General features: G+C 41.9%; 1 protein-coding gene across 1 annotated transcript; it reads left to right on the top strand.

Annotated features, from left to right (window-relative positions):
• The first annotated feature begins 51,905 nt into the window (after positions 1–51,905).
• Positions 51,906–131,447, top strand: LOC139313728 (E3 ubiquitin-protein ligase MARCHF8-like). The gene is made up of 7 exons (XM_070939168.1): positions 51,906–52,050; positions 68,149–68,326; positions 70,298–70,332; positions 72,088–72,357; positions 73,816–73,996; positions 88,325–88,472; positions 131,069–131,447. Exons 2-7 carry the CDS (start codon positions 68,234–68,236, stop codon positions 131,356–131,358), a joined length of 1,017 nt encoding a protein of 338 aa, XP_070795269.1. The 5' UTR covers positions 51,906–52,050; positions 68,149–68,233; the 3' UTR covers positions 131,359–131,447.
• The last annotated feature ends 12,732 nt before the right edge of the window (positions 131,448–144,179 follow it).

The following is a 144,179-nucleotide window of genomic DNA, read 5'->3' as shown; positions in this document are numbered from 1 at the left end:
ATAAATAATTATATAATTTCTTAATCATTTTCTCATCTGTTCCTGTCAATATTTCATCCAGTTCTGATTTCCCCAAGTTAAAGCCATATTGTCTATGACCTGCTTCATATCTTGATTGTATTTGCAGTCTTGTATACCAATCTATCTCAATCCCTTGACTCTCTAATTCTTGTTTTTGTTTCAGTTCTCCCCGATCTGTCAAAATGTCTTTATATCTAACAATATTCCCCATGTTCACAATATTTGGGTATGTCACCACTTCTATTGTAGAAAGCCACATTGGAATATTCAAATAATGTTTTTCTTTCACTCTCTCCCACACTGATAGCAAACCATTTCTTACATGTCGTCTTTGGAAATATCCATGTATCCTTTGTTTCCCGTACCATAAAAAGGCATGCCAACCCAGTTGTAAATCATGACCCTCTAATGTCAATAGTCTTGTATTCCTTAATAAAATCCATTCTTTAATCCATGTTAACGCTGCCGCTTGATAATACAATTCCCAATTTGGAAGGCCAAACCCACCTCTAATTCTTGCATCTTGTAGCATTTTTATGTTAATCCTTGCTCTCTTTCCTTGCCACACATATTTCCATGTTATGGGGTACGCAGACGGTTTGGGAGGCCTGCAAAGTGCTGCTGGGGGCTGGGGAGGGCAAAAACCTTTTCTTGTTTTCCTCTTCGAAATCTTGGTACGTCTTATACTCCACTGCATCTTATGTGTATATATAAATATATATGTGAAGTGGTTCGGGAATAACGAGAGGCACAACCAAGCAAGTGACAACAGCTCTTTAATATACAGTGAGACTTCAGCAAAAACTCAGAGGCTGCAGCCCTCCTTATATACAATCCAGGAGGGACTGTCAGCCAATCAGAAACGATAGCAGGTTTGAAACTCCCGCTCAAAAGTATCAATACATAACACCCCTCCCTTCCCAGAAAGCACTGACATTCAAAAATTTACATATGTACACACAAAATCTCGCAGGTGCCTAGGACGAGTTCTCGCTCTAGTTGACCTGCACAGTTCAGTGTCTGGTGGGGCGTCGAGTTGGTCGGAGGGACTTTCTGTCTCTCCCGGCTCCGCAAATGGAACCTCCTGGATTTTGTCCGGGGCGTGGTTATTATTTTTTTTTTTTAATTTGATTTATATGCCGCCCTTCTCCGGAGACTCAGGGCGGCTTACAATGCTTTAAGCAATAGCCTTCATTCTTTTGTATATTTTATACAAAGTCAGCTTATTGCCCCCACAAACTGGGTCCTCATTTCACCTACCTTAGAAAGGATGGAAGGCTGAGTCAACCTTGAGCCTTGGAGAGATTCGAACCAGCAGAAATTGCAGGCAGCTGTGTTAATAACAGGGTGCACTAAACCCTTGTACTATCAAGGCTCAACCGGTTATCCCCGGTTGGGAGTGGCGACTCGCTGGGGGAGCGCTGGAACCAGGGCTTGTCAGCTAAGTATTCTTGCGAACCCGGGCTTGAGTTAGCTGTTTTGGGAAAGTTGTTATAGTTAGGCTCGGAGATGTCTAAATTGATGTTTGCTTCACCGACTACCCTTTTTCTCAGTTGGTCTATGTGGCGCTTCCAGAGTCTGTCTACCCCTACGTCTACCATATAAGATTTCGGGCCTGTTATGCCCACTATGGTTCCTGCAACCCATAGGAGTCCGCTGGCATAATTGCGAGCGAACACCGGGGACCCAACCTGAAACTGTCTTAGTCCAGAGGTTTCTCCCTTGAAATTTTCGTGCAAGTAGTTAGGGTGGAGCCTGTCTAGCACGCACCGAAGCTTCCTGCCCATGAGGAGTTCTGCTGGGCTTCTCCCTGTGGCTGTGCATGGTGTGGCATGCTGGACAGCTAAGAATTGGTCTATCCTGGCCTGCCAGTCCCCGTTATCTAGTCTGGATAGTGCCTCTTTGGCCGTTCTTACAAAACGTTCGACCAATCCGTTAGAAGCCGGGTGGAACGGGGCCGATAGGGCATGGCGGATGCCCAGTCTGGCCAAGTAGCCCTCGAACAGGGTTGCTGTGAATTGAGGGCCGTTGTCAGATACTAAAGTATCCGGTAGGCCATGTGTGGCAAATAGTTTGCGGAGGGCTTTAATGACTGCCTCAGCTGTGGTAGAGGGCATTAGAACTATTTCGAGCCATTTTGAAAAGGCATCAACTACGATTAAAAATGTTTGCCCATGGAAGGGGCCAGCGAAATCAATATGGATCCTCCCCCATGGCCCTTTTGGTTTCTCCCACTCTCGGATGGGCGCTACTGGGGGATCGGGGCGAGACTCCTGGCAGGGTCTGCACTTCCCCACCCACTCGGAGATAACTTGGTCCATGTTGGGCCACCAAACATAACTGCGGGCTAAACTTTTCATTCTGACAATGCCCGGATGCCCTTCGTGCAGCAATTCTAAGACCCTTGTTCATAGTTTCGTTGGTACTACCACCCTGTCACCCCACAACAAACAACCCCCTTGCATAAATAGTTCGTTACGTTTGTTAAATAACCTTGGTATTCCCCCCTGTCCACCTTGACCGGCCACCCCTTCAGCACCCAACTCATTACAGTGCGAATGATCGGGTCTCTAGCCGAGGCTTTCGCCACCTCACAAGAGGAAATAGGCCCCAGAGTCAAAGTGTCCAGCAAAAGAAGGCTTCTGGCATTGGGTTGGCAAGGAGGTCTGGTAGGGGCAGCGGCTGAGGGCATCCGCGTGACCCAAGGCCCATCCGGGTTGATGGACAAGCCGATACGAATAGGCCGACAGAAAAATGGCCCATCTGGTCAAACGAGGGGAAAGGGCAGCGGGGGTTGGCCTATCGCCCGCCAAAAGTCCTAGCAAGGGCCGGTGGTCAGTCACAAGTTCGAATTGTCGGCCATAGAGGTACTCGTGAAACTTTTTAACCCCCGCAATTGCAGCCAGAACCTCTCTGTCCAACTGACTATAGTTCCGCTCTGCGCTTGACAGGGTGCAAGAGTAAAACGCAATGGGCGCCTCTAGGCCGTTCGGCAGTCTATGGCCTAGGACGGCACCAACTCCTACGGGGGAGGCGTCACAAACCAATACAAGCGGTAGCGCTGTGTTGTATTGGATTAGGAAACTGTCTTCCGTTAGAAGTCTCTTTACTGCCTCAAAAGCGGCTGCTTGTGGTTTCCCCCAGACCCATGGTACGTTCTTCCCCAATAATTTGTGTAGGGGATCTGCGACGGTAGCCTTGTCTTTCAGGAACATTGAGTAAAAATTTAGCAGTCCAAGGAAGGCTTGGAGCTCTGCTTTGGTCTTGGGGGTAGGTGCGCTCTTAATAGCTCTCACCTTGCTTTCGGTAGGGTGGATGCCTGTGCCGTCCACCCTGTACCCCAAAAATTCAACGGAGGGGACAGCGATCATACATTTATTTTTCTTTAATTTTAGTCCCGCTTCCCTAAATCTAGAAAGGACGTTCCTTACTCTGTCCCCTAGCTGACGTTCGTCCGGAGCGCTGACTAGAACGTCATCAAAATAGGGCACCACTCCGGGGAGCCCTTGCAGAAGGCGCTCCATGGTGCTTTGAAACAGGCCGGGTGCGACGCTCACCCCAAACTGGAGCCTGGTGCATTTGAATGCACCCCTATGAGTAACAATTGTTTGCGCCTCTGCCGTGGCATCGTCAACTGGTAATTGTTGATAGGCCTGAGCCAGGTCTAATTTGGCAAAAAATTTTCCGGGCCCCAGGGAGTGTAGTAGATGATGCACGATCGGCACCGGATAGGCGCTCGGCTGCAAAGCCTTGTTGATCGTGCACTTGTAGTCGGCGCAGATCCTAATTGAGCCGTCAGACTTTACTGGGGTCACTATAGGGGTTTCCCACTTTGCATGGTCAACGGGAACTAACACCCCTTGTTTAATTAATTTGTCCAGTTCCGCATCGATCTTTGGTTTCAATGCGAAAGGCACCCGTCTGGCCTTGAGTCTTATTTGGGCTACGTTGGGGTCTAAATTAAGGGAGATAGGGGTCCCCACATACTTGCCCAACGTGTCCCCGAAAACGTCCTGGAACTCAGTCAAGAGACTGTCTTTTAACGATGACTTGAGCATCTGGTGGACGCCGGTGAAACCCATGCCGAGGGCTCGGAACCACCCCATGCCGAGAAGGCTGGGGAGTTGCTTCGTGACGATGGTCAGTGGCAGGTCTCTTTCGTAGTCTCCGTAGGTGACTCGGAACGTGCCCACCCCTTCGAGGGGGACTCGGTTCCCCTGGTAGTCTAGGATGCGCAGTCTCTGTTTGGAGAGCTGGTCCTTCCGGAACGACGGCAGGAGGGTCTTTAGGGTCGCCCATGACATTATGGAGAGAGCTGATCCGGTGTCGATCTCCATCGAGCATGGCTTGCCGTTGATTTCGACCACCGTGCTGACTTTGTCCTCGATCGCCGCGCTGGCCTGGTCTATGTGAACGCTGCGGCCATCTCGAGGTTCAAATTCGCACCGTTTTTTCCTGCCGCCTTCTCTCGTTGGCTGTTTCTGGCGCGTTGATTCTGGTTGGCTGCGGCGCTCACGTGGTTGGTGTTTTCTGGGCAGAATGGCTCTACAGACTCGCGCCAAGTGCCCTTTTTTCTCGCAGCGCCTGCAAATAGCCTCTCTGTATTTGCAGGACAGTCTATCATGGTGCCCTCCACAGCTGGGGCAGCTTCGCCGAGGGCTGCCTGTGTCTTTTCTCTGGTGCTCCATTCGGAAGACGTCCTCATCCGACTCGGACTCCGAGCTGGATCCGGCGTCTTCTCTGTGCACCGGGGCAGACTTGGGGCTGTCTTTGCTGGTCAGCGGACGCTGCAGCGTTTCTGCGGCTTTTGTGGAGGCTTCATGAGCCCTGGCCTCGTCTAGGGCTCCAGCAAGCGTCAAATCAGGCTTGGCGAGCAGGCGCCGTTGCAGCCTAATGTCCCGAACACCACAGATCAGTTGCTCAAGCAACGCATCGTCCAAGTCTCTATAGTCGCAATGGGTTGCGGCTTTTCTCAGGCTGGCCATGTATGCGCTGACCGGTTCTCCCTCTCGCTGAACGCGCTGTCTGAGTTGGTATCGTTGCACGAACTTGGAGGGCACGGGAGCATAGTGAGCCCGGAGCGTGGCCATCAGGGTGTCCCAGGAGACGGTCTGGACCGGCGTTGGCTCACACAGTGACTCTGCCATCTCGAACACGTCCGGTCCGCAATGGCTTAGGAAGAGGGCCCTCTTCCGATTAGCGGAGAGCCCTTGCATGTCGCTGGCTTCGAGCGAGCATTCAAACCTCGTTAGGTACGAGACCCATTTCTCGCGGGTCGGATCAAAAGGCTTGGGCGGAACGTAGGCAGACATGTTCGGTATGCCTCCTGTAGTTCGCCTCGTCACCTAGCTGAAGCTCGTGGTCTCACTGGTTCGCTTCTTGTGACCTCTATCCCATCCTCGTTGCCAATGAAGTGGTTCGGGAATAACGAGAGGCACAACCAAGCAAGTGACAACAGCTCTTTAATATACAGTGAGACTTCAGCAAAAACTCAGAGGCTGCAGCCCTCCTTATATACAATCCAGGAGGGACTGTCAGCCAATCAGAAACGATAGCAGGTTTGAAACTCCCGCTCAAAAGTATCAATACATAACAATATGTACATATAAAAGCAAAAGTCTGGAAAAGTATCAGGGCCAGACAGAGTAACTCCTTCCTGCTGAAAGTCTGTGATGATCAACTGGCCCCCATCTTTACCTGCATCTTTAATAAATCACTGGAGAAGTTTATGTCCCCTCTTGCTTCAAATATTCTATCATCCCAGTGCCCAAGAAACTAATCAAGGAGCTAAATGACCACAGACCAGTTGCGCTCACACCCATAGTTATGAAAACCTTTGAAAGGTTAGTGCTGACCCACCTGAAAGCCATAATGGATCTGCTGCTAGAGACCTTGCAATTTGCCTACTGTGCAAATAGATCGGCAGATGATGCTGTCACTGGCACTGCACTACATCATATATTCAATATTTTGAATCCTCAAAGAGCTATGCAAGGGTCCTTTTTGTAGACTTCAGTTCTGTATTCAACACCATCATTCCAGAAACCCTCCTTTTTTTAATTTTGATATATGCTACATTTATATTTTTTTAAAAAAATATTTTTATTGAACATTTTTTAATAGTTTTTAACAATTTTCCTCTTTGCAACATTTCCGCATTGGTATACATCTGTTATATATCCATTTTCTCCTTTACATCTACACGTGGTTCCATTCTCCTTTATACATACTAATATATTAATATAAACATACATTTTATAAACATACATTTTGTGTCATCTATATTTGTACAGATTTAATATTATTTTCTAACTCCTAAGTCTTCTTTCTTTAATATCTTTTGCATCTATCCTCTAACCATTTGTACCATGCATTCCATACCAAATATACTCCCTTTCTCCTTTCTCTTTTATTTCTTTTGTCAATCGTCCATCTCAGTGCACTCCAGCACTTTCCTTATCACACTTTCCTCTGATGGTATAGTATTATTTTTCCAGTTTTGTACATACACTATCCTGGCTGCAGTTATGACATGTAATATTAAGTATTATGTTTTCTTATCATAATTTCCTGTAAGTATGCCTAATAGGAACAGTTCCGGTTTCAATTCTATTTGCTGTTTATCTCCTCAAGCCACTTTCTTATTCTAATCCAATATTTTTTTGCTATTGCACATGGCCATCACATGATAGTACGTTCTATTATCCTCTTTTCTAAATTGACTCAACTAGCTGTGCCTAACCACACTTGCAGATGGATTATATGCTTTCTAACAGATAGGAAGCAGTGGGTGAAGCTAGGTAAAATTACATTGAATACTCATTCAATTAGCACAGGAGCCTCCCAGAGCTGTGTGCTCTCCCCATTATGCTTTTCTCTATACACCAATGACTGCATCTCGAAGGATCCCTCTGTTAAAGTACTGAGGTTTGCAGATGATACAATAGTCCCTGGTCTCATTTGAGACAATGATGAGTCTGCATATAAATGGGAGATAGATCAACTGGCCCTGTGGTGCAACTGGAACAATCTGGAGCTGAACACTCTTAAAACTGTAGAGATGAGAGCAGATTTTAGGACAAGGTTTTCTATTCTATCACCTTTTGCAATATTAGGCAACACAGTATCAACAATAGAAACCTTCAAGTTTCTAGGTTCTATTTTCTCCAAAGACTTGAAATGGACTCCTAATATTAGAACCATCATTAAAAAGGTACAACAAAGAATGTTCTTGCTGTATCAACCCAAAAAGCTCAGATTACCCAAGGATCTGCTGATACAGTTTTATAGAGGAATTATTGAATCTGTCATTTGTACCTCAATAACTATCTGGTGTGGCAAGAAACGAAACAGGACAGGTATAGACTTCAACCGAAAGTTAGAACTGCAGAAAAAACAATTACAATCAGCCTGCTGTCATGGTTTTGACCAATGCCCTAATTAATTATGAGCCTCGAGCAAAGCTTCAAAAGAAATCCAGTTATTTATTAGGAGCTTCATGTTGGCACATTCCAAGTGAAGCCAACTCTGACCCCACTTAATTTATGTCCCGGCCAGGGGCGGGTTTCAAAACCATTGGTACTGGTTCACTCGTAGGTGTGTACATGTTCACGTACGCACACAATGCTTCTGCACATGCTCAGAAGTATCCGGGTGGGTGGGCAGAGCCTTCCGCTGCTGCCGCTACTGGTTTGCCTCATCCGGGATGAACCGGTAGCAACCCACCACTGGTCCCGGCTCTGACCCTGTTTCCCCCCTCCCCCCAAGATGTGTCATCAGTCACATTCTCTAACAAAGCAATTTCGCGGGTTGTAGAGATCATTCCCCTCCAGCCACTGTGGGTAACCACGGAGATGGCCTTGACAGAGAGGAGGCTGGAATGTGCTTTTGTTTTGACTAAAGTGCTCCCTCGCTGCAGCTGCAAAGTTTGTTTTCCCATCCCCCATGCCATTGCCTATGGCAAGGTGAGAGCAGGCCAGGGATGCTTTGCGAATTGACATTTGACTCCCCTCACTTCCTGAAGGCGACCTGTGCAAAGCAAAGACAGTTTGAGTACAGGTATAGATTTTAGAGTTGCGATTCCACCCCTCCCCCCCCAGGCTTGTTTGGGTTGTCTGCATGGAATTTAGCTATGAGGCAGTCAGCCTGGATGTTCCTACTCTTTATCCAAGATGCTTCAAATAAGGGGTAGCCTTTCCACTTTATTAGGTATTGGAGCTGTCTCCTGTGCCATCTCAAGTCGAGGATTCGTAGCACCTCATAATGGGTTTGGCCCCCTATGACCATGGGGTCCAGGGGCTCATGGTGTAGTGGCCGCAGGGTCAATACGACCATGGGTTTTAAGAGGCTGTTATGGGATACCGGGTGTATCTTCTCTAGCAGTTGGGGCAATTTTAATTGCACTATGGGGAATGGCTCCATGAACTTGGGTCCCAGCTTCTTACTGGGGAGTTTCAACCTCAAACATTTTGTGCAATGGTGACCTTTCCCCCTAGCTGGAATGGCAGTTGCAGGGCTCAGTATTTGTCTGCTTGTTTCTTATAGGTCTGTGCTGCTTTAGCTAGAAGTTTCTTGACATTTTCCCATGCTGCTTTCAGCATTGACAGTCAGTCTGTCAAGATGGCTGAGGAGGGAGGATCCCTTGAATATTCTGGCATTGGGACGAAGTCCATGCTGCTCACGACTTTGAATGGAGTTAGTCCCATGCTACTGTGAACAGCATTATTGTACGTGACCTCAGCGAAAGGCAGGAGGTCCACCCAATTGGACTGCTAATAGTTCATGTAACACCTTAGGTACTGTTCTACCATGGCGTTCAGTCTCTCTGTCCCCCCTCCATTGGTGCTCAGATGAAAGGCCGAGCTAAGACCCTGGGATGAGCTAATGGAGTGCAGGAACTCTCTCCAGAATGTAGCCGTGAACTGGACTCCTCTGTCTGAGATAATTCTTCGTGGCACTCCATACAGGCAGTAGATGTGCTTCAGGAACAGTTTGGCTAGCTGGGGGCTGAGGGCAGTCCGCTGCAGGGTATGAAGTGTGCCTGCTTGGATAATAAGTCTATCACAGTCCAGATCACTGTGTTCCCCCCACTTTTTGGCAATTCCACTATAAAGTCCATTGTGATTTCCTCCCATGGCCTCATTGGCTCTGTCACTGGTTGCAGCAGTCCGGGGGTTTTTCCTGGTTACTTTTTCATTGTGGCACAGATGGTGCAACTTTTCACATAACTGTCCACGTCTTTCTTTATGCCGGGCCACCAGAATTGCTTCCTTGCTAAGTGTAAAGTCTTAGGAAACCGAAGTGGCCTGCCAATTTGACATTGTGGCTCCTCTGGAGGATTAAGGTGCATAGGGACTCTGGGATGTAGAGTTTCATTCCCTTCCATGCTAGGTCATCCCTATTTCTCAAGATGTGTTGGTTGTCACAGAACCAGGGGTCTGCCAGCAGTTGTCAGCACTCCAACTTATGCTCTCTTCCAGTGCTGTCATGAAGACCAGAAGCACTGAATGATTGCTGAGATGAACTTTTACCTAGTTTTCTGCATGCAAGAGATAGGGTTTTCTGGGGGATGAGGGTGGGGGTCACATTCCTGTGAGAAGTACGTGCCAGGACGGAGAGATGGATTGGCTAATGGCCAATGAGAAATCGGGTTGGAGAGCGGAAGAGGAGGGGGTTGGAAGGAGGGGCCAGTTGAGCTGCAATTAGCCTCAGAAATGTCGGCTATTTCTGTTCTTAATAAAGAATGATTCATTAGAGACTGCGCTTGAAAATGAAACTTATTTTAAGACAGAACCGAAACCTGACAGACAGCTCAACTCTCCTCCAAATCCAGGCTGGCTGAGTTTAAATCATCCCGTCCCCTCCCACACAACTGGTCGGACGGACTATGGCTGAAGCCAAGCTATCGGAGGAAAGCCTGCTTCAAGAAACGGGAGGAGCAGAAGCGGTCATGATTCCAGCCAACTTGGAAAATACAAAGGTTCAACTTTCTCCACCTTCCCCCCCCGCAGAACTTCAAGCAAAGAAACGTGAAGCAGATAAGTACCCGGGGACTGTGCCAAAAGCCTTAAAGGCGGAATCCCCTTTTGCAAAGTTAAAAGATAAAGAAAAACCCCTAAGTGAATTGGGAAGGGCGAGCTGGGGATGGGAATGGCAGCGAAGCCCAGACAAGGCAGCACCTCCCCACCCCAGGATGAGAGACGAGGCAGAGGACTATCAACACCAGGGCTGGCCCTCCAGAGCTCAGCACAGAGAGGAGAGGGCAGAGAGGGAGGAGCCACCCCAGTTCAGAGGGAAGTTCGATGGTGACCCAGACAACCTCGCCCAATTCCTCGATTCAGCTGAGATATACATAGAGCGGTTTGGACACCTCTACCCTTTCCCCAGAGCCCTAGTGAATGCTATCAGGGAAGGGCTGGAGGGAGAAGCAAAGAGGTGGTCAGCATCACTCTACAAATACAGGGCCCCCCAGCTACAAAATGCGGATGGGTTCTTGCAACTATTGAGAGCCCGTTATGAGGAGGAGGAGGAGGACCCCTATGTGGAAGACGAACTCAGAAACCTAATGCAGAGGGGGAAGCCTATCAGAGAGCATAAGTTGGAGTGCTGACATCCGGCCCCTCTCCCTTCACTTCTGCGACATTCATTAAAAAATGAAACGCTGACAGACCCCTGGTATCGAGACAATCAACATCTCTTGACAAAAAGAGATGAACTAGCATGGAGGGGGACAAAGCTCTATGTGCCACAGAGTTTACGCATCCTGATTCTCAAGAGGAGCCACGATGTTAAACCAGCAGGACACTTCGGGTTCCTAAAGACTCTGCACCTAGTACGGAGGCAGTTCTGGTGGCCACATATGAGAAAGGACGTAGACAGTTATGTAAAAAGCTGCACCATTTGTGCCACGATGAAGACAAGGCCAGGGTGCCCGCCTGGATTGTTGCAACCAGTAGCTGAGCCAACAAGACCATGGGAGGAGATTGCAATGGACTTTATAGTAGACCTACCGAGGAGTAGTGGAAATACAGTGATCTGGACTGTAATAGACTTATTCTCCAAACAGGCACACTTCATTCCTTGTAGTGGACTGCCTTCAGCCCGTCAGTTGTCCAAACTGTTCCTGAAACACATTTACCGCCTACATGGAGTCCCCAGGAGAATCATTTCCGACAGAGGGGTCCAGTTCACAGCAAAGTTCTGGAGGGAGTTTCTACGATCCATAGGTTCATCCCAAGGGCTCAGCTCAGCATTTCACCCGAGTACCAATGGGGGGGCAGAAAGACTGAACGCTATGATAGAACAGTATTTAAGATGCTACGTCGACTACCAGCAGTCCAATTGGGCAGACCTCCTATCTTTTGCGGAGGTTGCATATAATAATGCTGTCCACAGCAGCACGGGGCTAACCCCGTTCAAAATAGTGAGTGGCATGGATTTTGTTCCCATGCCAGAATACCCGAGGGAGCCCCCTTCCTCAGTCAGTTTGACCGACTGGATGGCAATGTTGAGACAAACTTGGGAAAATGTTAAGAGGGCGCTGGCAAAGGCGGCTCAATCTTATAAGGACCAAGCAGACAAGCACCGAACTCCCCAAAGACCATTTCAGCTGGGAGAGAAAGTTTACCTCTCCACCAAGTACTTGAGACTTAGACTCCCGAGCAGGAAATTGGGCCCAAAATTTATAGGACCATTTCCTATAATAAAAATAATCAACCCCGTTACGGTGCAATTGCAGTTGCCACGGCTTTTGGGGAAAATTCACCCCGTTTTTCACAGTAGCCTTCTAAAACCTGTAGTGGGGTCTACTTTAAGGCCAACACCACGTGAACCCCCTGGGCCCCTGGTTGTTGGGGGCCAAACGCATTATGAAGTGCAGCGGATTCTCGATTCAAGATGGCACAGGGGGCGCCTTCAGTACTTAATTAAATGGAAGGGTTACCCATTGTCAGAGGCTTCCTGGGTGAAGAGCGCAAACATCCAAGCTGATCGCCTTATAGCAAAATTCCATGCAGACCACCCGGGAAAGCCGGGAGGGGGGGGTGCACAGCCAGGGAGGGGCTGATGGGACTAATCTTCTTGTGTTTTCCCTATGGGATAGGTGATGTCGCAGAAGTGAAGGGAGAGGGGCCGGATGTCAGCACTCCAACTTATGCTCTCTTCCAGTGCTGTCATGAAGACCAGAAGCACTGAATGATTGCTGAGATGAACTTTTACCTAGTTTTCTGCATGCAAGAGATAGGGTTTTCTGGGGGATGAGGGTGGGGGTCACATTCCTGTGAGAAGTACGTGCCAGGACGGAGAGATGGATTGGCTAATGGCCAATGAGAAATCGGGTTGGAGAGCGGAAGAGGAGGGGGTTGGAAGGAGGGGCCAGTTGAGCTGCAATTAGCCTCAGAAATGTCGGCTATTTCTGTTCTTAATAAAGAATGATTCATTAGAGACTGCGCTTGAAAATGAAACTTATTTTAAGACAGAACCGAAACCTGACAGCAGTTCAGTTTTGAGTTTCATGGTTAGATCATTTGCTGGTCGATCTTGCCAGTCGCAGCATTGTCGTCTGGTGGTCACTTGGACAGCTGTTTAGATAGGGGGGATGATGGCGTCTACTACCTCCTCCCATTCTCATTTGTACTGGGACATGTGGGAGAGGGTGTCAGCTAGGAAGTTCCTCCCTCTGTAATGTGTTTTAGCATGAAGTAGAACCGGTTGAAGTATTGAGCCCAGCAAACTTGTTTGGGCAATAGTTTTTACGGGAGCTTCAGGGCCTCCAAGTTTTTGTGGTCAATCCAGACTTCAAACAGTTTCTTCCCCCCTTCCAGCAGGTGGCACCAGGTCAACAGTGCCCATCTTGCCACAAAAGCCTCTTTTTCCCATATGGCCTATTGCCTCTCTGTGTCTGTGAGTTTGCAGGAGGTGTAGGCACAGGGCTGTAGTTTTCCTTGGCTATTTCTTTGGAGTAGCACTGCTCCCACTGCCACGTCGCTGGCGTCTGCTTGGATAACAAAGAGTGGTTTGGGGTTAGGATGCTTCAGCACTGGTTCCTTTGCAAAAAGTTCTTTTAGTGTTTTGAATGCCTTTTGGCAGGTTAGGTCCCACTGTAGGGGTTGTCCTGGGTGGGGCTTCATCCCTGGGACCCGTGTCTTTAGGAGGTCTGTCATGGGTTTGGCAATCTTTGCAAAGGAGGGGATGAATTGCCTGTAGAAATTTGCGAATCCTAGGAAGCTTTGTAACTGTCTGCGAGTGCGAGGGGGTTGCCAGCCCAGGATGGCTTGTACTTTGGCTGGATCCATCTTTATGCCCTCATTTGATGGTAGCCCAGGTAGTCTAGCCATGCTCAGTGAAATTCACATTTTGACAGCTTGACATACAGGTTTGCTGCCAGAAGTTTTTCCAGTAACTGGCGAACTAGGGGTATGTGGTCGTTCATGGTCTCAGTGTAGATGAGGATATTGTTCAAGTAGACAAGGACCTCCTTATAGAGGTGCTCGTGCAGCACCTCGTTTATTAACTGCATGAACACCACCAGGGGCCCCTGCAGTCTGAAAGGCAACACTTTGAATTGGAAGCTCCCCTACGGTGCAGTTGAACGCTGTTTTCCATTCATCTCCCTCCCTTATGCAGACTTGGTAGTATGCTTCTCTGAGGTCTAATTTGGTAAAGACTTCCCTTGGCTAGGTAAAATAGCATGTCCTTCATGAGAGGGAGGGGGTATAGGTTGTATACATGCACACAGTTTATATCTCTAAAGTCAACGCATAATCTCATAGTTCCATCTTTTTTTTCTTTCAACAGGACTGGGGCTGCAATCTGTGGTTTGGCTGGCTCGATGAACCCCCTTGCTAGGTTTATGTCTATGTATTTGCGCATTTCTTCCATTTCCCAAGTTGTTGTGGCATACAGTTTGGGTTTGGGTAGTTTTGCCCCAGGAATGATTTCGATAGCACAGTCCATCTCACGGTGGGAAGCGGGGGGGGGGGGATAGGATGTCACACTCAGCTTCACTGAATACTTCCATGAGGCTGATAATCTTTTGGGATCTGTTCGGCCCCTGGGATCTTGTCGGAGGTGGCTGTCAGTTGTTCTCGTGGGCCCTTTGGGAGGGTTCCCTGCGTGAGCAGTGCTTCTATTTGCTGGTGTGGAGGGAGTTGGGGTCCCCTTGCTATCCTCAGTCTGCAGCTGCCCCCTTGCCACCAGATGGTTGGGCCCCACTTGTCTAGCCAGGAGAGCCCCAGTATAACCGCATCCATCATTTTGGGGGCTATTATGAATCAAATTACTTCCCAGTGATTCACTAGCTCTAGCTTCACTGGTTCGGTCAAGTGGGTGGCGTAGGTAATAGGGACCCATCGATCTGTTCGAACCTGATCAGGTGGGCCAGTCTTTTCACTCTAATCCCGAGTTTCAGGATTGTGGTTAGGTTGATCAAGCATCTAGTGCAACCTGAGTCTATTAGGGCTTGAAAAGTCCCTCGGGTCCCTGTTTTTGGGGCTGTGATGCAGGTATAATACAGAGGGTACTTGGCTCAATAGAAGTAATTGTGAGAAGGATCTTTTGAGTCCTAGCGGACAATCATTTAAATATGAGTCAGCAGTGTGCTGCAGCTGCCAAAAAAGCCAATGCAATCCTAGGCTACATTATCAGAAGGATAGAATCAAGATCACATGAAGTGTTAATACCACTCTATAATGCCTTGGTAAGACCACACTTTGAATACTACATCCGGTTTTAGTCTCCACAATGTAAAAAAGATGTTGAGACTCTAGAAAGAGTAAAGAAAGGAGAAACAAAGATAATTAGGGGACTGGAGGCTAAAACATATAAAGAATGATTGCCTAATTGGATATGTCTAGTTTAATGAAAAGGACTTGAGTGACATGATAGCAATGTTCCAATATCTCAGGGGCTGCCATAAAGAAGAGGGAGTCAGCCTATTCTCCAAAGCACCTGAGGGCAGGACAAGAAGCAATGGGTGGAAACTAATCAAGGAGAGAAGCAACCTAAAAATAAGGAGAAATTTCTTGACAGTGAGAACAATTTATCTGTGGAATGAATTGCCTAGAGAAGTGGTGGATGCATGAACACTGAAAGTTTTTAAGAAGAGATTGGGCAACCATTTGTCAGAAATGGGTTTCCTGCCTGAGCAAGGGGTTGGATTAGAAGACCTCCAAGGTCCCTTCCAACTCTGTTATTCAGTTACTAATTGGGGCACTTCCTTACAGGAGAATGCTAGAAATCACTGTGAAACCAGCCGTCGCTTCTGTGGAATCCTAAAATAGTGATAACTAGAAGCATCCTGTTGTTTCATTTTGGAATGGGGAGATGTACTTATAATTTTATAAATACTTATTTATTCTGATACAGATACTGATGAAGATGACAAGTGACAATCTAATTTATGTTAGCTGCAAATTCAGACTGCAAGGTCAAGATGTTTGCAAGCTGATTAATCAAGCATACACTGTATATATAATACATGTACCTTATAGATGCTGTTGAGGTTACAAATAGAGAAATGTTTGTACTATTTTGCAGATGGATAAATGATTTTTTGCTCTTGTTGTATCACTTGTGAGCTGTGTTAAAGTGAATTAATTGCAGTTATTTGTTTGATAGACAACCAGTGCAGTGGTTGTTGTTTAGGCAGGAAAACAGTTTGGGCATTGTATCAAAAATACTTGATTGTGTTTGCTATTTCAAGTTTTAAACAACTTTTTAAAATTATCCCTTTGTCTGCCTAGTACCAGCTACTTCTCAATCTATTATTGTGTCATTAGACAACAAAAATGTAGTCTAAGTTTCAGAACATCATCAGAATAAGAAGTTGAAAGGGACCTTGGAGGCATTTTTAGTCAAATCCCTTGGTCAAACAGGAGACCCTATACCCATGATGGTGAACCTATGGCACGCATGCCGGAAGTGGCATGCAGAGCCATCTCTCCGGGCGCGAGCCGTCGCCCTTTGCTCTTCTGGGTTCCGACACGGCAGCCAGCTGGTCTTCACATGTGCAGGAGTGCCAGAAATCGATAGAGCAGCCATCTGGTGTGCATATGGGAAGATGATCTTCCAGTTTCTAGCACGCTGATGCGCACTGGCCACCTGGTCTTCTGGTTTCTCTGTTTATTTTGACTTGTATTCCTGTTCTTTTACAGTACTGCTTTTGATAGGCTGCTAATTTTCATTCTGTTTCTGGAAGAAAATGAAGACATTGTCAAGGAAGGTACATCTGTTTGACAGATCAAGAATCCAGGATGTGCACTTTATCAGACGTAAATGTTTTTTATGTTTCTAAAGTATACACTTACTGGTATTTACTGCAAAGGGAAATAAATAAGACAATAGTGACCAGAAACTATTTTCAAAAGAAATAAAAATTAAAAAAAGTCTATAAAGAGTGTTTCTTTTGTAAAATCTGTTCAGCCAATATCTTATTTCCTTCTCTATGTAAAGGGAGATTATCTGCATTAAAACATTTCTTTTTTTAATTTTTTTTATTGAATTAAAAAACATACACACACAATAGAACAAAAAAGAACACAAACAAGTACAAAATAAAACAAATACAAAATAAAACAATACACAACATATACGACATTTAAACATAATATCTTATTTCTTAAGAAAATACATCGGTAAATTGTATTTCTCTATGTATATTCCCAAATCTCACCTTATATAATGATATTTTTTGAAGTTTTGTTATAACTCTATTGTATTTCCTTGGTACACGATTTGATTCAAATCTGTTAGGATTGTCTTTTTATTTGGTTTTCCTTTTCTCTAGCCATTGTTACCACTTTTGCCAAACCAGATAGTATTCAGATTCTTCCTTTTCTTGGATTTCTTTTTTTTATTATTATTAAAAAGTTTTGTAGAAAATACAAACATTTTCACCCCCCCACCCTTCCCCCCTCAACCCCTCCCTCCCCTTTCCCACCCCCCCTTCCCACCCACCCCCCTCCCTAGACTTCCCAGAACAAGCACAGAGTATAGCATTCACAAATCAAAAGCTAAAATATGCTAACAAATTATTACATTTCATATTCTCCCTAGATCCTTAACTCCTTATAATTCAAAAAACAAACATAAACTACTTAAAATTACTTCATTCATATGCTATATGAATCTTCTTATTCAGATACTTCTTCTGTATGTAATCGATCCATCTTCTCCATTCCGATATGTATCTTTCATTTGAATGGTCTTTAAGATATGATGAAATTTTCGCCATTTCTGCCAAATGCACAACTTTTAATGTCCATTCCTCAATGGTGGGTGGATCTTCCTTCTTCCAGTACTGTGCCACCAGTAACCTGGCAGCCGTTATTAAGTTCAAAACTAACTTAGTCTCTATTACAGTACAATCCATGACTATTCCCAACAAAAAGAACTGTGGTGTAAATTTAATTTTTTTCTTTAAAATGTTTTGAATAATCCACCATATTTTTATCCAAAAAGCCTTAATTTTTTTACATGTCCACCATATATGAAAGTAGCATCTTTACACTCACATCGCCAACACTTAGGTTGTAAATTTGGATACATACAGGCTAATTTTTTTTATAAAAATCTATAAAACATTTTATAAAAATTCTCCCTTAGATTTTGAGCTTGTTTAAATCTTACATTTCTGACCCATATCTTTTCCCATGTTTCCATCATTATTGGTTCACCTACGTTTTGTGCCCATTTTATCATACAGTCCTTGACTAACTCTGTTTCTGAATCTATTTCCACTAGTGCATTATACAACCTTTTTATACGCATTTGACCTTTATCTCTTGTTTGCTTTATCAAATTCTCATCCTGCTGCAAAATACCAATTTTTTGATCTTCTCTCCATCTGGCCTGCAGCTGTCCATACTGAAACCAAGTCCTAATAATTCCTTCTTCTCTTAATTGCTCCATTGATTTTAATTGTAATCTGACTCCTTCCTTATAAAAAAGTTCCTTATATGTAATCTTATCTTGCTTTTGCTCTAAGTTTATATTCTCTATCGCGTGTCTGGGTACTTATTGGTAATTGGTAACTTATCACTTAATTTATTGGTAATTGGTAACTTATCACTTAATTTATATTTATACTTTTTCCAGACCCGCAATAGAGAATTTCTTAATATATGACTTTTAAAAGCCTTATCTACTTTCTTGTCATAGACTAAATAAGCATGCCAGCCGTAGACCAAACCATATCCTTCAATATTCAATATCTTTCCCTCCGTTAAATTTATCTAGTCTGTGATTGCTGAGAGGGCAGCGGCTTCATAGTACAGTCTTAAGTTGGGCATTTTAAGACCACCTCTTTCTCGGATATCTTGCATTATCTTTTGTTTAACTCGAGGTTTCTTCCCTGCCCACACAAACTTATTTATGCCCTTCTGCCATTCCTTCAAATTTTCATCTTTTTTTAGTATAGGTATCATTTGAAAAAGAAATAAAAATTTTGGTAAAATATTCATTTTTACAGCGGCTATCCTTCCCAGCAAAGACAATTGTAGTTTTTTCCAATTTTTCATCTCTTTTTGTATTTTGTGCCATAATGGTTCATAATTGTGCTGATATAATTTCATATTTGCAGTCATAATATAAACCCCTAAGTATTTAACCTTCTTAACTACTTCAAATCCTGTTAACCTTTCTATCTCTTCTTTCTGGCTTCTAACCATATTTTTAGCTATTATTTTTGTTTTAGCTGTATTTATTTTAAAACCAGATACTTGTCCATATAAGCAGGTTATATCCATCAGGGCTGTAATCGATTGTACTGCTTGGGTTAAGGTAACAACCAGGTCATCCGCAAATGCTCGTAACTTATACTCATGCTGCCTAATTTTAATTCCCTTTATTGTATCCATCTCACGTATTTTACTTAGTAAAACTTCCAGCATCAACACAAACAATAACGGAGACAAGGGACAACCTTGCCTTGTTCCTTTTTCTATATTAAAAGGATCTGTTAAGCCACCATTAACTATTATTTGCGCTGTTTGTTTTTGATATATTGCCTTAATAGATTGTACAAATTGTTCTCCAAGTTGCATCCTTTCTATTAATTTTAATAAAAATTGCCAATTCAATCTGTCAAAGGCTTTTTCAGCATCCAAAAACACTAGCACTGCAGGGACCTGGTTGTTCCTTCCCAGATACTCTAATAAATTAACAATTTGCCTTACATTACTCTTCATTTGTTTGCCATTTATAAAACCAGTTTGATTATGGTTAATCATTTGCTGCATAACTGTCATTAATCTATTTGCTAAAATGTTAGCAAAAATCTTATAGTCTGTGTTCAATAATGAAATCGGCCTATAATTTTTAGGATCTGTATCGTCATACCCTTCTTTTGGGATCAACGAGATAAATGCTGTCTTCCAAGTTGGAGGCACCTTTCCTCCCTGTTGTATATTGTTAAATAATTCTTTCAATGGTTCCACCATTTCCTCCTGTAAAGTTTTATAATAGATAGCTGTCAGACCGTCCGTCCCAGGAGCTTTACCCACTTTCAACTGCTTAATTGCTAACACAATTTCCTTGGAAGTTATCATTTGGTTTAAACTATCCCTCTACTCATTTGAGATTGTATAAATATTCTCTTTCTGCAAATATCTATCTATATCTATATCTTTAATTTTATCACCAGTATACAGCCTCGAATAAAACTCTAAGAAAGATATTTTAATCAATTGTTGCTCATAAACCTCTTTACCCTTGTATTTTATTTTCTCTATAGTCCTTGATTTCTGCTTTTTCCTTAACAAATATGCTAACCACCTGCCAGGTTTATTAGCATTACAAAAAGTATTATGTTTAGCATATTTTAAATTAGTTGCCACTTGATCTGCTATTAACATATTAAATTGACCTTTCAGTAAATTAATTGCCTCTTTAATTTTCTTATCTGTTGGATTAACTATCAAAGCTCTTTCTTGTTTTTTAATCTCTTCTTCTAATTCCTTTCTTTTTCCCCATTTCTTTCTATATTTATTATTCAAATATATCAAAATACCTCGCATATATGCTTTACTTGCATCCCACACCATTTCCATAGATGTACCCTTTTGCATATTCATAACAAAAAATTCTTTCATAATTTTTTTACACTCTTTTATATTTTCTTCATATCTAAACAAATTATCATTTAACCTCCAGGACCTCCTAGACCCTTTTCCACACTCCAATTCCAACCAAACTGGACTATGGTCTGTCAATATTCTTGAGAAAATCTTCGTGTTCTTCGCCCTAGATAAGAGATCATTAGTAATTAGTATAAAATCAATCCTTGAAAAGGATTGATGTCTGTCTGAGAAAAAAGTAAAATCTTTTTCTTCCGGATTTCTTTCACGCCAAATATCCCTCAGTTCCCAATCATCCATCATCTCCCAAAACACTTTGGGCAATTTTGCTCTTGTTAAAACATTTTGTTTAGGTCCCTTCTTACCTTTTTTAATATCCAAGACCCCATTCCAATCCCCCCAACAGGATACAAGTTTTATATGCCCACTGTGTCAACTTCGAGTATAGCTAATTGTAGAAATTTTCTTGTTGTTGATTCCAATTACAAGTATTTTTTCTCCTTTAATTAAAAGTTCTATCGCTAAGAATCTTCCTTGGTCATCTGCTTCAATTAATTTAGCAACAAAGTCTCTTTTCAGATATATAACTATACCATTTTCTGGTGCTGCTGCCATGTAGTGTGTACCAATTTATTTATTTATTTATTTATTTTAAATTTATATACCGCCCTTCTCCCTGAGGACTCAGGGTGGTGTACAGCCAGAATTAAAAAACATAAAATACAAATATTAAAAAACAATTAAAATATATATAAATTTGGCCCAAAATTAAAAATACAAACCAATTAAAACATTTAAAATTTCTTCTTAAGCCAGCCCAGCTTGCTGGAAAAAGTGGGTTTTAAGGGCACGGCGGAAGGCACTAAGGTCTTGGATTCTCCTTATCTCTGGGGGCAACTGATTCCAGAGGGTAGGTGCCCCCACAGAGAAGGCCCTCCCCCTGGGGGTCACCAGCCTACATTGATTGGCTGACGGCACCTTGAGGAGGCCCTCTCTGTGGGAGCGCACGGGACGATGGGAGGTCGTCGGTAGCAGCAGGCGGTCTCGAAGATAGCTAGGCCCGATGCCATGGAGCGCTTTAAAGGTGCTAACCAGCACCTTGAAGCGCACCCGCAAGACCACTGGGAGCCAGTGCAGCTCACGCAGGAGCGGTGTTACATGGGAGCGCCATGTTGCTCCCGTCACTACCCGCGCTGCTGCATTCTGGACCAGTTGGAGCCTCCGGATGCTCTTCAAGGGGAGCCCCATGTAGAGAGCGTTGCAGTAGTCAAGGCGAGAGGTGACGAGGGCATGAGTGACTGTGCACAGGGAATCCCAATCAAGAAAGGGCTGCAACTGGCGAATCAGGCGAACCTGACAAAAGGTCCCCCTGGTTACAGCTCTCAGATGTTCCTCCAAGGACAGCTGCATATCCAGGAGGACTCCGAGATTGCGAGCCCTTTCTGTGGGGGCCAAAGACTCGCCCCCAATAGTCAGTGATGGAGTCAACTGACTATATCGGGATGCCGGGAGCCACAGCCACTCAGTCTTGGAAGGGTTGAGCTTGAGCCTGTTCCTCCCCATCCAGATCCGCACATCCTCCAGGCACTGGGACATCACTTCAAGGGCATCATTGGGATGGCCTGGGGTGGAGATGTACAGCTAGGTGTCATCAGCGTACTGGTGGTATCTCACCCCGAAGCCACAGATGATCTCGCCCAGTGGCTTTACATAAATGTTGAACAGAAGGGGCAAGAGGACCGATCCCTGCGGCACTCCACAGATGAGAGGCCTCGAGGTCGACCTCTGCCCCCCTGCCAACACAAACTGCGACCGGTCGGAGAGAAAGGAGGAGAACCACCGCAACACGGTGCCTCCCACCCCCAATTCTTCCAGCCAGTGCAGCATGATACCATGGTCGATGGTATCAAAAGCCGCTGAGAGATCTAACAGGACCAGAACAGAGGAGCAACCCCTGTCCCGAGCCCTCCAGAGATCATCAACCAATGCGACCAATGCCGTTTCCATGCTGTGCCCAGACCTGAAACCTGACTGGAACGGATCTAGATAAGATGTTTCCTCCAGGAATTGTGGGAACTGTCGCACGACCACACTCTCCACAACCTTCGCCATGAAGCGAAGGTTGGAGACAGGATGGTAGTTGGCCAATATTGCCAGATCCAGGGACGGCTTCTTGAGGAGAGGCCTCACCACCGCCTCCTTCAAGGCAGCGGGGAAGTGGCCCTCACTCAGCGACGCGTTGATAACATCCTGGAGCCAGCCTCGTGTAACCTCCCGGGAAGCCAGTACCAACCAGGAGGGACACGGGTCCAGTAAACATGTGGCCACACTAAGTCTCCCCAAAATCCTGTCCACATCATCGGGAGTCACAGCGTCAAACTCCTCCCAGATAACATTCTCAAGACTATTCCTCGTCACTCTGCCCTGATCTACCCAGTCAGAGTCCAAATCTCCCCGGATCTGAGCGATTTTGTCATACAGGTATTGTCCAAAATCCCCCGCCCTGCCTTCCAAGGGATCCTTCCGCACTCCCGGATGGAGCAGGGAGCGGGTCACCCTAAACAGGGTGGCCAGACGATTTCCTGATGACGCAACAGAGGCGGAAAAGTAATTAAACTTTGCTGTCTTTATCGCCACTAGGTAGGTCTTAATATGCAACCTTACCAGTGTTCGATCAGATTCAGCGAGACTGGCCCTCCAACCGTGCTCCAGGCATCTTTTCCGGTGCTTCATTTCCCTCAGCTCCTCGGTGAACCAAGGAGCCGCACGGGATCGGCACCGGGTCAGAGGCTGCAAAGGCACGACTTGGTCCAAGGCCCCACCACCCGCCCTATCCCAGGCGGCTACCAGGTCCTCGGCCGAGTCATGTGCTAGAACCTCAGGAAATGGCCCAAGCTCCATCTGGAACCTCTCAGGATCCATCAGGTGCCCGGGGCGGATCCATCTAATTGGATCCGCCTCCCTGCGGCGGGGGGCAGCGGTTCGAAGATCTAGGCGAAGGAGTGAGTGGTCTGTCCATGACAAGGGTTCCATGTCTATATCCCCAATAACAAGACCACTCAACCACTGGCCAGAGACAAAAATCAGGTCCAGAGTGTGACCTCCTCTGTGAGTAGGGCCATGAACTAACTGGGTCAGGTCCATGGCCGTCATGGAAGCCATGAACTCCCGAGCCACCTCAGACGTTTCACCAACGGATGGCAAGTTGAAATCACCCATGACTAAAAGCCTGGGTGTATCTACTGCCACCGTGCCTATCACGTCGAGTAGCTCAGGTAGGGCTGTTGCCACGCGGCAGGGAGCCAGGTACATAAGCAACAAGCCCATCTGAACCCCATGACCCCACCTCACAAGGAGTGACTCACATCCGGCTCTCTGAGGCACAGTGGTCTCCCTCGGACCCAGATCTTCGTTAATAATAAGTGCCACCCCCCCCGCCCCTCCCCTGGGCCCTCGGCTGATGGAATGCTCTGAAGCCTGGTGAGCACATTTTTTTTTATTGAAAAAGTTTTCAAATACAAATTTTCCCCCCTTTTTTTCTTCCCCCCCTCCTCCCTAACCCCCCCTCGCCACCCATCCCCCCCTGTGACTTCTTCACACCAAAAACCTAATTCATAACAGATTACATAATATTTTACCATCTCCTTACTCCCTCCTCTATATACTGACCCTTACTTACTAAAAATATTATTGATATTGTTACTTTCCCCTTTTACCATACATTTAAAAAAAAAAGCAGTCTACTATAACATTGTATGATAACTTCTAATTTAGCATAATATTATTATAACTCCCAATTTAGCAATAATCTGCCCTTTTTCTCCTCCCCAAAACTTATATCTATATATTATTACAACATTTCAAAGCAACCTTCCACTTTAAGACTATATAATAAATCCTACTTTAACATTTATTCTTTGTGTATATTAATATAACATTTCAAAGCAGCCTTCCCCATAAATCCTAATTTAACATTTGTTCAACTCTATCCATTTCCTCCACTGCCCTAAATATATCACTTAAACATCCCTTTTCTTAAACTAATCAATCAGTAAACTAACATATTTCCACCCACTTTCCTACAAAATTACCATGCACATTTTGGTGAGCACATTTTGACCAGAGGGACGCCGCCCTCCGGGCCCAACCAGGTCTCCGTAATACCCGCCAGGTCCGCTCCTCCCTCTTGAATAAGATCGTGAATGAGGGGGGCCTTATTTACCATGGACCTGGCGTTGCACAGCATCAGCCGAAGGGCCAGATCCTGAGTATCTAAGCCACCTAGTGTCCGAGCGGAGCCTTGGGGACCAGGGCAAGCAATTGCTCTCAGATAGCAAGTGCGAGCCCCTGACACAGGATATGGTCCCCTGCTCCCGCCATATCTTCCCCTCCCATTCACCGTGCTGATGGAAAATTCCTCCTCCGGATAGTCCTCCAGCCCCTCCCCAATCCCTTGACCTGCACCCTCCAAACCGTCCCCCTGTGCCGGGCTCAGCTCTGACCCTAGTGGGTTCATCCCCCCAAACCCCTTGGTCTTCCTCCCGGTTCCCCTTAAAAAATCATTATTCCCACCCCTTAAAAATTTCATTAAAAATTTACGTAGAAAACCCCTCAACCCCCTCTTCACTGCATGCCATCTCTCGGGGTTCCAAGACCCGTCATCAAGATAGGCCCTCGATAACATGGAGGGCCAGGCCTGTGAGAAGGGGGAGTCTCGCAGTGCGAAGAGATCAGCGGATGAATACATCTTAAGGTTCCAAAAGTCTGTCTGGGGAAGATGGAAAGAGGCCAAGGATTCTTAATGATGGTTTAAAAAAAGTCCAGGGGAGAGAGTCCACCATTTCGGCCGGGGGTCAAACTGGACTCCACTGTCCTCCCACGACAGTGGAGAGGAGTCTCAGGCAGCTGTCCCAGAGGGCAATGACCCAGTCACCCTCTCACGGTGGCCAGTGTCAGCAGGTCTTATACAGTGGCAGCTGCAACAAGATGACTCCCTCGGTGCCCCCGCCCAGGCTCACATCTCTCCTCACAGCAAGTGGATGTTAACGTCAATAGGACCGATGGAATTGCCGGAAACCGGAGGTCAGCTGTGGGCATAAAGGAGCTATTAAGTCCGGGTGCAAGAAAAATCTGGTCGGGGAGATAGTAATCCAGGCCGCGCCCACAAACCAGGCCGCGGCGGAAAAAAGAAAGAGGGAAGGAAGGGGGGGTGGAGACAAACCAAGAGGAGGCGGGACAGTCCACACCATCTTCCAGCTCTTCCCAGCTCCCCCAGTCTCCACCAGATCTTCTTCCCCCCCCTTAACTCCCAGATCTTCAATAAAGCCTCCAACCAGAGAGCTCCAAATCGATGGTTTGCACTCTCTCCCTCACAGCTGACAATAGACCTAGTTTGTAGAGGTCTAGATTCGAAGAGATTCAGGCGGGGCCATAATCCCACGGCATCGCCATAATCCCACGGTGCTCTTCGGGTCCAAACGGCCACATGAGTGACCCAGGACAGCCGAAAAGATCACAACAGGCTGTCCTCAGTATTCTCTTGCTGGGCCGGGGCTCATAGATAGAAAATTCAGCCCTCGAAGAATCCAAAACGGCCCTACATTGCCCCAGGCTTCAGGAGTCTCAGTCACAAACCGCCATCTTCGGGCATAAGGCATTTATCAGGTATTTTTGGTCTTGTACTCTTATATGAGTCTCTTGTAAACAAATCACATCATTTTTAAATTGTTTAAGATAAAGAAATATTTTTCTTCTTTTCTGTGGAGAATTCAAACCATTAACATTCCAAGTCAAAAATGTAGTTCCCATCTCTGGGCCCTTGAAGCAACTGGAGCAGATTCTGGTGGTCTTGTCTCAATTGATCTTTAGGTCTTGCTCCTCCCACTGCTTCTGTTTTGGTAGATTCTTGAATTGTTTCTTGAGTTGCCATCTGGAATTGTTGCTGTCTTGATACTTCTTTGAGCCTAGCTGTCCCCGATCTGGTCTGTCTTTGATCCTTGGGTTGCGCTAAATCAATTAACTCCAACTCTTGAACAGCCATCTGAATTTGTAATGGTTCTTCTCCTTGGCCTGTCAAAACTCCCCCTTGGACTACTGTCAGGAGCTCTTCTTTTTCACCTTCCATCACATCCTTCTTTCTTTTGCCTTCTGGTGATTTGGGTGATTTGGCTGTGCCAGCCTTTAATACATTAATATAAAAATCTCTTGCTTTCCATATTGTGTTAAGCCGATACCTCTCTCCTGAGTAAGTCACCATTAATTCAGCTGGCACCTCCCATCTGTACTGTATCTGGCATTTTTTCAGTTCATCCACCAGAAAAGCATACTCCCTTCTGGCTCTCAAGATCTTAGGGGGGATTTCTTTCATTGTCATCACTTCCTGGCCTTCAACCCGAAATTTGTTTGTAAAAGTGGCCTGTAGAATTTCATTATGTACTCTCCTTGTAGTAAAATATATCACAATGTCTCTTGGTAAATGTTTCTGTCTAGCAGCCCAAGAATTAACGCAATACAGCTTGTCAATCTGCCAGCCCAGATCATTTTTTGACTCCCCCACCAACGGTGCCAATACCTCAGACATCATTTCTCTCAAGTTCTCTTGTTTGTTCTCCTTCACCCCTCTGAATCTTAAAACAAATTCCATATCTCTGTATTGTATCATAGCTACATCATCTTCAGCCCTCTGAATTCTGTTCTGAGCTTCTCCTAATTTATTATCCAAGATTACCGTAGATTGTTTAACTTCTTCAACTTTGTCATCCACCATTTCAATATTGCCTGCCAAACTTTTAAATGTCTTTATGATATCATCCCTAATTTGCTGATTCCGAGTTCCAATCTCATCTGACACAGCCTGTATTTTTTCATTGGTTTCATTAATTTTTTCATTAATCAAAATAGCAAGTTTCTCTTGTGTAACTTGGAGGGCTTGTTGTAACATCTCCAACGTTAAAGTCTGTGGATCTGCTGGAGGGGCAGAGGCTTGCAATCTAGGAATATGAGCTGGGGAGCTGCCAGCACTTCCCGTTCCTTTAATAGGAACAGTCTTTACAGGTTTTGAGGCCATCTCCAATTTAAAATTCTTTATATTTTAATCAGAAGCCAAAAAAAGAAAAATTCCTCAAGAAAAATTCCAAACTTAATTAGCATTTTAAAATCCTCCTTCTATCAATACAGAGTTCTTTCCAGGCAAAGGGCTGCCAGCAAAACGAAACTTTCTTTGAGTTTCACTTTCCCCCACCCCTTCAGGCTTCAATCGCCATTTTGTTGCAAAGTGCTAATTATTAGTTCCGAAGGAGGCTACAAATGTCAGAGTTAGGTAAAGATACTTGCAGCCTGATTTCTCCTTGCTTGTTCTGCCTGCTGCTGGTTCAAAATGTTAAAGTCCCCTCATTTCCATTGGCAGAATTGGTCGCGGCTTCTAGGTCTGCTAATTAGCGGATTCGTCCCTGGTCCGGAGCGGCTTGACAGGCTTTTAGGGAGCGCACACCCTTTGCGCCCCAGGATCCTTCCTAGGGCGTTTGGGGGGGCTCAACCTCCACCTGTCAGCTCTTCTCTCTCCCCTTTGCCCGGGGAGAGGGTTCCAAGCCTCCAGACAGCTGTTTTTCGGCTGTTCTGGGGCTTTAACGGAACCGGGGATCGGGCGCTCGTAAAAGAGCATCTTCGAGGCTCGCCGAGCCAACTGGAAGTCCCCTTTTCTTGGATTTCTTTAGTGAGTTTGTCCATCTCAGCACATTCCATTACTTTCCATATTATTTTATCTTGTGTTGGGATTTCTTCCGATTTCCAATTTTGTGCAAAGATGATTCTTGCTACGGTCAGAATATGTGTAGTTAAATATTGTTTCTTTTTCGTAGCTATTTGTGAATATACCCAGTAAATATGTTTCCGGTTTTAATGGTATTTTTTGTGCTGTTATTTCTTCCAGTTGGATTTTAATTTTGTTCCAAAATTGTTTTGCTTTTGGGCATAACCACCACATGTGATAGTATGTCCCTTTTTGTATTTTGCATTTCCAGCAAAGAGGGGAAGTGTTGGGAAACATTTTTGAGATCCATGCTGGGGGGGGGAGATGCCATCTGTAAAACATCTTATAAGCATTTTCTTTATATGATACTGATAATGTCAATTTACTATTAACTTTCCATAATTTCCATAATTACGGGACCGCCTTCTGCCACCAATTGCCTCCCACTGGACAGTTCGCTCCCACAGAGGGGGCCTCCTCAGCATGCCGCCAGCCAGACAATGTCGGCTGGCGACCCCCAGGGGGAGAGCCTTCTCTGTGATGGCGCCTACCCTCTGGAACAATCTACCCCCAGAGATACGAGTGATCCCAGACCTCCGGACTTTTCGTCGGGCCCTTAAAAACTTTTTCTTTCAGTTAGCCAGGCTGGCCTGATTTTATATTGGTTTTTAAAATTTGATACTGATTTTAAATAGAAATGTTTTTAAATTATGGGCCAAACTTTATTTAATTATTTTAAAACTATTTTAACTTTTGTGTACAAATGTTTTATTTTTGGCTGTTCACCGCCCTGAGTCCGAAAGGAGAAGGGCGGTATAGAAATTTAAATAATAAATAAATAAATAAATAAATAAATAAATTTTTCCCATTTGCTTAGTTCAATGCTATATCCAAATTTCTTCGCCCATGTAATCATATTCTCCTTTACTATTTCCTCTTCTAATTTATATGCAAGTAAAAAATTGTAAATTTTGGTTATTAATTTCTCATTTGGGCCCAGTAGTATTTTATGTTGTTGAATTCCATAATTCTCCATGTCTGTTTTGTATCTGGATTTTAATTTAGGTATGGCCACCAGTCGATTTCCACACCTTGTTCTTTTAATTCTTCTGTTTTTAATTTTCCTTCATCATTTAGGAGTTCTTGATATGTTTTCATTTTATTTATATCCGTTGTATTTGGGTAAATTTGTGCTTCCATTGTTGAAATCCACCATGGGATTCTATTGTAGTGGTTTTTCCTAATTTCAGTCCAAATCTTTAGCAATGTGTCTCTCACAATACGTCTTCGGAATTGTTCCATGTTTTTTAGGTTTCTCTTCCCATAAATATGCATGCCATCCTTTTGCCAGATCAAACCTTCTAATGTTAATTTGCATTTGTTTTTGAGTTCGATCCACTCTTTAATCCATGTTAATGATGATGCTTTGTGATAAATTTGCCAATCTGGAAGCCCCATTCCTCCTCTTTCTCGTTTGTCCTGTAGGTGTTTTAGTTTGATTCTTGCCTTTTTCCCCTGTCAGATGTATTTTAGTATCATCTTATCAAAATCTTTTTTTTGAAAAGTTTTATAAGAGATACAATTTTCTCCCCCCACCCTTTCCCCCTCCCCACATAATAGAAAATGTACATTTTCTTATACATAGTAAATCCTACATATACATGTTTTCCTTAAAGAAAGCATTAAAATAAGGCATTTTTCTTATTTTCCTCCCCAAAAACTAAGGTGCGTTTTATACTCCGAAAAATACAGTAGTTTGGAAGAATAAGGCATTTTAATTACATTCGGAGTTGCTCTTCTTCTCTTTCTTCCCTCATTCCACAACAAACTTTCTTCTTCTCCTCCTTTCTTTCCCTTCCCTCCCTCCTCTTCTCTCCTACTTTCTCCTTCCTCTTCTCCTACCTCATCCTACTTCCTTTTCCTTTCCCCCACTTCTCTCTTCTTTTCCCCCTTCTCACCTTCTCTTCTACTCCTATCCCCTTCCCTTCCTCCTCTCCTTTCTTCCATTCCTCTCCCTCCCTTCCCTCTTCCTATCCTCTCCTCCTCTCTCCTTACTTCTTTGAAGTAAGTTTTTCCTGGATGTATTGGTATTACCTGGAATAAATACAGCATCCTTGGCAGAATATTCATTTTAATGGAGGCTATTTTACCTAGAAATGATAGCTGTAATTTAGTCCAGAATTTTAAATCTTTTTCTATTTGTTTGGCCAATTTATTATAATTATCTTCTTTGAGTGTTGATATTCTACTGGTAAGCCAAATCCCTAGGTATTTCACTTTCTTTACTATTTGTATTCCTAGTATATTTTCCAATTCTTCCCTTTGGTTTTTGGTGAGGTTCTTCGTTAGCATTTTTGTTTTTTGTTTATTGATTTATTGATTTTCAGGCCCGCTACTTCCCCATATTGTTCTATTTTTGTCAATAATTTGGATCCTGATTGTAATGGTTGTTCTAGGATGAGTACTATATCATCCACAAATGCTTGCAGTTTGTATTCCTGGTTCTTTATCCTTAATCCCGTTATTTGTTTATCTTCCCTAATTTCTTTCAATAATATTTCCAATGTTAGTATAAACAGTATGGAGGATAGTGGGCATCCTTGCCTCACTCCTTTCTTTATATCAAATTGTTCCATTGTCTCTCCATTAATCAATATTTTTGCTGTTTGGTTATTGTATATCCTTTTTTAATTTTTTTTTTAATTTGATTTATATGCCGCCCTTCTCCAGAGACTCAGGGCGGCTTACAATGTGCTAAGCAATAGCCTTCATTCTTTTGTATGTTTATACAAAGTCAGCTTATTGCCCCCACAACTGGGTCCTCAATTTACCTACCTTAGAAAGGATGGAAGGCTGAGTCAACCTTGAGCCTTGGCGAGATTCGAACCTGCAGTAATTGCAGGCAGCTGTTCTTAATTACAGCTTAATAACAGGGTGCTTTAGACCACTGTACTACCAAGGCTCTTACTTTTGATCATATTTAAGAATCTTCCTCCAAATTTCATCATTCCCAATTGCGTTATTAAAAATGTCCAATTAAGATTATCAAACGCTTTTTGTGCGTCCAGGAAAATTAATGCTACTTGCTTATCTAATCGTTGTTCATAGTATTCCAGGGTATCGATAATTGTCCTTGTATTATTTTTGATTTGTCGTCTGGGAATAAAGCTGTTTTGGTCTGGATGTATATAGTGATTAATTAAATTTTTCAATCTCTGTGTTATAATAGATGTAAATAGTTTGTAGTCTACATTAAGAAGGGATATTGGTCTATAATTCTTAATTTCAGCAGGATCCGAATCTTGTTTTGGTATTAACATAATTATTGTTTCATTCCATGATTGTGGAATTTCAGCTTCTAGGAGTGTGTCGTTAAATACCTGTATTAGAATGTCATCTAGTGATTGCTGGAATGTCTTATAAAATTTGGATGGTATGCCGTCTGGTCCCGGTGTTTTGTTGTTTTTTTGTTTCTTCCTTGCTTCTATTAATTCTAACATGGAAATCAGTCTATTCAATGATTCAGTGTGGTTTTAATTCCTGAATATTTATTTTGCTTAAATATTCTAGTGTCTTCCTCTCGAAATTCTTCTTTTGCATATAGGTTTTGGAAGAAGTCCCTTGCGATTCGTTTTTTATCCTATTATAGTATATTTGTCCGTCTTCGTCTTTTAATTGTTGTATCATTTTCTTCTCTTTTTCTTTTTTCAGTTTGTAGGCCAGCTACCGGCCAGTTTTATTTGCATGTTCAAATTTATTTTGTTTAGCCATTTTAATTTTTCTTGCTATCTCCGTTGTAATTAGATTTATTTTATGTCTTATAAGGTTAATTCTCTCTTTAATTTCTTTATTATGGCTCTTCCTGTAAGTCTAATTCAGATTGTTGCAGGTGCGTCAATAAATTCTCTTTTGTTTGTTGTTTGTCTTTAATTTTTTTTTTTTGCTATGTAGGCGATTGTTAGACCTCTTATATAAGCTTTGGTTGTATCCCATAGATTTTGAAGACTAGTATGTTCTTTTACATTAATTTGGAAAAATATTTTTAATTCTCTTTGGATCATTTCCACGTATTGTTTGTCCTTTATGATGTCTCTGTCCATTATCCATCTTCTCTGTGCTTGATGACCCTTCCATGTTATTACAATCGGACTATGATCTGCCCATGTATTTGTTGCAATTTCTTTTTTTTTTTATTGTAAAAGTTTTACAATTACATTTTCACCCCCCTAACCCACCCCAAACTCCCCAACCCCCCTCCCTAACCCCCCCTAACCCTCCCCTCCCCCCCGGACTTCCATACAATATACCCCATCATTATCCCCTTTATATTAAAACCCTTAAAAACCTTAAACCCCCCCAACCCCCATATCATTTTTCATCTTCACATAGTTCAAATATTTCTATCTTAATATAATATAATACTATCAATGAAAAGCTATTTGATACTTCCTAGTTTGATATTTGTTCTGCACATAATCTATCCACTTTTTCCATTCACATTCATAAGTCTCTTGTGAGCGATCTTTTAAGTATGCTGAAATCTTCGCCATCTCAGCGAAACTGGCCATCTTCAAAGTCCATTCTTCTACAGTGGGCAAAGCTTCATTTTTCCAATATTTGCCTATCAACAATCTCGCTGCTGTAATCATATACAAAATCAACTTTGTTTCATCCACTGTAAAACCCTTAGCTATACCCAATAGAAACAATTGTGGAGAAAATTGAATTTTTTTCTTTAAAACATTCTGCATGACCCACCAGATTTTTATCCAAAAAGCCTTAACTTTCTTACAGGTCCACCAAATATGATAATATGTAGCATCTGTACAATCACACCTCCAACATTTTGGCCAAACATTAGGGTACATACACGACAATTTCTTAGGATCTAAATGCCATCTATAAAGCATTTTGTAAAAGTTTTCCCTCAAATTCTGCGACTGTGTAAATTTAACATTCTGAACCCAATTTTTTTCCCATGTTTCCAACATCACTGGTTCTTCAAAATTTTGTGCCCACAATCATACAATCTTTAACTAATTCAGTTTCTGAATCCCTTTCTAACAAAACATTATAAAGCCTTTTAATATGCATTGGACCTTTCTCTTTTATATGTCTAACCAATTCTTCCTCGTGCAACATAATACCAGTTTTTTGGTCCTCTTTCCATCTCAATTGTAGTTGATTATATTGAAACCAAGTTAAGTTAATCCCTTCATCCAACAGTGTCTGTAATGTCTTCAACTGCCATCTGCCCGCATCTGTAAAAAGAACCTCTTTGTATAAAACCCCCCCGAGTGACATTATATTTGTATTCCACATAATATGACCAAGATCCAGCCATAGCGGTATTTTATAATCCCATTTGAATCGGTGCTTCTTCCAAACTCTCATCAAAGAGTCTCTAAGTATATGGCTTTTGAATACTTTATCCACTTTGTTGTCATAAAATAAGTAAGCATGCCATCCAAATTCAAGATCAAAACTTTCTATATTCAGTATTCCAGTCTTTTTCCTTCCAAACCAATCGCTGGCTTGAGTCAAAGCTGCTGCTTCATAATATAACTGTAGGTTTGGAAGTTTAAGACCTCCCCTTTCTGGAACATCTTGCATAATTTTCAATTTCACTCTCGGTTTTTTCTCGTTCCAGACAAACTTATTCACTCCAGTTTGCCAGACTTTCAGTTGTTTATCACTTTTAAGCACCGGAATCATTTGGAACAAAAAAAGAAATCTTGGCAAAATGTTCATCTTAACTGCTGCTATTCTCCCAAGTAAAGACAGCTGCAGTTTTTTCCACGTCTCCATATCTTTCTGTACAACTCGCCACAGTACTTCGTAGTTATTTTGAAACAATTTAATATTTGATTCTGCAACCTGAACTCCTAGATATTTAACCTTTGGTATGATCTCAAAACCTGCCTTGTTTTCAAGTTTATGTCGTCGATCTTGTGTCATATTTTTAACTATCATCTTAGTTTTTTTCTGATTCAATCTAAAACCTGATACTGTACCATAATCTTGTATAATGTCTTTCATCTGGATTATTGATTCCATCGGCTGTGTTAGGGTAACAACCAGATCATCTGCAAATGCCCTTATTCTGTAATCCTCTTGCCTTATCACTATACCTTTCAAGTTATTCGAATCCCGTATTGTATTCAACAAGACTTCTAGTGTTAAAATAAATAACAATGGGGATAACGGACAGCCTTGTCTGGTCCCTTTTTCAATATTAAACTCTGATGTCAAACTTCCATTAATAATAATCTGTGCCTTTTGCTCTTGGTAAATTGCTGAGACCGCCTGTATAAATTGGTCTCCAAATCCCATTTTTCTTAAAGTCTTTAGTAGAAAATTCCAGTCCACTCTATCAAAGGCCTTCTCCGCATCCAAAAAAAACCAGCACTGCAGAGATCTGTTTATTCTTCTCAAGATATTCCAATAAATCTATAACTTGCCTTACATTGTCCTTCATGTACCTGCCCTCTATAAATCCCGCTTGGTCATCGTGAATCACCTCTTGAATTACTGGCATCAATCTGTTGGCTAATACTTTTGCATAAATTTTATAGTCATTATTTAAAAGAGATATTGGTCTGTAATTTTCCAGTTTTTTAGGACCTGCTTGTTCTTTTGGTATCAAAGTAATATATGCTGATTTCCATGATGGGGGTATTTTACCCCCTTGTTGTATATTGCAAAATAAATCTCTAAGTTGTTCCACCATTTCTGCTTGTAAAGTTTTATAATACACTGCAGTCAATCCATCTGTTCCAGGAGCTTTAGCTGTTTTCAATTGTTTAATTGCTGCGATTATTTCCTCAACTGTTATAGGGTAATTCATTCTTTCTTTTTGTTGGCTAGTAATTTTTGAGACTCTTTTCTCTTCTAAATATTTTTCTATAAATCCATTCTGTATATCATCTTTAGCATATAATTTAGCGTAGTAATCTACAAAGATTTCTTTAATCAGTTTTTGTTGAGAAATTTCTTTCCCTCCAATATCAATACTCTTATTCAAGTTCATTTCAAAAAATTCTTTCATCTGTTTTTTAAGTTCTGTTATATTTTTTTCATATCTGAACAAATTTTCATTTAATCTCCATGACCTCCTCTCAGTCTTTCCCATCTCAATTTCTATCCATACAGAACTATGATCAGTTAAAGTTCTTGGAAATATCTTTGTTCTTTTTGTTTTAACAAGTAAATCATCTGATAACAAGATAAAGTCAATCCTGGAAAAAGATCTATGTCTATCAGAGAAAAAAGTATAGTCCAGTTCTTTTGGGTTATGAATTCTCCAGATATCTTTTAATTCCAAATCTTCTTTCATATCAAAAAAAGTTTGTGGTAGTCTAATCCTTAATTTCGCCAAACTCTTTTTATCTAGTTTAGAATCAAATACTCCATTCCAATCTCCCATCATTAAAATAGATCTGTAATCCCATTGCAATATTTTATTATGTAAAGTCTTATAAAAATGATCCTGTTGTTGGTTCGGAGCATAAATTCCAATCAAAAGAATTTGGCCATTTGCTGTGTGCAATTCAATTGCGATAAACCTACCACCTTCATCTGCTTCTATAATTTTAGCGGACAATCTTTTATTTACATAAATAACCACACCATTCTTTTTTTTTCCGAGGTTGAAGCTATAAAATGTGTTCCTAATTTAGAGTTTATCAGATATTTGTGATCTTGAGTTCGAATATGAGTTTCTTGTAAACAAATTATGTCATTATTAAATTGTCTCAAATATGTAAATAACTTCTTCCTTTTTTGTGGTGAATTTAATCCGTTAACATTCCAAGATAAGAGCCTAATTGTCATCTTGACCTTTCTGAAGCGATGAGCTGCCTTGCCTAGCTTCTTCTGAGGTCTTCGGCCTTGCTCCCCCCATGGCTTCACTTTGTGTGGTGCTTTTAGCTCCCCTTTTATATTGACTTTCTTGTTGTTGTTTTTCTTTTATTTGCTTGGAAATTGCACGAGTTATACGCTGGTCTTTAACTTCAGGCATCCGAGCTAGATCCAAAGCAGCATCTCTTGTTAACAAAATTGGGGAAGGTTCTAACAGGGATTCCTCCATAAGGCCTCCTCCTCCTACAGCACCCTGCATTTCCACTAGTTCCATCTGCTTGGACTGTTGTTCCCTCTCATGCTGAGGTTGCTTTTCCTTATCACTTTTTATCTCCAACAATGTAGATGTACGTGGGGATGATGATCTTTCTTTAAGAATATTATAATAAAAATATTCCGCCTTCTGAAAAGTATTCAATCGGTGTCTCTCTCCATTATATTTCAAAATTATACCAGTTGGGGCATCCCACCAAAATGGTATTTCTTGCTTTTGCAATTCATTCACTAAAAACCTATACTCTTTTCGGTCTTTTAACATCTTAGGTGGTAATTCCTTGTAAACTCCAATTTGAGCTCCCTCCACTTGCACAGAGGAAAGAAAGGATCTTTGCAAAATATCATTTCTTATTCTTCTATCAGTAAAGTATATCACCACATCTCTGGGCAATTTTCTTTGTCTAGCTACCCATGAGTTCACTCTGTAAATTTTGTCTATTTTATAGACCACATCTGCTGGATCAAATTTTAGCAATACAGCCAGGGCATCAGAACAAATCTGTCTCAAATCTTGCCTATCATTCTCTTTTATTCCTCGAAGCCTAATAGCGAATTCCATGGATCGAAACTGTATCATTGTAATTTCATTTTCAACTCTCTGCACTTTATTATCCACATCAGCAATTTTAAAATCAGTATCCTTCATTTTAACATTAACTTCTGATTTGAATTCTTCCAATTTGGAATCCACTTTAGTAATGGTTTCTGCCAAATCAGAAACCACATTTGACAATTTATCAGACACCTTATCATAATTCTCTTTCATTGCCTCTTTAAATTCATTAATTTCCTTCTTCATTTCCTGTTGTGATTTTTGAAATTTATCATCCAGAGCCTGGGTAATAAAATCTTTTAAACTTTGAACATCAAAGTCCTTTCCCTCACTCTGCTGACTGGGAGGGGGCTGCTGTTCCGGTTTGTGAGTGGGAGATCCCTCCCCTGCAGCCTTTCCTTCCTGTTTCTTTGAAGCCATTCTGCCACGTAAATTAACTTTTCTGAAAAAAGGAAATCTTTTTTTTTCCTTTGCACCTCCACAAAGTCCTTTGAAAAAGTCCCCCAGATTTAATCAAATTAAAAGTTAAATAAGCTGAAGCAAGCTCAGGTTTATTTTAAAAGGAATTTTTCTTCCACTCTTCTCTGTTCGCTTGCTACAACCAGTGCTACAATGTAACTTATTGAAATAGCTTTGCGAAATCACTCTCCCTTTCAGCTCGTTAACGCTGGAACGGCGCCATTTTTTCAAGCCGTTTCCGCTCGCTCTAGCTTTTTCCCAAATCAGAAGTTCAAAGGAAGAGAAATACTTGCAGTTTCTTGGTTTAGGGGTTGAGGTTGTTTTGTAGCAAAGTTATTTTCCCATCAGTTTAAATGTTTGCTGCAGCCGGCTTGCTCTGACAAGCAGAGTCGTCCCACGCCGTCCGGAATCTCCGCAAGTTGAAAGGGAGCCGCGCCCGTTTCCTCCCCAGTAGCAGACTTCTGGGGGTTCACGGGGGCTCGACCTGCCTCTTGCTTCACTCTTCTCCTCAAATCCTCAGGATTTTGGAGTTTTCAAGCCGCTCCCCTCACTCGGAGCGGCTCTACAGGCGGCGGGGCTGGCGGTCCTTCAAAAGCGACCGTCTTCACCGGTGGCAGGCAAACCCGGAAGTCCCGTTGCAATTTCTATTTGTTTGATATCTAACCTGAGCTCTGCTGTCATCCAAGCCATGTCGATTCTGGACCATGATTGATGCGGATTCGAATAAAATGTAAATTATTTTTTGTTTTGGTTGATTTCCCTCCAAGGGTCTTGTATTGGAGTTCTTTTTTTTTTAATAGAATTTTGTTTTTATTTTCAAAAATACAAACAAAACAAAACAAAACAAAACAAAACAAAACAAAACATAAAAGCATTACCATTCCATACAATTTTAGACAGTGCATCAGTCGGTGGCATTTTTGTGCTTCTCTTCTCTTCAATTTATCATTAAACATGCTAGCTTATTTCCAAAAGTTTCAACATCCATTTATATCATAATTATTTCCAATTCTTATTCTCTATCCATTGGTAAAATAGATCCCATATCAAGTAATATTGTCTATCTTCCTGCTCTCTTATTTCAAATGTCAGTGTATTCATTTCAGCACATTCCATCATTTTCTTTATAATTTCTTCATCATTAGGTAACTTTTCTCCTTTCCAATTTTTAGTAAATACAATTCTAGCTGCTGTCAAAAGATTGACAATTAAATATTGCAGATCTTTACTATATGTCTCCGGTATAATCCCTAATAAAATATCTCTGGTTTAAAGTCAATATGTCTCTTTATCATTTTTTCCAACCATGTGTGTATCTTAGTCCAATATCTCCTTGCTTCTACACATGTCCACCATATGTGGTAATAGGATCCTGGGGTCTGATGACATTTCCAACATTTCTCCAATTTATTCTGGAACATTCTGGCTATTCTTGATGGGGATAAATGCCACCTGTAAAACATCCTATACAAATTCTCCTTATATGCTGTAGAGATTGTCATTTTACAATTATGTGACCACAATTTTTGCCATTTCTCTAAATCAATACCATAACCAAAATTCTTCCCCCATGCTATCATTGATTCTTTAACTTGTTCTTCTTCCAATTTAACCTCTAGTAAATAACCATATAGCTTTTTAATTACATCATCAGAACCCATCAAGATCTTGTCTAGATTAGTCAATACATTATAAAAGCCTTCTTGTTTAAGGTCTTCTCGATATCTAGAGAGTATTTGCATGTATGAAAACCAATCCATCTTATACCCTTGATCTTCCATGTCTTGCTTTAACTTAAGTTCATCCTTTTCATCCAATAATTCCTTATATCTTATAATTTGTTTCCCTTTAAACACCACTGGCTAAGAAAATGCTTCAATTCTAGATACCCAGACTGGTATCTTCAAGTAGTGATTTTTTTTAACCTTCTCCTAATTCAACCATAAGGCTTCACGTATTTTATGTCTTCTAAAATACCCCTGTATTTTAGTTCCTTTATACCACAAAAAAGCATGCCATGCCAACAACAAATCATGTCCCTCCAAATTTAACAATCTAGTATTTTTTAATGATATCCATTCTTTAGTCCACATTAAGCTAGCTGCTTGATAATAAAGTTCAAAATTAGGTAAACCAAAACCACCTCTCATTTTAGCACCTTGTAACAACTTCATTGGAGTTCTTGTACCATATCCTGAAATGTGTCCGGTAGTATTTTTTTCCTGAATTTATTTTTTTTACTACTTTGATAATCTTCTCTATATCTACTATTGCATTATAGTCTCCGATGAGACATATATTTTCATAGTCCAATTCTTTAATTATATTATGTATTTTTTTGAAGTAATCAGTTTGGCTTCCATTCGGCGCATAGAGTGACACTAATAGTATGTTTTTTGTTCCTGTTTTAATCTCAATCATCTGCAAATATTTGTTTTGCTTGTATGTGATTTTTGATATATATATTGCAATGCCTTTCTTTTTTGTTCTGTTAATGCAGTAGAGAGTGTTCCCAATTGTTTATTTTCTAATAATTTTTGATGTTGTTTTTTAATGTGGACTTCTTGTAATGTTATGATATCTGTCTTCAATTTCTGTAAGTTTTTAAATATACAAGTTCTCTTAGATGGAATATTTAAGCCATTTATATTAATTGATATGTTTTAGTTCCTTCTCCATTCCAATCCTCTATTTCCTTACTGTCCTGAGTCTTCTTGTGTTTTTTGCAATAATGTGTTTCTTCCCTTGCTCCCTCTCTTTCCATCTTCTCTTTCCCCATTCTCGTTCTTCCTTCTCGTTCTCTCTGTATTTCAGAGGCCCTCTTTTATAATAGAATCTTTTTTTTATTGAAAAAGTTTTTCAAATACAAATTTTTCCCCCTTTCCCCCCCTCCTCCCTAACCCCCCTCCCCCTCCCCTCCCCCTGTGGCTTCTTCATAATAAAACCCAAATTCATAACAGATTATATAATACTTTACCATCCCCTTACTCCATCCCCATATGCTGACCCTTTCTTTCTAATAATATTATCATATCCCCCTTATACTATATATTTCAAAATGACATTCTACTATAACATTATATAATAACTCCTAATTTAGCATATTATTATATCTCCCAGTTTAGCGATTTCTGCTCATAATCTACCCTTTTTCTACCCCCCCATACATATATCTCTTAAATCAAATCTTTTATGTATATTAATATAACATTTCAAAGCAACCTTCCGCTATAAAACTATATAATAAATCCTAATTTAACATTTATTCAATTCATAGTCTCCATTTCCTTCACCCCCATCATTATATCTCTTAACTCAAATCTTTTACATATATTCATATCTAAACATAATATCCCTTTTCTTAAACTAAACAATCAATAAACTAACCTGTCTCCACCCACTTTCCTACAAGACTACCATACTTAATAATTTGTAATATCTTTATTCTTCTGCCCACACCACTAAAAAATATTCCCTTATGTAAATAAAATCCTCTTAAAAAAGACTTTAAGCTTGTAATCCATATGATATCTTCTGTAATGTCTTTCAGCTGGATTGTAAACTCCATCACCCATGTTAGGGTAACATCACATCCTAATTCCAACAATATGTTCAGTATCTTCAATTACCATCTGCCCCCATCAATAGCAAATATCTTCATAAAAAAAAAATCAACAACAACCACCCGAGTGACTTTATATTTGTATTCCATATAGTGTCTGTAGAGGTGTCTTTTATCCAAATTATTAATTCCAACCACCGTAATAGGGTAACAGCCAGATCATCTGCGTGCCCCAATTCCATAACTCTCTCGCCTTGTAGCTCAGCATAAATGTAGTATATTTATCAAAGAATCCCAAAAAAAAAAGATAGTTTCAATCATTTCAGTTTAAGGCCCTTTTCACATCCCAAAAGTACAGCACTGCAGAAGTCTGTCACTCTCCTCAGGATAATATAAACCAATACTTCGCCTCAACTATCTTTTCATGTATTCAATCATCTCTTAAATAACTGGCATTACACTGTTGTTTGGTTTAAAAGTTTTTGTTTTTGTGTGACCTGCTTCTTCTTTTCTTGACTTTTTGTGGGTTAGATCTCCATCCTGATTTCCTCTCTATAAATTGTATATCAACTGTTTGGTTTTCATGCTGATCTATAACTTGATCTTGTTGGTTTTGCTTTTGTGGCTTAAATCTCCATTCTGGTTCTATGAGTTTTATATCAACTGATTGATTTCCATGCTGGTCTGTAACTTGATAAGTCATCACTTTAGAATCCAGAGCCGCCTCTCTTGTATTTATAAATAGTCCAGCTGAGACCTCTGAAGGAGAATCCAGAAGCGGCTCATCTACGGGGACCTCTGTAACTTGTTGTTTTTCCATTACTTCCACCTCCTTTTGCTTATCTTGAATTTCTATCTCTTGTTAATTTTGCTTTTGGAGAACCTTGTAGTAAAATTCTTCCGCTTTTTCAACAGTATTTAGCTGATATCTTTCTCCTTGATATCTCAATATTATACCAACTGGAACGTCCCACCTGAATGAGATATTTTGTTTTTTAAGCTCAGTCACCAAAAATCCAAATTTCTTTCTATCTTTTAGAATCTTAGGCGGCAACTCTTTATATATCCAGATCTTTCTTCCATACAATTGTAGAGTAGAATTAAAAGATTTTTGCACAATATCATTTCTTATTTCTTTGTCTGTGAAGTAAATCACCACATCTCTAGGCAATTGCCTTTGCTTTGCAATCCAAGAATTTACTCTATAAGCCTTGTCAATCTTACAAGATACCTCCTCAGGATGAACCTTTAAAATCCCGGCCAGAACTTGAGCAGATATTTTTCTTAAATCATCTCTATTATTTTCCTGTAACCCTCTCATTCTAACCGCAAATTCCGTGAGCCTGTATTTCATCATTGTAATTTCTTTTTCAATCCCTTGCTTTATATCTTCTGCATTGTAAGTCTCGTGAGCAGCTTCCTTTTTAGACTTTACTTCTAAACTATTGTCTTGAATATTTGTCAAATCATTTTCAATTATTTGTATTTTATTGTCCAAATTATTAATCTTATCATGAATTTATAGAAATGGTATAGAAATGGAAACAAATAAATAAAATAAACTTCCTCCATTTTGGACTCTAATAACTTGATATTTGTATCCATCTTTATAACAATTTCTGAAAAAGCATTAGTCACTGTTACAATCTTTCGTTGCAAATTATCAACGATAATTTCTTTAATTTCATTTCTTTATTAATTCTTTATTAATGATAATTCTTAATTATCATTTCTTTAATTTCTTGCCTAAATTTTTCAAGTTTCTGGTTCACAGTCTCGTGATATCTTGCCATTTCCTCCTGGACAAATTCTTTTAAATTAAATCCATTCTGCTGAGTCTGTAAGCTCAGAACTTGTTCACATAATTGTAAATGGGGGAACACCCCCCCCGCTTGTTTGTCAGGCTTTATTAGTTTTAACGCCATCCTGCCACACAAACTCTTTTTAAAGAAAGAAAACTTTTCCTCAAGCAAGATCAAGTACAAATCTCCAAGAAAAAAGAAACTTAATATATATATATTTCTTCCAGATTCTAGCCAGCACTGTTTATTCCGCTACTTTGTAGCTTGTTACGGAAGGACTTTCACTTTCGGCTTTCTTCTTCTTCTCAAGCCTCAGCAGTCGCCATTTTAAACTTTTTTTTTCCTTCACTCTGAAACGCTTGTAAAATCATTAAAAATACTTGCGATTTAGGGTCCCAAGTCCAAATCTCGTCCTTTTTAATTAGTCCATCTGTTAATTTCGTTGATTGGTCCGGTTCCAGGGCCTAGCTCTGCAAAAAGGCAGTTCTCCCGAAGCCCGGAGCAGCGGCGAGCGGAAATAGGGAGCCACAATCTGCTCGTCCCCAAGAGTAAAAAAAAAACTCTGGGGACTTCGCAGAGGGCTCTACCTGCCCTCGCCTGCTCTGTCTCACATTTCCTTCAGGAAATGGAGTTTTTCGAGCCGCCTTTCAGATGTAAAGGCGGCTCTTTACAGGCAACGGGGCTGGCGGTCTCAGAGGACCGTCTGGTGGCGATGGAAGCCAGACCGGAAGCCCTTTATAATAGAATCTTGTTGAACTTCTGATTCTTGTTCCTCTTCTAGTACAAAATACCTATCAAAAAATTGTTGTGCTTTTTCTAAGGTGTCGATTCTGTGTTTTTTGTCCTGCCATGAAACCAGAATTCCCTTGGGTGTCAACCACCGGAACATTATTTTGTGTTTGTTCAATCCTGTTGTTAGAAAGTTATAATTTTTTCTTGTTTCTCTTATTCTTCTCGGAATTTGTTTTAATGTTATAATTTATCTTTGTAAGTAATTACTTCCTCTCTCATTATTTTATATATTTCTTCTTTCACCGATTTCCTTGCGAATCTAATATGAATTTCTTTAGGTAATTTGTTTCTTCGAGCGTAATTTGTATATACTCTATAGACTTCGTCGATTTCTTTATTAATTTCCTCCTTATCTTTTTGGGTCGCCTCTGCTAAAATCCCCACCATCAAATCTCTCACATTCTCTTCTCTATTTTCAGCGATGTTTTGAAATTTTAAGTAGAAGTATGCCTTCTCCATTTCTAAGTACGATATAGAATCTTCTAGTTCTTTATTCAATGTTATTTGATTACTTTCCATATTATCCAATTTCTTTTCTGCTTGGTCCATTTTTGTTTCAATATTTTGGATCCGTTGTTCATTTTTTGCAATGTTTTTTTTTAATTCAAAAAGGTTTTTTTATTTTATAAACAAATAAACAATACATAATCAATCAGTCAATATATCTTCTGAATACATCTTTTGTGTCTTCTTTTTGCTCCTCCAATATTTATCATATCTTAATATTATCATTTCCTTTAATATGACATTTCCCCCACTTTTCTTACTTCGCTATTAATAAATTTATCTATCTTTTAATTTTATTGAAAATTAGACAACCATTTTATCCCCACGCAACCTTCAACCCCCCTTCCCCACCTCTAACCTCGACTTCCCAGAGCAAAAACAGGGTAAAGCATTAAACAAACATAAGCTAAAATATACTAACTTACTACAAGATTCAAAACTCCCTCACACTCTTTAACTCCTCTTTTAAAAATTGTTCATCAGCCTCCCCTTTTGGAATTCTGATTTAAGCATTATAAAACTTCCTTTAAAGCATATCTTTTTAGAAGAAAAAAAATTATTATTTTATATCCATTCAACTTTAAAATTAACCGTTTTAGTACTTCAGTAAGTTTTTTTAAAAAAGACACTTCAATAAAATATTCTTCAGTATATAACCTTAAAAATACTATTAATCCATTGAATTCAATTTCAAAACTTTCAGAAAGCTATCCATTAACTTTAAAGTTAACCATTTTAATACCTCAGTAATTTTAAAAAAGCTATTCATTTTTAATTAAACATTTTTACTTAAACTTAAAAAAAATAGTTAAACATTTTTACTTAAACTTAAAAGATACTAATTTCGGTAAACTTTTCAAATTTATTATTAAAATCCTCCCCAAAAGAAACTAATCTTCAATTCTTCCTTTCTTTCTATATTTTTTCAGTCCTTCTTCTTCAATACTTTCTTCTTCAACATTGCTCCTCCCCTGCTTTTATTTTTGAAAATTTTTGAATATAGATTTGAGGCTGATGCTTCTTTGGAAATCCTTCTCTTCTAAAAGTTATCTCCTTCAATTTGAAATCTCCATTTTGATTCTTCCTGCTTATATAATCAATCACTTCCTTCCTTGAAAATTGATTCTGTCTATCAAGCCAAAAATTGTCACGATAAAGTTTATCAATCTGCAGGAAAGAGTCTATTTTCTGCTTTTCAATTAACTGCATAAAAGCTCCTGCCGAAACCTTTGTTTTCTGTGTGCTAACTTCTATCATATTCCTGACAGCCTCTTTTCCCTGCTCAGAGTCGAAATAAGTTGATTTTCTTCCTCTTTTCCAGCCAGCAAATCATTGTTGTTCTCCCAATTATAATTTTGAATAGTCCTTTCAATTGATTCCAATATAACAGAAGCATAAAAATTTAAAAGTTCTTGTAAAGCCTTTACAGTCACAACTTGTGAATTTGCTGGCTCATATAATAATGATCCTCCATCCTTAATGTCAGCCATATTTCAATTTCCACTTTAAATTTATTCAGCTGTTAGGTCAGTAAATCCAATAATTTTCCACAGAATTTAGAAGTATAAAGTAATTGGGATCAGTACCATAGTCATTTTCATTCCACTAGCACTTTAAATCTTCTTCTTGCTGCGTAATCCAGTAGTTTTTACAATGTTGCAGCTTTAACGATCACTTTCATTAGTAAGTTTCATTTTGACGCCCTTAAGCGCCATCTTTTTTCCTTTTCTTTTAAACGGAGTTAAAGTTTAGTACTTACATTTTCTGTTCTCCTGATTTGCTCTGCCAGCGTCCAGGTTCAAATTTTCTTATAATCCTTAAAATTGCTCTGCTGGTGTGGTCGCGACCCCTTGTTCTGCATAAAGCAGAATCGTTCCGGATCTGGAGCACTGAAGGGCTTTCAGGGAGCTCTCACCCTGCAAACCCCAGGCTTAAAAAAGAAAGCCTGGGGGTCTAGGGGAGCTCTATCCAGACCCTTCTGCTCTTCTCTCCCCCTTTTTCCCTGGGGAAGAGTTTCGAGCCGCTAGAACAGCTGATTTTCGCTGTTCTAGTGGCAAGCAGAATCACGGGGCTGGAGCTCCTAAAGGAGCGTCTGTTCAGGGAACGCGGAGCCACTGGAACCCGCCCATTTTTTGCAATGTTTTGTTGTATCTTTTCGATCTTATCGTGCATTTTTTTAATATTGTCCATTATTTCTCCTACATCTGATTTCAGTTCTTTATGATTCTTCCTGGTTTCCTCATGATTATTGGCTATTGATTCTTGTGTTTTATTCATCCCCTCTTGTATCATCGCCAAGACTGAATGTATATTTTGAATATTGAGTGTTGGGGGGGGGGTTCTCTTTTTCTATGGATAGTATTGTGTCTATCGTTTTTTATTTTATTTATTTATTTTATTTATTTGATTTGTATACCGCCCTACTCCCGAAGGACTCAGGGCGGTGAACAGCCAACAATAAAATACATAAATACACAAAATTTAAAAACCCGATAAAATCAAATTAAACTTTTTGGCCCAGACAAATTAAAATACCCCAATAATTTAAAAACAGATTAAAATTTACATATTTAAAAAGGGAAGAGATCAGGCCAAGCCCGCTTGATGGAATAAAAAGGTCTTCACAGCACGGCGGAAGGAGCGCAGATCCGGGATCCTCCGTATCTCCGGGGGGAGCTCATTCCAGATGGTAGGTGCCCCCACAGAGAAGGCTCTCCCTCTAGGAGCCGCCAGTCGACACTGTTTGGCTGACGGCACCCGGAGGAGTCCCTCTCTATGAGAGCGTACTGGCCGGTGGGAGGCTATTGGTGGTAGTAGGCGGTCCCGTAAATAACCAGGCCCTAAGCCATGGAGCGCTTTAAAGGTGGTAACCAAAACCTTGAAGCGCACCCGGAAGACCACCGGGAGCCAGTGCAGCTCGCGCAGGAGAGGTGTTACATGGGAGCGCCATGTCAAGTGCTCTTCTAAAGACAGCCGTGAATCCAGGAGGACGCCCAAGTTGCGAGCCCTCTCCGTGGGGGCCAATGATTCGCCCCCAATAGTCAGTGATGGCGTCAACTGGCTATATCGGGACGTCGGAAACCACAGCCACTCGGTCTTGGATGGGTTGAGCCTGAGCCTGTTCCTCCCCATCCAGATCCGTACGGCCTCCAGGCACCGGGACATCACTTCAAGGGCATCGTTGGGGTGATCCGGGGTGGAGATGTACAGCTGGGTGTCATCAGCGTACTGATGGTACTCCACCCCGAAACCACGGATGATCTCGCCCAGCGGCTTCACATAAATGTTGAACAGGAGAGGTAAGAGGACCGACCCTTGCGGCACCCCACATATGAGGGGCCTCGGGGTCGACCTCTGTCCCCCTGTCAATACAGACTGCGACCGGTCAGAGAGAAAGGAGGAGAACCACCGCAACACAGTGCCTCCCACCCCTAACTCTTCCAACCGGTGCAGCATGATACCATGGTCGATGGTATCAAAAGCCGCTGAGAGATCTAACAGGACCAGGACAGAGGAGCACCCCCTGTCCCGAGCCCTCCAGAGATCATCAACCAACGCGACCAATGCCGTTTCCATGCTGTACCCGGGCCTGAAGCCCGACTGGAACGGATCCAGATACGTCGTTTCATCCAGGTGCTGGGGAAGCTGTTGCGCAACCACACTCTCAACAACCTTTGCCACAAAACGAAGGTTGGAGACCGGACGATAATTTACCAACATTGCCGGGTCCAGGGAAGGCTTCTTGAGGAGAGGCCTCACCACCGCCTCTTTCAAGGCGGCAGGAAAGACACCCTCACCCAGCGAAGCATTTATAATCCCCTGGAACCAGCCTCGTGTCACCTCCCGAGAAGCCAGCACTAACCAGGAGGGACACGGGTCCAATAAACAAGTGGTCACGTTCAGTCTACCCAGAATCCTGTCCACGTCCTCAGGGGTCACAGGATCAAACTCATCCCAGATAACATTCTCAAGACCTGCCCCAGTCCCTCCCCCTGAGACTATCCAGTCGGAGTCCAGATCTTCCCGAATCTGAGTGATTTTGTCATACAGATATTGGACAAAATCCTCGGCTCTACCCTCCAAGGGGTCCTCCCGCGCTTCCTGGTGGAGCAGGGAGCGGGTCACCCTAAACAGGGCGGCCGGGTGATTATCTGATGACGCAATAAGAGCATCAAAATAGCTACATTTCGCTGCTTTTCTCGCCTCTAGGTAATTCCTAATATGAGCTCTTACCAGTGTCCGGTCAGATTCAGAAAGACTGGCCCTCCAACTACTCTCTAGGCGTCTTTTCCGGCGCTTCAACTCCCTCAGCTCCTCAGTGAACCAAGGAGCTAAATGAGATCGGCGCCGGGTCAAAGGCCGCAAAGGCACGACCCGATCCAGAGCTCCAGCGGCCGCCCTATCCCAGGCGGCCACTAGGTCTCCAGTCGAGGCGTGTGCCAGAGCCTCAGGGAATGGCCCAAGCTCCATCTGGAACCTATCCGGTTCCATCAGGCGCCTGTGGCGGAACCATCTTACCGGCTCCGCCTCCCTGCAGCGGGGTGTAGCGGTTCGAAGGTCGAGACGAAGGAGAGAGTGATCAGACCATGACAAGGGCTCGGTGACTATATCCCCTATCTCGAGATCACTCAACCACTGTCCAGAGACAAAAACCAGATCCAGCGTGTTTCCCCCCGTGTGGGTAGGGCCATGAATTAACTGGGTCAGGTCCATGGCTGTCATGGAAGCCATGAACTCCCAAGCCACCTCAGATGCCTCACCAACGGACGGCAAGTTGAAATCCCCCATGACCATAAGCCTAGGGGTCTCAACCGCCACCGTGGCGATGACACCGAGTAGCTCGGGCAGGGCTGTTTTTTGTTGTATTCGTGATGCAATGATCGATGTCTGGTTGGAAATTATCCTTTTACTTGTTTTAGTTGTCGCAGATGGTCCTGTAGTTGTCATCTTAATTTTCTGTTTTACCGCTTCCCAAATTTTCATACACAATTTGCGTTATGAAATCAAATCGTTAGGATTTATTGCTGATAAATTTTACATATGGTTTATATTAATTGTGGGAACAGGATATAGTTATTTAACTTTCAGATCAATTCTTCTGAAGTTCACTTTTCAATATCGTTATATGAGGGCCGAGAAGTATTTATTGGGGAGCAGGGAAAAAATCAGGTATTTCAGCAAATCATGTATCTATTCTAACTTAAATATACTATTAAATTCTTGCCTTTTTATTAAATCTTATCAGTATTAAATGTCAATTCTTATCTTAAACAATGGTATATATATGATTACTATAAGTTATATATATGTTAAACACACTATGTATATTTTAAAGAATCTGCTTCACACTATTTTAATTTATCAATATAATAATATATCAATGACTCAGATTTATATTAAATTGTATCAGAAAGAAAAGGGGAAAGACAGGAAAGAAGATAAGATATTTGTTATAATACTGTTATCTATTCAATTCCTAAAATATTATCAATCTATTGCTACAATTGGATATTATTGAATATTATTCTATCTTTCCTCGTTATATATCTGAGTAAATATGTATTCTTATTCTCTGTATTTACCAATCCAATTTGCTTATACTGTAAATTTAAACTTGTAACTTATAATACAATAAAATATAATTCTAGAAAATTAGAAGATAGAAGAGATTTAATTGATTAATTAAATATATCACTAAATCAACTTAAGTTGTAATTAATATACAGATCTTAATAGCTGGATTCCGCTTCCAAAATCGTGATCTTTATAATTCTCAGTTAGTCTTGCATCATTCAAACTTGTCTCTCATAGAAATTGTTGCACATGTCCTTCAGTTTAAGTTCCAATAGTGTTAGTTTCGCAATATCAAAAAGCCCAAATATCACTTAGTTGTTTCAGGGTAAATGCCCTAATATGATTATTTAAATCCAGGCCAGCTGGAGATGGCTGGGTTTTTTTCGATCGGAATTAAGGGATTTTCCCTGAACCTTAGGGGCGATTGCTGTTGCCTCCGAGGTCCTCGAGATTTCCCCTTTAATCTATTGACCTCTTCATGGTCAATAGCGCCAGAAATTGGCTTCCAGATCGAAAATTTTGGAACTCAGGGAACGGAGCTCAGTCCCCTTTGTTCCTGGCATGATGACGTCACCGCCGGAAGTCTGTATTAAAACATTTCTTAATCTCTATCTCTCTAGAGTAGGCTGAGTATCCTGATTTCTTTATTTGTGTAAGGATTCTCCCATGGATAAAACGAGTTTCCCATGGCTAACTCTATTTCTGTGAAGACAAATTTCTTTTGTCCTTTATAGCTACTTTCTTTCATTTCTTGCCTTACTTACTAATTTATGCTTTTGCAATAGCACTCATTAATATCTTCAATTCAGAAATAATTATCTGAGGAGAAAAAAATATCTTTTTTGGGTAAATAAAATACTGGGTAAATAAAAGCCTGTTAGTTAGGTACCTACAGAGCAGTGATTACCTTCCGTTAACTACTGCCATTGCACTACCTTTCATTATAAATGGGCTTCATGTACATCTGCTTTGATCTTTCTCAGTTACTTATTAAATAGATCTGTTTAGAAGGAAATCATGGGGTGACAGATGTCACAGTTCTATAACAGAAAATTTTACAGAGTCAGAATTGACTTTATATTTTTTATATACTTGATTCATAAAATTTATTAAGAATACTTGAAGGGTTTCAAAATTGGTGCTGACTAGCAGTGAAAAACTGCTGAGAATATGAGAAATAAGTCAGAGTTGATTAGTAATGAGAAAATGACAGATAGCTGGAAAGTGTACTATACATGGAGTATAGTAGCCTTTTCTAACCGGGCATTCTCCATTTGTGTTTGAATTGCCACTCCTGGTATTCCCAGTGAGGATAGGCAAAACATGGGAATGCATCTGGTTGGAGAAGACTACTTCAAAGTAAACATGTTTTGAAATATTAAACTGAAAATGTCTTTTGTTTGAAGACATAATTTTCTATAAAATTACACATTTCATGAAATAGTAATTTCATCTTCATACATTATACATATAAAATATCCTTCAACCTGTAATATTGGGGAACTACCTAGTTACTCACCAGAGAATATTCTTCTAGTATGTTTGACATTCATTATGCTTATGGGACAAAACAAACTATGCAACTATATGTATGAAGTATTAGAATGTGATAGTTGAACAGGTTTCAAAATATTAACAGGTTTTTATGTACATGATTGATGAAAGAGCTATCCAATGTTCACATCAAACTTTTAATGAAGATGTACTAATTCCCACTCTGCTTAGACAACCTACAGGCATTGATAAGTTAGAAAAGCAAATTTATTTCTACTTCCCTTTGTTTCTCAGGGAGGCATCTCTGGCACTATTGCATCCTCAAGACTGATGAGACCACAGCTCAAAGAAATGGAATCTACAAATTGTTGGGGCTATGTTTAGCCTTGATGTTTTTCATTAGTTTGCAGAAATACAATTCTGCATTTCTTATTTTGTATTTTATTTCAGAGAAATGCACAATATTACCTATGAGAACAGTGTGGTATAGTAGCTAATGTACCAACCAGCAGTTCAATCACCTATTTCAGAACATTCTAATAGCCAATCTGGAAAGTATTAATCATTCTTCTTTCTATCCTGAATTTTGCATTTGAAGGTACTATTTTTATCATCTTGGAGAGCATATGTTCTATGACTGTATGTGCTCCTTGGGTCCACAAGTGCGACCCGTTATTTTTCTTCTTTTCTTCTTGAATTCCTTAAGAGATAGGAACAGTAAAACATTTGATCGTACTGTATAACCCTGTTTCCAGCAGTCTGCTTGATGGCATCATGAATTCCAACCTCCATTTCGGCAAACGCTCTCTCTGTTCTTCCCTGCAACAAAAAGCACCGCATTGTGACGCAAAACATTCTCGGCAACCAGGTAATTCAGTCTAAAGAAGTTCCTGGAATTGGGGCAGCTTGTCATGTCTTTGAAGAAAGGCATCATTGTCTGTAATTTTGAGCACGAGCTCCACTGTCCAAATCTCAAGCAACGTCCCAAAGGCCATCCACTTATTTCCGCTTCGGATAAACAAAATAAAGGGAACCTTTTCCTACGATTCCCGGCTTCAGGACAGCGATGGAAGTAGAACAGTGATCAATTTCCTGTGTCTGATGGACAAATCAGGACCCAGTGACACCCAAAGAGGTGGCGCCTTCCTTCTCTTCCGTTGCGAACTCCCGGGATTCCACAGGTGGCTGCGCGTTCTGGTTAGGGAGGGCGGCTCCTTGGCTTTGGAGACGGGGCGGGGGAGGGGGGCGTTCGTTTGTTTTCCACCTCTCGCTCACCTCCTGGCTATCTGTCATGATATTTACAACTACCCAGGACCTTATGTAATTACAGGGTAAGCCTGGGGGAAGGGAATTATTGGGAGGAGCTGCGGGAGGACAGGGAAACATTGGGCAAGGAAAGTAGCGATGCCCACTCCCCCGATGCTAAAAAGAACAGTGGGAGCAGTTTGGGTGTACCCGGCAAATAGCATTGTCGCCGGGATCTAGGAGGATCTTTGGAAGGAGTCTCGCTGTTGCCGGAGTCTATCTTCTAAACCGCTCCGGAATGATCTTACTGGAACGGAAGGTTTGCTACTCCAGAAAGGCTAATCAGTATTAGAAAGTTAGCAAAGGGAGTGGTACCTTCTGTTCCTTTCACAGCGAAGAACCGGAAAATATTTCTTCCAAGATTTGGAATCACAGTAGAAAAATAACTAAATTTTGAACTTTTCGGCATATGGTAATATCCAATATTTGTGCATAAGACAGAAAGAGATCTTAGCAGGGCCGTTATTCTACTCTTGGAGGCTATCCTTGCATCTCCAGGGTTATCCTTTGCATGTTTGGGAACCATTATTTTAGCATGAGTGTTGTTTATATATTTCTAACATCAATGGTTCATGTCCCACTGGATGTTATTGGGTCTGAAGTAGCTGTTATTGAACCAGATTTATCTATTTTGTGATGTACTATATAATACTACTAGGGTGAACAATGGTTTTAGTCCCAGGGGCTAGCATTCTTCTTTTAACTTCAACCCCAGCATTGTAAGCAAAATGATCTTGTGAAGCAGATTTTCTTTAAATTAGCATGAAAATGGCAGAATGAGAAATATGAATAATTTCCAATGGTAGAATTCTAAAATGCTATCTGAACATTAAAAAATTAGTAAACAAATGCAAAATATCAATATGAGAACCTTGAGAAAATTGTATCTGCTTGTATCTATTGATTTGAATTGAATTGTTTATATTATAGAAATGTAATATAATAAATGTTATGGAAATGTTATATATGTTAAGTAAGATCCTGCACCTAAGCCAATATATTTGTTTCACAGAAGGTACAAGATGACTGGAAGAGGGCAAATAAGGGGAAGAGGATATTGAAAAAAGTTGGGAAATGGCACAGCTCCTTTGTTGGCTACTACCATAACTATTACTTTTCATCTTTTTCTTACAAGGGAATGCTATCCATTGTGTACCAACTATTATCCACATATCTGTCTGCATTCCATTGGCACCACAATCTCAGCTCCTTTTTTGCTCCTGCAGATTTGTTTTGTCTTCATAAGAAAAAATATTTGAAGAATCTCTGTACTCACTGCAAACTGAAATGTTGCAGTCCATCCCATCAGCCCAACATTCTTGCCCAACTAGATTTAGGTCTAGTTGATGTACAGGTGAAACTCGAAAAATTAGAATATCGTGCAAAAGTTCATTTATTTCAGTAATGCAACTTAAAAGGTAAAACTAATATATGAGATAGACTCATTACATGCAAAGCGAGATAGTTCAAGCCTTGATTTGTCATAATTTTGATGATTATGGTTTACAGTTTACAGAAATTCACAATCTCAGAAAATTAGAATATTACATGAAATCAATAAAACAAGGATTGTACATAGAACAATATCGGACCTCTGAAAAGTATAAGCACGCATATGTACTCAGTACTTGGTTTGGGCCCCTTTTGCATCAATTACTGCCTCAATGCGGCGTGGCATGGATGCTATCAGCCTGTGGCACTGCTGAGGTGTTATGGAAGACCAGGATGCTTCAATAGCGGCCTTCAGCTCTTCTGCATTGTTCTATATGCCTAATTGTTCTTGATCCTTTTTAGTCTTGTTTTGATTTGTAAGTAGGGCCACCATTCTATGTTTATTCCTTGTATTTTCAACATTTGCATTGATTTTAATTCTCCTTTCTCATCTAAAATTTCTGAGTATTTTACCATTTTATTGAGGTCTATTGTATTTTGGTGTGTCATTGCCTCCATTGTCGATAACCAGTTTGGGATTTTCGTATAGTGATTTTTTTTTTAACTTTACCCAGACATTGGGTATGGAATTTCTTATTATATGCCTCTGAAAATATGAATGTGTTTTATTTTTATCTTCCCATAGAAACCAGTGCCAACCTATTTGGAGATCGTGTCCTTCTAATGCTAATATTCTTTTGTTTTTAAGTTGAATCCAATATCTTAATCATGTCAGGGCTGCTGCCTGGTAGTAGAGCTCCCAATCCGGGAGGCCAAAGCCCCCATGATTCCTACTGTCTTGTAAGAATTTAAGTTTGATGCGGAGTTTTTTACCTGCCCATATAAATTTGGATGTTATTTTATTTATTTGTTTGAAAAATTTCTTCTCTAATTTTACCGGTATTGTTTGAAAAAGGTATAGCAATTTTGGTAATACGTTCATTTTGTTGAAATTCTGCCAATTAGTGATATCTGTAATTTATTCCAATTTTTCAAATCTTTTTGTATTTGTTTTATCAGTGCATTATAATTATACTCTTTTATCGTACTACATTTTGCTGATAGCCATATTCCCAGATATTTAATTTTTTTTACTCTTAAAATTCCCATTTTCTCCTCTAATTCTTCGTTTTGTCTTTTAGTTAGATTTTTGGTTATTATTTTAGTTTTCTCTTTATTTATTTTAAGCCCTGTCACTTTGCCAAATTGGTTTATATCCTGTAGTAATATTAATCCCGTCTCTAAGAGTTCTTCTATGATAAATACCAAGTCATCAGCAAAGGCCTGTACTTTATATTCTTGTTCTTTAATTTTTAATCCTTTGATTTCCCGATTCTGTCTAATTTGTTGCAATAGTGTTTCTATTGAAAAAATAAATAGCAGAAGAGATAGAGAGCATTCCTGTCTGACTCCTTTTGTTATGTTGAAGCTTTCTGTTGTTTCTCCATTTAATACTATTTTTGCTTTCTGGTTTAGTATATTGCTTTTACTGTTTCATTTAATATGTTTTTCATCCTTTCTGCCATTATTGTATCTTATAATCAACATTCAGCAGCGAGATTGGCCTATCATTTTGGATTATTTTCCTTTCCACATTATCTTTGGGAATTAAGATTATCAGTGCCTCCATCCAAGATTTTGGTATCATTGCTTGCTCTAGTACTTCATTATATGTTTATAATAGTAACTTCTCCAGTGGTTTTTGTAATTCATTGTAAAATTCCATTGGAATTCCATCTGGACCTGGTATTTTATTGCTTTTTTGTTTTTGAATTGCCCTTTGTAATTCTAACATCATTATTTTTCTATCTAATGTTTCTTTTGCGGTTTCTGGTAAGGATGGGAGGTTTCTCTGCTGTAGATATCTTTTAATGTCATCTTCCTCTATGTTCTCCCAACTATATAAATTTTGGTAGTATCTTACTGCTATATTTTCTTTTTATTCCTTCTGAAGGTGTGCTATCCCTTTTTCATCTTCTAGTTGTTGTATTAGTTTCTTTTCTTTTTCTTTTTTTTAATTTATAGGCCAACCATCTCCCTGGTTTGTTCGCATTTTCAAAGTAGTTTTATTTGGTTGCTCTAATTTTTTGCGCTATTTGTTCTTGTGTGATTAATGTTTAATTATCTCTTTTTTGTCTCTAATTTCCTGGTTTTGGGGTTCTTTCTGTATTTTGTCTTCTAATTTTCCCAATTTCTCTTGCAATTCTGTGTATTGTTTCTTTTTGTTTTTATTTCTTTGTATAGTGTATGCCTTTGTAAGGGCCTGGGCGTAAGCTTTAGTTGTGTCCCACAGATTTTGAATAGTTGTCTGTTCATTCCCAATTTTCCTATAGGAAAAATACTAATTCTTTTTTGATGTATTGAACGTAATTTTTTTCTTTTATTATCCTTTGATTCATGATCCATCTCTTTTTTCTTCCCCTTTCTATTTCCTCTACGTTTTTTCCTGTTTCTGGATCCATCCAGACCATGTCTATCCGGGACCATGAATTGTGTAGTTTGGAATGTATATTGAGTTTTTTGTGGATTAATTTCTCTCCAAATATCTTTCAAATTTAGCTCTCGAGTCATTTCAAAGAAAGTCTTTGATAATGTTCTCCTTTCATGTTTTTTATTAATTAATTATTAATTAATTAATATATTATAAATAATTCTTGTTTTATAGTTTTATAGTCTTTTTTTTGATCAACCACAGTGTTGAAATCTCCTAATAAGCATACATTATCTATTTCCAATTCTACAATTTGTTTATGTTATTTCCTGTAATATTCTTTCTGTTGAGTGTTTGGTGCATATATGACTGCAATTAATGTTCTTTTTTCTTTTATTAATAACTCAATCAATAACTTTCTTCCCTCTTCGCATATATTTGTTTGTCTTTTCTATAAACTGCGATTCCTCTTTTTCTTACTTCAGATAGAGCCAGAAATAATTTACCTAATTTGGGGGCTTCCAGAAGATTACTTTCCCCTTTTTTCATATGGACCTCCTGTAAACATATAATGTCTGTGTTTTGTTTTTGGAGTTTAGCAATTACTTGTCTTCTTTTTATCAGTGAATTTAATCCATTTATGTTGACCGAAAGTAATGTCACTTCTTGCTCCATTCCACTACGTATTTGTTGCCCTTACTTTCCTCCTTTGTCTTGTTTCCCTTTGCTTTCTTGTTCTTGTTCTTTCTCTTTTCTGAGTCTCAATATCGCTTCTCTCTCTTGTATCTTTTCCTCTAGCTGTTGTTCGTCTTGACTTCGGGTTTCCAGTTCTTCTCTGCTGTCCGATTCTTCCTCTATATATCATGTATAGAATTCCTGGGCTTTTTCTATTGTGTCTATCCTTATTTTCTTATCCTGCCATGTTATTAGCAATCCTTTTGGTATCAGCCAGTGAAACATTATTTTGTTTTTTATTAATTGTGTAATAAGGAACTGGTAGTCTCTTCGTTTCTATCTAATTCTCTTTGGTATCTGTTTGAGGGTTATGACCTCTCTTCCTTTGTAAATCAACTGGTCGTCCCTCGTTCTTCTATAAACTTCATCCCTGACCGCTCTTTTCGCAAACCTTATATGTATTTCCTGTGGTAATCTGTGTCTCCTAGTGTACTTTGTTTGCACCCTGTATACTTCATCAATGTTGTTTCTTAATTCACTTTTATCCATTTGTAGTGGTTCAACTAGAATATCCATGATCAATTCGTATAAATCTTCTTCTCTTGTCTCTGTGATACTTTGAAACCTCAGGTCGAAGGCAGATCTCTCTAATTCCAAATGGGTAATTGCCTCTTCCAAGTTTCTGTTTGCCGCTATCAATCTCTCTTCGGTTTCTTCTAATTTTTTTTCGGTTTGTTCTGTTCTTGCTTCTATCTCTTTTATTTTCTGTTCGTTTTTCGCTATTGTTTCTTGAATTTTTCCCATTCTATTGTCCAATTTCTTTATGTCTTCTTTTACCTCTCCTAATCCACCCTTCATTTCCTCATGATTGCTTGTTATTGATTCCTGCATTTTTATCATGAACTCCTGAATCATATTTAGTGAAGATTATAAACTTTGCAGGGTTGGTGTCGGCCCTGGTTTTTCACTGCACACCATATCTGTAATTAACTTTTGCCCTGCTGGAGACGCTGTCATTGACATTGTTTTTTTTGCCACTTTAGTTACTGTGGATGTATTTGACATTTTTAAATTTTTGAAAAAATTATTCCACAATGCCATCAATTGTCACCTTTTTCACTCTAAACCTTCCTTACAATAATAATACAGTGTTAACATCCAATTTCTTAAACTATTATATATATGAATCTCAGTTATAGCTTCTTATATTATTCTTATCGTTAACTATATTGAATATGAAAGAAAAAAGTATTTTAAATATGAGGATCTCTATATATACAAATTATTAATCAATAAATAGGTGTTTGATAATATTAATTAATTTGTTTGATAATATTTAAATACAAAGTTTGAAGACAGGAGAATCAATATGTTTCTATGAACCGTTAAAGTTTGAAGCTTGTAATTCAAAGGAATATCTCAGTAATAAGTCTCTGGGATTTATCTTAAGTATTTAAAGTATACAATAAAAATTTGAAATATCTAGGGTGATCACAATATACAACTGTTTAAAAGTAGGTCTCCTTCAAAGTCATTTAAATTACCACAGTTCTTTGTCTTCGGTCTCTCTGCTCATTCCACAGCTTCCTTGTTTTCTGCTTTCTGAATGGTGGCTACCTTCAATTTGCACTGTCACTGTCTTTCTGTTCACTTTCTTTACTTTCTTCCACGTCTATCACCACTGTCCCAGAAAGGTAGCCTTTTCTTTCTTCCTGCCACATTCCTCCACAGAATTTTGTCTCTCAAAACACTTTTTCCAATATATCAACCGTTCAATCCACACTCGCAATCACTTTCCCTCCTTGCCAATCAACAACAATTCTATCTTCTTCCTTCTCCGCTTCCACCGCTAAGGCGCTGCCATCTCCACCTCGGAGACTCATTTTTATTCAGTAATTTTTGTAAATCCCATCTACCAGAGAGATAGTTTGGTGTCCCAAGTTTTTTCTTTTTTCTGTCCGTCAATACTTCTGCCGCTTCTCACTTTCTGCTTCCTCTCATATCTTTGTTGGGCCGCCACATCTCTGGACCTCGCCTTGATAGCTGGTCTTTTCTGTGCCTGTTTTCAGGGCTCTCACCTTTTGTAACAGGGGATCGCTCCTCTCCCTGTCACCTCTGGATGTTCCCCTCACTATAGCTGTCCCCTCCAAGGACCTGCTTTGCCGTTACTGACTTCCAAAATGCAGAAAATCAGGCAGGGAGAACAGAGTCTAGTTTCCCTGCACTGCACCAGCGTGGCGCCACCCCAGAGTCCTCCAAGAGCAGTTATTTTTCTTCTTCATTGGTATTGTGCTAGATTGGGCTTTTATAATCTCACTTTTCAAAATTTCCCAAGCTTCTTGAGTTGTTTTCCCCTTCAGGATTCTCATCCATGGAATCCTTCCCAAGCTTTCTCTTAAGTTTATTGAAATTAGCTCTCTTAAAGTCCAAGACGTTTGACTTTGTTCTATTGCATAATGTTGAATTCCAATATTGCATGATCACTGCAAACCCCCCCCCCACAAGGTTCCTGTAGCTTCAACACCTTCTATCATTTAATCTATGTTAGTGAGAATTAAGTCCAATATGGCTGATCCCCTTGTTCCCTTCTCTATTTTTTGGGAAACGAAGTTGTCTGCTAGATTTGTCAGGAGAGACAAATCAGTGAGAGATTGAAGAGGCCCACCTTCTTCCATCTCCTTTATATATCAAAAATTTGTGGTGACCTACACTATAAACAGTTTCTGAGGAGAATAAATGGGATGTGCTGTTGCATTGATTGACATCTGGCTCATAGAGTGGAAAAATTCTAAATTTTTCCACTTTATATTTAGAATTTTCTAAATTCTAAATATATTTCCTAGTAGATCAGAAAATTTGGGACCTGATTTCACAGTGTTCTTTACCTGCATTGAAAATTCCCCTAGAGGGCCCCATTGCTATTAAGTTATATATAAAAAGGTGGGATTAATGATAATACTATATAAAAAAAGAGATAAAGTAGATTGGCTGAGCACCTTGTTATTGTTATGTGAAAGGTATCTTTGTTGGACAATCTGGGATTGAAAATATCTGAAAAGATCTTAGTGTAAGAGCAGGCTGGCCTTAATGGTGGACAAATCTAAAACTAACCAATTTCTAGTTTTGCAGTGCCTGCTAATTGCTTCCTACTGTATATGGCAACGGAAGAGGTATGGTACACATCAGGGGTGAAATGTAAAAATGTTTGCTACCGGTTCTGTGGGCGTGGCTTGATGGGCATGGCTTGATGGTCACGTGACCTGGTGGGTGTGGCCAACTTGACGTCACTCACTGTGACAAAATGTGCCAGGAGCCAGGAGCTGCACATTTTGAAGGACATTCTGCCTTCTGAAGCCCCCAACGCTTTGTGTTTCCCTCTGCCACCCAAGCGAACATCGGAGCCTTCTCTTGCCCTACTCTCCATCCCAGAGGGCCGTGCATCCCCCCCCCCAATCCTCTGCCCCGTTTCTGCAAAGGCAGAGCCCTCCCCATGTAGGGCATTCGAAAGGGGTGGAAGCCGCTGGTGGGGTGGCAGCCCCCCGCACAGGGAGTGGGCCAGGCCTGGCCACGCCACCGTGGAGCGGCACTTTCTCTATGGCTTGGCAGTGGCACAGGCGGATGCAGCCCCAGCCAAGGCCGCCCTGGCTGAGCGACACCACGCCTCTGCAGCAACAGGCACACCGGGGCCGCCTTGCCTGCCTTCATCACCTCCATGCGTTGCACACAGAAGGGGCCATCGCCACCGCTCTCGCCACACTCCCATCCCGCTTGGCTGCAGAGTGCAGATGTCCGCCCGCCCGAAGCAACCCCGCCACCATTTGCTTTTGTTTCGCGGCAGGAGAAGGAAGAAAGCAAAACGCTGCTGCCTTTTGCTTTCTTCCTTCTCCCACCGCGAAACGAAAGCGAACAGCGGTGGGGTTGCTTCAGGCAGGCGGATGTCTGCACTCTGCAGCCAGGCGGGATGGGATGGTGGCGAGAGCGATGGCGACAGCCCCTTCCACACGCAGCGCATGGAGGCGATGAAGGCTGGTAAGGTGGCCCCAGCACGCCTGTTGCTGCAGAGGCGCGGTGATCGCTCAGTCAGAGCGGCCTTGGCTGGGGCTGCATCCGCCCGTGCTGTGGCCTAGGCCGAAGGGAAAGCCCAGCGGGCTCTGTGGTGCTGCAGCTCTGCCTGGTGAAGGTGGGCAGCAATGGTGGTGGGGGCAGAGCTTGCTTGGGCTCTCCCGCCATCCTGGAACTGCGCTGCGCCAGAGAGGTCTTCTATGCGGCCATAGTGCAACAGGGGCATGTGTGTATGTGTGTGAGGAAAAGAGGCAGCGATGAACCCCTGTCACCTGGGAGAGGACCGCGGAGGGAAACATCACACGGCTGTCGCCCTCGTCGCCGCTACTTTTGCTGTCAGCTACTCAGCGCTCTTAAAGTCAATCTTGAAGAGCCAGAACATGTTTCCTTAGATCGCTGACACTCCCAACAATGAGTTTGGCGGTGATCTAAGGAAACATGTTCCAGCTCTTCAATATCGACTTTAAGAGCACTGAGAAACCGACAGCAAAAGTAGTGGCAGTGGGGGCGACAGGTGTGTGTGTGTGTCCCCCCCTCCGCAAGTACTTGGAGGCAGACACCGCTTCTCTGAGGAAAAGAGGAGGCGAAGCTCTGGCTGTCACCAGGGAGAGGAGGACCGTGGAGGAACACACACACACGCGCCCCTGTTGCCCCACTGCCACTACTTTCCTGTTGGCGCTCTTAAAGTTGATCTTGAAGAGCTGGAACACGTTTCCTTAGATCGCTGACGGTCACAACAATGAGTTTGGCAGCGTGGAAGGCAGGCAAGCATGGCAGGGCTGTGGGCCTTGGACCGGTTTGGGGGTGTGGCCAGCCAACGATTGCCACCAGTTTGGTGAACCAGCCCCAATCTCCGTTACCAGACCTCCTGAACCGGTCCGTACCAGTAGCATTTTACCCCTGGTACACATGGCAGAAACCAATAAGCCAAGACATTCACAATCTCCATTGAGTACAGCTCAGAGTGTATAATGATGAAGGAAAAAGAAAGTAAAGTATGTGAAAATAGGGTTGAAGAAGAGAAGACAAAAGGGGGATGTGATAGGATTCTTCATTTTAAAAAGAAGGCAAGCTCTGTTTTATATTCACTCAGATATCAGGGTATGGGAAAAGTTTTAAGTTACAGAAGGGAAGAGTTCAACTGAATGCTGAAACACCTCTAACAATAAGATCAATTTGACAATGCAAACAATTACTAGGAAGGTGGTGGGAATCCCTTTGTTCGATCTTTTCAGATAGATGTTAAGAAGACATCTGTCATGAATAGTTTAATTTGGATTTTGTGCATAATAGGGTGCTGGGCTCAATAGTTTAAAGAGTTCTTTCCATCCATGTAATACCATTGTAAATAGAACTTATAAAACATAAAGAAGCTGTCTTAAAGAGATAAAATTATTTGGAATGGAGGATATATCTCAGTCACTTTATGTATTTATGTATGTATGTATATATGCATATTCATTGGATTTAAAGGGAGCTTCAGTTGCAAATGACTCTGAGCAGGAAATATCCCAACCCATAGGTTATGTTAAAAAAAACCTAAAACCTAAAAACAAAGCATAGTAATACAGATTCTTATTACCATATTTTTCGGAGTATAAGACGCACATTAGTTTTTGGGGAGGAAAACAAGAAAAAAAAATTCTGCCTCTGCCTACCAGCATCCATCGGTATTTATCTGGCTAGTGTCCTTGCAGGAAATAGCAAACAGCCTGGTCAGCTTCAGCACATTATTGCAGCCTGATTCAGCACAAGCAGCTGATTGGTGGGTAGATCGGCCTACCGGAACACCCCCAATCAACTGTTCCAGGCTGCAGGGATTGCCACAGACCATCGCTGCCTCTGTGCCTCGCGTTTTTGGCCTTCATGCCTCGCATTTTTGGCCTCCGAATGCTCCGTTTTAGACCCATTCCAGGCTGCGGGGATCGCCATGGACATTGCCGCCGATTGCTGCCTCTGTGCATCGTTTTTTTGGCCTCCGCATGTCACGTTTTCGGCCCGCACATGCCCTGTTTTTGGCCTCTGTTCATCGCGTTTTTGGGTGGTTCCAGGCGGCTGCCAATCCCTGCCACTTGGAACCACCGGAAAATGTGACGTGCGGAGGCCAAAAATGGGGCATGTGGAGGCTGATAATGCGACGTGTGGAGGCTGAAAATGCGATGCCAGAAGTGGCGATCAGCGATAATGTGCCGTGGTGATCCCTGCAGCCTGTAACTGCCTGAAAACACGACATACAGAGGCCAAAAATGGGGCGTGTGGAGGCTGAAAACATGACACATGGAGGCAAAAACACAAAGCATGGAGGCCAAAAACGCAAGGCACGGAGGCGGCAATGTGCTATGGCGATCCTCGCAGCCTGGAACAGTGTGGAGGCTGACAACGCGATGCCCAGAGGCCAAAAACGGCCAAAGGGTGGGGACCAGCAGGTGGGTGGGGCCACATTCAGTGTATAAGACACACCGAAATTTTCACCCTCTCTTAGGGGGGAAAAAGTGTGTCTTATACCATACTGAAAAGTACAGTAAGTATTCTGGATAGTTGAACCTTGTCAAATAAAAGGGAATGGGCATCTAGAGAAACAATGGAGAGGAATTTTGGCAGTACAGAGCTTTCCGTAGGAGGAGGCAGTAAATTTAATCAGAGAGAAGCCCAAATTAAGAGACTTTGCAGTCCTGATCTGGAGGGGGGAGGGATGAACAGTTTAGGGTAATCACACTCTAGAATCTTGAGTAAATTAGAAGGTTATAACTTCAGTGTGGCAAGATTCTGAAGTCCATTAGGTGAAAGCAAATAAAGGGTTGGTTTTACTGTGTCATCCTTGGATTTGAGACTGACAGGTGCTGCTGTTTGGAAAAAGATTTCCAGTTTATATTTAAATCTGGTTCTGTCGCACTGTGCAGGCAGAATAAATGGTGAGTGTTCCAAGAGATGCTACTATCATTCTGTGTTTAAACAGCTAGACCTGGTATTAGGTATTTTCGAGGCCTAATTCAAGAAGTTTACCATATGCGTAAGAAACCTTTCATGTCTTGCAAATGACCTGTTTGACTCTTATCAACTTCTAATTACATGTTTTTTTTTCCTAGTCTATGGAATCACTTACCATTAGAGCTCCAGCTGGTTCTTTTGTTACAGTTTAGGAAGGCCTTAAAATATTTCTGATTGTTTCTGAAATCTTTTAGAGATTTTAATTGGGCTTATAATTTGATAGTAATGTTTTATTATTTATTTTATTATAAGATGCGAACTCAGATTTGATTAGCATATTCTGCATAGAGCAGAGGATTAGACTAATTAACCATTTCATTTCATTTTCATTTTCATTTTATTAGATTTCTATACCGCCCTACTCCCGAAGGACTCAGGGCGGTGCACAGCCAAACAATAAAAACACATACAATACAAAATTTAAAAATAGAATAAAATCAAATTAAATAATTTTGGCCCCGACAAATTTAAAACCCCAAACTTTTAAAACCAATTTAAAATTGAATATCTAAATACTAAAAGATATTTAAAATTTTAAAAATCTTTTATAAAAGGGGGGGAAATTTAGGCCAGGCCGGCCTGGTGAAATAGTAAGGTCTTTAAGGCGCGGCGGAAGGTGCGCAGATCTGGGATCCTCCGTATCTCCGGGGGGAGCTCGTTCCAGATAGTAGGTGCCCCCACAGAGAAGGCTCTCCTCCTGGGGGCTGCCAGTCGGCATTGTTTGGCTGACGGCACCCGGAGGAGCCCCTCTGTATGGGAGCGTACCGGCCGGTGGGAGGCTATTGGTGGTAGTAGGCGGTCCCGCAAGTACCCGGGTCCTAAGCCATGGAGCGCTTTAAAGGTGGTAACCAAAACCTTGAAGCGCACCTGGAAGACCACCGGGAGCCAGTGCAGCTCGCGCAGGAGAGGTGTTACATGGGAACGCCATGTCGCTCCCATAACCACCCGCGCGGCCGCACTCTGCGCCAGTTGGAGCCTCCGGGTGCTCCTCAAGGGGAGCCCCATGTAGAGAGCGTTGCAATAGTCCAGGCGGGAGGTGACAAGGGCATGAGTGACCGTGCGTAACAAGTCCCGATCCAGAAAGGGACGCAACTGGCGAATCAGGTGAACCTGATGAAAAATCCTCCCGGTCACGGCCGTCAAGTGCTCTTCTAAAGACAGCCGTGAATCCAGGAGGACGCCCAAGTTGCGAGCCCTCTCCGTGGGGGCCAATGATTCACCCCCAATAGTCAGTGATGGCGTCAACTGACTATATCGGGACGTCGGAAACTACAGCCACTCAGTCTTGGATGGGTTGAGCCTGAGCCTGTTCCTCCCCATCCAGATCCGTACGGCCTCCAGGCACCGGGACATCACTTCAAGGGCATCGTTGGGGTGATCCGGGGTGGAGATGTACAGCTAGGTGTCATCAGCGTACTGATGGTACTCCACCCCGAAACCACGGATGATCTCGTCCAGCGGCTTCACATAAATGTTGAACAGGAGAGGCGAGAGGACCGACCCTTGCGGCACCCCACATATGAGGGGCCTCGGGGTCGACCTCTGTCCCCCTGTCAACACAGACTGCGACCGGTCAGAGAAAGGAGGAGAACCACCGCAACACAGTGCCTCCCACCCCCAACTCTTCCAACCGGTGCAGCATGATACCATGGTCGATGGTATCAAAAGCCGCTGAGAGATCTAACAGGACCAGGACAGAGGAGCACCCCCGGTCCCGAGCCCTCCAGAGATCATCAACCAATGCGACCAATGCCGTTTCCGTGCTGTACCCGGGCCTGAAGCCCGACTGGAACGGATCCAGATACGTCGTTTCATCCAGGTGCTGGGGGAGCTGTTACGCGACCACACTCTCAACAACCTTCGCAACAAAGCGAAGGTTGGAGACCGGACGATAATTTACCAACATTGCCGGGTCCAGGGAAGGCTTCTTGAGGAGAGGCCTCACCACCGCCTCTTTCAAGGCGGCGGGAAAGTCACCCTCACTCAGCGAAGCATTTATAATCCCCTGGAGCCAGCCTCGTGTCACTTCCCGGGAAGCCAGTACTAACCAGGAAGGACACGGGTCCAATAAACAAGTGGTCACGTTCAGTCTACCCAGAATCCTGTCCACGTCCTCAGGGGTCACAGGATCAAACTCATCCCAGATAACATTCTCAAGACCTGCCCCTGTCTCTCCCCCTGAGACTACCCAGTCGGAGTCCAAATCTTCCCGAATCTGAGTGATTTCTGTGATTCCATATATATATGTCCATTAAAAATCCAAATAAAGTTGGTAGTTTCTTAATTATTTTTTCAGACATCTTACCTGATACTTTAAAGTACCGTTACTGATAAAAGGCCAATTGAATTTGGGGGTAATATAAAATTGTAAGGGAAAACAATGAATGTGGTTTATTCACCAAAGTATGCAGTATTGGAGATCCCAAGAATAAACAAATGTGTCCATGTAGTAGCTACAAAATTACTCAGCTAAGTATTAAAATACTATACCATGACCCCAGTCTTTTGAATATTCCAGTACTTAAAAGGATTTTAAGATGCTAAAGATGTGCAAGTTCTATTATTTTTGTTACAGGTAAGATGCCCCAAGTAGTGAGTGGAATCCCAGTATTCTACTTGGGTTAAAATTAAGATCCTCATGAATCATATAGTGATGAACGATGGGTACTTTTGAGAAAGTTGTACATTTGGTAGCTCTCACTACCAAAATGGCTTTATTTAAAACACTGTTCTTTTTCTATTTATTATTTTTAATTATATCTTCGTTCTGTTAAAGTGGTTTTATATTCTTGGTTGTGAATGTGATATTAGCTACCTGGAGTTATATATTTAATATGGATGACTGCGTACATTTTCTATATATATAAAAAATAGTATTTAATGTGTTTTGATGTCCTCAGTTTGCCAAGTACTTTCCTTTTCAGGAGTATGGAACATGGATTATTCATACTTGAATAGGATAATTTCATATGATGTCAGTTTGCTAAATGAAGCTAGATCTTGTTTGTAAATCAGGAAAATTATTGCTACCACTAATCCCAATGTATACACCGGGTGTCAGCAACCCGTGGCTCCAGACCCGCATGCGGCTCTTTCATCCCCCTGCTGTGGCTCCCTATCGGCTGAACCCACCACTGGCTGGCCCTGCCCCTCACCCTCCCCTCCAAGTCACTCCTCGCCTGGCCTGAGAAGATAAGGGTGATGGCAAGGGATGGAGAGCGCCATATTCCAGAGCGGGTGTGAAGCATCCCTGTACTTGTATCTCACGGGCACTTCTTCTGGCCCTTGTTGGTGCTCCATGCACCTCGGTTGCGCAGGGACACACACGACTTGCTCTCCGCCCTAGAAAGTGGCCCGGCTGTGGCTAACGCCACTGCTCTCGCCTCCATGGCCTGCCTGCTGCTCTTGCAACGCCTTGTGCACCATAGTTAAATTTAGTGCGCTTCACAATGGGGGAGATGGTGTCCACTCCTCCTCCTGGAGCACATTATGATGCGGAGCATCGGCTGCAGCCAGGCCAGGCCAGTCTCTCGGGGCAGAGAGCAAGTCACGCGTCTCCCTGGGCGACAGGTGCTCGCAACACCAGCAAGGGCCAGAAGAAGCATTCGCGAGATGAGGCAAGTACAGGGGCACTTCGCTCCTGCTCTGGAATATGGAGCAAGTCTCCATCCCCCACCATCGCCCTTACCTTCTCAGGCCAGGCAAGGAGTGACTGGGAGGTGAGGGCGAGGGGCGGGGCCAGCCAGTGGTGGGTTCAGCTGACAGGGAGCTACAGCAGGGGGACGAAAGAGTTTCATTTATCTGGGAACCTGAAATGGCTCTTAATTTAAATCATATGGTAAAAAGCACCCAAAGAACAATATCAGCAAAAAACCCCACCAACCCTTGCCTGTTTTTGGAAATGGTTCAAGAGGGAACACACACACACACACAAGAGAGAGAGAGATGGAGAGAGAGAGAGAGAGAGAGAGAGGGAGAGAGAGAGAGGGATGAGAAAAAGACAGAGAGAGAAAGAGAGAGAGAGATACCTGTTTCCCACAGAAAAGAAGACATGGGGATCCACAAAACCTGAGTAGGCGTGGCTGGGGGGTGTCATGTGACTGGGTGGGAATGAGTGATGTTGAGTTGGCCATGCCCACCCAGGTTTTGTAGCTCCCGGTGTTTTCTATGGGAAACTGGTACAAATGGCTCTTTGAGTGTTTAAGGTTGCAAACCCCTGATATAAACCATTGTGCACAACGAAAGGTACCAGTATGCTTATTTTGCAAAGGAAGAAACAACTAAGGCCTCTGCCTGTAAAAAAACTAATCTTCTTAGTGGATATAAGATGTTCTTTGGTGTACTGGAGAAGAATAAAAATCTATAGAGAAAAGGAGTAGTATAGAGTGGCAAAACTGGAATATGAACATTCCACATTGCAGCATTTTGCTAAATATTCCATTTGTTTATTATTAATGTGTATTACTATAACCTAATATACATGAAGCTATACATTTTCTGATTATTTTCTACTTTTTACTGCTCTAATTATTTTTAGGTGTGTGGCCTGGCAAAGATAGATAATGGACCTCATATCAAGAATTGTCGGTATATAGGAGGTCCAATCTTATATTTATGGTGTAATGAATATACCATTGCACCAAATCTCTGTAATTCCAGCTCGAGATATTACTTTTTCCAGAGTTTCTAAGAAGAAAGCCAAGAGGAAAGAACAGGTATGGTAATTTCTTTCTCCAATTAGGAAGCACAGCTTTATCTGAAGAGAATTGGAGAAGCATAACTTTTTGATCAAAGTTTCCATATGGAACTGCCTGTATTTTTCCTCTAACAGTTTTGACTTTTTAAAGAAACACTTTCTATAGTCTTCAAGAAGCTATTGCAAGTGGAAGTTCTGAAAATATTTAAGCTATTATTGGGGAGGGGGGGAACCTGAAACCTCTCAGCTAATAGTTGATCAGTAATAACCAGTATATTTATTGTCAGGAGTTCTGTATTTTTTTGTCCTCTGAGAATCTCAGGGGGAATGGTGGTGAAATCACTGGAAGGTGAAGACTGAGTTTTTCAGCCTGTTTTTGTATGCAAGAGCTCTTTTGGGAATGGAGGGTTAGGAAAATAGATATATTAAATTTTTAGCAGTTACAAAAAGAACTGTGTAGACTACAAAAGTTTATGATGATGAATCACCTTTTATATGATTTTATTGATTGCTAACAGAAAAAAAGAAACATTAAGTGCCTTTAGAAGTTACCGTATTCTTATTGTTTAGTTTATGACCAGTTTTTACTTGAGTATCTAGGTTATGTGTGCTGAAACATCAAAGATTAGAGAAATAGAGACTGTGCAGTCTAGTCAAGGTTGCACATGGCTTCTTCTCATTTTTTTCTATTGCTCAGGAAACTTTATAAATCTAACTTGCTATCTTGTAGAATATTCTTGAAAAATATCCATTTTTTACATATCTATATTACATATATAAATATTAATCTGTCCACATAGACCTCTTTATTTTTGATTGGTTCTGCTCCTCTGCTGGTTCCACTGTGTTCTTGTCACCAGCTACGTTGCTTCATTGGATTGGGGTCAATTTAGAATCAATACATGTCCAGAAATCCAGTGTTGGAATTTTCATAACTCTGCTAGGTGTTCCTCCTATTCTAAACAACAGTTATTTATAAGGAGTGGCAGTTCTTGCTCCCAGACATAAAGCAATCACTTTTGCCTCAATGATAATTAAGTAAATGATAATTTAATGCAAAAATAATATAGAATGTGTAAAAATTCATAACATGAAATTTTTGAGTCAGTAAGACAGTTTTTGAGTAATGCATATTAACAATTCATGTATTTCCGTCCATGATTGATTGGGAGGGGGTGGGATTATATAGGCAGTGATAATTAGCTGCTGACAATTTTCATTCAGAAACAGGAAAATGGGCTGATTCATTTTAATCTGATTGCAATTTCTGTTGTGTTATGTACCATTCTAGTGATGCTCTTGCCACTACAGTGGTGAGGTCACCTGAGTTCCTTACTTACACATTCAAGCACATGTTACAAGTGGCAGCCTGTAGAGGCAATAGAAAGAAAAGTTGCAGATGGTTGAGGGCATTTAACTTGAATAAGTGTTCTAAGATGCTAACAGTTTTTAAAAACTCAAGTACTAAAAATTAAAAAATGCAATTAAAGTACATTGAAGTGGAGAGGTAAATCTGCCTGTAAATGACTTTTTGGTTCCTGGATAACCTACTTAATTATTTCATATAATTCTTAAGTAAGATGAGAGATCAACTGAGTCCAAAGGAGCTAATCTGCAGGGTAAATTGGTTTAAGTTGTTAAAAGTAGTTTCCTTGTCAAAGATGTATTTTGTGCATGATTATTATATGGAAGCTTAAGCAGATCAGCAGAGGGGCTATTTCAGGACTTTAAAACTGCCTAGGGAAACCCCACAAACTTGTTTCCTCTGCAGATCATTGCTTTGCCTCCCAGGCAGAATTCTGTTCAAAATAAGCATCCCCAGTTTAAATGTTTTTGAGAAATAGTTTGTTTTTACTGAAATTGGGAGGGCTAACTACAGATTCCCTGGTATGAAATCAACTTAACTGATGAAATACAAAAATGTATTTTTGTTATTGTTTTTGTAGCCTGCTAACTCAACTCTTTTCCTGCTCTTTGTGGTTTTTCTCAGGCATCTGCTACACCAACCAATCAGGACATTTGCAGGTGAAATATTAACTGTGTCATTGCACTAAAACTGATGATAGTCACCGTGTCCGAAGTTATGCTATCTTACCGCTGATGATCCAGGAAATCTTGTAGGGCGAATAACAGTTGGTCTTCCAATAAGTAGCCACTTCTCTTATGTTTTCAAATTGCCATATTAAAATGTATTAGAAATCGTTGGTAACATAATATTATATTTTTGTACAATAACTAGTTTTTCCCATAACAGTAGCTCTGTAAGATGAGCTGAGAGAGAGTGCCTAACCTAGGGTCACCTTGGAAACTTCCACAGTGGACTAGAATGTGGATCTCCACAATCTAAGTCCAACACTTGTATCACTGCACCACAAAACATTTTGGATTCTACATAGCTGTTCCAACTATAGCAGAAGTGTTTTGAGCTCAAAATAGAGAGAAATATCACCAGAACATTTCTCACAAAGTTGGAACAATGAATTTGGAGCTTGAAACATGTTTCAAGTGTACTTATTTTACACATTACTATAAGCATACATAAAAATCAACAAATATAAGACGTTTTTGGTCAGGGAATACTTGATATTACAAGAATTAAAAATAAACCAAATGACTACATATACATTACTTTAATGCACATTGTGCAGGTTTCCAATATAGAGGTGGAATGGGGCAGAGGTGCATGGAGCATATTCTATGGTGGTGAGAACTGATTCTCATAAGCTTGTCTTTTTTCTCAAGAGTCCATAATAACTAGAAAAAAGCATATAGGCAGGTGTGAAATTCAGCCAGTTCTATCCGGCTGGGGCGAACTGGTAGCAGTGGCTGTGAGAGGCTCTGCCCACCTGCGCGGACATCATGATGTCGCTTTTTTTGCGACATTTTAAGCCTCTGTGCATGCGCAGAAGGCTTTGCACATGCGCGGACAACAGCGCGCGTGAGCACATTTGCAAACCAGTAAGGAAGGTAAGTGAATTTCACCTCTGCACATAGGGCAGAGTTCAACAAATCCTGTCCAGCCATGCTATGCTGTATGCACATGTTTAAATGATCTTGGCATGTAATGCATTGTAGCACATGGATTATGCCACCATATTGACTGGCCTATTTAATTCTGCCTTTTGTATGTTATTTGCCTTCTTCATACTGGCTGAAAATGTCATTTCTTCAACAAATTGTATGTACTCTTTTTAATTTTTTTGTGCTTTTATTCCATTGTTCTGCATGCAGTTCCAGTGCAGTGTGTTCTGAATGTTGGCATCCCAGTCCAGTACAATCTGCTGTTATCTTGAAAAATCTTGTCTGCCAAAATGCTCTGACTCCAGGGGCCACTGTGACAGTAATCTATCAGAATACGGTGCAGGCTTCCAAGGCAAACTCCCATGGGCATGAACGTGTCTGTTCTCTCAAGTCTAAGAATGAAAAATCCAGCCATGCTCTGAAATTCTCCAAGTCTCTTAGTGATATGGATCAGAATACAATTGACAGATATAGCTGCATGGAAAGAACATGTTCAGAAGGCAGACTTACCAAAATGCAAGAGCAGTGTTTAAGACTTAACATATGTCATAAGGAGAAGAAGCCATTCAGCTTCAGACCCTTCACTGTTAGCAATTACAGACTTTCATATTTCTGGTCACTCTCGACCAATTACTCAAGCACTTCTCTGGCTACTGATTCTCATAATGCTGTACGTATTCCTCTCCTGGAGGACAAGTATAGCAACGAAATCTCCCAGAGTAAAGATTTGTTGCAGTACCTTTTCTCTTTCTCTCATAGTTCCAAATCAAGCAGTCATGAACTGGATAACAAGTCAAGCTGTCTCCGGCCAGAGAAATCATCCAGTGGTATGGTAGAGAGCACAGGTTTCTGTTCAGATGATATGGGAGATGATGATGTCTTTGAGGACAATTCTGTGAGGCTGAAAATTACAGCACTGCGGGCACCACTCTGCTCATCTGAAAAGGATAGTGATCTAGACTGCCCTTCTCAATTGTCAGAAAATTTCCCTCCACTTTCCCCTGTTTCTGTGTCTGGAGATGTCTGCAGGTTGGTTTATGACAAACCACTTTCTCTGTCCCCTCCCAGGTCTATGGTAACTTGCTCTACTCTTCATTTTCTCAACCATTCACTTCAGTTCACACTGAGCTTTATTTTCTTCTGAACTTGTCAACTTTTTTGAATGTGCAAAGCATTTTGGTTTTTTTTCCTAATGCCATGCTAATCATGTATTTTCTTACATATGTTCCATTTATTGTATGTATACGAAAAAAGGATATCTAGAATGAAGAAGTTTTTTCTTTCTTCCTGCAAGCTTTTTTAAAATACCTATCTCTGAGAAATATGTAGTGCTTCACATCTTGGAACAACCGAGTTGCTTGTCCCTGAAACAGATTTCAATTTCCCTGGTTCCAAGCACTCTTCAGTGCATAATTGCCTTTTCATCTTTGTGCACATCTCTTTCTTTTCCAAAACAGAACCTGCCTCAGGAAACAGCCTCTCCTGTTTCAGGTTAATACTCAACCAGAACAGGTACCCTGCTTGTCTGCATCATCTCCCAGAATTCTGGGGCTCTTGAGAAAGAGAGTGGCACTGATATAAACGTTTCCACTGAAAAGGACTTCCCTTGTACCCATAATCTTTCAGAGGTCATCCATGCATCTCACGGAATTTTCTACAATGTTACTACTCAAATTTTCGTGTTTCCACAAAAATAAGACCCTGTCTTATATGTTTTTGAACCCTGAAATAAGTGCTTGGCCTTATTGCCATGTGCTCAAAAGCCTGATTGGGCTTATTATCAGGGAATGTCTTATTTTGGGGGGAACAGGGTACTGTAATTAAGGACATTTGATACGATAATGAGAAGTGCTATCCCACAATTTTGAATACCCATTGAACTTCCTCTGAAACTTCTGGTCGTGGGGATTTGTGGTTCAGTATGGAATCATAGCTATACAAAACCTGTGCCAGAATTTTGTGCAAAAAGTCTTGGGCAAAGCAAGCTGAGATTGCTGCTTTTTAGTTGCTTTTAGTGGCAGGAAGTTTATAAATGATTATCCCAGAAATTCCAAGGAAAATATTTTAAACACACTTCCATCAACATTTTAAAATGTGAAAATTCAATTTTCATGTTATTATAGATTATAATAGTGATTTAAAATAACTAATTTTCCATAACTTAAGCACATAATTGTCATTGATGAAGTGCAGCAGTAAGTAAAGCCCCGTTAGCCTTGTTGAAAAGCTAATAGCAATGTCCTTCTTTGTCCTTTCTCTTTTTTACAAATTTTTGTTTGATTGTTTTGGTCTTATAATTAGAAGCAAGAAATCAACATTTTACTTTAGTCTACTTGAATAGTTATTTCAGACTCTGAAATATGGTCACATATGATCTCAGATAATTTATTATTCTTTGATATTGTGCCTTTTTTCAAAAAGACATTTTTCTAGTTTAGACCATAGTTTTTTTCTTTCCCCTAATAAATTGCTATGTTCTTGTCATAGGATATGCCATTGTGAAGGAGATGATGAGAGCCCATTAATTACTCCCTGTCATTGTACAGGAAGCCTTAATTTTGTCCATCAAGCTTGTCTGCAGCAGTGGATCAAGAGCTCAGACACCCGTTGCTGTGAACTCTGCAAATATGAATTCATCATGGAGACCAAATTGAAACCTTTCAGAAAAGTAGGTCCTGGAATGATACTAGAGAGTCAAATATAATCATGAATTTCCTCTTTAGCACAGATTACTGCTATTTATACATTTAAAATTTGGATTACAATAGAAGAAGGTGCTGTTGTGAATCTTCACATTTAAAAAAGAATAAACCATTGTATTGTGAAGCAAAGTAGAACATTAAGAGGATCTCTGTGTTAAACTAATGCTTTTGAGTCCTAAGGATATTCTTTTTTAAAAGCATAAATGAGAGATAATAATTATCTCTGTTCATTTGAAAAGGTGACCATCTGCCCGGAAGAAAGAAGCAAGCTGAGGTGACAGTGACTGGGGGAAAAGTAAACAGAGTTTTGGGAGCAGTTGTATCTATTTCCTCCGATAAATAGCAATAGCACTTAGACTTATATACCACTTCACAGTACTTTATAGTTTTATAGAGTCAGCATATTGCCCCCAGCAATCTGGGTACTAGCTATTTTATGACTGGCCACATCACAGTTGCAGCAGTTTGTAAATTGGAAGGAGCTATTTGGGCATCAGGTCCAGCCTCTGCCTAGCGTAGATAATATCTGAGAGATAATCTTCTAGCCCTTGCTAGAGCAACAGAGAGAGCACCCACTGTTTTTTACAGTAGTTGTTAACAGACAGTTATAATAGCTAAAATGTTTTTCTCAGTGTCAGAGTTTTCTGCTTGTAGTGAAAATCTTTTATTTCATGTCCTGAGGCAGGAATGAAAAAGGATAATTACTAAATCATTTATATGTGTCATCATTTCTCTGCATATGAATGAAGTTATTTTTTCACAACTTCTTTTTCCAAGACTATGATTGATAAGAAACAATCATACCAGATGAATATTAACTATGATTAATAGAGCTTTGACTCTTACAATTAGCCTTTCATGATAGCTTTAAGGTATATTAATAAATATATGCACATATTATGTGAATTCTGCATTGCTAGATTGTTATTTATTTCTAATTTGCATTTCTAAAGTTGCCACAAATCATTGGTGAGACCACTGTTCCACAGATAGCCGGATGTGAGTCTCTTTTTGTGAGGTGGGGTCGTGGAGTACAGATGGGCTTGTTGATCACGTACCTGGCTCTCTGCCGCGTGGCAACAGCCCTGCTCGAGCTGCTCAACGTCATAGCTGAGGTGGCGGTTGGTACCCCCAGACTTTTAGTCATGGGGGATTTCAACCTGCCATCTGTCGGCGAAACGTCTGAGGTGGCTTGGGAGTTCATGGCTTCCATGACGGCCATGGACCTTACTCAGTTAATTTATGACCCCACTCATGGGTGGACACACTCTGGACTTAGTTTTTGTCTCTGGTCAGTGGTCGAGTGGCCTTGATACAGGGGATATAGTCATCGAACCCTTGTCATGGTCTGACCACTCGCTCCTTCGACTGGACTTTCTAACCGCTGCACCCCGCTGCAGGGAGGCGGGACCGACCAGGTGGTTCCGCCCCAGGCGCCTGATGGACCCTGATAGGTTCCAGATGGAGCTTGGGCCATTTCCTGAGACTCTGGCTCATGACTCGGCTGAGGATCTGGTGGCCGCCTGGGATAGTGCGGCTGCCGGAGCCTTGGACCGTGTTGTGCCTTTGCGGCCTCTGACCCGGCACCGAACTCACCTAGCTCCTTGGTTCTCCGAGGAGCTTAGGGAGATGAAGCGCCGGAAAAGACGCCTGGAGAGTAGTTGGAGGACCAGCCGCTCCGAATCCGACCGAACACTGGTGAGGTCTCATATTAAGACCTACCTAGTGGCGATAAAAGTGGCGAAATCTAGCTATTTTGCCGCTCTTATCGCGTCATCAGATAATCGCCCGGCCGCCCTGTTTAGGGTGACCCGCTCCCTCCTCCATCTGGAAGCGCGGGATGACCCCTTGCAGGGCCGAGCTGAGGACTTTGTGCAGTATCTGTATGACAAAATTGCTCAGATTCGGGAAGGGCTGGCCTCTGACTGGGTATGTCCGGACGGGATGACTGAGGCAGGTCTTGAGAGTGTTATCTGGGGGGAGTTCGATCCTGTGGCTCCCGAGGACATGGACAGGGTCCTGGGACGGCTGAACGCGACCACATGTTTATTGGACCCGTGTCCCTCCTGGTTGGTACTGGCTTCCCGGGAGGTGACACGAGGCTGGCTCCAGAAGATTGTTAACGCTTCTTTGGGCGAGGGGGTCCTGCCGGCCGCTTTGAAAGAAGCGGTTGTGAGGCCCCTCCTCAAGAAGCCCTCTCTGGATCCGGCTGTTTTGGCTAACTATCGTCCAGTCTCCAACCTTGGCTTCGTTGCGAAGGTTGTTGAGAGTGTGGTAGCGCAACAGCTTCCCCGGTACCTGGATGAAACTGTCTATCTAGACCCACTCCAGTCCGGCTTCTGGCCTGGGCACAGCACGGAAACGGCATTGGTCGCGTTGGTGGATGATCTCTGGAGGGCTCGGGATAGGGGTTGCTCCTCTATCCTGGTCCTGTTAGACCTCTCAGCGGCTTTTGATACCATCGACCATGGTATCATGTTGCACCGGTTGACGGGGTTGGGGGTGGGGGGCACCGTTCTGCGGTGGTTCTCCTCCTACCTCTCTGACCGGTCGCAATCCGTGTTGACAGGGGGCAGCGGTCGACCCCGAGGCATCTTGCTTGTGGGGTGCCGCAAGGGTCGGTCCTCTCGCCCCTTCTGTTCAACATTTATGTAAAGCCGCTGGGTGAGATCATCCGTGGCTTCGGGGTGGAGTTCCATCAGTACGCTGATGACACCCAGCTGTACATCTCCACCCCAGGCCACCCCAACGATGCCCTTGAAGTGATGTCCCAGTGCCTGGAGGCCGTGCGGGCCTGGATGGGGAGAAACAGGCTCCGACTCAACCCCTCCAAGACCGAGTGGCTGTGGCTTCCAGCGTCCCGATATAGCCAGCTGACGCCATCGCTGGCTATTGGGGGCAAATTACTCACCCCCACGGAGAGGGCTCGCAACTTGGGCGTCCTCCTGGACGCACGGCTGTCTCTAGAAGATCATTTGACGGCCGTGGCCAGGGGGGCTTTTTATCAGGTTCGCCTGATACGCCAGTTGCGCCCCTTTCTAGATCGGGACTCTCTACGCACAGTCACTCAGGCACTAGTCACTTCCCGCCTGGACTACTGCAATGCTCTCTACATGGGGCTCCCCCTGGGGTGCACCCGGAGGCTCCAGCTGGTCCAGAACGCGGCCGCGCGGGGGATTATGGGGGCGACGAGGCGCTCCCATGTGACACCTCTCCTGCGCGAGCTGCACTGGCTCCCGGTGGTCTTCTGGGTGCGCTTCAAGGTGTTGGTGACCACCTTTAAAGCGCTCCATGGCTTAGGGCCGGGGTATTTACGAGACCGCCTTCTGCCACCAATAGCCTCCCACCAGCCAGTATGCTCGCACAGAGTGGGCCTCCTCAGGGTGCCGTCTGCCAGACAATGTCGGCGGGCGACCCCCAGGGGGAGAGCCTTCTCTGTGACGGCGCCCACCCTCTGGAACAACCTTCCCCCAGAGTTACGGATAATAACAGACCTCCGGATTTTTCGTCGGGCCCTGAAAACTTATTTATTTCAACTAGCTGGGCTGGCTTGAGCTAAATTTTAAATTGATTTTAAATTGGGTTGTTTTAATTACGGCCAAAATATTTAATTATTTTAATACTGTTTTTAAATTTTGTATGCTTTGTTTTTACTTAGGCTGTGCACCGCCCTGAGTCCTATTGGAGAAGGGTGGTATAGAAATTTAATTAAATAAATAAATAAATAAATAAATAAATATTAAAAAAAGGACATAGAAAGTTATGTAGCAAACTGCCCAATTTGCGCTGCCGCTAAATGCAGGCAGGGGAAAACCCCTGGTCTACTGCACCTGGTGGCCGACCCTTCAGGACCATGGCGAGAGTTATCCATGGATTTCATTGTTGAATTGCCCGAGAGTTCTGGAAATACAGTGATCTGGGTTGTCACAGATCTTTTCTCAAAACAGGCTCATTTCATCCCATGCCAAAAGATACCTACAGCTAAAGCCTTGGCTAAACTGTTTTTGGTCCACATTTACTGCTTGCATGGGACCCCACAGCGTATTATTTCGTACAGGGGGGTCCAATTCACGTCCAAGTTCTGGAAAGCGTTTTGGAATCTACTTGAGAGCGAGCAGGGACTTAGTTCTAGTCATCATCCACAGACAAATGGGACCACAGAATGAACGAACTCAGTTCTGGAACAATATCTGCAGTATTTTATTAATTACCAGCAGGACAACTGGACCGAAATACTGCCTTTTGCAAAAGTAGCCTATAATAAAGCAGTTCACACTGGCACAGGTTTTACCCCTTTCAGAGTGGCCACAGGCAAAAATTTAATGCTATGCCTGAGTTACCCTCACATGAACCAGATATACCCTCCTTGAAACAGTGGATCATTTGGCCAGTGGTCCACAAAGCCTTGAATGAAGCCAAGGCTGCCTATAAAGCACAAGCAGACAAAGAAACTGAACCTAAACCTTATAAAGTGGGGAAGAAAGTTTACCTTTCCACCAAGTTTCTAAAATCTTTGCAGCAGTCTAAAAAGTTGGGTCCTAAATATATTGGCCCTTTTCCCATCATTCATCTTATTAACACTGTCACGGTGGAATTACAACTCCCTAAGTCATTACGGCAAGTCCACCCCGTTTTCCATTGTAGCTTATTGAAGCCTGAAGTCACCTCTGATCTTCGTCCGGCTATTACCCCTGTTGTGCCCTCTATTATGGTAGAGGGTGAACAACATTTTGAGGTTCAGGAAATTCTTGACTCTAGGAAATTCCACGGGACCACTCAGTACCTGGTGGCTTGGAAACACCTCCCCTTCTCACACAATGAATGAGTTCACAAAAAACATGTGCATGCCCCTAAATTAGTACGTATATTTCATCAATTGTACCCTGACAAATTTAGTTGATTTTATGTTTCCTTTGTCTCCCCTTCCCTCTTTTGTTTTCTTTCAGGTGGACTTCCTGTTTTTCGGGGGGGGGGGGGTTGGCATGTCAGCTCCCAGATATTTATTTTTTAAAAAAATTATTTTTATAATGCAATTTATTTATTAATTTATTTATAATGCAATTTATATGCTGCCCTATCTCCAAGGACTCAGGACGGCTCACAATGGTGAAGATGCACAGTTCCTCATTAAAAGACAATATAAAATTAAAATTCCAATTTAAAACAATTTAAAATTCATTAAGAAACCCCCCCATCAGTCCAGGCTGCGGAACAACCAGGTCTTCAAATCGCGGCAGAACAAGCGAAGGTCAGGGGCCATCCGGAGCTCCAAAGGAAGTTGGTTCCAGAGGGTGGGTGTGCCCACAGAGAAAGCTCTCCCTCTGGGGGTCGCCAGCTGACACTGTCTGGCTGACGGCACCCTGAGGAGGCTCTGTCTGTGGGAACGCACCGGGCGATTGGGAATTGTCGCTGGCTGCAGGGGGTCCGACAAATATCCCGGGCCTAGGCCATGAAGGGCTTTGTAGGTAATAACCAGCACTTTAAACCTTACCCGAAGGGCAACCGGTAACCAATGCAAGTCGCGCAGGAGGGGTGTAACATGGGAGTGTCTGGATGCTCCCATCACAACCCGCACGGCTGCATTCTGCACCAGCTGAAGCCTTTGAGTGGTTTTCAAGGGCAGCCCTAGGTAGAGAGCGTTGCAGTAGTCAAGCCTGGAGGTGACCAGCGCATGAGTAACGGTGCGTAGGGCATCTTGGTCCAAGTAAGGGCGCAACTGGCGCACAAGGCGGACCTGGGCAAATGCCCCCATGGTCACGGTCGTTACATGATCTTCCAGAGACAACCGTGAATCCAGGAGGACACCCAAGTTGCGAGCCCTATCCATAGGGGGTAACACCTCACCCCTGATGGTCAATGATGGAATATCTCTTTTTTTTTATTGAAAAGTTTTATAAAAGATACAAACATTTTCTCCCCCCTCCCCCTCCCACCCCCCTTGCCCACCCATCCACCCTTTCCCTCTCCCCCTTCCCCCCATCCCCCTCCCTAGACTTCCCAGAACAAGCACAGGGTATAGCATTCACAAACATAAAACTAAAATATGCTAACAATTTGTTGACTTCAAATTCTCCCTAGGTCTTTAACTCCTTATAATTCGAAACACTATAAACATAAACTAAAAAATTAAGAATGTTTCATTCATAAGCTATATGAAACTTCTTAGTCTGATATTTGTTTTGAATATAGTCAATCCATCTTTTCCATTCCGATATATATCTTTCGTTTGAGTGGTCTTTGAGGTATGATGAAATTTTTGCCATCTCTGCCAGAGGCGCAACTTTTAATGTCCATTCCTCAATAGTAGGTGCATCTTCCTTCTTCCAATACTGTGCCACCAGTAACCTGGCTGCTGTTATTAAATTTAAAACCAACTTAGTCTCTATTACAGTACAATCCGTAACTATTCCCAACAAAAAAAAACCTGTGGTGTAAATTTAATTTTTTTCTTTAAAATATTTTGAATAATCCACCATATTTTTATCCAAAAAGCCTTAATTTTTTTACATGTCCACCATATATGAAAATACATAGCATCTTCACTCACATCGCCAACATTTAGGTTTTAAATTTGGATACATACAGGCTAGTTTTTTTTGATCTAAATGCCATCTATAAAACATTTTATAAAAGTTCTCTCTTAAATTTTTGGGCTTGTGTAAATCTTACATTTCTAACCCATATCTTTTCCCATGTTTCCATCATTATTGATTCTCCTATATTTTGTGCCCACTTTATCATACAATCCTTGACTAGCTCTGTTTCTGAATCTATTTCCACTAATGCTTTGTACAACCTTTTTATATGCATTTGACTTTTGTCTCTTATTTGTTTTATCAAATTCTCATCCTGTTGCAAAATACCAGGTTTTTGATCTTCTCTCCATCTGGCCTGCAGCAGTCCATATTGAAACCAAGTTCTAATTATTCCTTCCTCTCTTAATTGTTCCATAGATTTTAATTGTAATCTCACTCCTTCTTTATAGAGGAGTTCCTTGTATGTAATCCTATCTTGTTTCTGCTCCACATTTATATTCTCTATCGCGTGTCTGGGTACTGTCCATATTGGTAACTTATCGTTTAATTTGTATTGATACTTTTTCCAGACACGCAATAAAGCATTCCTAAATATATGACTTTTAAAAGTCTTATCTACTTTCTTATCATACAATAAATAAGCATGCCAGCCGTAGACCAGACCATATCCTTCAATATTTAATATCCTTTCCTCTGTTAAATTTATCCAGTCAGTAATTGCTGAGAGGGCAGCGGCTTCGTAATACAATCTTAAATTGGGCATTTTAAGACCTCCTCTTTCTCGTGTATCTTGCATTATCTTTTGATTTACTCGCAATTTCTTCCCTGCCCAAACAAACTTATTTATGCCCTTCTGCCATTCCTTCAAGTTTTCATCTTTTTTAAGTATAGGTATCATTTTATGAATGATAAACAACAATGGTGGAACAACAAACCCTGTTGTTCCGCCAGGCTGGGCTATCAACATAACAATTTTAAATTGGGTTTTAAATTCCTGGGGTTTTAAATTGAGCCGAATTCATTTAATAATTTTAAATTATTTTAACTGATGTTGTCTTGTGTTTTTAAAAGGCTGTACACCGCCCTGAGTCCTTCGGGAGAAGGGTGGTATAGAAATAAAATTATTCTTTTTTTTTTTTTTAATTTGATTTATATGCCGCCCTTCTCCGAAGACTCAGGGCAGCTTACAATGTCCTCAGCAATAGCCTTCATCCTTTTGTATATTTATACAAAGTCAGCTTATTGCCCCCACAACTGGGTCCTCAATTTACCTACCTTAGAAAGGATGGAAGGCTGAGTCAACCTTGAGCCTTGGCGAGATTCGAACCCTGCAGTAATTGCAGGCAGCTGGTCTTAATAACCAGCTTAATAACAGGGTGCCTTAAACCCCTGTACTACCAAGGCTCTTATTCTTATTCTTATTTGAATAAGAAATAAAAACCTTGGTAAAACATTCATTTTTACTGCAGCTATCCTTCCCAGCAAAGACAGTTGTAATTTTCTCCAGTTTTCCATCTCTTTCTGTATTTTTTGCCACAACGGTTCATAATTATGCTGATATAGTTTCATATTTGTAGTCATAATATAGACCCCTAAATATTTAACCTTCTTTACTATCTCAAATCCTGTTACCCTTTCTATCTCTTCTCTTTGGCTTCTAGTCATATTTTAAGCTATTATCTTTGTTTTGGCTGTATTTATTTTAAAACCAGATACTTGTCCATATAGATTAATTATATCCATCAAGGCTGTAATCGATTGTGCTGGTTGGGCTAGGGTAACAACCAGGTCATCCGCAAATGCTCGTAGCTTATACTCATACTGTCTAATTTTAATTCCCTTTATTGTATCTGTCCCACGTATTTTACTCAGTAAGATTTCCAGCATCAAAATAAACAATAATGGAGACAAGGGACAACCTTACCTTGTTCCTTTTTCTATATTAAAAATATCTGTTAAACCACCATTAATTATTATTTGCGCTGTTTGTTTCTGTTATATTGCCTTAATAGATTGTATAAAATATTCTCCAAGTTGCATCCTTTCTGTTAATTTCAATAAAAAATGCCAATTCAATCTATCAAAGGCTTTCTCAGTATCCAAAAATACTAGCACTGCGGGGACCTGGTTGTTCCTCCCCAAATACTCTAGTAAGTTGACAATTTGCCTTACATTGCTTTTCATTTGTCTACCATTTATAAAACCAGTTTGATCATGGTGAATCATTTGCTGCATAACTGTCATTAATCTATTTGCTAATATTTTAGCAAAAATCTTGTAATCTGTATTTAAAAGTGAAATTGGCCTATAGTTTTTTGGATCTGTATGATCTTGACCCTCTTTTGGGATCAAAGAAATAAAAGCTATCTTCCAAGTTGGAGGTACCTCTCCTCCCTGTTGTATATTGTTAAATAATTCCTTCAGTGGTTCCACCATTTCCTCCTGTAAACTTTTATAATAAACAGCTGTCAAACCGTCTGTCCCAGGAGCTTTACCCACTTTCAACTGCTTAATTGCAAACAGAATTTCCTCGGAAGTTATCAATTGATTTAAACTATTCCTCTGCTCTTTTGAAGTCGTATAAATGTTCTCTTTCTGCAAATATCTATCTATATCTGTGTCTTGAATTTTATCACCAGTATACAGCTTTGAGTAGAACTCTAAAAAAGATTTTTTAATCAATTCTTGTTCATAAACCACTTTACCCTTGTATTTTATTTTCTCTATAGTCCTTGATTTCTGCTTTTTCCTTAACAAATATGCTAACCACCTGCCAGGTTTATTAGCATTACAAAAAGTATTATGTTTAGCATATTTTAAATTAGTTGCCACTTGATCTGCTATTAACATATTAAATTGACCTTTCAGTAAATTAATTGCCTCTTTAATTTTCTTATCTGTTGGATTAACTATCAAAGCTCTTTCTTGTTTTTTAATCTCTTCTTCTAATTCCTTTCTTTTTCCCCGTTTCTTTTTATATTTATTATTCAAATATATCAAAATACCTCGCATATATGCTTTACTTGCATCCCACACTATTTCCATAGATGTACCCTTTTGCATATTCATAACAAAAAATTTTTTTACACTCTTACATTTTCTTCATATCTAAACAAATTATCATTTAACCTCCAGGACCTTCTAAGCCCCTTTCCATACTCCAGTTCCATCCAGACTGGACTATGGTCTGTCAATGTTCTCGAACAAATCTTCGTACTCTTCACCCTAGAAAAGAGGTCGTTAGTAATTAGTATAAAATCAATCCTTGAAAAGGATTGATGTCTATCCGAAAAGAAAGTAAAGTCTTTTTCTTCTGGGTTTCTTTCACGCCAAATATCCCTCAACTCCCAATCATCCATCATCTTCAAAAACGATTTGGGCAATCTTGCTCTTGTTAAAACATTTTGCTTAGGTCCCTTCTTGTCCTTTTTAACATCTAAAACACCATTCCAATCACCCAGTAGGATACAAGTTTTGTATCCCCATTGTGTCAACTTTGAGTGTAAAAGATTATAAAACTTTTCCTGTTGTTGGTTCAGGGCATATACTCCAATTAAAAGTAATTTTTCTCCTTTTATTAAAAGTTCAATCGCTAAAAATCTTCCTTGATTATTAAGTCTCTCTTCAAATATATAACTATACCGTTTTTCTTTTCTGGTGCTGCCGCTACATAATGTGTTCCTAGTCTTGTGTTTGTTAAATATTTTTGATCTTGTATCCTAATATGAGTCTCTTGTAAACAAATTACATCATTTTTAAATTGTTTAAGATAATGAAATATTTTCCTCCTCTTCTGTGGAGAATTCAAACCATTGACATTCCAAGTTAGAAATCTAGTTCCCATCTTTGGGCCTCTGAAGCATTTGGAGCATTCGCTGATGATCTTGCCTCATTTGACCTTTAGGTCTGGCTCCTCCCACTGCTTCTGTTTTTGTAATTCCTTGAGTTGCCATCTGGAGTTGTTGCAGTCTTAATTCTTCCTTACGTTTAGCTGTTGCTGCTCTGGTCTGTCTTTGATCCTTTGGTTCTTCTGATATATCAATTAATTCCAAATCTTGAACAGCAATCTGAATTTGTAGCAAATCTTCTTGACTGGTCGAGGCTCTCCCCTGAACTATTGTCATCAGCTCTTCTCTTTCTCCTTCCATTACTTCCTTCTTTCTTTTAACTTCTGGTGATTTTGGTGGTCCAGCCTTTAACACATTGGCATAAAAATCTCTTGCTTTCCATACTGTATTAAGCCAATATCTCTCACCCGAATAGTTCACCACTAGGCCGGCTGGCACTTCCCAGCTATACTGTATTTGGCGTTTTCTCAGTTCATCCACCAGAAAAGCATACTCCCTTCTGGCTCTCAACATTTGGGGGGGGATTTCTTTCATTGTCATCACCTCCTGGCCTTCCACTTGAAGCTTATTTTTAAAGGTAGCCTGTAAAATTTCATTGCGTAGTCTCCTTGTGGTAAAATATATTACAATGTCTCTTGGTAAATTTTTCTGTCTAGCCACCCACGAATTGACACGATATATCTTGTCAATCTGCCAGCCTAACTCCACTTTCTGCTCCCCCAACATCTGTGCCAATGCCTCTGACATCATCTCTTTCAAATTCTCTTGTTTGTTCTCCTTCACCCCTCTTATTCTTAGAGCAAATTCCATATCTCTGTATTGAATCACTGTTACATCAGCTTCAGCCCTTTCAATTTTATTCTGAGTCTCTCCTAATTTATTATCCAAAATTTCTGTAGATTGCTTAATTTCTTCAACTTTATCATCCAAAATTTCATTGTGACCTGCCAAACCTTTAAATGCCAGTATTATATCATCCTTAATTTCCTGATTCCGAACTGCAATCTCATCTGGAACAGACTGTATTTTTTCATTAGTTTCATTAATTTTTTGATTAATCACAGTAGCAATTTTATCCTGTGTAGCTTTTAGGGCTTCTTGTATCATTTCAAACGTTAAAATCTGTGGATCTGTTGGGGGAACAGAGGCTTGCATTCTAGAAGTGTGGGCTGGAGAGCTTCCGGCACTCCCAGTTCCTTTAATAGGAACAGTCTTTACAGGTTTTGAGGCCATTTTTCAGTTTAAGTTAATTTTTGTATTTTAATCAGAAGCCAAAAAGAAGAGTTCAACAAAGTCAAAAATTTTCCCAGTCTTAAATTAGTATCATAAAATCCTCCTTCTCTCAGTACAAAAGTTCTTTCAAGCAAGAGGCTACCAGCGAAACGAAACTTTCCTTTAACTTTCACTTTCCACGCCCTTTCAAGCCTCAATCGCCATATTGTTACAAATTTGCTAAATTGTTATTTCCAAAGGAGGTAAGAAACATTGGAGTTAAGTTTAGATACTTGCAGTCTGACTTCTCCTGGCTTGTTCTGCCTGTAGCAATTTAGGATGTTGGAAATCCCTTCATTTGTTATTGGCAGAATTGGTCGCGGCGTCTTGCTCCGCTAAATAGCAGAGTCGTCCCAGGTCCTGAGCAGATTGACAGGCTTCTAGGGAGCTTTCACCCTTCGCGCCCCAGAACTTTTCCTAGGGCACTTGGGGAGCTCTACCTTCACCTGTCGGCTCTTCTCTCTCCCCTTTGCCCGGGGAGAAAGTTTCCAAGCCGCCAGACAGCTGTTTTTTGGCTATTCTGGCGGCTTTTACGATGCCGGGGATCGGGAGCTCATGGAGGAGCGTCTGCGACGCGTGCGGAGCCAACCGGAATATCTCGATCAGACCAAGATGCCGGTACCCACAGCCACTCAGTCTTGGCGGGGTTGAGTCGGAGCCTGTTCCTCCCCATCCAGGTCCGTACCGCTTCCAGGCAGCGGGACATCATGTCAAGGGCATCACTGGGCTGGTTTGGGGTGCATATAAAAAGCTGGGTATCATCAGCGTACTGATGATACCGCACCCCAAAACCATGGATGATCTTCCCAAGCGGCCTCATATATATGTTGAACAAGAGAGGCGAGAGGACCGACCCTTGGGGCACCCCACAAGTGAGGGACCTCATAGGTGACCTCTGCCCCCCATTTTATTGAATTTTTACAATTAAACAATCATTATTCAACTCTTGTGCATGACTGTGACCATTTACATATCATCACGCTAGTATTCATCTATACTCTATATATTTTTATTAAATCTACATTCTATTGTTTTCCTTTTTTTCTATTTTCGATCCAATTATACCATTTCTCCCATATTACGTAAAAATCCGAGTCCATCAATCCTTTCAATTCAAGTGTCATTTGATCCATCTTGGCACAATCCAATATCTTTCTAATTATTAAATCATCAGAGGGTATATTTGAGCTTCTCCAACATTGCGCAAAGGCCAATCTTGCTGCAGTTATCATGTGTAGAATAATATATGTTGGGGGTTTTTTCGTATTATCTTTTCATTATTCCTAGAACAGTATTCTATCTGGAAGCCTTTTACTTCTTGTATCCAACTATGTATTTTCATCCAATATTTTTTTGTTTCGGAGCATAACCACCATGTATGAAAGAAGGTATCTTGCTTTTGTCCACATTTCCAAAAATTGGGATTTAAATTTGGATATATTTTTGCCAATCTAGAAGGTGCCAAATACCAACGGTAAAGCATTTTATATTGATTTTCTTTATATTTTGCCGACCTAGTTAGTTTATAATTTGTATTTCCAATCCTCTAATTCAATATTGTGCCCAACATTTTTTGCCCAGGCTATCATAGTTCCCTTTACTATGTCTTCGGCTCTATCAAATTCTAGTAAATAGTTATAAATTTTGGTTATTAATTTTTCATCCGGGCCAATTAATATTTTATCCAGTTGTTGTGGCTGTATTTCAATTCCATATTAATCTTTATCTTTTGAATATCGTGATATTGATTGCAAATATGGCCACCAGTCTATTTTTATTCCCTGTTCTTCCAATTCTTGCCTATTTTTTTAAATTCCCCTGCCTGTCCAGAATTTAATTGTATTTGGCCATTTTGCTTATATCTAAGGTATTGGGATGAATCATTGCTTCCATCGTTGAGACCCAGCTAGGAATTTTCATATAATGTTTTTTTCTTAATTTCTTGCCATACTTGCATTAGAGCTTCTTATATTTTATGTTGAAAAAAATATAAATGAGATTTATTCTCTCTGTCCCATAAGAAGGCATGCCATCCAGGTCCCAGATATTTCTACAGGGATGCTGGCATTTTGGGGGGAGTAAGGGGGGAAGAATGGAGTGGTCTGTATATGAAGTTTCTGTTTCTGTTTCTTGCATTACTGTATTAATCTTTATATGAAGTCTCTGTTTCTATTTCTCTGCAATGATGTAGTGTGGGAGGGGTTTGGTTAGCATTGTTTTAAATAGCTGGTTTTAAATGAGAAGTTTCAATTCTTGCCTAGATCTCTTGTTATCACAAACCTTCCAATAAAAGCTCCTTTTGGAACCATTGCAGTTTCAAGAGTCCTGCTTTCTTAGGAAGATCGGAGAGGCAAGACCTTATAATTAGCGTCTTTTAAATCTTTGAAGAAATGCAGATGACAGGCATTATGACAGAGAACGCATGCTACCAGAGTGCCCTCAGATGCTGTTGGTTGATGAAGGACTTAACATAATACAGAACAGTGTATCATATCCATATGTAAGCTGTGTGTGCTTGCTTGATCATCTGCCATCAGGGTCAAATTCAATAAAATAAAGGTTTCTGACTAGACAGCAAATATCACTTTATTCTTTGACAACAAAACTGAATACTTCTATTTTCTGGATTTCTTCTTAGTGGGAGAAACTGCAGATGACAGGCAGTGAGCAAAGAAAGATCATATGCTCTGTAACTTTCCATATCATTGCTATCACTTGTGTGGTATGGTCACTCTATGTCCTCATAGACCGGACTGCTGAAGAAATTAAACATGGAGAATCCACGGGTATGTTACTTTATTTTCTTTCTAACAAAAGGGGATGCTTGCATCATGACAAATTGCCCAAAATCAGAGAAACATTTTTTATATGTTATGCTTGCTTTTATCAAAATTGCTTTATGTGGATTATATGGTATTCCTTTAATGAAAATGATGTATCTCTGTTTTTTCTTGCTGTTACTATTTTTATTTTGCCACTTGGTTCTTTCGTTTTGAAATTATGTAATATTACTTTCAGTGTTAATTATCAAACTACAGTAGGACTTGCTCTTCTCCCCCTTTGCCATGGCAATTTGGACACACACTGAATTTACTCAACTTTGGAGCAGATTAAGACAGATTAAGGAACAGCAGATCATAAGAGAAATGTTCACCAATACTTTCAGTTCTATTGACAAAAAATAGTACTGTGTTTCTCCAAAAAGAATGCCGGGTCTTATTTTCTTTTGACCCCCGGAAAAACGGCCAGGCCTTCTTTTTGGAGGGTTCTAATTATTGACTCACCTCGCAGTGGTAGCACCAACAGCCCTGCCCAGCAGGAGCCCGCTGCTGGCCCACTTCTTCTGCAGCCACTTGCCGCCACTTGCACGTATTGCCCCGGCCTCTGTTTCACCTTCAGATCCTTGCCGGAAAGCATCCACAGCTGATAACAGAGCTCCGGATCGATCTGGAGCTCTGTTATCGACTGCAGATACCTTCTGAAAAGCTCTCTGCAGCCGATAATAAGAGCTCTGGACTGATCTGGACCTCTGTTATCAGCTGCAGATATCAGATGCCAACAGGCATCTGAAGGCAAAACCGAGGCCAGGGCGATGGGTGCAAGTGGTGGCAAGCGGCTGCAGAAAAAGGTGAGGCAGGGTGTGCGAGGTCTGGTAAGTAGGGCAGCTCCACCACCTCTCATCTCCACCCTAGCTTATTTTTTACCTGTGTACCTCACCCCACCCCCTGCATCTGGGGCTAATTTTGTAGGTGGGGCTTAATTTGATCACATGCACTCAAAAACGTGATAGTGTGCTGCTTTTCAGGGTATATCATCTTTTTGGAGAAACACGGCAGTTACAAGCTATTTTGTCACATAATTTGTCACTAAGTCTGAAGTTGCTTGATTAACGTAGTATGGTTTGGTATGGTATATTCTCTTCCTCAGTGAGAAAGGCTAATTCTTCCTCTCACCATTCAGACTGAACCTTTTTCTTCCCACTCAACTAATAATTTGGAAGAAGAGAAAAACCTAAAGCTACAGCACACGTGCCCCCAAAATAGTAAAAAGATCCCATCCCTCTTGTTCTCTGCATAGTTGTTTTTTGACTCATGTGGCAATTAAAGGCCAAGTTATTTCTCAGGACTTGTGTATGTTTACCTCAAAAAGAATCCAACAGTTAAGTCTGATTTTCTGATCAGACATGCAAAATCTGTGCCAAAATATGAGGGGATGGCAGGGAAAATGTTTTTTGCAGCTTCTATTGTTGGTGTAAAACATACATACCTGGATAAAATTTAATTGGAGCTGTCCAACTTAATCTAGTCTGTGGGCCACTTTGCCTACTTATAAGATTGGCACTTGGATTTAAACTTACTGTTTGATCACCGCGGTTCAAACAAAGCATAAAATTATCTGCATTATAAGGAGTAATAAGCAAAAATAAAAGGAAAGGAAAAGATAAAAAGGAAAGGAAGGAAAATAAGGGGGGTTGGCAGAGATCCCTTGAGAGATTTTGGCTGTTATCATGTACTCTGCTCTGAAGATAACTGAATATGGATGACTATTCTTGAGATCTGTCTCCAGGGGGAATGGGACGACTGACAGCAGCCAGGTGGGCGTGGCCATATGAGTGCCACTAGGTGGGCATGGGTGGGTGTGACCAGGTCAATGTGAAGGATTAGACGCAGCCGGCTCAGCACAGCTGACTTGGGGTGGCTGACTTGGGGCGGCTGGGTGGGCATGGCCAGGTGGACGCAAACATTTGGGTGTGACCAGGGGATTGCCTGTTGGGCATGGCCAGGTGGACTCAGAACAAGTCGTCCAGGTCAATTTGAGCCAACTCAGCACCCCGCCAGAACAAAAATCACCCAAAGATGTGCTTGCAAACATGAAGTACGGACACTGCAAAATTTGAAAGGCAAAGGGTGGATTCCCCCCTCCCCCACCAATTAGGTAAAACCCTTCCTTTTTCTTTCTGCTTCCCAGGTTCTTCTACTAAGTTTGGCTGGCAAGGGAGAGGCTCAAATACATCGTCACATACTGTGCATAGTTTGTCACATACTGTGCATAGACAATGAAATCTGGTAACATAAAATGTGGCTAAAGCCATCAGCAAATAGCCTTAAAAGGGGCTAGCCAACTTCATCTAAGCTAGGTTTTGTTTATCTATATTTGTTAGTAAGGATGGTTAAACATTCAGCCATCCAGCCACTGGGAAGGCAAATTGGGATGGCCTTCTCATAGATATCAAGTTCTCACTTTATTGATCAATTAGAATAGAGCTGGAAGGAATCTTGGAGGTCTTCTAGTCTAAACCCCTGCTCCAGCAGGAGACCCTATAATATCAATTATATTATCCTATAGTATCCTATAGTGCCAAACTGGCGGCTTGCAGGCCGGATGCATCACACACAGGCCACGCCCACCTCGGCTCCACAAAGGCAAAAGAGTCATGATACATCACGTGATGTGATTGAGTTTGGCACCCGTGCCCTATACCATTTAAGACAAGTGACTGTCCATGCAGGATAACACAAGGCTTGGGCTATCACTGTAGTTTTTCATATTCTTATGATTTATGTTCTTATGCTACTCTTGCTTGTAATTGTGGCAGGATGGCCAGATAAGGATCTCTTGCCTGATAGGTCCAAAGGAATGATGTGCATACCCATAAACAAAAGAGACATTTGCCTAGTTTATGGTCAGGTAGATTAACAAACAGGGAAATCAGGATACTACGTTTAGTTGGGATTTTTTATGACCTTTTCGCCTTAACTGTGGGAAACACCGATAAGGAAGACATAGACCAATAAAGTCTGGAAATCAAAGAAAACAAACTGGTACATGTTCTATGCACTGTATTTCCCAACACTACATGTGCAGGGCAAGAGAAATAAATGGCTGGAATAAGAACTAGGAAAAATTGTTTGGCTTTTATTAAATGCATCGTGGTAATCTAAAAATTTAGTACCCGGATAAAGCATAACACATGGTATATAACTGTAAAAGTAGTTTGCCTCATATTCCAAAAAGAATATCAGAATGTAGAGATGGACAGTGGTATCCAAAATCAAATTGTCGGGGTATTTTTTTGGGGTGGGGGAAGAGGCACAGCAAGAATTATGTCAAACTGTACTGAAAATATAAAACATTGTGGTCGACAGGTAAATCCCATTATTGTTTTAAAGAGACAAAGACCAAAATAATCCTGGAACAAAGTTTATTCTTTGCAAAGGGCCTTTCTCTCTAAAGTAGAGAAAGACGGAAATAAAACAATTTACACGAGTTTTTATAGTCTTCAGGAATATCAGAATACACGTCAATAAAGTACCTTGGGAATCAGTTTCATATCTTACATAACACCTTATATAACATATGCAGTACATAATCCACCCTGGAAATTCCCCAATTCCCAACAGAAATACCCCTCAAAAACATCAATGGCGTACTTCCTTTAATTAATAAGGGCAAGTTAACCCAGGAACAAAACAAACATCCTCTAAAAAAAAACAGGAATTACACACTTCCTTTCTCATGTTCTTAAATGTCAACTAAATTATATAATCAGGTTATACAAGGTAAAACAAAACCTTAACATCATTTTAAAATGGCGTAACTCAGGTTATGCTTTTACAGGAATAATTCTTATTTTTCTCACAAACATCCACCCTCCCCTCCTGTTTATTCCCTCCTTCTCATTTTCCACCCTCCCCTTCCCTATTTGTGTGGATTTGACCAATGGGGAATGATGAATCCCTTTTCTGATTCAGTGAGATTTCTGCAAATTGATGTACTTTATGAGAATTTATAACTCTAAAGAAATGTAGAAGTTACATCCAGCATTCATCATCCTGATATACTCCATGTTGTGAATCAACTTAGCAGAGGAACTTCTCCTGGGAAGCAGAAAGAAAAAGGGAGTGTTTTACCAAATTGGGGGGGGGGGGGGATCTACCCTTTGCCTTTCAAATTTTGCAGCTTCCCTACTTCCTATTTGCCAGCACGATTTTTGTTCACTTGGCCATACCCGCACGGTCGTGTCCACCAGGCTATGCCCACCCAGCCGCACCATCTCAGCCTCCCAGAGTCATCTGCACCGAGCCGGCTGTACCTAATTCTTCACATCAACATGGCCATGCCCACCCATCCACGCCTATCTGGTGGCACTCAGATAGCCACGCCCACTGAGCAACGCCTACCTGGCGGCAGTGAGTCATCATATATGCTCTCCAGGGATAAGTGGAGTGATATACTCACCACAGTAATAGCTTTACCTTAGCTTCCTGATCTCATTGTAAAGATGTTGTTGGATTTTGTGAAACAGTGGACTTTGGTCTCCAAGCCTAGGGGTATAATTTGGAATGGCTTCAGAATTCATACCCTGAAAGATAACCAGAACTTTTCACAATAGTATTGGATTCAACCCATATAGAGGGGAGGACACGGTGAGCTTAATTCGAACAAATGTCATGTGATTTGAAAGGGGAACATCTTAATCAAGATACAAGAAAGATGCAGAAATGTACAGATTTTACAAAGAACCTTCAGAATTAGATCAGATATTTTTAGGGAGGGCTGACAAATAAAAAAAAAAATATAGCTATCTATTGAATTTCAAAATGGAAGAAGATCAAGTAAAAGAAACTATGATAGTATGGTCCAAAAATTTTGGATATATTATAGAATTAGATAAATGGCAAAAACTCTGGGAAAGAAACTATAAATTGACCATGTCAACAGCTTACAAAGAAAATATTTACATTTTTTTTTAAAAAAGTTTTTTTTATTTTTTAGACAAATAAACATTTAATACATCAGTCATTCCTTCCATGTGACATCTCGGTGTTGTCTCCAAAAATTCTTCTTTTTGTTGTTTCTTCTGTCTTCATTCTTGCCCATTCTTGTACAATATTCTAATCGTAGCACTTTTTATACATAACTATTAATTTAGTTATTTGTATCTCTTTTCTAACCAATGGTAAAATTGATTCCATATCTTAAAGTATTCTGACTCTTCTCTTTCTTTAATCATCAAAGTCAATCTATTTATTTCTGCACAGTCTAAATTTTTTTAAATTCCTCTTTCAAAGATATTTTCTCTGCTTTCCAGTTTTGTGCATAAACAATCCTTGCAGCTGTTATTACATGTATAATCAAGTAAACATTTTCTTTACTAACTTTTTCAGGGAGGATACCCAGTAATATGAACCTGGTAACTGGTGACATTTCCAACATTTGGCTGATTTATCTTTAAACATTTTTGCCAGTTTCTCACATGGCATGTGCCATCTATAAAACATTTTATATTGATTTTCCTTATATGCAGTGGACATTGTTAATTTATAATTCCTTTCCCATAATTGTTGCCATTTCTCTAGGTCAATTGAATATCCAAAATTCTTTGCCCAGGCTATCATTGTTTCCTTTACTTGCTCCTCCTCCAATTCAATACCAAGTAAGAATGTCAGGTTCCAAACTGAAGGAAATAAAAGGAGACAAACCTGGATGGCTGCTACCTTAGTTTAATCACTTCCTGGCATTCACTGACAATCGCAGATGAAAATCTTGTTAGGGCTACTGCCCTGTGCTTCCCACCACCATTTATCCATTAGTTATCACCACCCACCCAATCATGCGTGTGATTAAACTAAGGTAGCAGCCATCCAGGTTTGTCTCCTTTTTTTTCCTTCTGTTTGGAATCTGACAGACATGTACCCAGGAGTACATGGGCCAACGGCCCAACCTCCCGGCTGACCAACCAGCCCAGCAAGGCCCTGTATATATGGGCAGGTGGGACCCGCCGCCTTCAGGAGCGTCATTTGATGGCAGCCCCGGATCTGTATAGAGACCATGCGTCCAGTTCAGTGGCCTCTTGGAACCAAGCTGTCAATGTGGAGCCAGGCCCCGGCATGCACAAGCCTGACGTAAGGTCTTATCTAGGCCCACCTTGAAATGGTGTACAACCAGTCTCTCAGGCCACCCCTGCACTTTATCAGCCAGCCTTCTAAATTCCCTGATGTACTCTGCCACAGTCCTCCTCCTCTGTTTTATCTTCAGTAGATCTCCCTCAGCCTGTTGTGCTCCAGTACAGTCTTCAAACCTCTCCTGGAGGCCAGATAGAAACAGGCCTAAATCACCCAACTCGGCCGCATGGTCTCTATATAGATCCACCACCAAGTCTGTCGCCTCCCCTTCCATGACTGTTGTTATTGCAATAATCATGTCCCACTGGGAGGTGTACAGTCTGCCGTAGCGGTCAAAGTGATTGAGGACCTGGCCTAGAAACAAAGGCACCTTCTCAGGGCTGCCATCAAATGACACTCGCAAAGGCGGCAGGTCCCACCTGCCCATATATACAGGGCCTTGATGGGCTGGTTGGTCAGCTGGGAGGTAGGGCAGTTGGCCCATGTATTCCTGTACCCCTGGCACTTGCGGTTCATATTGATGTCCTGTCAGCCCAGCGTCCTCTGGGACGGGTTTTCGTGGGACTCCTAAAGCCCCTGGGAGGTCATATGGCCTGCCCTTCCCAGGCACCCTGGATCGAAGCGGAGGACCTTCTATTCCTTGGGTCCTAGGCAAAGGAGGCAGTCCCACTCCTGGCCTCTGCCACACATTAACTCGGGTCGGTTCTCGGAACCCAACCATTCTCCTGTGCGCTGCTTGGAGAGTCCAAGCATGGGTTAATTCAGTCTGACTTGTCATCACTGAGTTGGAATTTCTTTGGCCACGCCTTCCTCTTCCAGCCAAGCCTCAGTTTTTCCAACTCAGTCTGACAGGAAAGACTTGTTTGAGTTGGCTCTTCAATTTAAATTATATTAAATTAGGAAAATTGGCTATTTTTCAAAGAATAAATTGGTTAAATACAAAAAAAAAAAAAAAAAGAGCCTCTTGGAAATTGGCTTGGTGTGACTGAAAAACAGAGCGCAGAGCGTGAGTCAGTGCTGTGCACTCTGCGAGGCAGCAATAAGATCACTGCGGCGGTGGCCATTGCCACGTGGAATTGGATTGCAGTGAGGATCGTCAGGCAGACATCGTTGGCTTCAGGGAGGACCGAGGCTTCAGATTTCCTCCCTTATTACTGCTGGAGAGCCGCGGATTGCAGGGAGAGAGCGCGCTGACCGTGCGGCCAATAGCTGCCATTTTGCTGGCGGTGGCCATTTTGTTGGGGCATACAATGCAGCAAAATATTTACAATTGAAGCAGCTGGGCGAAAATTGGAAGAGATCTGCATTTCGGAAGCCTGAGCATCTACTTATCACGCAAGTAAACCGTATTGTCGGTTTTGTAAACATTTTGTGGCCTTTGGAGACAGTGTTACAGGCCTTACGCCCTTTAATTCCTAGGGTGCCCAGATTATTGCTGCTGCTGCCTAATATTATTTGCAAACAAATCGTTTTGCCGGTTTGGCGTAATTAGAGCCTTGAACTGCACAGTGAGTACATTTTTTCAGTTTGTCTTACAATTGTTTTTCTGAATATAACATTGTGTGTTAGTTATGGCAAATAGCAGTGATTGTGAGGGGTCTTCACCATCTCAGCCTCAAGCTGAATGTTCTATTCTTAAAAAACCAAAATTAAGATCTAGTAAGCCTTCTACTAGCACCCAAGCCAAACATTCTAAATCAGCGGTTATCAACCTGGGGGTCGCGACCCCTTTGGGGGTCGAATGGCCATTTCACAGGGGTCGCCAAAGCCCTCTCTCGCCCCCCCCCCATGCCTTCACTCACCCTCACTCTCTGCTCTGTTGGATCGCCGGCCGTTCGCTTACCCCGCCCACTCCCAATCTATTGCTGCCTCCTGAGTCCCAGCTGATGGCTAGAGGAAAAAAAACTGTTTAAATTCTTGCTGCGGGGCTTCAAAGGGCCACCCTATAGCCAGTGGTGGGATTCTGCCGGTTCTAGGGGATTCAGCCCAACCGTTTGTTAAATTGCTGACTTGCCCCACCCCTCCGCACCACTATTTATTGCCAATAAATAGTGGTGGGCGAGGGGCAGGCGAGCCAGCAATTTAACAAATGGTTTGGTGTTTTTTTGTAATTTTATTGGCCCACAGAGCTTCAGCATAGGCTAATTAGCCCTTGATTAGATCGGCTCCTGACTCTCAGCTGATTTGCTCTCAGCTGTTTTGCTCAAGGCTCTGCTGCTTGTTTGCAAAGAGTGCTGGAGCAATTTTTTCCCCCCTAGCTATACTGAAAAACAAAACTGAAAGTAAAGCAGGCTGTTGGCTTTGCTGTTGCTGCAACGTTGGAAAATTAGGCAGGCAGATTTCTTTTTCCTCACCAAAAAAGGCAGGTGCAAACAATGGGAAATTTAGGGAAAAAGAGGAGAGTTCAAGATTTTAAAACACAAAAGAAAAAAAGCTCTATTTAACTAGGGAATTGTAATAATTGAGATACTATTAATTGTATATTGTGTTGAAAGCAGAAATGGTTAAGTTGTGGTTTGGAGGAATATATGGGGGAAATTATTTGGTTTATTATTATTGGTAAATATAATTAACTGATTTGTAAGAAATTGGATTGCATGGAAATAATTGGAATATTCATGTTCATATTGATTAATATACAAAAAAGGTAGTTATATAACTAATTGATTTATATTAAAATGTTGAATTTATATTAAACAACTGTAATATTACATAATTAACCAATGTGAGGATGGATATAAAAATAGATGACAATGGGAAGGGGTATAATATAGAATAGAAGGGAAAAATTGAATTTGATTAAGATTAGAGATGAGGATGAAGGGTAATATTGGTTTTTTACAAAAATAGATGAGGAATAAATATGGCAAAAAGGAAATATAGAAATTGTAAATTTAATTGAAATGACTAAACACTGTTTAAATTTGTGAACCGGCCAAATACTCTGTTCAAAGAAAATACATTGTATGTTTGTATGTGTGTTTCTAATTATTGTTATTTATTCATATTTGTTCTCTTTTATTCTTTAAAGTTTAACAATTCATTCTTATCTTAATATCTTTATATTTGTGTGGGGTTGGCTTTCTTCCCTTTCATCTTTTTTATTATACAGCAATTTTTCTCCTCAAACCTACCACCTCTCTCTTTTCTTTCCTTCTTACTTTCTCTTCCTCCCCCTCTTCTTCTCCTCCCTACTTCCTCTTCCTTTCTCCTTCTTCTCCTCTCTTCTTCCCTCTCTTACCCTCACTCCTAATCTAATTTCCTTTCCCTTTCTTCATCCCTCTCTATTGCTGTATCCTTTTATGCATATGGACTACTCAGAGGGCTGAAAAAGTTATTTTTGACTGGTCCTCGCACTTTTGACCACTCCTCGCACTTACGACTGTCCTCACATTTTACGTTTTTGCCCTATCTTGTCACCATGGTGAAGAGAAGCAGTTGTGAAATGAGTGTCACGGTTGTTAAGAACGCTACAATGGGCATAAATGATGACCAGTCATAAGTGCGAAGACCGGTCAAAAGTGTGAGGACCTGTCAGAAATGACTTTTTTCAGCCCCCTGGGTAGTCCTTTTGTGTATATGGACTACTCAGAGGGCTGAAAAAGTTATTTTTGACTGGTCCTCGCACTTTTGACCAGTCCTCAAACTTACGACTGTCCTCACATTTTACATTTTTGCCCTATCTTGTCACCATGGCGAAGAGAAGCAGTTGTGAAATGAGTGACATGGTTGTTAAGAAAGCTGCACGGGCATAAATGTGAGGATGGTCATAAGTGTGAGGACCAGTCAAAAGTGCGAGGACCTGTCAGAAATGACTTTTTTCAGCCCTCTGAGTAGTCCTTTTGTGCACATGGACTACTCAGAGGGCTGAAAAAGTTATTTTTGACTGGTCCTCACACTTTTGACCAGATCTCGAATTTACGACTATCCTCACATTTTATGTTTTTTGCCCTATCTTATCACCATGGTGAAAAGAAGCGGTTGTGAAATGAGTGACATGGTTGTTAAGAATGCTGCATGGGCATAAATGTGAGGATGGTCATAAGTGTGAGGACCGGTCAAAAGTGCGAGGACCTGTCAGAAATGACTTTTTTCAGCCCTCTGAGTAGTCCCTATACACATAGCCATGGCCATCCGGTCACATGACCAGCTAGCCACGCCCACCCAGTCACATGACCTCTAAGTCACGCCCACAAAATAAGCCACGCCCACAGAATCGGTAGTAAAAAAATTTAGAACCCACCCCTGGTTGGGGGTCACCACAACATGAAGAACTGTATTAAAGGGTCGTGGCATTAGGAAGGTTGAGAACCACTGTTCTAAATCTTCATCTGCAGCAGCTGAAAAGGATGCCCTGATAAGACAAAAAGCCTTAGAGAAACATTTTGCAAAAGCCCAGAAACAGGCTGCAGCTCCTAAATCCCCTGAAGTTTCTAGGGATCAGTGTGAGCCAACTAATGCCTTATCTGCAGATTTACAGACACAGGAGGTACAGGAGGATCATCCTAATTGGTCTCCCACTATACCTCAGGAGTCACATGGATTTCATGCAGTCCCCTATCAGGAAGGCTTTGCCTTAGCCACAGCTCAGCCTCCTTCTGATTCTTCTCAGGTGCCTGGCAGGAAGCGTTCAGCGCCATCTGCCCCCTTTACACCCACAGCAGCGGGGCTTCGCCCTCTGGAGCCAGCACAAAAAGGTTTATCCTCAGAATTACGTTATGCCATTGTGCAAACCATTACCCAGGGCATTGATGAGGCGCTGGCACAAACGGGATTGTTGGCTCCCTTATATCCAGGGCCTTCAAGGCCGGATTCCATGCATCAACATGCACATAGGCATAGGGACTATAGGGAGGACTCATGTCACGATTCTCCATCTCTTCGCAGTGAGGCTTCACTGGAAGGAGAGGAGGAATTGGGCGAATTTGAAATGTCTGGTGATGAGGGACTTTGCCAGGATACACTGTCTTGTTCCGTCCTCATCTTTTTAAGACATTATTGCTTAAAGTTAAAATGACTGCTAATATGTGTCAGAGGGACAGATCTACTGCAGATCCTAAGGACTCTCAGGATCTTTCTGCCAGTCTCTTTACAGAGCAGGTTTCTACTCAAGAAGTTATTCCCTATCCAAAATTTGTTGTAGATGTAATTCAAAGACAATGGGAACATCCTGTCTCTATTCTAGTGCCTAGTGGCATGGATAAAAAGATGTACACAGTGGAAAAGGAGCTTGAGGAGCTCCTCCAAATTCCCACAGTGGATTCTCCCTTGGCTAATTTGGCTTCTGCTGCCATTCTTCCTTCTGATGAAGCCTGAGGATAGGAAGGTGAATTTGGCTGCACGCAAAACTCACCAGGCTGCAGCTTGGGCAATCAGGTCTACTACAGCGGCTTCATTCCTTTCTAGAACATAACTCTTATGGTTAAAGCAGATGCAGGCCAGGATCTCCCCAGAGGACGTCCGCCTCCAACAAGATCTCAGCAAGCTGATAGCCGCAACGGAATACACAGCCAATGCAACTATTAATGCTGCTAAACTTGCCTCTAGAGCTCTGGCATCTAATGTAGCATCCAGACCCTTGTTATGGCTACGCCAACGGCAGGCGGATACCAGGTCCAAGTGGTGCCTGGCCGCAGCCCCCTTTAAGGGACGTCAGCTATTTGGAGAAGTGTTAAACCCCATCCTTGTGGAAGGGAAAGATAAATGGAAGGTTCTGCCTCAGCTGAATAGGAGATATGATAGAAGACCTACTCCTTATTACCGTAGGCAGCCCTTTCGGAATACTGAGGCGGGATTTCCCGCCTCCCAATTCCATAGGCAATATTCCCACGGGGTGGACAGATCTCAGAACAGGTCAGGATTTCGAGACAGATCTCGGCAGCCACAGTCCAGGGGGTCTTACAGGGGTTCTGGGGGATGCCCCTACCGCCATTCCAAATGACTCATGGACTCAAATCCCTATTGGCAGGTTAAAGATGTTTGCCGACCAGTGGAGGGATACCACTACGGATGCGTGGGCTTTACAAACAGTAACTCTCGGACTAACCTTAGAATTTTGTTCCAGATCCCCTCGTCACTTCATTCAATGTCCGGTACCCAGGGAGGCCTCCAAGAAAGCCATGGTGGAGGCCAAAATTCAGCACTTGCTGGACATAGAACTGGTACCAATTGGGCAAAGTGGCTTGGGGATTTACTCCGTACTCTTTCTAGTTCCCAAGAGCTCGGGCGACCAAAGGGCAATCTTGAATTTAAAGGACCTCACTGTTCACATAAAATACAAGAGATTCAAAATGTAATCCCTTCATTCGATCCTGGGTGGCCTCGGGCAAGGAGATCTTTTGACATCAATAGATCTCAAGGATCTGAAACAAATCCCAAGGGAGATAAGGAGAGATTATAGGTAAGGGAGATAAGGAGAGATTATAGGTTTTTGGCTACTCAATTAAACAAAAGGAATATTCTCTTCAGGTGGATCTTACCAGAAGGCATGTGGATCATGTGGCAAGGGAATAAAGTTAAGATAGATAGCTTAGTAGCAGCTCAAGAGTTCCTGGATCAATTACGAGCGTCTGAAGAGGATCAAAGTAGTAAAGAGGAGTTAGAGGCGGAAACATCGAAAGAAGAAGTAACCCAGCAGATAAGAGAGAAAGAAGGGATATCGAAGGAAAAGGAGGAGGAAGATAAGGATAGTAAGGAGACAAAGAAAGACCAAAGTCCACAAAGAGTCACACGTGCCAAGAAGTATTAGGATAGTATACAAAAATTAAGAGATGGATGATTGGAAATTGATATCGGTTAACGTAAATGGCCTAAACGATAACAAAAAGAGGAAATTTTTTTTTACAAAATTAGCTAAACAAAATATGGATATAGTGTGCCTTCAAGAGGTCCATATTAAAAAGGAAAATCAAAAATATTTGGAATATAAGAAATTGGGGAATCTTTATGCATCCCTAGCTGATAAAAAGAAAAGGGGAGTAGCATTGTACATCAAGAAGGAAATAAAAGCCGAACTTAAATATGCAGACCCGAAGGGAAGGGTATTAATGGTGGAAGTTAAAAGAGGCAACTGTCCAATCTTATTAACAGCAATTTATGCCCCGAATGAAAACCTAGGAGACTTTTATAAAAAATTAGGAGAGAGATTAAGCATGATGGATAAGAGCAAGATTTGCATAATTGGCGATTTTAATGGGGTAATAGATTCAAATAGAGATTATAAGGGGACCAAAGGTAAAAAGAAAAAGAGGAAAAATTTACCAAAACCATTCTTTGATATGGTAGAAGAATTCAATCTAGTGGATATTTGGCGGGTTCTGCACCCATATCAGAGGCAGTATACATATTATTCTAATCCTAAGAAATCTTGGTCTAGGATTGATATGATGTGGATAAGCAGAGATATAGGGTTAGATATTAAGTCAACAGAAATCATGCCCAACATTTGGGCAGACCATAATCCATTAGAGGTTAAATGGGAATGTACGCACAAGAGAAGAAATACAAGATGGAGATTAAATAATCAATTTCTAAAGGACAAGCAAAATGTTGAGAAAGTAAAAAAAGAATTAAATTTATTTTTTGAAGTAAATGAAAAGGAGGCAACATCTCGAGGTATCATATGGGATACAATGAAAGCGTACGTAAGAGGACTAGCAATATCGTATAGTGCACACAGGAATAAGGAAAGAAGAGAGAGGCAGAAGGCACTGATAGAAGAATTAGGGAAAGCCGAGAGGGAACTACAACATAAACCAGATAATAAGGATGTTAAAGAAAATTGGATGGTTATACGGCACAAATTAAACGTAATAGATCAAGAGGAATTGGCGTACAAAATGAAACGAACCAAACAATATTATTTTGAAAATGCAAACAAACCGGGTAGGTGGCTGTCCTATAGGTTAAAAAAAGAAAAAGAGAAAGGCATAATTCATCAATTGGAAGACCCGGAAGGCCACCTCAACAATAAACAGGAAGATAAATTGGAGATTGCCCGAGAGTATTATGCGGCTCTGTATGCGGAAGAACAAATTCCTAATGAAAAGGTGGTCCAATACTTGTCAAAAGAAAGTCTTCCAAAAATCGGGGAAGAGGATAAAGAAATACTTAATAAAGAAATAACGATGACAGAATTAAGGATGGTAATATCAAAACTTAAAAAGAACAAATCCCCAGGCCCAGATGGACTTCCAGGGGAATTTTATAAAAATTCGGATTTGGGAGAAATTTTGTTACCAAAGTTGTTAGAAATTTATAATGAGGCCCTAACAGAATCCAAAATTCCAGAATCATGGAGAGAGGCGTATATTACTCTCCTCCAAAAAGAAGGAGAAGACCCAAAATTAATCAAAAATTACAGACCGATATCCCTCCTGAATACGGACTACAAAATCTATATGGGTATTTTAGCAGGAAGGCTAAAAATAATTTTGAATAAATTAATACACAGTGACCAAAATGGATTCCTCCCTGGGAGGCAAATCAGGAATAATACAAGGATGATAATAGACATATTGGAATACTATGAGGAACACCCGAACAAAGAAATGGCATTGGTCTTTGTCGACGCCCAAAAGGCATTTGACAATCTTAATTGGCAATTTATGAAACAACAAATTATCCAAATGGAATTCGGATCAAATTTTGTCAATACGATATCCACAATCTATCAAAAACAAAAGGCTAATATATTACTGAATGGAGAACTAACTAAGGCTTTTCAAATTAGAAAAGGGGTCCGACAAGGGTGCCCTCTATCCCCACTTCTATTTATCTTAGCACTAGAAGTATTCTTGAGAAAGATTAGGAACAATAATGAAATAAAGGGTCTGACAATCAGAAAAGAGATATATAAGACACAGGCATTTGCAGATGATGTGGTATTAATCATGGAAGAACCATTAGAATCAGGCACTAAAATTCTGGAAGAATTGGGCAATTACGGGGAGGTAGCAGGCCTTAAATTAAATAAATCCAAAACTAAATTATTAACAAAAAATATGACGGAGGTAAGGAAAAAAGTACTGGAAGAATCAATGGAGATCCAAATCGCCAAGAAGGTAAAATACCTGGGGGTCTGGATTTCATCAAGGTGCTCGGCCCTCAGAGAGGATAATTATTTACCATTGATTAGAAATATTAAACAGGATCTGGAAAAGTGGGGAAGACTACAGATATCATTATTAGGCAGAATCGCGGCAATAAAAATGAGCATATTACCCAAGTTATTGTATCTATTCCGAACGGTCCCTGTTAAATTAGATAAAAAATTCTTTCTGGAGCTCAATAGCATCATCAGGAAATTTATTTGGGAGGGAAAGAAACCAAGGATAGCAATTAGGAATTTACAGGACAAGAAGGAAAGAGGGGGTTTCGGATTACCTAAATGGGAGTTATATCAAAAAGCTGCAAACCTAGTATGGCTGAAAGAATGGGCAACCCTAAGAAATAAAAGACTGTTAACTCTAGAAGGGTATGATCTCCAGAAGGGTTGGCATGCATATCTCTGGGATACTGGGAAGAAGATAAAAACTTACTTCCATAGACATAAAATAAGGGAGATCTTGATACAAATATGGGGAGAGATGAGACAGAAGCACTATAGGAAAATTCCGAGATGGCTTTCCACCATGGAGGCTATAATATATCCAAATGTATTAGAAATGGGTAAAATGGTCAGATACAATGAATTATTAGATGGGGGAGGGAACCTTAAAACAAGGGAAGAATTGATGGAACAAGGTATTTCTATAGACTGGTGGCCATATAACCAAATTAAATCCAGATATAAAAAAGATAAGGAGGAATTTGGCATTGAAATGAGCATAAATGGATTTGACAAGATATGGATGGGTACGGACGACAAAATTTTAGCTAAATTATATAATTACTTATTGGAGTACGATATGGCAGAGGAAGTAGTTAAAGAACCGATGTTAGCATGGGCCAAAAATATAGGACAGAATATAAATTTGAACGAATGGGATTCAATATGGAATAATAACCTTAAAATGACAAAGGCGATGGCTTATAAGGAAAACCAATACAAGCTGTTTTATAGATGGCATATGGCCCCAGCCAGGATAGCGAAGATCTACCCCAATTCGAGCCCTAAATGTTGGAAATGTGACCATCAGCAGGGTACTTTTTATCATTGCTGGTGGACATGTAATCAGGCACAAAAATTCTGGAGGATGATATGGGTGTGGATTAGAGAAATAATAAAAGAAAATTTTGATTTTGACCCAAAAGCTTTTCTCCTGGGAATTTTGAAAACTGAATATGCAAAAAAGAAAAAGTATTTAATTATACATATTCTGACAGCCGCTAGAATTTTCTTTGCCCAGTATTGGAAAGAAAAACAAATACCACCTCAAGAACATGTTATTGGAAAAATATTGGAGTGCGCCGAAATGAACAAATTGACTTCAGAAATTAATGACAGAGAAGATTCAGAATTTTATAGCGTGTGGGACATGTGGTACGAATGGATGGGGGAAAGAAATAAAGAAGGTAATAGAGATTAAATTTTAATTAATTAACAAAATCTATATGAATAGTATTAGATTTAGTCTTAGAGAGTTGAGCACTATTATTTTTAAGTGTTCGAAATTAAATCTAGCTTCAAGAAACAATATCAACAAAAGACAAGCAATAATGTATGTAGATGTATATATGTATATAATTGCACCAATGAACCGAAAATGTACCGATTGTATCACTATATGTTATAATAAAATCAAATTTAAATGAAAAAAAAAAAAAGATCTCAAGGAGGCTTACCTCCATGTGCCCATAAGGATATTCCACAGGAGGTTTCTCAGGTTTGCTTTCGCAGGCCGCCACTAGCAGTACTGGGCCCTTCCCTTTGGCCTCTCCGCAGCACCGCGCACCTTCACCAAATTACTGGTCGTGGTAGCGGCGCGTCTGAGGACCCATCCCATCTGCCTACAGTGTTATCTTGACGATGTTCTGATCCAGTCATTGTCTTTCAGGCAGGAAGAGCTGGATCTGCAACTCACGATCCAGACTCTTCAGGATCACGGCTTCTCAGTAAACTGGGAGAAAAGCCATCTGATTCTGTCCACCAGGCTTATCCATTTGGGGGCAGTGATCAACATTCAGTTGTTTCAGGTGTTCCTGTCTCAGGAACAAAGGGGCAGTATAAGAGAGATGGTAATGCAGGTTCAGGCGTCAGACTCAGTACCCCTACTGCTTCTTTCCGAACTATTAGGGAAAATGATTTCTTGCTTAGCAATAGTTCCCTGGGCTCGTTTGCATACCAGAGCTTTATAGTGGCTCCTTCTCCCCAGTCAGAGGTCAGGGCGCAGCAACTCACTGTGCAGGATTAGGGTTCCTCAACAGGTGCTTCCTTGGATTGGTGGAAGTCGAAGGCCATGGAGAAAGGTTGCCTATTCCGGGATCCTCCCAGACTGGTCCTAACATCAGATGCCAGTCTCTTCGGCTGAGGGGCACACCTGAAGGCCCATGTGACACAAGGGCAGTGGTCTCAACAAGATCTATGCAATGATATCAACAGGCTGGAGCTGAGGGTGGCCCATCTGATGCTCCAACATTTTCAAACTGAGTTGTCGAATCAGCATGTTCTTCTGTTAATGGACAATGTCACTGCCAAGGCACATGTCAACCGTCAAGAAGGCACTCGCTCCAAGCTCCTCATGTGCAAGGCGAGGAAGTTGTGTCTCTGGGCAGAATGGCATCTACTGTCCTTGCGGGTGTAACACATTGCCGGGACGTCCAACTCAATGGCGGATTGGTTGAGCTGAACAACAATAGACCAGTCCGAATGGCGTCTTCACCCAGATTTATTCCACCTCATCACAGTTCATTTCGGGACCCCGACTCTGGACTTGTTCACCACTCCCCAAAACACTCAACTGCCTCGTTTTTTCGCCAGGTTTTGGACTCTGGTGGCCGAGGGGATCAACGCCCTTCATTGCCCGTGGCCAACCGAACTGCTGTACGCCTTTCCTCCCATCCCCTTACTCCAGAAGGTGATCAGGAAAATCTTGGAGGAAGAAGCGGAAGTGTTGTTAGTCGCTCCGTATTGGCCGAGATGTCCATGGTTCGCTGACCTGATGTCGCTATTGATATCTCGCTCCTGGATATTACCACCGCACAAGGTCGCCCTCAGTCAGGGGGCCCTTCAACATCCAGACCCTCAGTGGCTCAAGTTGGCTGTTTGGCACTTGAGCGGGAGACTCTCCGGAAGGAGCTTTACTCTTCTGAGGTGATCTCCACCATTCTGGCATCTAGGAAAGCTCGACAGTCAGGATTTATGATGCCACCTGGGCGTCGTTTTGTCGCTGGTGCACTAGGGTCAATCTGGTACTGACATCCGCGACCGTCCCACAGGTCCTGGATTTCCTGCAATGAGGCCTGAAAAAGAGACTGTCCACTAATACGCTTCACCAACAGGTTGCAGCTCTGGCGACCATTTTACCAGGTGAGGGGCCTGTTCCGCTCTTCCATCATCCAAAGAGCTGCAGCTTTTTAAAAGGAGCTGCCAACTTGTTACCGTCAATAGTCCATAGGTACCCGACCTGGGACCTGTCATTGGTTTTGCAAGCGCTCACCTTACCTCCTTTCGAGCCCTTGCGGACTACTACAATTAGACTATTTACCTTTAAAGTTGCCTTCTTAGTGGCGATTACATCTGCACATAGGATATCTGAGCTGGCGGCGCTTTCAATGTGCCAGGATTTATGCATTTTTCACCCAGACCATGTCATTCTTCGTTTGAACCCTACCTTTGCGCCAAAAATAAATTCCTGGTTCCACAGGGCACAGGAGGTCATTCTACTGGACTTTTGTCCAAGGGTGAAATGTAAAATGTGTTACTACCGGTTATGTGGGCGTGGCTTGGTGGAGGGGTGTAATGTGACTGGGTGGGCGTGGCCAACTTTTTTTAAAAAAACTTTTCAAAGCAACTCAGCTGGGATCATCAGAGAGGCATTTTAAAAAACGCTTTGAAAACCCTCTCTGACGATCAGGCAACTCAGCTGGGATCGTCAGAGACTTTTCAAACCTTTTTTTTTACCATCTCTTCGGCCAAGAGGTTGCAGAAAAAAATGCTTTGAAAAGGCTCTGAGGATCCCATCTGAGCCGTGTGATCATCAGAGGCTTTTTTTTTTTACTTTTAAAAGCATTTTTTCATCAGAAGAGGTTGTAGAAAAAATGCTTTTAAAAGTAAAAAAAAAAAGCTTCTGATGATTGTGCGACTCATCTGAGCATGGGGTGGGGGGGCGCAGGGATTTTTGCTACCGGTTCTCTGAACCACCCGCCGCCATCGCTACCGGATTGGGCGATCCGGTCTGAACTGGGAGCATTTCACCCCTGCTTTTGTCCCAATCCAAGACATCCGAGGGAAAAGCGCTGGCATACGTCAGATGTTCGCCAGGCTTTGAAAAGATACATTAAGCGGACAGCACCTTTTAGGCAGACGGAGGCCTTATTTGTGTCATTCCAGCCCACTTCAATGGGGAAAAAGGTATCACCATCTACCATTGGATGTTGGCTCAAGGCATGTATTGCATTAGCTTATGAACAACAAGCTCATCCTGTGCCCCGTCACATCACGGCGCACTCTACTCGAAGTGCTGCCACCACAGCGGCCTGGGCTACGCAGGCATCGATTTTGGAAATTTGCAGGGCTGCCACTTGGGCTTCCCCTTCTCCGTTCGTGAGGAATTACAAACTGGATCAGTACGCATCTGCTGAAGCAGCGTTTGGGAAGCGCATCTTACAGAGAATCCTGCCGGCCGAGGGGACCCTGGACTAATCTGCTTCTTGCCCAACATCAATTTAGCTTGGGTATATCCCATGCTTGGACTCTCCAAGCAGCGCTCAGGAGAATGAACGTTGGAGTTGCCATGAACGTTCCTTCTATGTGCACTGTAAGAGAGTCCAATCCCACCCTGGTTTGTGCTGGTCCGGGGTCCAGGAGTAGTCATTCTTCGATTTGGACTGTGTCTTCTCTGTTTCCAGTTTCGTTGGGAAAAACTGAGACTCAGCTGGAAGAGGAAGGCATGGCCAAAGAAATTCCAACTCAGTGATGACAAGTCAGACTGAATTAACCCATGCTTGGACTCTCCTGCAGCGCACATAGAAGGAACGTTCAAGGCAGTCCAACGTTCACTCCATACATCTCCTGGAGCACTTCAATAGTCTGGTTTCCCAGCGCTGTGGAGTAACTCCAGTCATCGTCCTCAGAGATTCGTCTCTCTCTCCATTGAGTGAAGTGTTGTCCCAAAGGTGTGAGTAGTGGTCCAGGAAGTGGCCGCCCTCGACGGTCTGCTGTCTTGGTGTCAAGCCACCAATCTCTGGAATCACCTTGCTGTGCCTCTACTGCTACTTGCAGCTTCTGTCCAATGAGCTCTTCCCACCTGACCTGTCCTTTGGCCTGACCGTGGCCACAGACTCCTCTGTAGGAGAAGAGGTCTCGAGCACAGTAGCTTCGGTTGGAACTACTGACTCTTCAAGGTCAGCTGCCTCTAACCTGGCACCGTACCCTCAGCCATTGAAAAGAAATGAGCCGTAACAAATCTATCAGGTTCCAAACAGAAAGAAATAAAAGGAGACAAACCTGGATGGCTGCTACCTTAGTTTAATCACTTTACTGGCACTCACAATCGCAGATGAACATCTTGTTAGGGCTACTGCCCTGTACTTCCCACCACCATTTATCCATTAGTTATCACCACCCACCCAATCACGCATGCTGCTCCCTCCCATGTAACCCGGAAGTTGGCTTATGTTTAATTCTTGAGTATTTGCAACCAGCATCTAAATAGTTAATCCAATTGTTATTTCCGGCTGGCCATGATGATGTCATCTCCCAGCTATTCCCTTCCGTCAATCCTATCAGTTCCTGGGAGGCTCGATGAAGCAGATGCTGGGCTGAAATGAGGTTTGTGCGTTCCTCCCCCACAAGAATGGCAGCTCCATGCCGACAGCGTGCTGGAGCTGACAAAGAAATTATATCATTTTTTAATTAATTTATCCTCTGTTCCTGTGAATATCCTATCCAGCTCTGTCTTTTCTAAATAGAAACCATATAATTTAGCATCTTTTTCATATCTTGTTTGTATCTGCATGTACATATATCAATCCGTCTCAATCCCGTTCTTCCAGTTCTTGTTTCCCTTTCAATTCCCCCTTATCTGTTAATAAATCCTTGTATCTAACAATATTTCCAAAATTAAAAACATTTGGGTGTATTAAAGCTTCCATTGTTGATAACCATATTGGTATTTTCACATAATATTTGTCTCTAACCTTCTCCCATACCAATAACAGTGCATTCCTTATATAATGTCTGTGAAAGTACGTATGTATCTTATTTCTACCATACCACAAAAATGCATGCCATCCCAGTTGTAAATCATGGCCTTCCAATGTTAGTACCGTATTTTCCGGCGTATAAGATGACTGGGCGTATAAGACGACCCCCGACTTTTCCTGTTAAAATATAGGGTTTGGGCTATACTCGCTGTATAAGACTACCCCTCTTCCAACGCACACCAAATAAAAATTAAAAAACCTCAACTGGCTCACCCTCAATGTAAAAGCAGCTGTGCTAGACCCAAAATGGCCCCTGCAACAAGCAGGAACCTCACACAGCCACAAAAAGCCCAAAAAACCAACTTTAACACTTTACACACACAAAATTCCACATACAGCTTTGTGAGATTTCGTGTGTTTGTGTAGTTAGAGTGAAACACTACAGAAACACACTAAATCTCAGAAAGCTGCACAAATATTATTTTATTTTATTTTATTTTTATTTTTATATGAAAGCTAAATTTAAAACTTCCTAAACTTTAAATGGCTAGGTCTAAAAAAGAACAACTAAAAAAAAACCCAATTAACTATTTTTTTAAAGCTCCCAGAGGGGAAAAAACCTTACCCAATAGAACAGGGGTCTCCAACCTTGGCAAATTTAAGACTTTTAGACTTCAACTCCCAGAATTCCTCAGCTTTGCTTTGCTGGCTGAGGAATTCTGGGAGTTGAAGTCCACAACTCCCTGCCTGCTTGATTGCAGGCAGGGAGTTTTTTTTTTTTTTAATTAGATTTATATGCCACCCTTCTCCGGAGACTCAGGGCGGCTTACAATGTGTTAAGCAATAGCTTTCATACTTTTGTATATTTTATACAAAGTCAGTTTATTGCCCCCACAACTGGGTCTTCAATTTACCTACCTTAGAAAGGATGGAAGGCTAAGTCAACCTTGAGCCTGGGGAGATTCGAACATGCAATAATTGCAGACAGCTGAATGTTAATAACAGGCTTTTAGTCTGTTGAGCTATCCAGGCTCCAGAGTTGCTTGCTGATGGAATGGATTCAGGCAAGCGAAGCAAGGCAAGCGTTGCGACTAGCAGCTAAGGTAAGCAAGCTGGAGGGGGAAAACTTTTTTCCTTTTACATGGCTCTGGCGATCCAAGCTGAGTTTCCTGATTAGCAGGCAACTCAGCTGGGATCATCAGAGCTTGGATCGCCAGAGCCATTTAAGGCTCGTCAGAGCCTTTCGGGCTGGTCTGCCTGGTTACAGGAGAACGACACCCGGCGTATAAGACAACCCCCGACTTTTGAGAAGATTTTCATGTGTTAAAAAATTGTCTTATATGCCGGAAAATACGGTAGTCTTTTTATTTCTTAATTCAACCCATTCCTTCAACCACGTCAATGCTGCTGCCTGGTAATATAATTTCCAATTCTGCAGTCCAAATTCACCGCGTAATCTCGTGTCTTGAAGCATTTTTATGCTTATTCTTGCTTTTTTCCCTTGCCATATAATTACCTTATTAAGATGTTGAAAATAAGTCTTTTCAATTTTTATTGGTACTGTCTGAAATAAAAATAATAATCTTAGTAATATATTCATCTTTATTATTGCAATCTTTCCCATAAGTGATAGTTGAAGATTCTTCCACTTCTCCAAATCTTTCTCAATTTGTTGTTTTAATCTATAATAATTGTCCTCTTTTACCGTTACACATCTTGAGGTTAAGTATACTCCTAGGTATTTAACTCTTTTCTAAATTCTCTTTTATCTCTCTTTTTTGTTTTTCTGTAATATTTTTCACCAAGATTTTTGTTTTATCTTTATTTATTTTTAGGCCAGACACCTTTCCATAACTCTCTATTTGTTCTAGTAATTTAGAGCCTGTTATTTGTGGTTCCTCTATGATGAATACTAAATCATCTGCAAAAGCTTGTAGTTTGTACTCTTCTTTTTTAATTTTCATCCCTTTTATCTCTTCATTTTGCCTAATGTTTCTATTCTCTTTTTTTAATTTATATGCTAGCTACCTTCCTGGTTTGTTTGCATTTTCAAAAAAGTTCTGTTTAGTTGCTCTTAATTTATTTGCTAATGATTCCTGTTCATTTAAATTTATTTCATGTTTTTTCAATTCCATCAACTTCTTAATTTTTTTATTTTGAATATCTTTTTGGAATTCTTTCTCTAAATTCTTATAATTGTCTTCCAGTCTTTATCTGTTTTTGCCTTTTATTTTTATTCTTTTTTTCCCAAATACATTATTGCCAGACCTCTAATATAAGCTTTCATTATATCCCATACATTCTGAAGTGATGTGTCCTCTTTTTTATTTATTTTAAAGAAAAATTCTAGTTCTTTTCCCATAAACTACTGGAAGTCCTTTTCATTTAATATTGTTGCGTTCAAAGTCCATCTTGTCTTTTTCTTTTGTCCTTTCCATATTACTGTCTACGGTCCACCCAAATATTTGAACCAATATTTACTTCTTGAACATTGTCTATAAGTTCTGTTGACATCCATATCATATCTATCCTCGACCAAAATAAATGTCTATTTGAATAGAAAGTATATTGATTCTCTTTCAAATGTTTTTGTCTCCAAATATCCTGAATGCTCAATTCTTCTATCATTATAAAAAAGGATTTTGGCAATGTTCTTCTAGATTTTTTATTTGTCTTGACTGTTTTATAATCCAAATCTACATCTGTTACAGCATTGAAATCACCCATTATACATATTTATTCATAGTCCAATTCTAAAATTTTCCTGTGTAATCTCCAATAAAATTCTTCTTGCTTTTCATTTAGTGCATATACTGCTATCAAAAGTATTAGTTTAAAGTTCATTTTTATTTCCAGCATCAGAATCCTGCCTTCTTCGTCTTCAAAAAGTAATTTAGGTTCTAATTTTTCTTTAATATATAAAACCATTCCTCTTTTACTTTGTTGTATCAATGATGTAAATAAAACTCCTAACTTTGGATATTGTAGTAGTTTTAAATGTTGTTTTCTAATATGTAGTTCTTGTAAACATATAATGTCCATCTTCAAACTATTTAATTTGGTTAAAGTTCTATTTCTTCTTATCGCCACATTCAATCCATTTACATTTAGTGATATTGCTTTAATTTTGTCTTCCATGTTTTACTTGTTACTAGTTTTTAGTTTCATCGCCCTAGTTCCATTGGATCCTTGGATCTTTCCCTTTCTCTTAATGCTCTTTCTTCTTTTGCTTTTGCATCTTTGTCTTTCTCTTCATCTTTCTGCTTTGTCTTTCCTACTGTTCCCAAATCTTCTAATGGTCCACAAAATTGTTGATAGAATAATTTTGCTTTTCCAATAGAATCAAGTCTATGTCTTTGTTCTTGCCATGTCATCAAGATTCCTTCAGGTATTAGCCATCTGAAACCTTTGGATATTAAAATTTTTGTTAAGAACTGATATTCTCTCCTCGGATCCCTGACTCTTTTAAGTATTTGACTTAAAACCACAAGTTCTTTATGTTTCAGTACTGTAATTCTTGCTGCTTGTAATATCTCTGTTTTCACTGCCTTCTTTGTAAATCTTACATATACTTTTCTTGGTAATTTATTCCTCATTGCATATCTTGTATATACTCTAAAAGCTTCATCAATCTCATTTAAAATCTTTTCCTTGGATTGTCCCAAAACTTCTGACAAAATCTCAGCAATCACCTCAGGTAAATTTTCTCCTTTTTCTTCCTCTATATTTTGAAATCTTAAGTAAAATTCAGAACACTCCATTTCCAACAGGATAATTGTTTTTTCTTGTAATTTGTCAGTTGACACCAATTTTTCTTCTAGTTCCTCAACCACCTTCTCTGTCGTTTCCACTTTTTCTTCTACTTTCTGGATTCTCTGTTTTTCCCAATCAAGCTTTCATTTCTTTTAACTTCTGTTTTAAATCATCATGAAGCGACTGCATAAAATTTTTTAGTTCCATCATCTCCAAAGTTTTCTGTGTTTCTGTTATTGAGGGACTTGATGTTGAATGTAAATGAGCTGTAAATTTCTTCATTTCCACTTTTCCAAATAATTTATAATCCACTTGTGGTTTGTTTATAATCCAAATATCTAATCCACCCGATGGTTGGATTAGCAAAAATAAGAGAAAAAAAAAATCCCAATCAACCACCTCCCTCCAAAAATTCAAAACTCCAAATCTCCCATCAAAAAGAAAAAAAGAGAAGAAAAAGAGGAGAGAAAAAAAAGAGAAGAAAAAAGAAGAAAAGCAAACTACAAAAGGTAAAAGTTCAAAATAAAAATCCAAACAACAACAAAAAAGGTTTTTTCTTCTGACTCTTCAAGTCATAATCCAAATTCTTAGCACTCTAATTCTGTTAAGTTCAGTAATAAAAAAGCATATAGATAAAAGGCAATTAAAAAAAAAAGCTTTTCACTTTTCCACCAGCAAATCTCAAAACAGAGTACTTCAAAATGTTCACAAAAAGTTATACAGAAAACTAGTCACCCCAGAAGAAAAAAATAATATAAGATTAAAAGCCCCCCAAAAAAGTTCAGAAGCAAGTTCAAAGTCTAGTCTTCTCTCTTCCACATCTGTTCTATTATCATTCAGCCAAAATGCCAAGGTCAATCGTAGTTAGAATTTCTTCATGGTCAAAATCTTTTTCTCTTCTGCCACTAGATGGCACTGCAGGTTAACTTTCAACAACAACAACAAAAAAAAAACAGTACTTTCACTCCTTTAAAGTTTGTTGTTTCAAAGTTTCTTTTTATCAATCACCACCATTCTATAACATTTCATTCAAATGGGATTCAATCTTCAATTCATTATCCAAATTCTTGTTGTTAATTTTAAAAAGGTTAAAAATTCCCCGTCCTTCTTAATCAATAAAAATAAAGTAAAAGCTTCCAGTTTTGCTTTCCTCGCCGCCAAATTACCGGATGTGAGAGCAAATACACACCTGCCCTCACTCATCTAGTTTTTTCCACCTTATGGGTCTTTCAGGTGGATTTGAAGGGAAACTCAAGAAAAAAAGCCAAATCACTCTCGGCTCGATGTCACACATTGTCTCTTTTCTTCCTCTTCTGTTGAGGCTGCCCCAGCTTCCTAGCGACTTCTATAGTCGCTTTCTGCACTGCCTGGTTTGAGGAGCTTCTTCCGGTCCAGCCAGGGTGTTTGCGATCTCCCTGTGCTGACCAATCCGTGCTCCTCTTGTTTGTCGTCCCTACAGGACGACTTAGGTCACTGGGGACCCCCAGACAGCTGAGATATCGATGGGTCTTTGAGAGCCCTCAAAGAGCTTGTCGTACCGCTGTGACACTGGCCATGCCTTCTCCGAAAATATTTACAAAATGTTTTATAGGTGGCATCTGCCACCAGCAAGAATGGCAAAGATATTCCAAAACATATCTCCCAGATATTGGAAATGTAAACAGATACCGGGTTCTTATCACCATATGTGGTGGACTTGTCCTTTAGCAAATATATATTGGTTAAAAATAAAAATGTGGCTAGAAGAAATGACAAAACAACAAATAGACTTAAAACCAGAGATGTTCTTGTTGGGCATCCTACCAGAGAAATATTATAAAAGAAATACATATTTAATTTTACATGTGGTAACAGCAGCAAGAATTGTGTACGCACAAAATTGGAAAAATGAAAATATACCTATAGAGGAAAATGTAATAAAGAAAATACTAGAATGTGCTGAAATGGATAGATTAACATTGAAAATTAAGGATAAGGAGGAAACATAATACTTTTTAACTTGGGAATTATTCTATCAATGATTAGAAAATAGAAGCAGAATTTAGAAATTTAGTGTTGTGAAATGGGGTTGAGGGGTACCCCGGACCGTGAACCAGCTCATGAGCAAATACACTGAGACTGAAATAATTCTGACAGAGGCGTCTTGTGTAAAAATATAATTTACTTTAAAACATTTAAAAAGCACTATGTCTTTAAGAAAGCACATTAAAAACAAAGTCTTATCTGGGTATGTGAAGCAAGGCTATCACCCTAGATCCCTCTCCACAATACCGAAACAGTTCACAAGAGAATAAAGCTAGCATGAGGGTAAGCAGCTTCGGCGTCGATACATCATCAAGGCAATCCAAGTGGGGGCAGCACAAACTGTGCATTTAGGCCTAAACCAGGAGTCTAGGCCCGAGTAGCAAGCGAAAAGGTCCTTGCTTATATGGGGAGTTAACCTGCAATTAACTAGGGCGGGGAAGGCTTGCAGGTAATTACAAACAGGAGATGGCTTGATTGAAACCATACTGTTTGTGAGTAGGCAAGTAGCCACAGCAATCCTGGAAACACTTGGGACAATCCCCTTCTCTGCGGCTAGTTGACTTGTTAACAAACATACATTCTACATTGGGTACATATATACATCAATGGTAAGTACATTCACATAGCCATCGACATTTTACCCAGAAGATAGAGGTGTTGGTCACGGGGCAGCGGTTTGGTAAACACGTCCGCTACCTGTTCCTTGGTTTCACAATACACAGTCTTAATGAAACCTGTTTTCACCAATTGCCTCACATGTTTGTTTTTGATATCAATATGGCGCGATCTCTGGCCTACAGCATCGGCTTCCGATATGTTAATGGCAGCCATGTTATCCTCATAGACTTTTATAGGATGTATGGACTGCCTCCATAAGCTTGCCAAGAGATCGTCGAACCAAACTAGGTTATTGGAAGCTTTGGACAAACTGACATATTCAGCTTCTGCTGTGGAAGTTGCAATTAGCTTCTGCTTCCCAGAGTACCAATACATGGGGCTACTATTTAGGTATACAATGTACCCCGAGGTACTTTTTCTAGATCTAACATCCCCTGCCCAATCGGCATCTGAAAAACAACTCAATCTTAATTCTCTAGTTGCTTCTGGTTCCAATAACAATGAATAGTTCACAGTACCTTTTAAATATCTCAGGAGTCGTTTGATTCCGCTCCAATGGTACTGGGGATGTTCAGAATGTCTAGATAACACATTTACACTTAGACTGATGTCCGGTCTAGTCCAATTTGCAATGTACAACAACGACCCAATCACGGACTTGTAAAGGGTCTTATCCTCTAACTCTGTGCTCTCAGTGTACATATTCTTAAGGAAGTCTGTTGCCATAGGGGTATCGCATGGCTTCGCCTCTACCATGCTACACTTTTTAAGCAATTCCTGAATTTTATCTTCCTGAGAGAGCCGAAACCCCTTCTCAGTTTTTATGAATTGCACCCCTAAAAATTTGCTAATGTGACCTAATGGTTTTAAGGTGAAACTCTTACTTAGGTCCTCAGAGAACTTCTTATGCCTGTTCTCTGATCTGCAAATATATAGGATGTCATCAACGTACAACAGTACCGTTTCCCTAATGCCCTGATCTTCCTTGACAAAAACACACTCGTCAGCCGACGATGGTAAAAAGCCCATCTCTCTCAGGCTTTTTGTGAGATACTCGTACCATCGTTTACCAGATTGTTTTAAGCCATATAGGCTCTTGTTCAACAACCACACATCGTCTTCCCGATGGCTTACTCCCTGAGGAATCCTCACGTACAGCTCTTTGTCTAACTGGGCGTGCAGGTACGCGGTCTGAATATCAAACTGATATACATGTTCGCCTCGCATGGTAGCGATGGTGAAAGCTGCTCTCAGGGCGCACCGTGGGGGAGAAGGTGTCCTCGTAATCGTCAGGGAATCTCTGCGAGAATCCCTGCGCCACTAGTCTCGCCTTATAGATAAAGCCCCCACCTTCAATGGGCTTTTTCTTGAAAAGCCACCTGGTGCCAATCACCCTCTTGTCCTTGGGCAATCTTGTTGGCATGAATACATCCAGCCTTCTCAAGCTGTCTAGTTCTGTATCCATGGCGGCCAGCCACTTCTGTCGTTCATGGTCAGGTAAGGCCAGCACATCCTCATATCTCTGAGGGGTGGCCAAAACCTGGTCAACTGAGGTAACAAAGTCGTCGTACCTCTTAGGCTTATTGCCTCTTGTAGCCCTAACTGGTCTGCCTTTAGGAGTGTCACTCACATCAGAGTCGTCCGATGAGTCATCTACCTCGTGACTATCACTATGCGTCTCAGAAGCTGGGTGCCTATCCTTCCTGGCTACCCCCATCTTACGCTTCAATATCCCTTTCAAGGGTGCCTGGGATACACGCTTCCCAGAACCAGATGTATCCTTATCATTGGATAGGTTCTCCGATACATCCTCCGATTGCCTACGACAACTACGAGAAGGGTTCCGAGTAAGAATCTCATTGGCATGGATCTTACTCCAGTTGGCCCCTTCGTGAAAGGTGGCAGACCTTGATATCCTCCGTTTTCCGTTAGGGTAGGCAAACCTAAATGCCTTGGAGCCCTGCTCGTAACCAACGAATCTCAGTTTAACAGAGATCCGGTCTCCCTTTCTCCTGAGCTCCTTCGGGACATGAACGTCGGCCATCACTCCGAAAACGTGGAGGTGTGCCAAGCTAGGCTTATGGCCGTATAGCACCTCGTATGGGGTCTTCTGCACCACGCTAGACCACACACGGTTCAGGGTGTAATTCGCGTATCTTAACTGCTTCTACCCAATATGCGAAGTTTAATCCGGAATCCTCTAGGGCACACCACATCATAGTTTGTAACACGCCATTGCATCGTTCTGCGACGCCATTTTGAAATGCAGAGTAAGGCGCGGTGCGTAAGTGGACTATGCCCTTACTCCTCAACCAGCTGGAGAACTGCCTGGAATTAAATTCAGTCCCCCTGTCAGTTAAGATTTTCTTAACTCTGACCTTGTGCTGGTTCTGGACTAAGTTACAAAATTCCTTAAACTTAGTCAACGTTTCACTCTTGGACATTAGGGGAAAAACGAATCCAAATCTGCTATGGTCGTCTACTATGGTAAGAAAGTACCGTCTCTTACCCACGGAAGGTGCGAATGGACCCACCAAATCCATGTGGACGAGCTGAAACGGGTGTTCAGAATACCTCTGAGACCTCTTGGGCGCAGATTTCACCTTCAACTTTGCACTCCTACAAATTGAACAATCTAGGAATGTGTTACAGTCATTGATCTTGGTTCCCCTTGAGTGTTCGGTTACCTTTTTCACTATAGGAAAACTCACATGACCTAATCTGCGATGCATCAAGTGAGCATATTCATTGTGCAACAGCTCACCTGTAGAAATTGCATTAGCATTTTCAGGTTTCCTACTATCTGACTCTAAGTTAAGATTTAAAAACTTTTTATTAACTTTACATTTGTCTTTACAAGGCTTCCTCTGGTGAAAGTCTTGATCCTCATCACCTAGTTCTAACTGTAATTCATTGTTACTACCAAATGAGATAGTATAATTGCTATCACTGCAGGTCTCAGCATTCGTATTGGGGGAATAATAAGGCAAGCCATCTATCTTCAAAATCTCCCCAATCACACATTTGTTGTTTTTGATCACAGCTGTTCCTCCTGAGAACAGAATCTCCATTCTGGGGTTCTCACATATCCTCATTAGGCTTAGCAAATTATGATCTATCTCTGGTACATACAAGGCTCCATGAATCTCTCCTATCCCAGGAATATAAACATCTCCAATGCCAACAACATTCACCTTTTTACCGTCTGCAACTTTGACCATGAATTGATGCCTTCTCATATTAACAAACAACTTTCGGTCACTGACAACATGGTTACTGGCTCCACTGTCCATCAACCATAGTTGCTCCCGCTGTTCCCTTGTAAGCTCTGACTCAGTAGTTTCCACTATATCTACAGAGTTATCATTAAACCTGGGATTGTTCCCTTTGTTGCCTCTATTTGGCTTTTTACCCCTTCTGTGGTTAGGAACATCTACACTTGGCTTTCTACCAGGAGGTAATGGCCTCCTTTTACATTTATTATCAGAAGGTACCTTTGAGCATGCCCTAGCATTCACATTTTGTGGGCAATCCCTTCTATAATGTTCTTTTGAACCACAATTGAAGCATTCTCCGATAGTATATGCTCTATCTGAACTATCGGGCCTTCTTAACGGTTTTTCCTTTTTGTGAAAAGCCGCCCTGCATTTTCGCAAGTTCAGCAATCAATCTGCCAGATAACACTTCTAAAGATAAGTTATTACAACTAACATTATCCAGTTGCGATATAAAATTATCCCAGCTAGGATCAAGGGAATTGAGTATAACAGTAATGAGGGTTTGTTCAGACACTGATTCCCCCCTCAACATCAATTCCTGCCTTAACCTGTTTAACTCACATAAGTGTTCATTAATATCTACTTCAACCTTGCGGAATAGAACTCCCTATAAACTCTGTTTGTAACATGGGAGCTTTTTGAACAAAATAGCTTATGCAGTTTCACCCAAACTTCTGTTACGGTCAGGTTACTAGGTATACTGGGATATAGTGCAGGGTCAATGGACATCAATAAAATACAAAAGGCCTTATGATGTAAAAGATCAACTTCTAAGGACCATGGTCTAGGTGGGGGTTTTAACAACAATGATAAAACATTCTCTTTCATTAAGGTTACTTGAATACTTTTAACCCATTCCTTAAAATTTCCTCCACCCACACTTAAACTTTTAAAATTAGGAGGAAGGACCTGTACATTATTAAACATGGAAACAGACATTAATTGATGTTCAAAATGTGGCCCGTCCTGGAACGGGCAATAAGGCATTGGAATGGAAGCACACAGCACAGTGTCTTCCATCTGGCATTCTGACGATCGTTCCTCCCCAATGGGAGGGATTAAAACTTCACGTGCGGATGCAAAGCTCATCCTGGTTTGATCACAAATGCTCGAGGGTCCTCTCTGGTGCATATCTCTAGAAATTTTTGGACGCGCTCCCAAATTCCTATCTTCAGTTGAGGCAGCCTCCGGAACCATCCTGGATGTCGATGTCATCACGGATGGATATATCCCACTCGTGGCGTGCACTGAATTAGTCGCAGACATCAGGGGTACTTTGGTATGTGCAGCTGCTATTTGTTGAGCCGATGGCGCCTGCAAACCATCGCCTAAAATGGTTGCCAAAGTTTCTATCACACTTGCAACCTTACGCTCAACATGAGAGTCTCTTATATTTTTAGCAGAAGTCATTGATGTCATCAAGGGAGCTAAAGTACTTATAGATCGGCAGAGGAAGAGATGTTACCCTCCTCTGGGGATATTGTTTCCCCCCCTCCTTCCCCCTACCTTCCCGCCCCCCCTTTTTTTATGGGGGGAGGGGCTTACGAACTACTATGCTCTGGACATTTTGGACCCCCCCCCACTATGTTCCACTCATGCCCTCGCTGGTAGGAGAGACTGAACACCATTTGAAAGAACTGAGAGATTTTTGTATCCCAACGGGGAGGATAGAACATTGTTCCCGTTAACCCTTGTAACGGGACCGGCCGTCGTGAGAGGATGGTTGGCTATTAGCCTCTGTTGGAGAAAAAGAACATTGGACCTTCTCCCTGTCGTGAGAGGACAGTGGAGTCCAGCTCTACAAATGGACATTTTGTGATCTTATGTTCAGTTATCCCTTTGGACTATGATAGATCCCGGACTGGCCTTTTTCCCATCTCTGGTTCGGTTGATGCTCCAAAAAGCCGACCTTCTTGCGCTGCGAGACTCCCCCCTCTCGCAGGCCTGGCCCTCCACATTATCGAGGGCCTATCTTGATGACGGGCTTTGGAACCCCGAGAGATGGCATGTAGCGAAGAGGGGGTTGAGGGGTTTTTTAGGAAAATTTTTTAAAAAAATTTTAAGGGGACCCGGGAGGGAGGGGGGGTTGTAAAAGCGGACTTGGGGGGGTCCAGATAGCGACCAAGCGGGACGATGGGTCGATTAGTTGCAGCAGGAGGGTCGCGAAAGGAAATTTAACCGGGAAGCAGGGGGATGACAGGAAGGGCTGTGAAATTGAAATAATGAGTGGGAGGGGCAGGTATGACGGACGCAGGGGGCCATATCAAGTGTCGGGGGTGCGCATACGCTGTTTACGAGCGATTGCGCACTCCGGCCCCCGATGCGTGACTCGTGTCCTGGGTTGTGTAGAGTCTCAGGCCCTGGGTCCGCGGCTGCTGTTGTGTAATGCCAGGTCGGTGGTTAATAAAGCCCCCCTCATTTGTGACCTTATTTCGGAGGGGGGTGCGGACCTGGCAGGTATTACGGAGACCTGGTTGGGCCAGGAGGGGGGGTCCCCCTCGTTGAGATGTGCCCGCCAGGTTTCCATGCATTTCATCAGCCAAGGGCCCAGGGGAGGGGTGGGGGAGTGGCGGTGATTATTAGGGAAAGTCTTTGTCCGAGGGAGACCACTGTTCCTCAGATAGCCGGATATGAGTCCCTCTGTGTAGAGTGGGGCCGTGGGGTGCAGATGGGTTTGCTGACTACGTACCTGGCTCCCTGCCACGTGGCAGCGACCCTGCCCGAGCTACTCGACGTCATTGCCGGGGTGGCGGTTGATACCCCCAGACTTATCGTCATGGGGGATTTCAACCTTTCATCCACGGGTGAGGCGTCAGAGGCGGCTCGGGAGTTCATGGCTTCCATGACGGCCATGCACCTGACCCAGTTAGTTCAAGGCCCAACTCACATAGGGGGACACACTCTGGACCTGATTTTTGTCTCTGGTCAGTGGTTGAATGATCTTGGTAGAGGGGACCTAGATATTAAACCCTTGTCATGGACAGATCATTCGCTCCTCCAACTAGACTTTCCTACCGCCGTCCCCCGCCGCAGGGAGACGGAGCCAACTAGATGGTTCCGTCCCAGGCGCCTGATGGAACCCGAAAGGTTCCTGACGGAGCTTGGGCCGTGCCCTGAGACCCTAACACACGACTCGACTGAAGAGCTGGTGGCCGCCTGGGAAAGGGCGGCCGCTGGAGCTTTGGACCGCGTCGTGCCTTTGCGGCCTCTGACCCGATGCCGATCTCAACTGGCTCCTTGGTTCTCTGAGGAGCTGAGAGAGATGAAGCGTCGGAAAAGACGCCTAGAGAGCATTTGGAGGACTAGTCAATCCGATTCCGACCGGACACAGGTGAGGTCTTATATCAAGACCTACCTAGTGGCGATAAAAGCGGCAAAGTCTAACCACTTTTCCGCTCTTATCGCATCTGCAGAGAACCGCCCAGCCGCCTTGTTTAGGGTGACCCACTCCCTCCTCCGGGGGGGAGTGCGGGAAGATCCCTTGCAGGGTCGCGCTGAGGATTTTGTGCAATTCCTGCACGATAAAGTCGCTCGGATTCGGGATGGCTTGGACTCCGACTGGATGAGTCCACGGGAGGAGACGAGGGCAGGTCTTGAGAATGTTACCTGGGAGGAGTTTGATCCTGTGACTCCCGAGGATGTGGACAGGGTTCTGGGTAAGATTAGTGCCGCCACGTGTTTATTGGACCCGTGTCCCTCCTGGTTGGTGCTGGCCTCCCGGGAGGTTACACGAGGCTGGCTCCAGGGGATTATAAGTGCTTCTCTGAGTGAGGGTGCCTTTCCTGCCGCCTTGAAAGAGGCGGTAGTGAGGCCCCTCCTCAAGAAGCCTTCCCTGGACCCGGCTGAATTAGCCAACTATCGTCCAGTCTCCAACCTTCGTTTTGTGGTGAAGGTTGTTGAGAGCGTGGTGGCACGACAACTTCCCCGGCACCTGGATGAAGCTATCTATCTAGACCCGTACCAGTCGGGCTTCAGGCAGGGGTACAGCACTGAAATGGCATTGGTCGCGTTGGTGGATGATCTCTGGAGGGCTCGGGACAGGGGCTGCTCCTCTGTCCTAGTCCTATTAGACCTCTCGGCGGCTTTTGATACCATCGACCATGGTATCATGCTGCAGCGGTTGAGGGGGTTAGGAATAGGGGGCACCGTTTTGCGGTGGTTCTCCTCCTTCCTCTCCGACCGCTCGCAGTTTGTGTTGGCAGGGGGACAGAGGTCGACCTCGAGGCATCTCGCATGGGGAGTGCCGCAAGGGTCGGTCCTCTCGCCTCTCCTGTTCAACATTTATGTGAAGCCGCTGGGTGAGATCATCCGTGGTTTCGGGGTGAAGTGTCATCTGTACGCTGACGATACTCAGCTGTACATCTCCACCCCAGACCACCCCAACGATGCCCTTGATGTGATGTCCCGCTGCCTGGAGGCCGTGCGGGCCTGGATGGGGAGGAACAGGCTCAGACTCAACCCCTCCAAGACCGAGTGGCTGTGGCTTCCGGCGCCCCGATATAGTCAGCAGGTGCCATCGCTGACTATTGGGGGTGAATCTTTGCCCCCCACAGAGAGGGCTCGCAATCTGGGTGTCCTCCTGTCTGTCTTTAGAAGAGCACATGACGGCCGTGGCCAGGGGGGCCTTTTATCAGGTTCGCCTGATTCGCCAGTTGCAGCCCTTTCTGGATCGGGACACCTTGCGCACGGTCACTCACGCCCTTGTCACCTCCCGGTTGGACTATTGTAATGCTCTCTACATGGGGCTCCCCTTGAAGAGCACTCGGAGGCTCCAACTGGTCCAGAATGCGGCCGCGCGGGTGGTTATGGGTGCAACCCGTTGCGCCCACGTGACACCCCTCCTGCGCGAGCTGCACTGGCTCCCAGTGGTCTTCCGGGTGCGATTCAAGGTGTTGGTTACCACCTTTAAAGCGCTCCATGGCATAGGACCCGGGTACCTTAGAGACCGACTTCTGCCACCAATAGCCTCCCACCGACCAGTCCGCTCCCACAGAGAGGGTCTCCTCCGGGTGCCATCAGCCAAGTTATGTCGGCTGGCGACACCCAGGGGGAGGGCCTTCTCTGTGGGAGCCCCAGCCCTGTGGAATGAACTGCCCCCCGAAATACGAAAGATTTCCGACCTCCGGGTGTTTCGCTGCGCTCTGAAGACCCTGTTGTTCCGCCAGGCAGGGCTATTAACATAACGTTTTAAATTGGGGTATTTTAAATTTCTGGGATTTTAATTGGAGCCTAATTATTTAATGATTTTAAATTTTAAATTGTTGTCGTGTTTTTTGTGTTTTTAAATAGGCTGTACACCGCCCTGAGTCCTTCGGGAGAAGGGCGGTATAGAAATAAAATTATTTATTTATTTATTTTATTTAAAGTCTTTATGGCCTGATCTATGATGGCTTCAACAGCAGGTGGTGCAATATCAACTTGGCCATGCTGGTTTAACAAAGAAGCAGGAACATTCGAATCAGGCAGTCTGTTATCCCCCATTCTCCACTTATGGTCTGAGGTAGGGGTTTTAGGAAAAGATTGAAAGTCTCTTACCGATCCGGTGTTTTCTAGGACTTCAATCTTCTTTCCTTTCATGGCTGGATTCTTTAATAATCCGCTAGAATCAGCAGTCGGGTTCTGACTTACTGTGGGCAAACCTAAAAACTGGAGGATTGCCTTCCTAAACTCATCATCCACCTCTGTATTTGTTTTCAAGACCTGAAGTGGCGTTCTTCCAGTCTCTACTTCTTTAGGTGATGATGGTTTACTCACTATCTTAGGCCCTTCAGAGGTTAAGGCCTCTGCTCCAAAACTTACAGCTCCACTATTCTCTAAATCAATTAGAGTTTGGGGTTTTTCAGCCAAAACATTTTTGGCCTGAGCCCCAGACAGTCCAGTTTGTGACTTCATACTTTTTGCTGCTGCTGCTGCCCCAATCAACATCTGTTCAACTGCAGACATTCCAGTCTAGCACGTTACCACATGAGTGTAGGTTCGTTAAACCATCCTCTGCTACCAACTGTTGTGAAATGGGGTTGAGGGGTACCCCGGACCGTGAACCAGCTCATGAGCAAACACACTGAGACTGAAATAATTCTGACAGAGGCGTCTTATGTAAAAATATAATTTACTTTAAAACATTTAAAAAGCACTATGTCTTTAAGAAAGCACATTAAAAACAAAGTCTTATCTGGGTATGTGAAGCAAGACTATCACCCTAGATCCCTCTCCACAATACCGAAACAGTTCACAAGAGAATAAAGCTAGCATGAAGGTAAGCAGCTTCGGCGTTGATACATCATCAAGGCAATCCAAGTGGGGGCAGCACAAACTTCACAGCTAAAAGTCACCTGAAGTAAAAACAGTTCAAACAGCAAACATTGCTTGAAGCTTGTGGGAGGAAAAAGGTCCAGCAGCAGTCCTGATGATAGCTTGCGTGCTTCAAAACAGCAAAAGGCAAGCATCTGTGGGAGTTTCTCTGCAACGACATCTGGAGTCCTTATCTGCATTCTTCTCCCATCTGCGGCGTTGCACTGAGCTTCCTGCAGGAGCTGTGCATTTAGGCCTAAACCAGGAGTCTAGGCCCGAGTAGCAAGCGAAAAGGTCCTTGCTTATATGGGGAGTTAACCTGCAATTAACTAGGGCGGGGAAGGCTTGCAGGTAATTACAAACAGGAGATGGCTTGATTGAAACCATACTGTTTGTGAGTAGGCAAGTAGCCACAGCAATCCTGGAAACACTCGTGACATTTAGAATTAAGGAGGATATGTAAATAAAAATGAAGTAATTAAATAATGAATATTGAATAATGAGGATAAGTAAACATGATTAATAGACTTGGAGGACAAGGGTTACAAATGTGATGTTTATATAATGTTTATAAAGTTCAATATTAACTAATTATAGACAAAACTGAACAGAGCGTTTAATTAAATAACAGAAAATGTTTAATGAGGATAAGTGAACATAATGGTTATAACTATTATGTATAAGATTTATTATTTGTGTTTAAAAGAGATTGTACCCCAACAGTACACTGCCATACTGTCAAAAGGAAATTGCATAATAAAAAATAATAATAAAAAGAAAAGAAAAGAAAGGGGAACATCTTATTGGTCATAGATCATTTTCTGATCAGCCTTCATTTAGTTTTTACCTCTATATGATAATAAGATGTGCACTTGAGGTATTGAATGGATCTGCTTAGTTTTCAATAAGTGTGGGCGTTTCCCAGACAGATGTACTCACGCCTATATGTATGAGTAATAGCTATATCACTCATTGAACTCTGAAATATGCAACTTTAAGGGCAATGCCCCTAAGAGATGTCTCCCTGTTTACAGTTCCCAAGAAATGTAATGGTTTACCCAGGATCTCCAGGAACAAAAATGATTCTTATAGCAAATGAACATGATTGAATGCAAGTTGGAGCCTTGGGCCTACTTGTGGTGATGAGAGCAGTGAAGTATTTATATTTCACCAACCTTGTTACTCCAGCAGAAAGTCATCTAGCAGCCCTGTTTAAGATGACTTATACTATACTATTCAAAGAAAAGTTAGCTCAAAAGAGCTTTTATTCAAACTGCTATGAACTATTTACTGATTCCATCACTTGTACTTGTTCAAATCTTGACGCTTCATTGGCAGAGCCAAAGGAAGTAACTGGAGTGATACTTTGTGAAATGATCTGAGATGCTTATGAGCTTATTGACTCTGATGAGATGGACATGGTCTTTGCAGCATGAGTTTCTTCCCCTATAGGATGGATCATGGCCCCACCTGGCTCTTTCAGGAAGCTATAAATAGAGTCAATAGCTAGGTTGATTAATATTATTTTGAGGGAGCAAGTGGTGCCATATTCTGTGCTGCCATCTTAACAGCATTATGGGCCCTGGGCAAAGCAGTGTACTGGGGCCCCCATGACAGCTACTCACAGGAATAAAAATGTAAATGGTTGATAAAATTAAACATATTTATTTTATTGGCACTTCCAACAAATTAGTATGCGGCCCCTATGCTCATTGGGCCCATGGGCAAGTGCCCATCAGGCCCATGTGTTAAGACAGCCTGTGCCAGACTATTAGGCATTAGGCGTCAAAAAGTAAGTGTTGTTCTTTTCACCACAGTGCAATCCTTAGTATGAGCTCTTACTTGTGATTGTTTGGGTTCACTCTTGTCTTCCCCCTGATACTATAGGCATCTTTTGCTGTATTTCATTTCCTGGAGTTCTTCAAAAAACCAGGGAGTGCCGGAGATTGACTTACAGCTAGTGGCTACATAGGAGCAATCCAATGTGTGTTATCATCACTTGTACCAATGAAGGAGGTTGCTCAGGGTTGAAATGTGGGATCCTTGGTGCTCTCTGAGCTTTGTTGTTTTCTTGCAGATGTTTCATTACCCAAACTAGGTAACAACATCAGTGCTAGTCACTAGTACTGATGATGTTATTTAGTTTGGGTAATGAAACATCTGCAAGAAAACAACAAAGCTCAGAGAGCACCAAGGACCCCTGAACTCATCAGTGTGCTCAATTTTTGGCAACAAGTAGAGCTGCAGCCAAACCACCCATCAAAGCTTTCACTCCCTCTGGAACCCCAAGCTGTTTTGAGCAGACTGGACTAATAGGTCTTGTCTCCCTCTGGGAATAGGTGGCACTGGTAAATTGAAAGGCTTCAGCCAGTGATTTGTCCGTGGTAATGGGCTGACGGTAATGTCCTCTATAACCAGATCATGTCTCAGCTGCCCCAAGATTCAAAAAAACCCCAAATCTTGGTATATGTCAGGCTGACTTATTTGGATTAATTTCATGATTACCACAGTGTACAAGAACTGAGCTGCCCTAATTCAGTGTCATCCTCTGTTGAAAACTATGCATAAAGAAATGAGCATAACATTCTCTTCAAATAATGAAAGCTGAATGAATTTATTGCAAATTAAGTGCTATCTATCATCTATCTACTATCTATCTATCTATCTATCTATCTATCTATCTATCTATCTATCTATCATCATCTATCTATCTATCTATCTATCTATCTATCTATCTATCTATGGAAGTTTTGGTGTATTCGGGTCTTTTCCTGTGTAAGATTGAGAGTATCTTGGCAACATTTCGACCAGGTCCCACTCGTCATCTTCAGGCTGGTGTCTTCGGCTTCGTGCTTGTGCGAGGAAAGCGTGATCGGAGCTGCCGTCTCTCTATAAACGTCGCCAAGATACTCTCAATCTTACATGGGAAAAGACCCGAATATACCAAAACTTGCATACCTCTACCCGTGAAAATCTACCTGTATGTATATGTATATGATATATGTATATGATATATATACATACATACATACATACATACATACATACATACATACAGTGGGGCAAAAAAGTATTTAGTCAGCCACCAATTGTGCAAGTTCTCCCACTTAAAAAGATGAGAGAGGCCTGTAATTGTCATCATAGGTAGACCTCAATTATGAGAGACAAAATGAGAAAACAAATCCAGACAATCACATTGTCTGATTCGGAAAGAATTTATTTGCAAATTATGGTGGAAAATAAGTATTTGGTCAATATCAAAAGTTCATCTCAATACTTCGTTATATATCCTTCGTTGGCAATGACAGAGGTCAAACATTTTCTGTTAGTCTTCACAAGGTTGGCACACACTGTTGCTGGTATGTTGGCCCATTCCTCCATGCAGATCTCCTCTAGAGCAGTGATGTTTTGGGGCTGTCGCTGGGCAACACGGACTTTCAACTCCCTCCAAAGGTTTTCTATGGGGTTGAGATCTGGAGACTGGCTAGGCCACTCCAGGACCTTGAAATGCTTCTTACGAAGCCACTCCTTCGTTGCCCGGGCGGTGTGCTTGGGATCATTGTCATGCTGAAAGACCCAGCCATGTTTCATCTTCAATGCCCTTGCTGATGGAAGGAGGTTTGCACTCAGAATCTCACGATACATGGCCCCATTCATTCTTTCCTGTACACGGATCAGTCGTCCTGGTCCCTTTGCAGAGAAACAGCCCCAAAGCATGATGTTGCCACTCCCATGCTTCACAGTAGGTATGGTGTTCTTTGGATGCAACTCAGCATTCTCTCTCCTCCAAACACGACGAGTTGTGTTTCTACCAAACAATTCTACTTTGGTTTCATCTGACTGTATGACATTCTCCCAATCCTCTTCTGGATCATCCAAATGCTCTCTAGCAAACTTCAGACGGGCCCGGACATGTACTGGCTTAAGCAGGGGGACACATCTGGCACTGTAGGATCTGAGTCCCTGGCGTCATAGTGTGTTACTGATGGTAGCCTTTGTTACGTTGGTCCCAGCTCTCTGCAGGTCATTCACTAGGTCCCCCCGTGTGGTTCTGGGATTTTTGCTCACTGTTCTTGTGATCATTTTGACCCCACGCGGTGAGCTTTTGCGTGGAGCCCCTGATCGAGGGAGATTATCAGTGGTCTTGTATATCTTCCATTTTCTAATTATTGCTCCCACAGTTGATTTCTTCACACCAAGCTGCTTGCCTATTGCAGATTCAGTCTTCCCAGCCTGGTGTAGGTCTACAATTTTGTTTCTGGTGTCCTTCGACAGCTCTTTAGTCTTCACCATAGTAGAGTTTGGAGTGTGACTGTTTGAGGTTGTGGACAGGTGTCTTTAATACTGATAACAAGTTCAAACAGGTGCCATTAATACAGGTAATGAGTGGAGGACAGAGGAGCCTCTTAAAGAAGAAGTTACAGGTCTGTGAGAGCCAGAAATCTTGCTTGTTTCTAGGTGACCAAATACTTATTTTCCACCATAATTTGCAAATAAATTCTTTCCAAATCAGACAATGTGATTGTCTGGATTTGTTTTCTCATTTTGTCTCTCATAGTTGAGGTCTACCTATGATGTCAATTACAGGCCTCTCTCATCTTTTTAAGTGGGAGAACTTGCACAATTGGTGGCTGATTAAATACTTTTTTGCCCCACTGTATATATATATATACGCATAGGCAGCCCTGGTTCTGTGAAATCTCATTCACAAGTTTCTGGGCTTTCTGTTTCTTGCTGACAGACAGCAGACTCTGAGTCTCCCAAAGGGCAGCACAGAGTCTGCTGTCTGTCAGCAAGAAACAAAAAGCCCAGAAACTTGTGAATGAGATTTCACAGAACCAGGGCTGCATAACATCATAGCTTACATAGGTAAAACCTGGCTAGAAAGAATATGCACATAAAAGCCTACAAAAAAAAAAGAAAAATTTAATATATATATATTGCATATATATATATATATATATATATATATATATATATATATATATATATATATATATATATATATATATATATATATATATATGCATATATATATGCATTTTCCAATGTATTTCTCTTAAATGCTTGTTTAACGCTTTTATATCTTGACATAAATCTTTTGCTGCTATCTTAGCAGCCATGTATCTGAATATTCTAGTGACTTACAGCTTTATTTAACTTTAAATTCTAATTCTGAGCATTTTGAATCCTTCTGCACCCCAGGTATTCTAGAATGGCCATTTTGGACTAAGCTAGTAGTAGTGGCTATTGGTTTCACCGGTGGAATTCTTTTCATGTATGTTCAATGCAAAGTTTATGTACAACTGTGGAAAAGACTTAAAGCTTATAACCGTGTGATATATGTACAGAACTGCCCAGATACAAGCAAAAAGAGCAGATTAGAAAAATCAAATGCTGAATATTCAAGTATCCTTAGAAGCCATCATACAGAGACTACCAATTCAAATTGCACAGAAACTGAAAATGTGAATGCTAACATTCTTCATATTTGACATGTTTTTTCTTAAAGACTTGGATCAGCATTATTTACTATTTTCAGATATTTAACTTAAGACCGAGTGGGTAGAAATATTCTTCTTTAACCGAGCATCAGTCAGAAGATAAATCGAAGAAAGTCTGCTTGAACATAAATGAATATGAATGAAGTTGAGCATTATTTTCTCTCCATTTTAAAACAATTCAGTTTTAGTGTCTTTTTTTCTATCAATCATTCTCAAATATGTCTTGGTTACATTAAGAATTAAAGTGTCTTCTCTCTACTATATGAAACTATTAAATGAGATACGAAGGAGGAAAAAACATGTTTTTACATAAACATACTATTAAACATACCTCTCTAGTGTACAGGACCCCATTTACATGTTGTAAATAGTATGTAGTTCTAGTATTGCTGTAAAGAATTTGCCTAAACTGTGTCTGTGAACTGTATCACATTTAGGGTAGGGTATGTCAAAGCATGAAGCACTTTTAATTGTTTTTATATTATAACAAATTTGAAACAGTCTCAGTTCAGTGTGTTCCTTTGAATTACTGAAAGCACATTGATATGTAGGCCTGACCATTTGCCTTAAAACAAATAGGTTTGTACTAAAATTTTCCTCAAATGTTCTTAAGTCTAATAATAAATACTTTCTTGACATTTTGTTTGTTTGCCCTTTTTAAAAAATACTGCATATTTTGATCGTGGAACAGAAAATAATGACAGAGATAAATATTATCAGTATTCTCTGTGGTATTAGAATAATAATATTACAACGGCTGATGACCTCTTTCTATCGGTCCACTATAGAAAGTGTCCTCATACTGCATTACAGTATGGTACACTGGTTTAACTGCTGTGAACAGGAAGGCATTACAGAGAGTGATCAATTTGGTACAAGAAACCATTGGTTGCCCTCTTAACACCACTGGATGACATCACCAGATCTTGCTGCTTTAGCAGACTAAGAAAGATACTCAGAGATGATTCACACCCTGGTCAGTGTCTCTTCGCACTTCTACCATCGGGCAGAAGACATTGAAGCATAGCCAGCCGAACAAATAGGTTTAAAAATAGTTTCTATCCTTGGGCTGTCAGACTCTTAAACGCAACCACAATCACTCCACGCACACGTGGAAATGTATGACTAGTTTTTCTTTCTTTTTCTTTTCCCTCCCCAATTACTTGCATAGGGATTATTCTTTATACTATTTATGTTGTTTGTATTTTTTGTCATGGATTTTAGTGAGGCTAAAACCAATTTTGTTGTATACATGATGTACAATGACAATAAAGGCTATACTATATACCTGTGTTGGTGAACCTATGGCACGCGTGCCGGAAGTGGCACACAGAGCCATGCCGCCCAGCATGTCGCCCATTCCTCTTCTGGGTTTCCAGGGCATGCATGCGCACCAGCCAGCTAGTCTACTGGTTACTGGTGCGCATGCGTGTGCGACGATCAGCTGACCTTAACGTCTTAGTGCCCGTGTTCACCGGCCATGCTGTCATTGTCCACATGCAGCCCCGGGATTCCACCCTTTGCCAGCCAGGAACGCTGCAGCTAGTCGCTCCCGTGCGCCTGGCTGCCTGCCTGCCTCGTCACCGCCACCATGAGGAAAGGCCCCAAAGTTGTGCTGCCTGGGATCCACGTGGGCTGCCACAGGGGGAGGCCAGGTATGGCTGGCTGGACGCTGCCCGGAGCTGAGCTCGAGGCGGGCAGGAAGAGGAACCGCGGCTGCCTCTTAGCTGGCTCGAACTGCCTGCTGCCGCAGCCTGCCACCATCCCCTCTCCCCTGTCAGCTGCTTCTGCCACTGCCAGGGAAACGGCTGTGCGAGAACCGCTGCCGCTGGAGGTGGTGGTGGCAAGGATGGGCAGTCCGGGGCTTCCCTTTCTCCCCGAGCAGACTTCTGGCATAGCCCCAGGCCTCTGGGGGGGAGGGAGGGAAGCCCCGGCCTGCTGCTCCTGCCACCGCCACCCCCTTACCCCCAGCCAGAGCGGTTCTCGTGCTGCCACTTCTCTGGCAGCACCAGGAGCAACTGCCGGGGCAGAGAGGGCGGGGGCAGGCTGTGGTGGCAGGCCGTTCTCGCCTGGTAACAGACAGGCTGCTCCTGGAGCAGCCAGGAGAAGGAGAAGCCCCCAGTGGGGAGGCGAGCTGTCCCAGGAGAACCAGAGGAGAGCGCAGCTCCTCACTCATGGAGATCCACTGGTGGGGAAGTGGTCGCAGAAAGAGTAAGAGGTGCGCAAGCCAGGAAATGGTCATGCTCCCTGGCAGGAGAAGGTTGCACGTTCACGCCAGTAAAGGTTTGTGCAACCCTCTCCAGCCAGGGAGCATGACCACTTCCTGGCCAGCACACCTCTTACCGCGACCACTTCCCCACTGGTAGATCTCTATGAGTGAGGAGCTGCGCTGTCCTCCAGTCCTCCTGGGGCGGCTCACCTCCCCACTGGTTGCTTCTCCTCCTGGCTGCTCCAGGAGCAGCCTGAGACTCTGCTTTCCTTGGCAAAGCGCTTCATTGTTGCAGCGCAGGGGACACACGCGGTGCCGGGGGATCCGTGCAGCTACTCCATGCCCCTCCTCAGCCTCGGTCATGCCGCGAGGCTCCTCAAGGAGATGATGGAGGGAGGGGGGGGGAATCCAAACTGCAGCTACCTCAAGCAGGCGCTATTACACAGCAGCTCTATTACACAAGGCTCTGAGTGGTTGGAAAAGAGACAGAAACAGCAGCCAGGGCTGTGCTTTCAGCGGGTAAGCAACACTGCCTCTGCCGTGAGAACTTTGGAGAGAGAGGATGGGGGCAGACTGTGGCCGTTCTCGCCAGCTAAGAGACAGGCGTGCAACCCTCTCCTACCAGGGAGCATGACTGCTTCCTGGCTTATGCACCTCTACTGCTTTCCACGATCACTTCCCGACTGGTGGATCTCCATGAGTGAGGAGCTGCGCTCTCCTCTGGTCCTCCTGGGGCAGGTCAACTCCCTGCTTGGGGCTTCTCCTTCTCCTGGCTGCTCCAGGAGCAGCCTGTTTGTTACCAGGCGAGAACGGCCTGCCATCACAGCCTGCCCCTGCCCTCTCTGCCCCGGCAGTTGCTCCTGGTGCTGCTGGAGAAGCGGCAGCACAAGAACCGCTCTTGCTGGGGGCAAGAGGGTGGCAGCGGCAGGAGCAGCAGGCCAAGGCTTCCCTCCCTCCCTCCCCCTAGAGGCCCGGGGCTATGCCAGAAGTCTGCTCAGGCAGGGAGACAGGAAAGACCCGGACCGCCCTCAGAATAATGACCTTCCAGGCCCAAAATGGGGCGGGGGGGCGAAGTGCATGTGCGGGCATGCATGCGCAATGTGGGGCGCATGTGCGGGGGGTCATGTGCACATGCGCATGTGGGAGGGTTTGCATTGCATTATGGGTGCTGGCACGCGTGAGCTGTTGCGCGCGCACATATACACTTCCGGCACGCCACGAGAAAAAGGTTCACCAACACTGCTATATACTATAATAAGCTAATTGATGTGATTTTAACAAAAAAATTTAGTGCTGCAATTTCTAGCATATTTTATATATGTGTACATATATTCAAGTCAGCCTTGGCTGCTGGTGATTGCATTGGCATTTTTGGAAGTGGTTGCTCTTACCTCATTCCTCAGGGTGAAAGATTGTGTCTCACCCAAAGTCATCAGCTGGTTTCTGGGCCTGAAGCAGGACTAAAATTCCAAAGTCTTTATCACTACCTGGCTCTCCTTCTAGCATTACACCTGTTTTGTAATGTATTTGAAATACAATACTGATTGTATGCATTCTATCTGACATACTTCCATCCGAGAATTTAAAGCAGGTTTAAGAAGAATTGGTACATTTTATCAATTTTAATTAAATGTACTTGTAAAGTCCTGCCTCACCAGCCTTTTCAAGAAAGCAGAACTCTTGAAACGAATGGCATTTCAAAAGGATCTTTTATTGGAAGACATTGATAGTAGAGAGAGTGTAGGCAGAATCTGAATTTCGCATGCTGGAGTGTTAGGTTAAACCACTCCTTTCAAGGTCCCTCCCAATATCCAGTTCACCTTTGAGCCAATCCCAAGGTGTGAAGATGTTGTGAGAACTTTGGGTTGAGAAGGTGATAACAGGTGCCATGATCTCACTCTTCCAGTGGAGAGACAAAACGGATGGTCCAAGGCACATTCTTTCCCCCCTCCCAACATCCTAAAGGTACATCAAAGCAGAGAACAGGAACAAAGGAAAATCCCATGCAAGCATAGCCCGAATCCTCCCCCCATCCTCCAGAATGGCAAGGTCCTGATAGAGATCAATGGGACCTGACATGCTACCCCCCTAAGAAAAGGAGATGTCCCCCTGGAGACAAAGAAAATAATAAAGGGAAAGACAATAAGAACAATGAATTATATTTGTCAAGGTAGAGTTGGTGGAAGCGCTTGATTAATCTAGGGGCTCTGTGTTTTTTGTGAATGCATTTTGAGATGTGTGGAAGTCTTTCCAGGCCACTAAATACTGGGTGGACCCCTGGTGCCATCTTGAATCAAGGGTCTGTTTAATCTCGAAGTGTTTTTTGCCCTCTACCATAATGGGTTGTGATAAGAGGGGTATGTGGGTCGTAAGACCGAGGTCACTTTGGGTTTTAATAGGCTGCAATGGAAGATTGGGTGCACTTGCCGCAATCTTGACTTGGGTAATTGCAGTTCCACTGTGACCGGGTTAATAATGGTCCTACAAATTTTGGTTCAAGTTTTTTAGATGGTTGCAAGGACTGTAAGAATCGAGTGTCAACTCGTAAAGCATTCCTGGCCTGCTCTCAAGTTGCCATAGGCAGGAGGGGGAAAAAATTGATGGAGCAACATGGCAGCAACCAGAAGCATATTCCACGCATACCTTTCTCAAAGTTGCATCCTAGGTTACCAGAGCCAGCTGGAGAGGCGTGTTCTCTATAGTCCGCCAAAGTGCTCCATTGGAGAGTGCTTTATGACACACCCTCGGAGGAGGGAGGAAACAGGGTCATAGTTGGGACGTAAATTACGTGGGGTAGAGCTGACTTCACTTGGGTATGTGCCAACATGTTGCTCCTAATAGATAATTGGATTTCTTTTGAAACTTGGCTCGAGGCTCATGAATTAATTATGGCATCCGTCGGAACCCTGACAGCGAGTCAGCTCTCTTTTTAAACTAATCAAGATTACCGGGTTTCCTGGGTGCCGACCTCTCCAGTCGCTCCCCGACATCTGGGGTACTTGGAGAGAAACTCAGGTAACCATGGCAGAGGGCGGACTATCCGAAGAGAGCCTGCTCCAAATGACTGAAAGGGAGGCAGAACTCACCTCCAAGCAGGCAATTACAGGACCCAGCAGCCTAATTGCAACTGGAGTGCAGCCCTCCCCGGACATCAAAGCGGAGATGCCTGCCCCAGCAATCGCAGCAAGAAGGGATGATTATTGGTGGAAAATAACCCCTAAAGCAGCTGAGGTTGAGTTCCCCCACCCCATTGCCCAGAAAGGGGGAAGGCCCCTGAGTGAGCTGGGAAGAGTGGATTGGATGTAGAACTGGGCACAGGCCAGGCTCCCAAAGCCCCTGATGGAGCCTCGGGGGAATTCCGTGGAGCAGTTGAGGGAGGAATTTGACCGAGCCACCCTTTGTGATGAGGGGCTGTCATGCTGCCCAAAAGAGAGGGGAGGTGCAGCTGATCCCTTTGAAGTGAGGAGACGCAGACGGGAATGCAGCCTCCCTTCTCCACCCACCAGAAGGAGAAGGAGCCAGGGGCTGCAGCCAGTGCCTCTTCCACGCAGCAGGCAAGCCGCCCAGTGCAGACAACCCCCTCCCTCTCTCCAAACTAGAGCCAAGGAAGATGGCCAGCCACATCAAGTGCAGGCTTACAGGGGCTGACAGGAGGAGGGAGGAGCAGTGCTGAATGAACCGCCCCGCTTCAGGGGAAAATTGGATGGGGACTCAGACAAGCTAGCTCTATTCCTTGACTTGGCTGAGATCCACCTAGAGTGCTATGGACACCTCTACCCATCCCCCAGAGCCATGGTGAATAGCTGAGAGGCTAGAGGGAGAAGCAAGGAAATGGCCCTCCACCTGCAAGACGTAGATGACTTCTTACGACTACTAGAGGCCAGATTTGAGGAGGCAGAGGGGGACCCATACACGGAAGATGAGCTCAGAAACCTTCAAGGAACACATCCGTGAATTCAGGAGAGTCATTGGGAAACTACCCCCTTTGCCAGAGCAGCTGTTAGTTCATTTTTTCAGAACAAACCTGGACAAGCAAATTGCCCAGGTAACCATCTACCGGGACATCCCGAACCAACTCCGATTGTTCCGAGTAGCCATAAAAATCGATGGCAGATTGTGGGCCAATGACATGAGATAAAAACCGGACATTAAAGAGAGAGGTCAACCAGACCAGAGACCACCCAGCCAATGGGGAACCACCGCACCACAGCTGGCCCCAAAACCAGCCTTCCCATGAACTCCACTGAAATGCTACAGATGCGGGGGGATAGGCCACATGGCATCAGCATGCGCAACCCCAGCCCGCTCCCTGGCAGGCCAGTGCACCCGGGTGGAGGAGCTGCTCCGGGATGACCAAAGGGCCAGGCCTGTGACTACCACAGCTCTGGAATATGGGACCGGCCCATGCTGGGGCTGGAAACCTCTGGCATAGTAGGTGGCACATGCAATGTGCAACTTTGCAGGTAGTGCAATGTGAAAAAAGGAGTGCAGCCCTCGTTGGCTGGAATGAGGTAATGGTGTTGTTGAGCTCGGGGGGGGGGGCAACAAGCGGGCTAAAGCATTGGTGGCGGTGGCTGGAAGGTGTGGGAGCAAAGCGCTACTTGCATTTGCGTCTCACCAGCATTTCGCCTTCACCACAATATATTTGCGCCAGCTAGTGGTGCCAAGGCAGCCCTTGTCTCCTGCCGCTTGGGGCTTAGAGCAGTAAACCGCGTCTAAGAAGCACTACAGCTTTTTTCCATTTTATCATTTCTTCTCTACATTACAGTACATATCTGTCCTATTTTAAATTTAGCATCAACATAGAATCTTAACTGGTGCACCATTATTTTTTGCACAACATAATAAAGGCAATGCAGCAAAGAAAGCAAAGCTAACAAATCTCAGTTCCCCTGCTTCATGCTAAATTTCTTTTAAAAATTTATACTATTCCCATTTTAAATGCATAGGCATATTCATGCCTGGGATTTATCCACCAATCTAATACAAAGACAAACCTTTAAAGCCCAGCGTTTCTAAATCTTTGTTTTTAAATCACACAGGAAAAAAAAAAGCAGGCTGAAAGCAAATGAAGGACTTGGGGAAAGTAATGGTTGGGGGGAAAAATCAATGAGAAAAACGGAGATGTCCGGAAAGGGGTGGCCGATGTAAATAATAATAATTTTATTGTTAGATATAAGGACTTATATCTAACTCATGGGAACAGTGGATAAATTAATAAAAAAAATCTATAATTTTTTATAGGCATATAACTGGAGGAGGAGCAAGTAAAAGAAACAATGATAGCCTGGGCAAAGAATTGATAGAATCCAATAGATCTAGATAAATGGCAACAGCTATGGGAAAGGAATTATAAATTAACAATGTCCATTGCATATAAGGAAAATCAATATAAAATGTTTTATAGATGGCATATGCCCCCTGAGAAACTGGCAAAAATGTTTAAAGATAAATCAGCTAAATGTTGGAAATGTCACAAGTTACCAGGTTCTTATTACCATATGTGGTGGACATGTCCAGAAGCAAAAAATTATTGGAATACAATTAAGATATGGCTGGAAGAATTGATACAACGACATATTGATTTAAAACCATAACTGTTCCTATTGGGTATCCTGCCAGAAAAAATTAGCAAAGAAAATATCTATTTGGTTATACATGTAATAACAGCTGCAAGGATTGTTTATGCACAACACTGGAAAGCAGAGAGAATACCTTTGTAAGGAGAAGTAATTAAAAAAAATAGATTGTGCAGAAATGAATAGATTGACTTTGATGATTAAAGAAAGAGAAGATTCAGAATACTTTAAAGATATGGAATCAATTTTACTATTGGTTAGAAAAGAGATACAAATAAGTAAATTAATAGGTTTTTTTTAAAAAAAAGTTTTTTATTTTTTATCAACATATTCAAATGTACAGTCTTTTGTCCATTATTAATCTTTATTCATTCATCTTATTCTTTAATTTCCATTTGCTAATTAGTTGTTCGGGTCTGCTTTTCTACCATCTCCTTCCTTTATTTAATACAACCTTTCCTTTTCTTCCCTTCTCTCTCCTCTTCTGTTTCTTTCTACTTTCCTCATTCCTCCTCTCCTTCCCTTTTCTACTTCTTCTCCTCTTTCCTCACTCCTCTCTTCTTCCTCCCTTTCTTACCCTCTTTCCTCCTCTTTCCTTCTTTCTTCCCCTCCTTTTCCCATTCTTCTTTTCTTCTCTTCTCACCTCCCAAGTCTCCTCCCTCACCCTCTTTACTCCTCTCCCATTTTCTACTCCCTTGTTGTTTCCTTTTTCGATTCAATTTGAGTTGGTATTCGAGCAGCCCCGATTTCTATTCACATACATCTTCATTTCAAATTCCTTTTTTACTTTATAATTATATCTCTTCTTACATTCCTGTACATTATTAATCAATCCATGTGTCATCTGGGTATAACATTTTTGTGCCCTCATTCTTCATAATTTATCATCATTTCTTAATACATACATTTGTCTTTTTTTTTTCATTTAATTTTAATATACTAAAATTTAATCATCCCAAAGTTCTTATGTTTACCATGTTTATTGTCTTTACTCATTTTCTATCCATCAATAAATTTTTCCCCATATGTTATAATACTCCGACTCTTCTTTCCCTTTAATTGCCAATGTCAACCTATTCATTTCCGCACATTCCAATATTTTCTTAATTACCTCTCCCTTTGTAGGAATTTTTTCTGCTTTCCAATTTTGTGCAAATACATTTCTTGCCGCCGTTATTACATGTATTATCAAATATGTGTGTTCTTTACTATACTTCTCTGAAAGAATAGCTCTAGCATGATCTAAAAGAATGTGAAATTGTTTTGCAAGAGCTTTGACATTTTGATAAAACATAGAATTACTTTCCCATGGAGTAACAGATAAAACATGCTGCTTCGTTGTTTGTAACAGCATTTCCTTTTGATAACATCCTGGGAAAGACTGATGACTCCTAATATGTGCAATATAAATTTGATTCTTTCTAAAGTGCAAAAGCTGTTGCAACGTTAAAAAGATGGACAGAAGATCATCATAAAAATCAGTTGACACACATACTGAGAGTCAGAGATCAGATTAAAATTCTGTTGAGAAAAAATGTGGAAAGCTAAAATAACAATAGACAATTCTGAACATTGAGAGGAAACTTTCCAGATGTCATCATGAGGATCTTTATAAGCAATCACTCCTCTCATTCCTCCCCCATCAGAAAAATGAAGAGCTTATGATAGTGGAGAAGGAAAACAATAGATGAAGAGGAAAAAATCATTAAGCAAGTAAACCCAGGATCTGTAGGCAGATGATATGAAATACATCCTACATAGTCAATTAAAGCACACTAAAGAAATAAATTATTCTGAAAATAAAAGTGAAAGTCAGATTTTAAGATAGAAAGAACAATATTTATTAAGTCAGTTCCATTTCTTCGACAGGCTCAAGTACGCCCCAAGGTTATAACTTCAGCAGTAGCTTAGATAAAAGTGTTAGAAGAAAAAAGAAGCCCTTCCCTTTAAGGATTGCTGAAGGAAAAAGAAGCCTTTCCCTTTAAGGATTGCTGAAGGAAAAAGAAGCCTTTCCCTTTAAGGATTGCTGAAAGGCAGAGCTTTCCCTTCTTGAATTCAAAACTCCCGGCTGGGAGGTCAGCTGCTTGAGAGTAGAATCAATTTATTGTTTATAGGAAGGCAGACAAGAAATAAATGCAAACACAGCGTTTCGAGGCTAGCTTGTTTGAACTGTAAGAGTAACCCTTTTTTATATCCTAAAACGTCTTTTGATTTTCTATGTGACCCTTTAAAGTCTTTTGAAATTCTTTTCCTAGCCCTTTGTAATTTGTTCCCTATAATTATTCAGCTTGCTATTTCTGTGTTTTTCTCCTTTCCTCATGTGTTAAAAATTCTAGTTACTTTGACTTGATTTCTTTTCCTTCTTGGGTGTGTGCTTTTCTTTCCTGTGTCCTATATCTGCTGAATGTTGCTGGCCCCTGTAATTTTGTCCTTCCTTTGTTGTGGAAAACAAGGTGGCTCCAGCTTCTTAATGGCCCATTGATAAAGGTGGGGGCTGAAACTCTGCCTAAGTTTCTGCTTTTCTCATGTCTTTCAATAAGGGTAAAACATTTTTTTTTAATGGTAATGAGGCAAATAAAGCCATTCAATACAATATACTTTTTTGCTGTTCTAAAACTCCCAATATTTTTATGTAGTTTACTAGTAGAAAATATTAAGAGATAACTGACAATCTCTATGAGGGATTCAATCCACAAATTAAATACTCAAGATGTTATTAATTTTCTCAACTGTAGCACGTACTACAGATGAAACTATAATTAAATCTCCTGGCTTTTTTCTTTTATCAATAATTCAAATAATGGATTAAGTAAATGCATAGGTAACAAAAAATATGAGCAGACCCAATTAATAGTACCCAGCAATTGTTACAAATTTACTAAAGAAATAACTTTTTGTAACTTTAGATGAGGAAAAGCTGGAGCAGAAAAAAACTGCAACAGTTTATGCCCTAAGTACAGATAAGGAACGTGCAGCTGTATTTATTCTAGGCAATTTACAATCCATAGACACATAAATCATTTTATATTTCAGAAAGCCAATTAAGTTATATTTTTAAGCTCCAATTAAAATATCATCCATACGATGATATACCAAATAAAATTTAGCAATAGATCGAGGTAAGATAAGACCCACTAAACCAGAGAGAAGAGGGCCCTTAACCTCCAAAGGAAATTTAAATCCCACAGATTCCTGAGTGATTAAATTAACCCAGCATTATCTGCTTTGGCTGCAACTGCAGATAAGTGACTGGAGGAGGAGACATGACTATAGGAAAAACACTCTTTTTAGCTCTGTCTGAAACAACATATTGCATTGAAGTCAAAATCATTAGAAAAACTTGCTTCCAATCTTCAGGAAACAAAATATATTCATGGTTTATTCCTTCCACCATCCCAGTAGTATAGGTGAAACACAAACCTGTCTCTGTGATGCCTTTCCTCAGCTCTCTCAAAACTTGATATGGCAACGGATTCCACTGATATTGAGCTTGTCCCTGGGGATTAACCATCTGTATGACAGGAAAAGCTTGGAGACCCTCTGTTATTTCTACCCCAGTGAGAGTTCCTTTTTGTTGCTCTTCCTGAAACCCTGCTCTGACAGCTGAAAATGTCTCCTGCAAAGGAGGAACCGATAAGGGAGCTGTCAGGGAACTAATTTCTTCTGGCTGTGTAGCCGGCAAAGTTAGCTGAAAATAAGGGGGAGCAGACCCCTGATCAGAAGACAGAGAGAGAGATGGCGACGGTGCCTTGAGTTTATGAGTCCCCATAACCTCTACTGCTTCCTTACATTTTTGCCACAGCAACAAATGCTTTATTTCTGCTCGTGGTGTTGAGTCTAACTCACTTAACTTAATTCCTGCCATTCCATTACTTTTAAGTATTTTCCTCAGTTCTTGTGCATGAAGCTTCTGCAGAACTGAGATTTCCCCCCCCCCCACCATACTCACGAAATATTGAGAGCGAAGTTCGCTGAGGTGCACCTTAGGCTTGTCCAGCCGAGTAAGCATAGGAGGAATCACGTCGGGGTCACCAGATGTTGTTTCAATAAACAAAGACGCGTAGGCAGGATGATGATTCACGGGAAGGCCCCTCGGTGTGAAGGTACCTTGGGGAAGGCACACTCACCCCATCCAAAAGGCTTCCTTTTATTGTCATTTTACAACTATCATGGCAAAACATCAATCAACGTTTACTTGTCCTGATTGGCTACAGAAAGCTCATGAATTCCATATGGATCCCTTGTGTTTCCCTGATGTTATTTCCTGTGACAAACAATTGCCTACATGTTGGGCCCCCATGCCTTGTATATCTGAGATAAGGTCTCTGCCAGACATCCTGTCTTTACATTCCTGAGAAGATTAGGATTTTGTGGTAATGTTGTTTATTCAGCACAGTTTGCTGATGACTGAGATAACACCATCTCCACAGTTTTCCTCAGCGGTTTTTATGCAGCTGGGAAGAGCGCTGATAACCACTCAAGGCCAACTGTTGTGGCATACCAGGAGGATGGCACCATCGGAAGCTGCACCCCACATGATCCCTGGGGGGGGGGATTGTGGATTGGATAATCCTGACTAGACGATTGGGGGAGGGTTTTAAGGATGCTTTCTATATGTGATTTTTGCGCCTATTGCCTCAGACCTTGCTTTTGTTTGGTTGCATTCAGTTCATACTCAGTAAAAGTACCTTTCTCTATGAAAATGGAGTTAGGTTTTTCTTTTTTGAGTACTGAAAGGAGGCACACTTGACATTAAGCAAGGTCTGCAATTAACAGCCATCCTGGAAAACTACTGTGGGGGCTGAGCAAACAATGTCTGACCAAGACAGCGACCAGGAACAGATGGGAGCTTCTGGCTCCGCGACCTTCCTGTCACACCCTGGCTGGGAGGCTTCAGAGTGGATGGCTGATTTACAGCTGGAGGAAAAGCCAGCTTGGAAAGTTGGTGATTGTTGGAATGTGCTGAAGGGCCTGATAAAGATCTCTAAAACTAGGAATGCAGTTGCCTGGAGTCTTATTTCAAA

This window comes from Pituophis catenifer, unplaced genomic scaffold, assembly GCF_029215685.1.
Source record: "Pituophis catenifer annectens isolate HBS135680 unplaced genomic scaffold, rPitCat1.0.hap2 SCAF_3, whole genome shotgun sequence".
Taxonomy (NCBI): domain Eukaryota; kingdom Metazoa; phylum Chordata; class Lepidosauria; order Squamata; family Colubridae; genus Pituophis; species Pituophis catenifer.
The sequence above is the reverse complement of the archived record's forward strand: the minus strand, read 5'-3'. Positions and strand labels throughout refer to the sequence as shown.

Bases quoted from the DNA above. Each gene is read 5' to 3' on its own strand.
- LOC139313728 (XM_070939168.1), top strand. From the start codon at position 68,234: ATGAATATACCATTGCACCAAATCTCTGTAATTCCAGCTCGAGATATT. The intron at 68,327-70,297 runs GTATGGTAATTT...GGTTTTTCTCAG, and splicing joins AAGCCAAGAGGAAAGAACAG to GCATCTGCTACACCAACCAA. The intron at 88,473-131,068 runs GTATGTTACTTT...TCTGCACCCCAG, and splicing joins TAAACATGGAGAATCCACGG to GTATTCTAGAATGGCCATTT.